Below are 140,191 nucleotides of genomic sequence, written 5' to 3'. Positions count from 1 at the left end.
TTCTGAGCCATCCAACCAGGTAAAGCAGGAAAGCTTTCACTCCTCCTGCAGGACACAGCTCCTCCAAGTGTGGCCCACAAACCAACCGCCGAATCGCCTGGGATTTGTAGAAATGCAGAATCCCAGGCCTACTCCAGACCTACTGAATCATCACGTCTGGGGTCAGGGCCCAGAAACCTGGGTTTCAGCAAGTCCTCCGTGTGATTCTGAAGCTTACCCGAGTTTGAGAAGCATTGCTATTGGACACCGTGGAGTGAGGGTGAGATGGGGCATGAGCTTCCATGCCCCTCTTCTTGGAGTGCCTTCCTCCCACCAGGCACAGGTGTTCATTCCCCAGCCCACCCCCACCCTTGCTTGGTCTGCCCAGAGCAGGGGAACAGGCTGGGGAAGCTGTCCTGGGGGGCAGAGGGGGACCAGCAGGAGGAGGTCTTGCTACCACACCTGTGGTAGCATGTCCACCCCTTCCTGTTTCAGCAAAACCTGCAGATGCTGGGAGGGGATCAGGAGATAAGCTTTGCAGGTACACGAGAGCTTTGCAAAGAAGTCCCTTCCCAATCCAGCCAGCCTCTCTGTACCCCAGCAATACCCAAGGGTCCCAGGTGCCACTCCTGCCCTTCCTTCCCCCCCGGCCCCCTGCTGAAGTCTCTGCCCCCTCCTGTTGAGGACTGGAAACTCCCTACAAGCTGCTGGGAACACACAAAAAAAGATTAACCTCCAAGATAAGAGCCTGTGATAAGAACTGATGTGATAACCCCACTCTCATTGCAGGTTCTCAGTAGAGCCTGATTCACAGTAGCCACAGCAGCTGTTCACACACGCAAAGGACGAGGGGTGGCAAAACTGAAGGAGGAGAGATGGGTCTCCCAGAAGGTCAAAGAAAAACACAACAAGGCCTAATGACAAGTCCTGCCCTTGTCCAGAAAGGCCAGCAGCTCACGTCCAGGATCCTGGGATTGGCAGCTGGAATCAGATGGAAGGGTTCAATTGGCAGATCCCTGTTGAGAAAGGGGATGGCTGCCTGGCCGTAGTGACAGGAACCATGGAGAGGGAGGGGACAAGTCCACTCAGCTCTCTGTGGGGCAGTCAACCCTGGGTACCTGCGGGAGCCCTGGACATCACATTCTGGAAGGTTGTAGACAACCAGCGTCTTCTCCAAGGACTGACTGTGTTGTGGGAGAGACAGCTAGAGGAGCAGATGTCTGGTCAGCACAAAAGGCAAGTCTAAGGAAGCTACAGGATAACTGTCTTCAAATACTTGAGAACTCTGAGTGGAAGAGAAAGCAGCCTGGACCCACGTGGCCCAGTGAAGGTTAAGCAGGGGCAGCCCAAGTCCGGAGATGCCTCCTCCTCATCCAGGTCCTGTCCTCACTCCCGCAATGCTCAGCCATGTCCCAGTCGCCAGATCCACCCTCACAGTCCGAGAAATTCCTTACAAATCCTCAGCCTGTTTCCTGATCCTGAGCACAGTGGATGTGAGAGTGGGGGATTGGATTTAGAATCAGGAAACCCCAAGTTCCAGCCCTGACCTCGCACCTTGCAGTGAATCTTTGGGTCACCTTGTACCAAATCACAGCCTCTCCCATCCTTGGATTTCCTTGTGGGTAAGCTGGGGAGGTTCCTCCCTGCCCCTTCCCTCATCCAGCCAGTGCTGCAACCCCCCTCCCACACTAGGGGATTAAATGACCACCCAGGGGAGGACAGGCACTAAGTGCTCTGTGAGTGCATTAGGTGATGTGACTGCCAGGACCCATTCCCCCACCATCTCCAATCTTGGTGCTGAGCAGGGGGTCCCTGACATCTCAAACCTGACTTGTCAAACCCCCCCAACCACAGTGCTCATGGCTGGGTGGAGGATCGATGGCTCCCAGATGAACACTTGACCTGTATCTTCCATCATCTGTGGTTACATGGTTTCCTTCAGTCAGCAGATCTTAGGTTACATAAAAAGCCAGGTATTGCGAATTCAGCACACTCCGCCCTGCCCATGTATGCACAGGGCCTCAGCCGGCAGGTGGAGTGACCTGACACCCAGCCTCTTGCAGTAAGCTGACCAGGATCAGTGTGAGGAACCAGTGAGGGAGGCCCGTGGGAAGGGCAGTTGCAAGGCAACTAAGCTCACCAGTTCTGGAATTGTAGTCCTTGCTCCTTGATGTAGAGTTATGTGTCTTTAGGCAAACACCTTAGCTTTTCTGGCCTTGGTTCCCTTACCTGGACAACAGGGAGATTTACTCTTAAGAGTTGTGGCTCTGCAGTCAGAAGCCCACATGTAGATCCCACCTCCACCATTTCTCTGCTGTGTGACCTTTACAAGTGTTCCAGCCTCTCTGTGCCTCTTCTTTATCTGTGAAATGGGAGTAATAACAACAGCACCTGCCTCACAGGGTGGTTATAAGGACAAAATGGGTTTGTACATACAGTGTGCTTGAAAGAATGCCTGACTCAATAATTGCTTGCCCCAGGGTTTTTTGTTGAGTTTCTCCATAGCCAACTCAGGGACAAGGATTTAAATGCAAATAGTCTATTCAGAAAATGACCCCAGCAAGCACCTACAAGGGAGTGGGAAACTGAGGTGGAGACACAGAAGAAACCAAAAGACGGTGGATAAATGACCAGGTTTCTTCGTAAGAAATGGGGCTCAATCCTGCTTGGGCCTCTGGGAGTCTGTAGAAGACCCACCCTTGTCAGCATCCTTTCCCCCAAGAACAAGAGGTTGGTCTATCTGCAGCAGAAAGACAGGGAGCACAAGAGAGCAGAGTCGCAACAGCGGCTGCCATACCAAGCTTTTCTGAAAAATTCAGGAGTGTCCCCGGGACCCCTGCACACCATTTATAATGACAATGACAAACTGAGCCCAGGTGGAAGAGAGGGTTCTGGGCCCTTAGTTCACCTGATGCCTCCACTGGTTAGGGGCCTCCTTACCTGATCTGAAAGATGTCTGTAAAACATTGCCTGCTCTTACACCCCCTGGCAGGGATCTGAGATCACTCTCTGAAGTAAGTTTAAGCAGAACTAGGATAGGATCCAACTGGCATTTGAGAGTGGGATGGGAACTCAGGAAGCAGGGAGAATGGAAGGGCCCCTGGGGTAGGGCGAAGTAGTATGCAGTCTTCTACACAGCCCTGGGGTGGATTAAGGCCTCCAGGCTGGGGCAGGGAATTTAAGGAACTGAGAATTGGGGGTTGGAAGAGCTGGGCAAAGAAGGGACTGAGCTGCTTCTGCAGTGGGGAGCTGGCCTGGGGAAAAGCCTTGCTGCACGGCCTTCCTCAGTCCAGCAGCAAGGGGACCAGGGATGCTGAGCCTGTGGGTGGAGCCTCTGAGAGTGGCCAAGAAGGCAGGGACTGACACAGGATTTCAGTGCAAGGGTGCAACTATTTCTGACAACTTGGAAGAATACTGGTGAAGCCATGCCATGATCCTACCCTTATGGGAGGTAATTTCAATAAGCTAACCTCACTGGGAGGCACTTTGAAAGCTGTGTGGCACCAGCTAAGGTGTGAGAGGTCTTAAGGGATCCTCAGTCCTCTTTTTGATCACCCAGGAACCTTGCAGGGTTTTAATCCTCCTTACCTCCTCTCCATCAGCCGTCAAGACACCCGGGGCCCGATCTGACACTCTCACTCCTGCTCCAGTGTCATGTCCACAGTGACTCAGCAGGTGCGGGCTGTGCCCAGCACTGAACCGCTTGGATGTCTGCCTGGCCTCTGAGTGGGCAGAGGACTACTCTGGACAACTTCCCAGGCCTGTCATAACTCCTTAGGTTAAATACTAATGGTTCCTAAAAGAAGTCGCTGGGACAGCAGGGCAGGGTGTCTGGATGCCCGAAGGGATCCCCAGGCAATTCCAAAAATACACTGGAAAAGAGCTGGAAGGCATGTGGTTGGGCAATTTCCAAGATGTTCTTCCTAAGAAAGGTAAGTGCTGTGAGTAACTCAAAGTCCCCACCTGGGTCTCACACAGAGGAGGGAAGGAGGCAGCCTCACACGTTGGGGAGGGGACAACTATGTTGGCTGAAAGCTCAGAGATGATCCAACTTCTGTTTCTAGAATGGAGAGGATGCGCAGCATGGCTGAGCACCCGGGGGTGCCACAGGACAAACAAAGGTGGTACATCTCTCACTGGTCCCTTAACACTATGTGTAAAGCTGAAAATGTTGCAAAGAGAGAGCTGCAGATTTTATGCTTGAGCACAGAATGGGAGAAGAGAAAGCAAGGATTACACTTTCTTTTTGGGGGGCAGCACAACTCAGCATGAGGGATCTTAGTTTCCCCTTCAGGGATGAGGGCTGGAACTCGTGCCCCCTGCAGTGGAAACTCTGAGTCTTAACCACTGGACCCAGGGAAGTCAAGTAATTACATTTAACACACAATTCAGGACTTAAGAAATTTCCCACTTCCAGGATCCGCCAGCTACCACTCATTCTGGCGGTCAGGAGTACCCCGACAGGACCAAACTAGTGCAAAAGCATCCACCTTTGTACAAATGAGAAAATCGAGAACCCCTGTCCAATTGCACAGGACTGAGTTGGCGGTAAAGTTTCCATCCAGCCTTGCCTTCAGATTCCCTAAATATTTTCCCAATCCTCTTCCAAAAATGGGTCCCTCTCTTCCTTTTTCCGCCTGCACATTCTCTTTCCCAGGAGACCGGGTTCTTGGGAAAAGCAACTGCGGCTCTTAATCTGGAACTCGTCTATCACAAGTAAATGCGCCAATGCGCTTTGCGCATGCGCCTAGTGAGCCTAGGCCCCACCCCCCGGACTCCACCCACTCCTCTTCGCCCATCACCAACATGGCCTCTGCGGCAACAGCCTCTCTTGCCAGGCACAGACGTGGCGACGTCTGACGTCATAGGACGGCGCCGGTAGTCCCGGAGGCTGCACGTGGGCTCGGAGTTGGTCCTGGAGCCATGGATACGCCGTTGAGACGCAGCCGGCGGCTTGAAGGCCTAAAGCCTGAATCTCCGGAGAACCCCACCTCAGTTTTGCGGGTGAGACGGGCCCTTGTGGAGTTCGAGTCGAACCCAGAAGAAACGGAGGAGCCTAGGTCTCCACCGGGCCTGGGATCTCCCAGTCGTCAGCCGGAGACAAGCCCAGGATCACCTAGTCTGCGGAAGGGGCCAGCCTTGGGGTCCCCTCGAAAGCAGCCAGAGCTGGACTCAGGGTCCCCCCAAGGTCAGCGAGATCCAGACCTGAATTTTCCCCAAAGTCAGCCGGAATCGAGTCCTGAATCCCACCTACTTCAGACAAAGCCAAGTGAGGAGTCACCAAAGTTCTCCCAGAACCAAGGAGAAGCGGACTCGGAGTTGCCTAAGAGTAAGGAGGAGCCGACCCCGGGGTGCCCTCGACATCAGTTGCAGCAGGACTCAGGTTCACTAGAGCCTTTCCCCGGTCAGAAAGCACCGGGTCCCGAGCCCTCGAAGCCACTACAGGAGCTGACACCGCGGTCGCCCGGCTCCCCACGGGATCAGCATGAGCCGAGCAAGCCACCTGCAGCTGGGGAGCCGGCGAGAGAAGGCCCCGCGCCAAAGAAGCGAGAAGGTTCTTCGGCCCAGGCCCCAGCGTCCAAGAAGCCGAAGGAGGAGGTTCCTGTAATCCCGAAGGGGAAGCCCAAGTCTGGGCGGGTGTGGAAGGACCGCTCAAAGAAGAGGTGAAGTGGGGGACAACAGGGCAGCATTGGGGTTTTGTGTGGTGCTGGGGCCTGGGTGCAGTCTGGAGATAGGCCATGGGTTAAACAGAGCTCACATCAGTGGGAAGTCACACAAACATGTCATTATAACCCGAAAGTGGTAAAATGCACTGAGATCTCAGGCAGGGATGTCCTCAAAGGACCCCTGGATAGCACTCTCCTGTCTGTGTTCATTCAACACAATTTATCTTTGTCTCCGCCTTCTCTTATAATGGGGCAGAAGCAAGTATACCAGCAAGGGAGGTCTTCATGGACCAACATCCATTACAGTTATTTGCCTTTTTAATAAAGGCGTTAATAAGCACCTAGTATAAAGGTTGCTACTAAGCATTCTAGTACCTACTGTTCAGGGGAAGGGCCTTTCAAACAGGGACCAGCATGCATCTTGGCATTTAATCTACCCATCAGCTCTCTGAAAACAGCAGGCATTAGGATTATCCTCATTTTACATGTGAGGACCTCTTGGCTCAGGGAGGCTAAATGAGTGGTAGAGGCAGGACCTGAACACAGATCTGACTCTGAAGGCTGCATGAAAGCCTTTTACCTATGCTCTATAGATCCACCTTGCACTGGATTGCAACCTTCTTTTTTTCTTTTAATTTTTTATTGGAGTATAGTTGAGTAACAATGTTGTGTTAGTCTCAGGTGTACAGCAAAGTGATTCAGTTATACATATACCTGTATCCATTCTTTTTCAAATTCTTTCCCCATTTAGGTTTGACATAGTATTGAGCAGAGTTCCCTGTGCTATACAGTAGGTCCTTGGGGCTATCCATTTTAAATACAGCAGTGTGTACATGTCAATCCCAAACCCCCTAACTTATCCCTTCTAAAGGGTATGCATGAGGTCATGTCTTTCTGTACTGCAGGCAGTGAGTACTCAGTTAAATGCTTGTTAAATGAAAGAACAAAGAGGCTCAGCTGATTAAGGAAGTGTTTAGGCTGCCAGTAAGGAGGGGTCCTGGGAAATCCCATGGACAGAGGAGCCTGGCAGGCTACAGTCCATGGAGTCATGAAAGAGTCAGACAAGACTTAGCAACTAAACAACAATAAAACCACCTGGCAGGCAGGAACTTGTGACAGTGAGGGACCACGGGGAAGGCAGTGATTTTAAGGAAGAAGCAGAAATGTACTAAGAATTGACTGTATATCATGCTTTGTGTGCTAGGCCTTTTGCAGATGTCATATTGCTGAATCCCCTGAAGCCCAAGGCAGTGGGAACTATTCCCCTCCCCCATTAAATGGAGAAGACTCTAAAACAGGGAGTAATTTCCTACAAGTCACCAATCAGAGACTTTGGACTGTTGGACTTGGAGAAGTGGGTGGTGGCACTGCCCTTCCACATCGATGCCACACGTCCCAGAGAATCCTGAGGCCACTGATGGCCAGGCAGGACCAGATGAAGAGGGAAGAGGGTGATGAGCAAGTTGAGTGTGGGAGCCTGGTACTTGGGAGGTGGAGGGGGGAGATGAGCTCGCTGAGCAAGAGGGGGCTGCCTGCACCCACGAACAGGCTCAGCAGAGGATACCAAGAAGCGAGAGAAACAGGGTATTTTGTCCCAGCTCACGGCATGAAACCCTTCCTGACTTCCTGTTGTTTGCCTGGAGACGTGCTCCGGACTTCTCCCTCTCCTCCACCATCACTGAGCATCTCTCACACTGACCTCGCCTCCGTGTGCCCCTGTGGGTGATGCTTCCTCCCAGCTCAGGACCTTTGCACATACTGTTCTGCTATTGAAAGGCTGTCCCCCTGGCCAGTCCCTGCTCATCTCTCAGGGCTCGGCTTAAACATCGCTCCCTGGGAAAAGCCCTCTTTTTCCAACCCAACAAGGGTCAAGTCCTCAAGCTGTGTGTTGTCATTGTACCTTATACTTCTCTTTTGTTAAAGAGAAGTATAAATGCTTGCACAAATGCTTGTTTAGTTGTGTGATTCTTGTGGGCTGCCAGCTTCCCCTCTAGACCAGAGGCTTCAGGAAAGGGGGGATTTACCTTTAATGGCTGGATTCCCCCAGAGCCCAGCACATGCTAGACACTGAGTTGAACAAGTAGATGAATGAAAACAAAAGGCAGTTCATTCATTTAACCAGTTTTCATTGCATCAAGCTAGGGTCTGGGGGTAAGCGTGGCTGTAAACAAAACATTCTGGTTGTGAGAAACGGGTAACCAACCCATAGTATATCAGTAACAAGGAAAAGAGCAGAGAGTGTGGGCCGTTTTCACAGTGATCGGAGATAACTTCACTGCCCCGGGGATGTGAGCAGAGGCTTGAATGAACATATCGGAAAAGAGTATCCAGGCAAGGGGAACAGGAAGTCCAGAGGCAAGCTTGTGCTCCCCTGTTTGAGAAACAGTCCAGAGGCTTCATCAGTGGGCACTGGGGGCACCGTAGGAGGAGAGTGGTCAGGGGTCACCGGGCCAGGTCACGCGGGTCCTTGTAGGGACCCAAGTGCACAACGGAGCCATGGGGAGTATTGAGCAAAAGAGTGATTCAATCTGACCTCTGGGAGGACCAGTGTGGCCTGTAGAGGACAGACTGTTCCGAGGGCTGGGGCGAGAGCAGGGAGACCAGTAAGGAAGCTGCTGTGGTAGAATTAAAGCACCTTCAGAAGCTGCACCAGGCCTGTGGATAAGGGCCAGAAGGGCAGTGGAATGGGTGTTTGGAATCTTTGAGGAAGCAGCTCTGGTGGTTGGTGAGTGAGCTGTAACATCAGAAGGTGGGGGGTGGGGTGGGGAGGCCAGCACCTACTACAGCTGTGGAGGGATGGGTGGGGGGGTTTGAGGGAGGCAGCCAAGGCTGGGAAGGCCCACCTCCCGTATCTAGGCCCAATGCCCCCTTCTGCCCAGTCTTCCCTGAGTGAGCCAGCTCCCATCTCTAAAGGGTGGATTCACTGGGCACCTACTATGTTCAAAGCACTGGGCTAAGTACTTCTCGGGCTGAGAGCCACTAACCCTCCCACCACCCTTTGCAATGGCAATGGCCCTCGTCTCCAGGTAACACAGACTCAGAGAGGCTGCCTGGCCGACTGTCACACAGGTAGTAAGTGGTGGATCCACACCTGGCTTCCTTCAATCTTCAGGTAAATGCAATGCTCTGAGACTGCACTGCCTCAATGTCTTATCCATCAGTCACCTATGGCTGTTTAAATTTAAATAACTTACAATTCAAGTTCAAAATTCAGTTTCCTGGTCATCAGCCACCTTTCAAATGCTCAGCAGCCAGTGTGACTTGACGCTCCCTGATTGGCCAGTGTAGATAAAGGGCGTCTCCACCGCTGCCCCAGGGGGGATTCAGCTCCCCTCTGTCTTGTCCCTTTGGGGGCCTCGTGCCCCAGTCTGAGATGCCCGGATGTAAGGGCAGGGAGGGGGTCCATGCAGCAGGCCCTTGGGGAGGGTGACAGGGAGCAGTCGGGGGTGGGCTGGGGTGGGGCAGGCAGAACTGGGGAGGGGGGAAAGCAGGCTGAGGATGGACAGGCCTGGGGTCAGGGTCCAGGCTGTATGTGCCAGACTCCTAGGGAGCAGGCAGGGGGAGAGACGAACTGGAAGAGCAGTATTGAGCCTTCCCCGGGGGTGGGAGTGGGGCCTCTGCGCGGTGCCCACTGCAGCCTTCAGAGCCCTGCTTACTGTGACCGTGTGGGCTGTGATACAGTGGATGTGGATAAACAGGAGCTCTGGAAAGTCAAGAAATTATTGAGGGAGGTGGAAAGGCCACTACGAAAGGATCTGTTGAGAAGGAAAGAAGGCCCGTGGGACACCCGCACCCAAGGTTTCAAATCGTTCAGGAAAAAAAAGGGAGGGGCATGGTTGCAGAAACCCCCAGGCCCGTATCACCAGTCAAGGCAGCCCTCAGCATTTGCCTGGGCTTGTTCCTCATTCCTTCTTGCTCCTCAAAGTGTTTTTCCTTTTTCCTGGAAGATTTTACAGTGTATCCTACATAGGTCATCCAACCCCTAGATCCTGGTGGTGTTCTTACAGAGGTGATCTCGCTCCTCCTGTGACCTTGTCACTGTCACTCTAGAATATCCAGACTTCCCTGATGTTGCCTAGCTCCCACTCCGTGTTCACATTGCCCCTGCTGGGAAGAGAGACTCTGAATCACTGCAGGGGACCGTGACCATTCACATGTTCTGAGATGAAACGGGCACCCCAGTAGGGAGTGAACCCTGCTCCAGAGGCGTCCACACCCAGGCCCCCTGCACTTGGGCAGAGCAGTGGAGCTTGGTAGCAGAGGCCGTTTGGCCTGGACCTTTGATCACAGACTGCTCCTCAGGAGCAGGATGTCCCAGAGCAATTATTTCGCCTCTCTGAGCCTTGGTCAGCACCTCTGTAAAGTGGAGAGAATGAGAGTACCCGCCTTAGGCACATAACCAGGGCTTCAGAAATGGCCTTGAGTGTGATTGGGAGCCCTTTCCTGCCCCAGGCCTGGACAGTCAACTGCCTGGGAAGCTGGCAGGTGGGGAGGTGATTCTGACTGCATTCTGGGGAAGAAGGCCCAGAGCTGAGAGGAGGGAGGAAAGCAGGCATCGCACTGGCTCCTTGAACACCCGCTCCCCCCATCCAGGTTTTCCCAGATGGTTCAGGACAAGCCCCTGCGCACATCCTGGCAGCGGAAGATGAAGGACCGGCAGGAGAGGAAGCTGGCCAAGGACTTCGCCCGGCACCTGGAGGAGGAGAAGGAGCGGCGCCGGCAGGTGAGGGGTGGGCCGGGCAGGGGACTGAGCGGGTGTTGGCCGTAACAGGGGCAACTGGGGAGAGGAGCTGTCCTCTAACCCAGAGACCTTGGGAAGACAGGGAGCTGGGCCAGAAGCAGAAGCGCAGTCCAGGACCCCAGGGTAGGGAAGCCCAGTGGAACATCACATTTAGCCAGGAGGCTTATGTGAGCCCCAGGGATGGGAGGAGGCTGAGGATGAAGACCCCTGGTTCCTCACTGGTGATCAGAGCATTCAGTGAGATGGGCTCAGGGGTCCCTGCCCTGGACCTGCTCTGATGGGAAGAGCTGACGAATCGGGGGCTTTATCCTGGGTGTTGTTGCCAGTGTCCTCTGAGACACAGCTCCCATACAGCAGAGAGGGCTGCCTGCAGAATCCTCCAGTCCTCCCTGACACTCAACCCCAAGGCCACAAATGTCCCTTAGAGGTTCGTGCCCAACCTCTTTAGTCTTCAGGAAGCACCAGCAGGCAGCATCCAGAGAGAGGGAGGTGCTGGTGTTGGTTCACCAGGAGCAGAGAGATCAGTGGGACCTTACTCACCTGAGGGGTCCCAGGGGCCCCCAAAGAGTCAGACACCTCACCCCCAGCTTGTGGTCCCTGCCCACCCTCAAGGGAAGAGGTGGGCCAGTCACTCAGTCATCTGTCCCCCGTCTTGAGTCGCCCCAGCTCAGCTCCTGTGGCAGAGACCTTGCAGATGGTGTGGCTGCCGCCATGTTCTGGGGCCTTATCTCACTTCCTGTGCAGCCCTGGCTCCCTCTTGGGCAAGACAGAACCTTCTTGTCACCATCCTCTTCAGGGGTGCCCCTGCCCAGCCCCCAGCCCAGACCTTCCCCAGGCTCTGGGGAGCTCAAGTGTCACTTCTCCTTTCTCCCCACGGGCCCAGGCTACCCCTTCTACCTTGAGTTGCCAAAGCCTAAAGAGGCCCCTGACTACACACAGCCTCGAGGCTGCCATCCCTGCCCCGGGCCCACCAGGGACAGTAGTCAGCGTAGCCATTCCGGAGGAAGACTCCACCTAGATTCACCTTCTAAGTGTCCCCAGTGGGCCGGTACAGATCCAAGCCCTGTGTATGTATTCGTTCATTTAGTCCTCAAAGCAATCTCATGTAATCACATCTTCACTTTAAAGATAGGCGGTAGAGGCCCAGAGCTTAAACCACTTGGCCAAAGTCACCCATTTAGGAAGCAGCAGCGTTAGGATTCAGACTGACCCAGATCGCTCTGAGGTCTCTTCTCTGTAGCCTTCACCCTTCCTAGCCCTGCACTGGGGAGACCCTTGGGAAGCCAGCCTCACCCTTGCCCTTGCATTCTGGGGGCTCGTGGACTTTAAGGAGGAGGGGGACACTGAGAGGATGGAAATGACGGGAAGGGCCAGTGAGCCTTTCTCCCCGGGCGGCAGTTGATGAGGGGCATGGTGCAAAGGACCACTGTCCACGTGAGCCTGAGTTTCCAGGTGGGGTACTACCCATGTCTTACGCCTGATCGGGTGCCCACCTTCTCAGGTGGAGTCAGGAACTTCCTGCTACAGCAGGCCTCTGGGTGGTGGTCCCACGGGCAAAGGGATAGTTTCCTCTCTGGCTCTCCACCCCCACAGCACCAGGAGCAACCGGGAGCTGGGATAAGTGGCCCTTTGGCCCTCCTCCCTGGGAATTCTCTCAGCTCTCACTGCCTGGGAGACCGGGGCCGCCTCAGCACCCAGACCCATACATATTTCCTTCCCCTTTGTGTCCAGGAGAAGAAGGAACGCCGTGCTGAGAACCTGAGACGCCGCCTAGAGAACGAGCGGAAGGCGGAGATCGTCCAAGTGGTGAGTGTCACCCTGTCTGGGGGATAGGCTGGATGTCGGGTTCCAGACACCCTGGCGCCGCTTCCTCATGGCCCCCCGCTTATGCCACAATCCCAGGCCCCTGCAGTGACCTCCCTTTCCTTGGGGAATGAGGTGGAAAGCCTGGCCACACTGATGCCCTCCCCTCAACCATCCCCAGATCCGAAACCCCGCCAAGCTCAAGCGGGCGAAGAAGAAGCAGCTGCGATCCATCGAGAAGCGGGACACGCTGGCCCAGCTGCAGAAGCAGCCGCCACAGCGGCCGGCCACCAAGGTCTGAGCTCAGGACGGCCGAGGTCTTTGGTGGCCAACCACCGTGTCACACACGGCAGCCCCCGGGCCACTGGCCACATGCCTCTGTTGACCCAGCACTCTGGCTCTGTGGCTTCCAAACAGGGGCTCCACCCGAGCCGGGGCTCTGAGCCTTCAAGGGCCATCGGGCAAGTCTCTGTGGAGCGGACAGAGCCTGGAACCTCCATCCTGGAACAGAGACTGGAAGACAGAAAAGGGTCAGCCCTCTCCTCTCCCACTTCCGACCACTGCCCTCTTCTTTCCAAGTGCCTTCAAACTGAGAAGAGTAATTTCTGCTTCCTCAGGGAGCTGAAGACTGGAGGGTGACTTCCCAAAATGTGTGGGCTCTGTCTCAGGGTCTTGGGTCCAACCCAGGCCAGGAGACCGGAAGTCAGGAATCTAGCTCCTCCCTGAACCTTTCCAAAGGTTGTTTTGGATCCCTCTGCAGCCCACTGACCCTGTCACCCAGCAGACTAAATCGAACTCTACCACACTTTGCAACACTTAAAGTTAAAATGGGGTGGGGAAGGTGTTTCTCAGGGGGGGCAGTATCTCTCTATCTCCCCCTTTCCTGTCCCAGACTCTGCAGAAGCCCCCAGAAATCTGATTAATTGATGCCATCCAGTCTCCAGCAAAAAATCTTTATTGAACGCCTGCTGGGTACCAGCACAATTCTAGGTGGCAGGGAATATAGACAAAAGTCTCTGTCCTCAAGGAGCTTTCATTCTGATGGATAAAACATAATAAACAACTAAAGTGTATCGTGTGTCAGATGGCGCCAAGTGCTGAGTGAAGCAAGGGAGTAGGGCTGAGGGAACATGGGTGAGGATCAGGATGGGATGTCTGTCCAGTCAGCTGTCCATCAACTGTTCGTTTGCCTAGTATGGGAATAAATGAATAAACACTGGGAGCCCTGAACCATGTCCCAGAAGTTTCTGACCCGGCTCTTCCATGGGTATTCCATCAGCCAGACGTGTACTGCGCCAAATGCACCAGGCCTGGGATGCTGAGCCAAACAGACAGGATAGTGGAGGTGCAGCGGTAAGTTACCCCTTGCACCTGCCAACTGAGGGTCAGAGCTGCAGCCCCTGTGAGGTCAGGAGGAGAGGGACGCACAGATCTGGGGGTTACCAGCATTCCCCAGAGGGCATCCCACGGAACTGAAGGCTGGCACATCAGGTGAGCTCAGAAAAAGGGCTGTGGTCTTGGAGGTTGCCAGGCACATTCAAACACTATAGACCTCAGTACAGATACTCACTGTACTTTAACTAGGCCAGATTTCCCAAACATTTGACCATAGCACCCCTTGCTTTTGCCATTTTGGGCAGTGCTGGGGCAGACAGATGGAGGCTCCCAAGCAGCTTACTATCTTAAGGACCTTGGGTATGGGGTGGGGGGTAGGGGGCCTCTTTCACATACTAATAGCAATCAAACAGGTAAATGCCAATGGTTAGTATGCAGATCCTCTATGTTGGGCAGGTTATTTAACTGTCCTCCACTGCAGTTTGCACATGGTATCAATAAAAAGTGGGGCTAATAGAACTTGACCCTCTTCCCCAGACAGATAAAGCCTATATAGGTCAGTAAGTGACACCTAAACGACCACAGTGAAAAGGTTAGCTCGGAACAGCGCTTCCCAAACCTTTCCTCTCACTTTCTGCTCCAAAACTACATTACTGGTTTAATGTAAAACTCGACCTCACCCATCACCTGCTAAAATAGCTCCAGGGAGATGCGTCCTGTGTATCCACTACCCTAGCTTGAGACGTCTTAGGGTTTTAGCCTCGCATTACTCTTGGGAACTTGGAAACAAGGAATTTCAGTCCCGCCCCCCTCCCCAGCCCCGCGGCGCCCTTGGCCGGGCCAGCTCAATCAGACAGAATCCCTGGATAACTCCTGCGCAATAATGCTTGAGAAGCACTGCTTTAACTCACTTCTTTTCTGAAAAGAATTCACTGAGTCACACGGGGGGCTTTAACATGCAGATAGATTCCTTAGCCTCCCTTAGACTAAGAGCCAGGATATCTACATTTGGACATCCTGGCCCTGGGGAAGCTACTACGCGCGATCGTTCCCAGCCCCTGCCTCCCCGGGGAGAATGGAATGGTTCTGAGCCGGGCGATTCGGGTCCGCGCCTCCTACCCCGAGGTGGTGCTCAGCGCCCGGTTCAGGGGGCCCCGCTCGTCCTGAGACAGGGTGCGGTCCCTCTGCGGGGCAGCCGCGCGGTCGCCCCGCAGCCAGTCGAGCAGGCGCGCGGGCCAGAGCGCAGGCAGGCGGTGGCCGCTGCTATCGGAGATGGAGGAAGCCGAGGCGTTGGTGGAGGAGGCGCGGCGGCGCCGGCGATTACTGCCCCCGGCGGCCAGGTCGCTGTCGTCCACCAGCACGCTCTCCAGCACGCTCCGCAGAGAGCGCCGCAGCTTGCGCAGCACGTCGGGGCAGGTGAACACGTAGAGCAGCGGGTTGATCACGCTGTTGATGAAGGCCAGGCTGGTGACGAAGGGCAGCCCGCGCCACACGAGCGGCCGCAGCGACGGGTTCGCGTGCGCCCGCGCCTCCATCACGCTGAACACGTGGTAGGGGCCCCAGCAGAGCGCAAAGGCAGCCACCACGGCCGCCACCAAGCGCACGAAGCGGCTGGACCGCCGGCGGCCGCGGTGGCGCAACTGCGCGCTCACAGCCAAGTGGCTCGAGGCGATGATGGCCAGCGGCACGGCGAAGGCCAGCAGGAACTTACTGACGGCCAGGGCCGTCTGGCGCGAGTCGCACGTGGCGTTGCGGTCCGGCCCAGGGCTCAGAAGCAGCACGTTGTAGTAGCACATGATGCGCCCGTCCAGCCGCGGGATGGTGTCCCGGAACACGAAGTAGGGCACGGTGTTGATCACGGCCAGGACCCAGAGCGCCAGGCAGACCTTGTGGGCCGCAGCCACCGTGCGGTGGTTCTGCGCCCACACAGGCCGTACCACCTGCAGGCAGCGGTCCAGGCTGATGGCGCTGAGCAGGAAGCCGCTGGCAAACATGTTGAGGAAGAAGATGGAGGAGTGTAGCTTGCAGAAGGTGGTGCCCAGCTTCCAGGAGTGGCCCACGGCCAGGAAGTAGGTGAAGAAGGGCAGGGAGGCGGTAGCCAGCAGGTCGGACAGGGCCAGGTGCAGCACCCAGGTGGTGACCACGGTCTGTCGCATGCGGCACCCCACCACGAAGAGAATGAGTCCGTTCTCCACCAGGCCCAGCAGCGAGGCCAGCCCGTGCAGCAGCACCGACGCATGGTCCATGTAGCGGATGCTGGAATTGCTGTGGCTTTGGAGGCGGCTCATCTGCTCCAGGAGGGGACAGAGCGGCTTCGTCGTGACATTGGCCAACATGATGGGCTCTGCGGCAGAGAGGAAGAGGCGCTGTGGGGGGGAAGGGGGGCAGTTCTGGGCAACGGGGGACCCTGGCCAGGATATGGGACTGTGTCTAGGTTATAGGGTTGTTGGGAGAATTAAATGAATTAATAAATATACAAGCATTTCAGGGGCTGCCGTGGTGGCTCAGTGGTAAAGAACCCACCTACCATTGGGAGACATGGTTTCAATCCCTGGGGTGGGAAGATTCCCTGGAGAAGGAAATGGCAACCCACTTCAGTATTCTTGCCTGGGAAATCCCATGCACAGAGGAGCCTGGTTGGTCCATGGGGTTGCAAAAGAGTTGGACACGACTTAGCGACTAAACTACAGCAACAACCATTATAGGCATTTCAAACAAGAGTAAGCACAAAGTAAGCACTATATCAATGGCATGATTAAGTAGATAGCCTAAGATCAGTTGGAGAAATAGGTACCAAGGTCAGGCCAGGCGGGACTCCCTTTTCCCAATCCCTAGAGCACTGGGGCGTGAGTTAGGCTCCCCTAAAGGGCAGGAGGATTCAACTGGGCTGGGGGACGGGAAGGGAAGGAGTCTGTGCCTTTAAGGGGTGCCTTCCCTCCACCCACCCCCAGCACCCCCCAGACCTTGCCTCCCTGCAGATCTTCCTGCAGCCCTTCACTCCTACAGTGGTGGCTGGTTGGGTGTGTGGCTGCAAACAGTGGTAGCACCGCCCCCACCCCCCGCCCCCCGCCTTGATAGTTGAAGAGGAAATAAGATAAGAGCAGGGAGAGAGCTGGGCAGGAGGAACTACCAGATTTGGGCTCTGGAGGCCCAGTAGGGCCAAAAGACCTCTCCCCTGCCCAGGGGCGGCCACAGGCACTCTGCCAGTTCCAGGAAACCCAGCCTGATTCATTCATTTATTCACTCACTCACACACTCATTCAACAGCTCTTTATTGATCAACTACTTAGGTAAGTGCTGGAGAAGCCAGCCTCTGGCCAGATGTGCAGACATCCCCGAAGTGCAGACCCACAGCCTCATCAAGAATCCAGGACCACCCAAAGTGCAGCCAGTGGAGATCAGTGAAGGCAGAGAGGCTGGGGTGGGAGGCTGCCTGCAGGAAGTCAGCAGGGTAGCAGGGGGCGGGAACTTGGATCGTCCTGGGCCCCCACAACATGCTAGGAGCCATGGTAGGTCCTTTATGTAGGTGTTCTCCTGCTCACGGCTCTAGAAGAAAGGGGCTGGTACTTCTCTCCACCCCATTTTGCAGATGAGGAAACTGAGACTCAAGTGTTTCCATCACTTGCCCAAAATTTCCTGAATAACACAAGCAGGTGGAGAAACAAGAGTTTAGCACTCAATCTGTTCTCTTTCCTCTGCCTCTGAGCTCTAAACATGAGGTGATGGAGGGAAAGAAGGAGAAGCAAGGCAGGGGCAGGGGGAGTGGTCTTCACTATCCATCTTTCCACAGGAGACACTTCTGGCCAGGATGAGAGAATCCACACCCTTCTTTGGGGACCATGGTCCTTCATAGGATGAGGGCCCAGGATATCAAACTAGAATTTCCTTGACAGGTGAGGCACTTGGAGCTGGGGACCTGCAGGTATGGAGGAGGGGAGCTGTTGTCCCCGTGTGCTCCCTAGAATGCTAGAATTTCCCAAGTTCTAGAGTCTGCAGAGCAATTACACTCACAATGACCCTGTGAGACCCGATTTTTCAGAAGAGGAATCAGAGGTTCAGAGAAGTGCAAGATCTTACCCAGTGTCCCTCAGCTGCTGGGGAAGGGGGGCTGCAGGAACTCCACTCTCAGCAAACACACACATGCCAGCCCCTCCCTGTGCTGAAACGTTCCCTTTAGCCCCATCTAAGTCCCCCGAGGATGCTGCAAAAGCATGTCCTGCTGTGCCCTGGGGTCTGAGCCAGAATGGACCTTCTGGCTGACAAGAGTCTGGCCCCCAGCCTCCCAGGATTCTCAGGAAGCCCAGCAGCAAGGGTCCTGTTTTGACAGAGGGCTGGGGGCAGAGAACACTAGGTTTTTGGTGTCAGAGACCTGGCTTTAAACCCCGCTCTTTGACTTCCTGGCTGGGTGAATTTGGGGTCCATTACCGTAGGACCCACTCTTGGAACCCTTCCACCCAGATGACTCCTGAGTCTTGAAAAAGAGCTTTAATGGTCTATCACTGTGACTGCTGTCTAGTAATTACCTAAGGAACTGTGGTCCTTCCCTCCTCAGAGCAGTAAGTCCCCTCCAGTCTTCGGTAAACCCTACTCTCTGCCATCCTAGCTAGTAACAGTCCTCTCCCCTGATAAAACTACGCCCTCTCTCCTGGGTCCAGAGAAGGCACTGAAGCTGACCAGCCCCAGGGCCACCGTCTCCTTACCTGGCATAGAGAGCACACAGGATTCCAGCCCCAGTGGCAGTCAGCTCCTCGAGGCAGACAGGAGGCAGCGGGCAGGCAGAGAGAAGGGAGGGAGGCTGAGGGAGGAAATAGCTGTTAGCCCCAGAGTCAGTGCGTGTATATTTAGGGGAGGGGTGCGGGGGGAGGCGGGGACAGCTAGAGAGTGAGCTATTAAACTGGTGTTCAAGTAACATCCATCTCCACTGATGGGGACTGGATGTAACTGCCAGCAGCCCAGCTCATCCTGTCTCTCTTTACAAAGGCGATTTTGCAAAAGCCCAGGGTCAAGTGTAAGTGCACATGGAGAAATAGGTGTAGGGTAGAAAGTGTGAGCCCATGTTCATTCTGAGAGTAGCAGGTGTTTAGGAGAAGTGCTTGAGGAGAAGGGTGTCCTGTCCATCTGTCCTATCCTGGACTGCCCTCCCTGGTGGGGTCCCCTGACCCCATCACCCTCAGGATAGAAACTCATGTGGCTCCTGCCATGTGCGCAGGCAGCACAGGGGCCAGGGGTAGGGGTGGTCTGTGAAATGGCCCTTGAGGGCTCTATGGCCAGGAAGGCAGGGTGGGGCTATGGTAAGAGTACAGGTCTGGCTTGTCCAGGCTGCCCACAGTCCTAGCCGGGAGGTAAGCCACTTCCCCTTCCTGCCCCTGCTTGGCCATCTGTGACCAAGAGCGACAGTGTCACCTCCAAGGCTGACCAGGTGCCCTCATTCACAACGGACCCAGCACACAGTAGGTGCTCATAAAAATCAGGTTTCTTCCCTCTGGGAGAAAAATGGGTATAGACTGTTGGGCAAGGGCAATACAGCTTTTATTTCAAATGGACTGGGAATTCCCTAATGGTCCAGTTCTCACTGCCAAGGGCCCAGATTTAATCCCTGGTCAGGAAACTAAAAACCCCACAAACCACGCGGGGGAGGCCAAAATAATAATAAAAAGGTCTGGGCTCGAACCCCATGGATGAAATGATTGAACTCCTTTTGCTGACCAAGCTTCCTGAGGTCAGGACTCTTCCTCCAACCTCAGCATCTAGCACCCAGGAAATACCCAAAACACATTAAGAACTCAGAAACCCACCCCCCGCTACAGGATTGACTCTAAAACACTTCCATTTTTGGTACAGGCTTAATGTAGGGCCTGGCACTTGATAAATTTGCTGAGAGACTGCAGTTCCTGAGTGAGGAATGTGATGGGGAAGCTTGCTCACTCTCGTCCAAGATGGAGATTAGTAAGAGCCTTGATTAAACAAATGACTAGCACTAGGGCAATGTCCCCTCTCCGCTTAGTGACAGAGGAGCCCTGTCCTCTGAACACAAGTGCCTACAGCCCTTGGCGGGTGCTTCCATTCCACTTTGGGGAAAGTACCTTCATCCTCATCCCACCACCACCCGACCTGCTTAGCACGGACATCCTCTAAGGCCACGCAGGCAGTGGAGTATGGCCAGTGACCTTGGGCAAGTAACGTCGCAGCAGTAAAATAGGAATTTTTTAAAAGATGCTCCTTCTGCACAGCTCCTACCCCAAAGTGGTGCACAAACTGCTCTTTGGGCTTAGAAAGAATTCCCCCTTGGAGCTTCCCTGGCGATACAATGGTTAGGACTGCATGCTTGCGATGCAGGGGTCCTGGGTTCGATCCCTGGTCAGGAAACTGAAATCCTACATACCATGCTGTGCTGCTGCTAAGTCGCTTCAGTCGTGTCAAACTCTGTGCGACCCCATAGACGGCAGCCCACCAGGCTCCCCTGTCCCTGGGATTCTCCAGGCAAGAACCCTGGAGTGGGTTGCCATTTCCTTTTCCAATGCAGGGAAGTGAAAAGTGAAAGTGAAGTCGTTCAGTCGTGTCCGACTCTTCGAGACCCCATGGACTGCCGCCTACCAGGCTCCTCTGTCCATGGGATTTTCCAGGCAAGAGTACTGGAGTGGGGTGCCATCGCCTTCTCTGCTACATGCCATGAGGCACACACAAAAAAGAATCCCCCCTTTCCTCCTAAGGGCACATCTTAGCTCCAGGGCATCAAGCTTGGGACAGGGCCCTGCCCTCCTCCTGGCTCTCAGCCCTCCCTCACCCCCTCGACCAGCACATACCCTTGTGCAGTGAACACCCTGTACAACCTCTCCTGGCGGCCCTGCCAATGTGCTTCTCACCTGAAACCCTCGCTTCTCTGATCCTTCCCCCATCTCTCCAGTTGAAGCCTTTTCCAGACCGGAACCCCCACTACTCTGACCCTCCCTCCCCTAACCCTCGTTTCCAACCCCACAGTCACTGTGGTGACTCGTCTCCCAACCATTTGGGGATGGACATTTTATGAAAAGTTACTAAAACAAACAAGACAGTGCTCCAGATGAGCAGGGCCCTGAGGCATTTTCTAAACAAGGAGGCAGGGCTATTTGTTCCTAAGGGGCCAGCGGCTACGCTCCCACAGTGGAAACCGGCCTCCCGCATGAGTCCCACAGGCTCCACATGGAGGTTGCCTGGGCAGGATGGAGTTGGGGCAGGGAGCATGGGGAGAATGTGCCTCCTCTCCAGATTTCAGGAGTCTCGAGCGCTGGGTTTCAGCACCAGGCACTGACGAGGAGTCTCACAAACGGTGGGGGCTCAGAGAGGGGGCTTCCTGGCTGAGAGCAGAGGACAGGCACTCCCGGGAGAAGATAGAAGCAGAAAACCCTGTGGAGGCCGCCACAGTGTCAGGCCACTGCTGCAGGCAGGGGGACACCCAGACTGGCAGAGGGGCCCTCGTGGAGCCCAGAGTCCAGAGGCGAGTGACAAGACCAGGGCTTTCAGCTGGTGAAGAATCCGCCTGCAATGCAGGAGATCCTGGTTCAATTCCTAGGTTGGGAAGATCCCCTGGAGAAGGGATAGGCTACCCACTCCAGTATTCTTGGGCTTCCCTTGTGGCTCAGGTAAAGAATCTGAATGTGGGAGATATGGGTTCGATCCCTGGGTTGGGAAGATGCCCTGGAGAAGGGAAAGGCTACCCACTCCAATACTGTGGCCTGAAGAATTCCATGGACTGTATAGTCCATGGGATCTCAAAGAGTCAGACACGACTGAATGACTTTCACTTCACTTGGCAGATACACCAGCCCACCGCATGTTCAATGTGCGTCAGAACCTCCTGGGGGGCTTCTGAAGCCCAGATTGCTGGGTCCTCCCAGAGTGTCGGATCTAGCATGTCTGTGGGGGCTGTCTGGGTGTTTCCTTCATGTCAGGTTCCCCGGGAGATGCTGACACTGCTGGCTCTGCTAGGATGGAGAGCTCAGGGTCCTTGGATCTGGTGCCCTCAGAGCCGGGAGCAGCAGGGTCCTGGTAGCACTGGGAGGGAGGGAGCTGTCCACTGACACCCCCCACCCCAGGACCTAGAGACAGATGCAGCCACCTCCAGACTGCAGACCCTAGTCACTGAAGCATAACCTTCTCCATGGCTTACAACCTGACGTCAGAGCCAGATAGAGCCAAAGTCAGGTCCGTCTCCACAGGAAACACATGTACCGCCCTGGAGGAGACAAGCTGGAGCCTAACAGAGCTCTGCAGGGGCTCTGCCAACTGTGGAAATGGTCCAGACTCCCAGCGCCACCCTCAAGTCCTCTTGGGATCCAGTGCAGCACCCACCCATCCCTGCCCCCTTCCCAGTGTCCCCAGCTACCCTATCCCCTCTGCTCACCTCTGTGCCTTTGCATATGCTGTTCCTGCTGCCTGGAATATCTTTCTCCCTTCCCCACTTATCCTGCAGGGCCCCTTTCTGAGACCATCAGTGTCTCTCGGCTCCCAAGAGGATGCTCTCGGCATCAAGTGTATTTAATGTATAGTCAAGGGAATGGGCCAACTGCCCCCCAGCCGTGGGGCCCAGAAAGACTTTCTCCCTCTGGCCTTGCCTTAGGAAGCAGGTTTTCATGTTCCTTTCTGATCTCTTTAAAGAAGTAATCAAACAGGAAGTGAGATGCATGACAGGAAGCAGGTGAGGCCTACCCTAGAACCCTCCAGCCCCCTATACTCAGAAGGCCATGGAGCTGACCACACACAGCAGAGTAGGACCCCACCTGACACCTTGTGGGAGGCCTGGGTGGAGCTCCCTAATGCCATCAGCATACACAGTGGAGGCTTAGCTCCTCACATGGTCAGTAAGCCTCTGGGTGACCTGGTCCTGCCTGTACCTCCACCTTCATTTCTGCTTCTCCCTAATCACTTCCTAACATCAGTCAGCATTTAGCACCACCTCGCCACACCCTGTGCATATCAGACTATTACTGTGCCCTCGCTTATGCTGTTCGCTACCTGTTGTATAATACCATATCCTCCCTTGGCCTCTTTGTGAACTCCTATTCATCCTTCAAAACCCTGGTCAGAGGTTACCTCCTCTGGGAAGCCTTGGCTGAGCCTCTCAGACCCTACCTCCTACATCCTTGCCTCACTTCACATACTGTAGCTTTGCCCTCCATATGTAACTTTCACAAGCCTGCTCCCTATGCTCATCACCTTCATCAGCAACTGAAGAACCAGAGATGGTTTGTATTTTATCTCATCACGAAAGCCAAGCAGGGGACCTGACAGGGGGGAGGGGTCTCAATGAATGTGTGCAAAAAAATGAATCTCTAGTATTGGAGATTAGACCTGAAAAAGACCCCCAGCTCCTCATGGCGACCCGTCTGGACCCAGTTACTCCTAGGTACAACCTTGGGGACTAGTCACCTCCTGTTATTCCTGTTGCGGAGAAGAAGCCAGTTCTGACTCCATGTTGGAACTGTTTCTTTGACTTGCTTTTAGTTGCTTTTGTTACTATGATCATACAGAATGGCCTGCCTCAGAGCATCCTGCCCCTCTGCCTGACTGTCTCAGTGCATTTGTTCAGAACCCTGTCCATCTGCAGACTGCAGAAAGAAAGAAATGAACACATCCTCTGCCTGAGGCTTGCCATTTTAGAAGATGTCTGCAAGATTTGTGGCCTTTTTACTTCGCTTCCTCACTTACGCCCCCAATCTCTGATCTATAAAAGAACCTGGCATCCAGACCCCAATAAGATGATTACCTTGAGATGCTAGCCTGCCATCTTCTCAGTCTGGCAGCTCTCAATTTAAGTCTCTTCCTTGCCTCACCCTTCATTTCTCAGATTCATTGGTTCATCATGCCGTGAACAGAGAGAGCTTGGACTCGGCAGCATTATTAACTAATAACTTTCTCAGACCCATGTGTATGCCAGTTACTCCTCACCAAAAAATGTATATGTATATATTTTATGTGTGTATATATATGTTTGTGTATGTGTGTGTGTGTATATATATATATATGAATTTAGGCCCCACCCAGATAATCCAGAATGGTGTGGTTTTGAGATCCTTAACTCAGCTACCACCCTTATGGCAGAAAGTGAAGAGGAACTAAAAAGCTTCTTGATGAAAGTGAAAAAGCAGAGTGAAAAAGTTGGCTTAAAGCTCAACATTCAGAAAACTAAGATCATGGCATCTGGTCCCATCACTTCATAGGAAATAGATGGGGAAACAATGGAAACAGTGTCAGACTTTATTTTTGGGGGGCTCCAAAATCACTGCAAATGGTGATTGCAGCCATGAAATTAAAAGATGCTTACTCCTTGGAAGGAAAGTAACGACCAACCTAGACAGCATATTCAAAAGCAGAAACATTACTTTGCCAATAAAGGTCCGTCTAGTCAAGGCTATGGTTTTTCCAGTAGTCATGTATGGATGTGAGAGTTGGACTGTGAAGAAAGCTGAGCACCAAAGAATTGATGCTTTTGAACTGTGGTGTTGGAGAAGACTCTTGAGCGTCCCTTGGACTGCAAGGAGATCCAAACAGTCCATTCTAAAGGAGATAAGTCCTGGGTGTTCTTTGGAGGGAATGATGCTAAAGCTGAAACTCCAGTACTTTGGCCACCTCATGCGAGGAGTTGACTCATTTGAAAAGACCCTGATGCTGGGAGGGATTGGAGGTAGGAAAAGAAGGGGATGACAGAGGATGAGATGGCTGGATGGCATCACCGACTTGATGGGCGTGAGTTTGAGTGAACTCCGGGAGTTGTTGATGCACAGGGAGGCCTGGCGTGCTGCAACTCATGGGGTTGCAAAGAGTCGGACACGACTGAGCGACTGAACTGAACTGAACTGAACTCAGCTACATCTGCAAAGCCCCGTTTTCCAAACAAGCTTTATATTCACAATTTCAGAGGTTAGAATGTGGATATATTTGTTGAGGAGCAACTACTCAACCTATTTCAGCTAGTATCAGCTACATCTACCAGGTGCTTCCTATGTGCCATTCAGCAGGCTAGGCACTTTACATCTGTTAGCTGGTTTAATTCTCACAAACAGCCTCTGAACCTGAGGTAGGGACCATTATCTTCCTCACTCCCAGAGGAGAAAACAGAGAGGTTGAGTGGCCCAGCCAAGGCTGCTCAACGAGTGAGCAGAAGAGCTGGAACTCAGAAGTAGATGCTCCAGGGAATTCCCTGGTGGTCCAGTCATTAGGACTCTGTGCTTCCGCTGCAGGAGTCACAGGTTCGATCTCTGGTGGGGGAACTAAGATCCCACATACCATGCAGTACAGCCTAAATAAATGACTAAAACAAGAAGAAAAAAAAAGCAGATGATTGAGGACTGTGTTGGAAATGCTCTCAAATGGTGTTGGAGGAATAAAACAGACAATCAAACATGACTCAGCAAGGTAAAAAAGCTCTTCACTTCTGCAGAAGAGTGTGCTACAAAGGTCTGGGAGCAAGGACACCCAGTGGGAAGTCCACTCGGCTTTTATCCCTAAGACGCAGTTTCCCTCCCCTGCCTTCTCACAGGCTGAGGACCACAGAGTTACAGTGTTTTCCAGATATGGCCTAACTTTTTATTGGACGATTGGTAACTATTTTCCCCACCTTTTTAGTTCTTTGCGCATGTCCAGGATAAAGTCCATGAACTTAGCCCACCAAAATGTTCTTATGAGGAAAGAGAATCAGGAAGTGAAAACAACAAAGAATTAACTAGCCACCATTTCAGGAATCTTGTTCACAAGCAGGCTGTATACCTTTCTGTTCAACTATTCTGAGAACGAATCACTTCTTTATTTCTTGTAACTTCTCCTTTGATAGAAAAGACCATGGTTTCTTAGAACTAGGACCCAGCTCTTCACAGATGACTGGACTCTTCAAGGTTCATTGTTGCCTGCAGAAGTCGGACTGCCTTCCAGCTGTTAAACATGCTCCACAAGCTTTGGGAAGCGTCTCTGCAGCCCACAGTGTCCATAGGTGTTACCGAGTCGAACACAGGCGTACTATTCGCCCCACGCAGGCCAATAAATCCAGAGAGGAGTTGTTGGGGTAAGACTTTATTCAGAAAACCAGGAGACCGAGAAGATGGTAGACCTTGTGTCTCAAAGAATCAACTTGCCCAAGTCAGAATTCTGTCTTCGTTTATACTAAAAGTGTGTGTGTGTGTGTGTGTAGGGGGGAGGGGGTAAAAGTCAAACATTTCCTGGTTCCAGTCAGACTCCAGAGGGCACGTGTTAATTTCTTTTTTCCTACAGCCGTTCACACCCGGGCCTGGTCATGATGTTTCCTGTAAGCTAAACAAAGGTATTTTAGCTGAGCCGTTATGTATAATTTAAGCTCAGGCAATATCCCTTTAGTGATTAACTTGTAGCCAAAGAAACAGAATATAAAGTTTTAAGTAAAAAAAGCAGATCCTATATAGAGTCACATTTGTTACAGGGACCATGGTCTATGGGCTTCTAGGTGAAGTGACCTTCTTCCTGCTGGTTCTCACACATGCTCTGGTCCCTGTGAGGATGTGCGGGTTCCCCACCACCCCCCAATGCCAGCTGAGGTGCTAGTCACTCCATCGTGTCCGACTCCTTGCAACCCCATGACTGTAACCCACTAGGCTCCTCTGTCCATGGGATTCTCTAGGCAAGGATACAGGAGTGGATAGCCTTTCCTTTCTCCAGAGGATCTTCCTGACCCAGGGCTTGAACCCAGGTCTCCTGCATTGCAAGCAGATTCTTTACTGTCTGAGCCACCAGGGAAGCCCCAACACCAGCTGGGTGTCCTACAATTCAGGTCTGACACTATCTCCGTGGAGATATAACATCAGATCCCATAAGTCAAGGGCTCAGTCCTACAAGACCATCCCCTCCACCTACTTCAGACATCAATCCCAAGTCCAGGTGTCAGCTGGTTATTTATCTGAGGTTCCAACAACCCCCTTGTTGGATTCAATTAATTTGTCAGAATGGCTCAGAGAAACAGCCAGATAGAAGAGATGGACAGGATAAGGTGTGTGGGAGGGCCTATCTGGGTGTCTCTCACCAAATCTCTATGTGCCCACCAACCTGAAAGCTCTGAACACCATCCTTTGAGGGTTTTAGGGTGGTTTCACTACACAGACAGGACTGATTAACTCATTGGCTCTTGGTCATGGACCTCAGTCTCCTGCCCCTCTCTCCTCGCAGGGAGTGGGGAGAAGGCATGTGTGATTGGAAGTTCTAGCTCTCTAACCATGTGGATGTCTCCCTTGCCACCAGCCTCCATCCCTAAGTTCCTTCCAAAAGGAACCTCATCCACATAATAAAAGACACCTTTGTTTTGCTCTCCTCAAAGGAAAGCCCAAGGGTTTTAGGAGCTCTGCTAGGATGGGAACAAAGACCAGATATATATTTCTCTCTCTCTTTTTTTGGCCATGCTTCATGGCTTGTGGGATCTTAGTTCCCCAACCAGGTACGGAACCCACCCCCTTGGCAGTGAAGCACAGAGTCCTAACTACTGGACCACCAGCGAATTTCCCAGATGTATATCTCTTACCATAAATCACAATATCCCAGTGCCCCTCAGCCTTTGTCTTTCCAGCCTAGAAAGGCCCCTTCCTTCACTGGTGCCCTTCTTCCATCCCTGGCTTTAATTACCAGAACAGATGGGGTAGAGAACTACCATGCTATTCTTAGCACCCCAATGAGGTTGACCTTATTTTTAATCCCATTTTACAGAAACTGAAGTCCAATTTTTAAAAATAAAAAGATTAAGTTTAAAGGTACCTGGAGAAGACTCTTGAGAGTCTCTTGGACACCAAGGAGATCAAATCAGTCAATCCTAAAGGAAATACTGAATATCCATTGGAAGGACTAATGCTGAAACTCCAATACTTTGGTCACCTAATGCAAAGAGCCAACTCATTGGAAAATATTCTAATGATGGGAAAGATTGAGGGCAAGAGGAGAAGGGAGTGACAGAGGATGAGCTGGTTGGATGGCATCACTGACTCCATGGACATGAGTTACAGCAAATTCTGGGAGATAGTGAAGAACAGGGAAGCCTGGTATGCTGCAGTCCATGGGGTCACAAAGAGTCGGACCCGACTTAGTGACTGAACAATAAGGAAGTTTAAAAAGGTAAGAAAGATGGGACTTCCCTGGTGGTGCAGTGGCTAAGACTCCACACTCCCAGTGCAGGGGGCTGTGTTCAATCCCTGGTCAGGGAACTAGATCCCACATGCCAAAACTAAAGATCAAAGATCCCCTGTGTCACAGCTAAGACCAGACACAGCCAAATTATAATTATATCTTTTTGGCACAGCCAAAAAACAAGTAATTATTTAAAAAAAAGATACGAAAGAGATAAACTGAGGTTTAGGAAGAGATCAAGGGGGAAGCCAATATTTCCAAGTCAAGTCACTCTGATCTGATCCTGTCCTCATCCATAAAGAATGATGATGGTTTTCATCCTTATTGAGTCTGATTGATTACCACATGCAGATTGCTCTCAGTGCTTTACATGGATTATTTATTTAATCCTCAGAGCACCCCGACACATTAGGTATGCTTCTATTAGCTCCATTATATACATAAAGAAATGGAATCACCAAGCAGGTAGCTGACATTTCTGAGGTCTCCAGAGGGTGAACATTGGAGTTACAGGCTTGAGGCAGGAGACAGGTGGGCCCCCGGGTGAGCAGACAGAGTTTTTCCCCTGTGGACAGATACTATAAGATGAGGAATGAGAGGAGAGCTGGGCCCTGCCGTGATAAGAGAGAAAAGACCACATATTCCTCATTCTTGACGTCAAGGAGACCTTCCCAACTACACAGGGTAGAAAGGCTCCTTGAAAGTCAAAAAGGATGAGGGGGTCCCCTCATAGTAAGTAATGTCAACTACCCATAGGAACCATCTTGGCTAAGAAAGCGCACACACACACATGTGAGGACCCTGAGATAAACGAAATCTGGACTCAAAACCAGGCAAAGCAAGATGATTGGGCAAAGGAAACCCAAAGGGGAGGCCCCATATAAGTGATTCAAGCCACCACGAGGGCAGGACTCTCTCTGAGCCCACCCGTGTGTCTATCCACACACACTTTTTCCTCCTAATAAATACTTGTTTCACTACTTTTCCTCTCTATGTGGAAATTTATTTCTACACAGCTGATGGGCCAGGGCCTTGTCACTGGCTACTGGTCGCTTGTGGTCTAGTGGCTAAGATTCAGCGTTCTCACAACTCTGACCTGGCTTTGATCTCTGGCTGGGAAACAGAGCCCTGCTGGAGCTGCTGCAGGCCAAGGTCATCCAAGATCAGACTGATGAGCTCTGGTGCTGAGTCTTTGCGAGAGCATAGAGTCATGGTCGAGGGCTCAGGGCTCTCTCGCTCCAAGACAGCTCAGCACCACATTTTCAAAGGTATCCCTCTGCCCTTGGCAATGAGGAAGCTCCCTGCTCTTCACTGCCTTTCTAGGGACCTGGAAGAGATGCCTTCCTCACAACAAATGTTGGTGATTGGTTAGAAAATACCTCTCTGGGTATTGTCTAATTCCACGCCTATTTTACAGATGGGAAAGGGCCTTCGGCTTCTGAGAGGTGAATGCAGGATCAAATCCCAGTCTCTCAACTCCTCTGTTTGGTGCTCTTTCTGGCACCTAAACCTCCCATCAGGGAAAGCTCTTTGTTACGAACTAATCAATCCTAAAGGAAATCAACACTGAATATTCACTGGAAGGATTGATGCTGAAGTGGAAGCTCTAATACTTTGGCCACCTGATTCGAAGAGCTGACTTATTGGAAATGCAGGGAAAAATTGAGGGGAGGAGGAGAAGGGGTCGGCAGAGGATGAGATGGTTGGATGGCATCACCGACTCTATGGACATGAGTTTGAGCAAGCTCAGGGAGATAGTGAAGGACAGGGAAGCCTGGCTTGCTGCAGTCCATGGGGTCACAGAGTGGGACACGACTTAGTGACTGAACAACAACAATAGAAAGCAGAGCAATGTGTTAAAAGGATGATGGATTGGAGAATCAGCACACCAGTGAGTGAATGTTTCCTGAGGGACAGGATAATTACATAGTCTCACAGTATCTCCCCATAAGATGATTCATATTTACAAATAGAAACACAGTAGCTATAGAATGGAGGAAAGTGGCCAACCCCATCTTGCTCAATAATCAGATGAATGGATAAAGATGTGGTATATATACACAATGGAGTATTACTCAGCCATAAAAAAGAACGAAGTTGAGTCATTTGCAGAAATGTGGATACACCGAGAGTCTGTCACACAGAGTGAAGTAAGTCAGAAAGAGAAAAGCAAATACCATATATTAGTGCACACTTGTGGAAAATGATGCACACTAGAAAAATGCACACGCATTTTCTAATGCACACTAGAAAATCGATACAAAGAGATGAACCTATTTGCAGGGCAGGAATAGAGAGGCAGACACAGAGAACAGACATGTGCGCACAGCGGGAGGAGGGGAAGGGAGCTGAATTGGAAGATTAGGGTTGACATATATACACTACCACATGCAAAGTAGATACCTAGTGGGAAGCTACTGTTTTTTTTTTTTGTTTGTTTTAAATTTTAAAATCTTTAATTCTTACATGTGTTCCCAAACATGAAACCCCCTCCCACCTCCCTCCCCATAACATCTCTGTGGGTGATCCCCATGCACCAGCCCCAAGCATGCTGTATCCTGCGTCAGACATAGACTGGCGATTCAATTCTTACATGATAGTATACATTATAGAATGCCATTCTCCCAAATCATCCCGCCCTCTCCCTCTCTCTCTGAGTCCAAAAGTCCGTTATACACAGCTGTGTCTTTTTTCCTGTCTTGCATACAGGGTCATCATTGCCATCTTTCTAAATTCCATATATATGTGTTAGTATACTGTATTGGTGTTTTTCTTTCTGGCTGACTTCACTCTGTATAATCGGCTCCAGTTTCATCCATCTCATCAGAACTGATTCAAATGAATTCTTTTTAACGGCTGAGTAATACTCCATTGTGTACATGTACCAAAGCTTTCTTATCCATTCATCTGCTGATGGACATCTAGGTTGTTTCCATGTCCTGGCTATTATAAACAGTGCTGCGATGAACATTGGGGTACATGTGTCTCTTTCAATTCTGGTTTCCTCGGTGTGTATGCCCAGCAGTGTGATTGCTGGGTCATAAGGTAGTTCTATTTGCAATTTTTTAAGGAATCTCCACACTGTTCTCCATAGTGGCTGTACTAGTTTGCATTCCCACCAACAGTGTAGGAGGGTTCCCTTTTCTCCACACCCTCTCCAGCATTTATTGCTTGCAGATTTTTGGATCGCAGCCATTCTGACTGGTGTGAAGTGGTACCTCATTGTGGTTTTGATTTGCATTTCTCTGATAATGAGTGATGTTGAGCATCTTTTCATGTGTTTGTTAGCCATCCGTATGTCTTCTTTGGAGAAATGTCTATTTAGTTCTTTGGCCCATTTTTTGATTGGGTCGTTTATTTTTCTGGAATTGAGCTGCATAAGTTGCTTGTATATTTTTGAGATTAGTTGTTTGTCAGTTGCTTCATTTGCTATTATTTTCTCCCATTCAGAAGGCTGTCTTTTCACCTTGTGTATATTTTCCTTTGTTGTGCAGAAGCTTTTAATTGGAAGCTACTGTTGAACAGGAGGAGTTCAATTCGGTGCTCTGCGGTGACCTAGAGGATGGGATGGGGGGAGGAGAGAGGTCCAAGAGCGGGGGATATTCATGGCTGATTCACTACATTGTACAGAAATCAACACAACATTGTGAAGTAATTATACCCAATTTTTAAAAAAAGTTCTATCAGCAGTAATCAGGCAAGTCAGTTCCAGGAGCCTCTGGTTATAAGGCACTGAGGACACAGCATTACCTCTGGAATCTTCCTGCCTGTTATGGGCTGACTTGTGCCTCAATTCACAAATTGAAGCCCAAACAGTACCTCAGAATATGACTGTATTTGGAGATGAGATCTTTAAGAAGTGATGAAGTTAAAGTGGGACCATTAGGGTGGGTCTTAATCCAATCAGACTGATATCCTTAGGATAAAATATTTTTACTCCTTTTGAAATTTGTATTTTGTATTGGGGTATGGCCAATTAACAGTGTTGTGACAGTTTCAGGTGAACAGTGAAGGGACTCAGGCATGCATATACATATATCCATTCTCCCCCAAAACCCCTTCCACCCAGGCTGCCACATAGTATTAAACAGAGTTCCACATGCTCTATAGGAGGTCCTCGACTGTTGGTTATCCATTTTAAATATATCAGTGTGTACACGTCCATCCCAAATTCCCTAACTATCCCTTCCCGCCCCCGCCATCCTTTCCCCTGGCAACCATAAATTCATTCTCTGAGTCTCTTTTCTGTTTTGTAATTAAGTTCATTTGTATCATTTCTTTTTAGATTTCACATATAAGGGATGTCATACGATATTTCTCAGAAGAAGAATTCTGAACCCACAAAGAGACACCAGGGGTGTATGTGCAATGTGAGGACTTAGCAAGAAGGCAGCCACTTGCAAGTCAAGGGGAGACGCCTCAGAAGAGACCAGACTTTCTGACACCATAAACTTTCACTGAGTCTGTGCTATTCTGTTACGGTAGCCCTAGCAAAGCCATTCAGTTCAGTTCAGTTCAGTCACTCAATTGTGTCCAGCTCTTTGCGACCCCGTAGACTGCAGCAAGCCAGGCTTCCCTGTCCGTCACCAACTCACCAAGCTTGCTCAAACTCATGTCCATCGAGTTGGTGATGCCATCCAACCATCTCATCCTCTGTTGTACCCTTCTCCTCCTGCCTTCAATCCTCCTCAGCATCAGAGTCTTTTCCAGTGAGTCAGTTCTTCACATCAGGTGGCCAAAGTATTGGAGTTTCAGCTTCAGCATCAGTCCTTCCAATGAATATTCAGGATTGATTTCCTTTAGGATTGACTGGTCCAAGGGACTCTCAAGAGTCTTCTCCAACACCACAGCAAACCTGTACACTGCCAAAAATGCATAACGGAGGAGAACCCAGACAAACCCAAATGAGGGCCATGCTGCCAAAGAATTGGCCTGAACACCTCAAAAACATCCATGGTATGAAAGACACAGATAGAGGGACTGTCCCAGATTGGAAGAGGCCCAAGGAACATGATCCTCACCTTGGATTGGATCCTAGTTTGGGGAAAAACCCAAAAACAAAAACTTTCTCCTTTCTGTAAAAATGTGAGGACAACTGGTGAATTGAATAAGGTTTGTAGACTAGACAGTTGTGTTATTCCTCTGTTGATTTCCTGATTTTGATCTTTTGACTGTGCTTACTTGTTTTTTTTTTTTTTTAAGACGTACACACAGCAGTATTTGTGGGTAAAGTGTGAGGGGTCAGTCATGTCTGCAACCAGCTCTCTCATGATATATGGAAGAAAGTGCTTGTGTGTGTGCACATGTGTGTGTGTGTACGTACAATCTGAGAGAAAGTGAGTGCTAAAACAAACATAGAAGTTAACAATGTTTGAGGAATCTGGATGAAGGATGTATTGAACTTTTCAGTAAGTCTGGAAGTATTTCTTTCTTTTTCTGAGTATACTATTTTATTAACATTTAAATTTCACCAAGGTGTCAAGTATATGCTAGCTGGATGTTCAGATTTTGAGATGAAGATTAAATGGACAAACAGCTTTAAAGCTGCAATGTATTTTAACACTGCACAATATATTCACCAACTTCAGTCTAGGGATGGTGTAATGTACACTTTGGAGTACAAGTATAAGGACAAGCCCTGGAATGGAAGGAAAGACCTTCCATTCAGGACTGAATAGAGGTCCTTGGTTGCTGGTAGAACCTCCCCTTGACTTCAGACTTGAGACAAACCCAGGAAATTTGTCAGTATACAAAACCCACTGAATTCTGAATAAACAGTATCAGGATAGATTTACTGTTGTTTTTAGTCACTAAATTATGTCCCACTCTGCGACCCCACGGACTGTAGCCCTCCAGGCTCCTCTGTCCGTGGGATTTCCCAGGCAAGAACACGGGAGTGGGTTGCCATGCCTTCCTCCAGGGGATCTTCCCAACGCAAGGATCTAACCCGTTTCTCCTATGTCTCCTGTACTAGCAAGCAGATTCTTTACCACTGAGCCACCAGGGAAATGTCCATTGGATAGACTGGCCAGAGCCTGTTTGGACTGTGGGGGCCCGTCTGAATGGCCAGAGCCCGTTTGGACTTTGGAGGCCTGTCTGAATGGCCAGAACCTGTTCAGACTGTGGTGGCCTATCTGAAGCAAGCAGGGCTGGAAGGAGATTGCAAATGTTATAGCTGCTGTCCAGGATTGGTAGATGTGAGCGGCCATCTTCTAAAAATGGTCGATTTCCAAACAAGTTCCTAAGATGTTTTCCCCAAACAGGGTGAACATACTTCAAAATAGTAAGTTGAAAAACGCCATGGTGCCAGGAAAAATTCAGCTCAGTAGCCCCTTCCCACCACTACCCCAGCCACCTCTCCCCCCATTCCCAGCCAGCTTGACCCCACTGTTCTCCCAGTTCTCTATGCCCTGCCCCCGAAATTCCCTCTGCCTCAACACATAGCCCCCCAGCACCTCCGGCATGCACCGGCTCCCCAGGCACTGCTCAGGCAACCTGTCCTCCAGAAACACGCCTTCAAGCCCACCCCAAGCAACACCCCACTTCTGGGTTCACAGCCTCCACCTGCTCTGCTGCCAGGGCCCTTAAGCCACCAAGCTTCCCCTGAGCACAGCATGCAGGAAAAGTTAATCATTGTCAAGCATTCAGTCATTACTACGAATGACTTATCACCCCCAGTATATGTCTCTTGTCCACCCTGCGAGGTAAGCGGTTTTTTGTGTGTGTGTGTGTGTGTGTGTGTGTGTGTGTTTGCTCAGTCATGTCTGAATCTTTGCAACCCCCTGGACTGTAGCCCGCCAGGCTGCTCTGTCCCTGGAGCTTTCCAGGCGAGAATACTGGAGTGAGTTGGCATTTCCTTCTCCAGGGGATCTTCCTGACCCAGGGATCAAACCCAAGTCTCTTGTGTCTTCTGCATTGGCAAGTGGATTCTTTACCGCTGAGCCACCTGGGAAGCCCACCAGCCCCAATTCACAAACTAGAAATAGAAGCTCAAAAAGATGATGTGTCCCCAGTCACAGCGTGAAAGTGGTGGGGCTGGATTGCAAGCAGACTCTAACTGCCCAGCCACACATCCTTCCTCCTACTGTGAATTATTAATATGATGGACCGATGTGGACTAATTGCCGCTGAGCTAGACTCTGCTAGGCCCTCCACTAGGGCTTCCGGGTGATGAGGAGGGTGACAGCCCCTCCCTTGGAGGATGGGGCGGATGGCTGGTAATGAGCTAATTCAAGGGGCCCTGGGACTGTGTCCAGTGAATGGGAAGCAGCCTAGTCTGTGAACCAGGCTTGCTGTTGTTACCAGACTTTCTTAGAACTGTCCTAGATTTTCAGAAAACCCAGAAGGACAGCACAGAGTGTTCCCGTATATCCCATTCTTGGCTTCCTCTATAATTAACATCTCACATTAGGATGGCACATTTATTACAATTAATGAACCAATGTTGACACATCGTTATAACTGAAGTCCATTTCCTTAGCTTTTACCAAAGGCCTTTTTCTGTGTCAGGCTCCCAGGCAGGAGGCCACATTATTCAGCTGTCCGTTCGTGTTTGTCATCGGTGGTATTAATGACCTTAATCCCCAGGAGACCGCTATGAGGTACTTCTAAGAGTGGAGTCTTCTTAGCAGAGCCCAACGGCCTCTGGCTTCACCCTCCATCTGTGACTCATCCCTCCATCCCTCTTTCCCCTCCCCCCATTCCAGATGAAGTTGGGAACCGATTTGAGGTGAACAACTGCTCTGCCTGCTCTGGGTGACTGCCAAGTTCCAGGGGCCCCACGGTCTTCTCTATTGACTACAAAGGCTGCCATGTGCTGGGGGAGATCCCACAGCTGGGAACCAGTGTCAGGTTGGAGAGGACCCTCAGGGACCAGGGACACATTGGAGCTCAAGACCACTCAGAGAGCTGGGAGGTGAGGGGGACTAAGTCCTGGGCACCGACTCCTCCTCTGCCTGGATACTGCTCCCCAGCTGTCCCCTCGCTCCTGCAAGATGGGCGCCCCCACCTGAGGGTGTTCATAGAAGCTGTGGAGTTTTTTCTTTTTATTTGGCTGCACCAGGTCTTAGTTGCAGTACACAGGATCTTCGATCTTCATTGCAACACTCTGAATCTTTATTTTTTTGGAAGGAAATGAACCCATTTATTGGAGGACAGAACTTCAGTGTGAAATTGAAAGCAATCTGACATTTCCACAAATGAATCAAATGTGTATGGTTGGTATAATTCAATGTGTAAAACAGCATGTTAACTCTTGGTTGTGGCATGTGGGATCTAGTTCCCTGAGCAGGGATCGAACCTAGGCCCCCTGTGCTGCAAACGTGGAGTCTTAGCCTCTGGACCACCAGGGAAGTCCTAGAAGCTGTGTTGCCTGATGGTTACTCTGATCCATCCCAAACCTGATCACAGCTGGACTGCAGACTCCCACGTGGCAGACATGGGGACACTAGCTGGATCTACTGGATGAGCTGGGTGCCACCCACCTGTAGGAAGAGACAGCTGGGCAACACCCTCCCATGGGGCAGTCCTGGGCACCAGTGCTGGGCCATTCCCAGCACCAACGCCTTCCAGCAGCCTCAGTGGGCATTTTGGCAGGGGAGTGGTAGTGATACTGGAGATCCTCAGGCTGCCTCCCCACCCTTCCACCTCCTTGACTTCTCTTTCCCAAGTGCTCAGGACTCAAATGGTGGTGATGGGAGGGCAGTGCTGCCCTTTGTCTCATTACCAGCGCTTCACTGTTACCACCTTTGCTCTCCTGGACCCTGGCTCCCAGAGAGTCCTCCTGTACCCACTGGTACCCACCGGTCAGAAGCAGGTCTCCCTCTTGTCTGCGCCTCATCTGCTAAGTGGGGATAACTTGTCGCCGAATCCCTCCAGTCCTCAGAGGGACTGGAGGTCCCCAGACGGGGCTTGATCTTCCTGAGTGCTGTGGGGGGCAGTGAGCCCCAACCTGCAAACCACTCCAGAGGGAGGGAGGGAAATGCTGAATCAACCTAATATGAGCCAGGCATGGTGCCCTTGAGTGGCCTCATTTCTGAGTCTAGGAATGATGAGTCGAGCATAATTCTGCTTTGAATTTTTATCACGTAGCTTCTTTGGAAGGTAAATATAGATACATTAAGGGTATATTTAGAAGTAGCCGAAATAGCTCAGTTGGGAGAGCATTAGACTGAAGATCTAAAGGTCCCTGGTTCAATCCCGGGTTTCGGCAATGGTTTTAGGTGTCACCACCGATGGCAGTTTTATTGCATGCCACAGAATTGATGCTTTTGAAATGTGTTGGAGAAGACTCTTTTTTTTTTTTTTTGGAGAAGACTCTTGAGAGTCCCTTGGATAGCAAGGAGATCAAACCAGTCAATTCTAAAGGAAATCAACCCTGAATATTCATTGGAAGGACTGTTGCTAAAGCTGAAGCTCCAATACTTTGGACACCTGATGCGAAGAACCAACTCATTGGAAAAGACCCTGATGCTGGGAAAGATTGAGGGCAAGAGGAGAAGGGGGCGACAGAGGATTAGATGGTTGGATGGCATCACTGACTCAATGGACATGAGTTTGAGCAAACTGCAGGAGATGGTGAAGGACAGGGAAGCCTGGCATGCTGCAGCCCATGAGATCGCAGAGTTGGGCATGACTTAGCAACTGAACAAAAACAACAAGGGTATGTTTAGGTTTCTCTACATAATCTACAAATGGCACCATAAGACACATGCTACTGTTTAACATTCGTTCTACCAAACAAGATACATCTTTCACATTAATAAAGGCTGATTTCTGTATATTTTATTTTATTTATGTATTTATTTTTGGCTGTGATGGGTCTTCATTGCTTCATGTAGGTTTTCTCTCATTGCCGCGAGTGGGGGCTCCTCTCTAGTTGTGGTGACCAGGCTTCTCATCGCGATGACTTCTCTTGTGGAGCATGGGCTTTAGGCGTGTGGGCTTCAGTGGTTGTGGTGGATGACTGGTGTGCTGGGATTTTCACAGACCAGGCATCGAACTTGTGTCTTCTGCATTTGCAGATGGATTCTTAATCACTGGACCATCAGGGAAGCCCATTCCATCAGGGAAGCCATTTCATCACTGGTTAGCACCTGGGACGGTGGCTTAATAATCAGCTCTGCTGTGTACTTCTTCCTGAGCCAAGAAATCCTAACCTGCTGGATGAAGGGGTACCTGTTGGATGGGCTGCTGAGGGCTGTGCTGTTAATTGCTAAGTTATTTCTTACTCTGCGACCCCATGGACTGTAGCCCTGCAGGCTCCTCTGTCAGTGGAATTCTCCAGGCAAGAATACTGGAGCGGATAGCCATGCCCTCCTCCAGGGCATCTTCCTGACCCAAGGATGGAAGCCAGGTATCCCTCTTTGCAGGCAGATTCTTTACCACCTGAGCCACAAGGGAAGCCTAGGAAGCTGAAGGTTAGTTCAGGTCAGTTTCTCCTGCTTCTACTCCTTTTGGGAGCTGCCCATGGCCTTGTGTTTCTGGAGGCAGTGGTAACCTGACTCTCACCTCACCTTCAGTCATTGGTCATCGAGAGCCAGGAAAAGAGGGCGCCAAACACTGCCTCTCCTGCTGTTGGTGAACACCAAGCAAAGAGAGAAAATAGACCCTCCCAGGGGGACCCTGCAGGTTGAGCCAGGGTGCTACCAGGAGTAGTGGTTCCTGCCCGCCTGGTCCTCTGCTGTAGACATGAGCCATCCAGAAGGAGGAAGGCCTGGACTCCAAATGCTTAAGCAGCACATGTGACTCTGTACCTCATGGGACTGCGGCTGGTCAGTATGCCCAGATCTTTCCCCACCTGCCCGGCCAGCAGCACTGTGGACCTGGACTGGGTCCCAGATCCCATGTTCCTACCTCACTGCTTCCTGCCCGAGGCTCCGAGCCAGCCCCGTGCCTGGACCTTATTCTTGTCCCACCAGGTTTACTTCCTCTGCAGCATCTCTGCCTGCCACCCCTGGAGACCTCGAGTGCATGTAGATCAGGGATTGCGGGTGAGTCTGGGGTGGGGGGACAGGATGGAGGGTTCTTTGTTTTCCCATCTGCAGGCCTGTTCCTGGCTTCTGGGTCATATGGTGAGCAGGACGGCCGTGATTCTCAGGTCACCCCAGTGACACTGCCAAGCCCAGAGCATGGGGAGCTCTGCAGGTCCCTGGGCTTTGAGGATTCCTCCAGGCAGGACTCCATGTATGGACCCTCGGGTACCAGGCCTTTGGGTCAGCCCTTCAGGCCTCGGGCCCCTGGGGTATGCCAACAAAACGGGGAAGTTCTGGCTGTAGTGAGGGCAGGAGATGGTGTAACTGCATTCACTGGGGAACTAAGCAAAGGTAGTCATGGTCCACCTCATCTGCAACTCAGCTTCAGCTCTGCCCACTGTGATTGCAAAGGTCTGGGGTCGGGGAGAGCATCCCTCGCCCAGCCCTCTATCCTTCAGACCTTCTGCCTGGCAGGTTCCACCAGGAGCTATAACCCAAGCCCTCTCCTCTGGGTAGTTCTCTTGCTGTTGCCCTGGTCTGAGGGGTTGATGTCTTCGTGGGCCTGAGCCAGGCCAAGTCCAGAAGCTCCAAGAAGGCAAAGGAGGGTGAACAGGCTGAGTAGACCCTTGTTTCAGCTTAGTGAAGGCAGGTATGGAAAAGCCACTGGTGATGACTGACAGAATCTTTCTTGTCTTAGACACTTGCTCCTTGGAGTCCGCTCTGTCTTCTCAGAATTGTGGCCTCTATTATGGGGTGGTGGCTCAGTGGTCAAAGAGTCCACCTGCCAATGCAGGAGATGTAAGAGACCAGTTCAGTCCTTGGGTGGGGAAGATGCCCTGGAGGAGGAAATGGCAACCCACTCCAGTATTCTTGCCTGGGAAATCCCATGGATAGAGGAGCCTGGCTACAATACATGGGATCTCAAAGAGTTGGACATGACTGAAATGACTAAACAATTACAACACGTTTCATGGATAGAGGAACCTGGCGGGCTACAGTCCACAGGGTCCCAAAGAGTTGGTCATGACTAAATGACTAACACGCACATTATGCGGTAGACTCCATTGTCTCCCAGGACTGAACTGGGGAGACTTTGCCTCCCTGCAAGGAAAGGCAGCATTCCTAGGTAAAAGAAGCAGAATGAAAGAAGGTGGGGGAAGTCAATTCATTGCAGAGTCAAAGAGCAGCCCTAGCTGGGTAAGGGGAATGGCAGGGCTAATGGCCCCCTTCCCGCAGATCGGGGAGTTCTGACCGAAATGTGCTGCCTGGCTGCCATTGTGGATGAGGGAACCCAGAATTTCCAGGGCCTAAAGAACTAGACTTAAACAAGCTCCTCCCAGCCCCTCTCTGGGCCTCCCAGCCTCCCATGGAGGATGCTGGCTACTTCTCCCATTGCCGGCTCCCCTTCCCTCTCCCTTGGTCCCCAAGAGTGGTTCACACAAGGATGGTCGGCACAGGCTAAATGGCAGTCCATTGACCCTGATGATTCCTGGTACCCCGGTGGCCAAGGCCATCGGACAGGTCAGGACAGGTGCTGGTGTGGTGCTGACCTTCATCTGCTCATATATGATGTGGGCCATCATCACTAATTTGTCAGTGTAGAAAGGCCTTTGCTGCCATGTAGAGGTTCTAAAATGGGAAAAGTAGGCTGGGTACCTAACCCAACCTAGGCAGAGTGGGTAGGGTTCAGGCTCTGGCAGCTGGCCAATCTGGGAGGAGGAATACAACCCAGGATGTTTGAGTTGTGTGACTCTACCTCTTATTAGCTGGGTAATGTTGAGTTATTGAATTCTTCAGGGCCTCAGTTTCCTTATCTGTAAAATGGGAATAATACCTATCCCCATGGGGGTGTTGGATAAAATGAATTATTAAATAAGAATCCTTAGAATACTGTGTGTATGCTAGGTCGCTTCAATTGTGTCCGACTCTGTGGGATCCTATGAACTGTAGCCTACCAGGCTTTTCTGTCCGTGGAATTCTCCAGATGAAAATACTGCAGTGGGTTGTCATGCTCTCTTCCAAGGGATCTTCCCAACTCAGGGATCAAACCTGGGTCTCTTTATGTCTGGCACATTGGCAGGTGGGTTCTTAACCACTAGCCTCACCTGGGAAGCCAAAACGGCAACATTTACTGAGTGCTATTAACTGCTAGAATTTCTCCTCCTGCTGCCCCAAACCTAATGCTTACCTAATATTTTTTTCCTCCCTTATATGACGACAAGCTGATAGTCCAAGATAAGGAGGGGCTGAGGGAAGCGGCTGCCTCAGGCTTTCCCAGCAGAATAGAGCCTTCAGGCAGGAAGACACAGACACTTGCTGTGGAAGTTAGTTAAGGAGCTCCCCTTAGCACCCTGGAGAAGGAAATGGCAATCCACTCCAGCACTCTCGCCTGGAAAATCCCATGGATGGAGGAGCCTGATAGGCTACAGTCCATGGGGTCACAAAGAGTCGGACACTACTGAGCAACTTCACTCTCACTTTCGACTTCACTTTCCTTAGCTAGACTGTTTACCCTCTGTGACTAGGAATGACCTGTCCTGTCCAACCTCCTGGCTTGTACAGGGCCTGCGGGCTGTGCTCTTCAGGGTTAGTGTGAAGTAACATTTTTCAGTTTTGTTGCTGCTTGGAGAAGCCAGGCTGACGTGCTCTGAGGGGTCAGGGATTCAAGTTCCATCCAGGGCCAACTCTTCCTACCACCACCCTCATCACTCAAGCTCATTGTGAGCATTTAAACAGCCTGGGAGGGTAGTTCTGGGAATGGCACTGATGCTGTGTTTGAACCAAGTGTGAATCTACAGATTCCAGTTGGAATCACAATGTATAACTGACTTTTCTCTTTTAACTTTTTTCATGCAAAGGTAAACATCTTGTGTCATTGTTTATAATTTTTAACAGCTGCATTCTCCTCCATATCATGGTTGAACTCTATATTTAATCTCATTTTTAAAAACTTTTTAATAAAAATAAGTTTTGGCCAGGTAGCTTGTTTGACCTTAGTTCCCCGACCAGGGATTGAACTTGAGCTATGGCAGTGAAAGCACCAAATCCTAAGCACTAGACCCATGAGGAACTCCCTGATCTCCTTTTGATGAAAAGCAAGTCTATTGTTAAGGATAACAGGTGTTGAATACAACTGCATGCGTGCATGCTTCGTCGCTTCAGTCAACCCCATGGACTATAGCCCGCCAGGCTCCTCTGTCCATGGGGTTCTCCAGGTAAGAATACTGGAGTGGGTTGCCATTTCCTTCTCCAGGGCATCTTCCCGACCCAGGGAGCGAACCTGGGTCTCCTGTCAAATCTCCTGCATTGGCAGGTGGGTTCTGTATCCACCGGCGCCACCTGGGAAGCCCGAATACAACTGCCAATGTGTGTAATTTTTTGTACACCATTTTCTTGGAAGAAATTCTTAGAACTGCTGGGTCGAAAGCTACACCCCTCCTGACTGTGGGGCTCTGGCAATGTATGGGTGCCTGTTCCCTCACAGTCTTGCCACCACAGATGGTATCGTTCTAAAGCTTTGCCTATCTCTAAAGCTTTACCTATGCTATAGGTAAATAGCATCACTGATTTAAAATAGGTTTCTTTGATTAGAGACTAAGCATTTTTTTCTTTTTTAAAAAATTTTATTTGCCATTGTTTGAAATTGGCTGCATTGGGTCTTAGCTGCAGTTGTTTCATGCAGGATCTCTCATTGGTGTGTGAGTTCTCTAGCTGTGGTGTGCAGCCTCTGGAGCTCACCGACTCAGTAGCTGCCCTGCTTGGGCTTTAGTTCCTCCAAGGCATATGGGATCTCAGTTTCCAGGCCAGGGATCGAACCCACATCTGCATTGCAAGACGGACTCTTAATTTATTTACTTTTAATTGGAGGATAACTGCTTTACAATATTGTGTTGGCTTCTGCCATCTATCAACATGAATAAGTCATAGGCACAAGGTGGATTCTTAAACCACTGGACCACCAAGGAAGTCCCATGCCAAGAATCTTTTATAGACTCTGATATCTAATAAATTGCTTCTTTGTCTCTCTTATCTACTCTCCCAAGTTTGTTTTCTTGTCTGTTAAGAGCTTTTGCAAGTCAAGGGGTGGATATCCTCATCTTTTAAGTTTCCCACTGAGTTGGTCATGAATTCTTCTTCATAAGGTCCTTCCATCTTGCTGTTTGAAAGGATTATGTAACAATGGATATTGTTTCCCTTTTATTTTTCCTTTTTGAACTTGGCAAAGAACTTCACTACCCTATACAGTCAGAAAAGTAGCCATTTATTGTTTCGTGATGCTCCTAGATCAAAATGCAGGAGTTTTCCTCCCACGATTGCATATATACAGGCTCAGGATTTTGATGGTAGCTTTGGCAAGTGCAATTTCCATGGTATACAGACTTCTGTCAACACTCCCATGTCAAAGGGTGCTGTTTGAAGAAGCAAATGTACAAAGAATGTGAACAATGAAGGCCCCTGCAGTGCTAAGTTTCCTGTGCTTTCTCTGAAAGGAAGCAGTCTAAGCTTTGACTTTCCTGAATGTCTAAATCCAGTTCAGATTTACCTAATTTAAAACTTCTTCCTTCCCTGAAACCACCTCCTGGTATGAGAAATCACCTGAGCCTCAGGAACAGTTGAGTCAGACCTGATGGGGTTGATAACAACCTATTTTTGCTGACCTGTGGCAGGAAGCAGAGCTGCCTGGCAGCCTGCCAGATTTTCTGTCTTCCTGCCCCCTGGGGAGAGGGCCAGGGGTTGTGCCGGCTAGGTGAGACCAAAGAGGATCCCATATCTCTCCATCTACACCAGGCTCCCTCATCCTGACACTGAGATTGTGCTGTGTATGTGTTCTTAGTCACTCAGTCGTGTCTGATTCTTTGTGACCCCATGGACTGAGCCCACCAGGCTCCTCTGTCCATGGGATTCTCTAGGCAAGAATACTCAGGGGTAGCCATTCCCTTCTCCAGGGGATTTTCCCAACCCAGGGATCGAACCCAAGTCTCCTGCATCTCCTGCATTGGCAGATGGATTCTTTTACCACTGAGCACCTGGAGGCCCACATTTTGCCTTAGATAGAAAGGAGAGCATGTCACAGCCTGTTTCTTCAACTTAAGTACAATTCAATTCTGTAAAGTGTGACTCCATGCCCAGACATTTCTGTAAGAGCATTTTACCTAAAAGTCCTACTCTGTTGCAGCAGTAGGAAGACCAGATAGCCAGATCAGTCTTCTGAAGTAAACAACTATATTTATACGTATGTATTTAAAAATGTTGAAATCATTGCCGAACAAATTTTTGTTTAAAGGTTATGCACAGAGGCCAAAAATAAAGTAAAAGCAAAACCTCTGGGAAGTGAAACCAGCTTCTATTCTGGGGATTTCTGCAGAAGCCTGGAGGTCCTGGCCTTCTGCTTTGATGAGCACACGGACCACAGATCAGCCCCAGGGCTGCCAGAGGCAGGGAGCTTCGAGGCAGAATTCCTACCCAAGCTGGGACTCAGGGGACCACATTCTCAGGCTACAGAGAAGGAGAAACAAACCCACTGCATGGAAGAGGACCACAAGGGATCTTGCATATCTTGATCATGGTGATGAATGGATAGATGGATGGATAAGAAAAGAAAATCTCCGCTGAGAATTATGAGTACACTTTTCTTTTCTCTGGTCCAGATTCTTAGTCTAGGACGGGGGTGAAGTCTCTCAAAAATTCAATCTGGAGAAAATTCAAGGGCTGAATTTAACTTAAAGTGATCCCAGGGTAATAATTAAAGTAGTCCCTGGGCTCAAGGAGAAGCAGATGGAAATTTTGACTGGAAAAAAAAAAAGATTTCAGCTAAAACTGAAACAATTCTCAGAGTCACAAATGAAACGAGAATTTCACAAGCCAAAAATCACAAAACACCATAAAAAAGAGTGAGAAGGCAAGGCTAACTGGGAATATATTTGCAATACATTGATAAGGGATTACTATCCAAAATGTTTATATATATTATAATTATAATAATTATATAATTATATTATATATAAATATAAATATAAAATATATAATTATATTACTATATATTACTAATAATATATTAATATATATAATAGACATACATATTCAGTTCAGTTCAGTCACTCAGTCGTGTCCAACTCTTTGAGACCCCATGAATTGCAGCACGCCAGGCCTCCCTGTCCATCGCCAACTCCCGGAGTTCACTCAGACTCACGTCCATCGAGTCAGTGATGTCATCCAGCCATCTCATCCTCTGTCATCCCCTTCTCCTCCTGCCCCCAGTCCCTCCCAGCATCAGGGTCTTTTCCAATGAGTCAACTCTTTTTGCATGAGGTGGCCAAAGTACTGGAGTTTCAGTTTCAGCATCATTCCCTCCAAAGAAAAACAGAGCTGATCTCCTTCAGAATGGACTGGTTGGATCTTCTTGCAGTCCAAGGAACTCTCAAGATTCTTCTCCAACACCACAGTTCAAAAGCATCAATTCTTCGGCACTCAGCTTTCTTCACAGTCCAACTCTCACATCCATACATGAACACAGGAAAAACCATAGCCTTGACTAGATGGACCTTAGTTGGCAAAGTTTGTCTCTGCTTTTGAATATGCTATCTAGGTTGGTCATAACTTTTCTTCCAAGGAGTAAGCGTCTTTTAATTTCATGGCTGCAGTCACCATCTGCAAATCAACAGGAAAAAGAATCCAAACAGGCAAAGGCCTTTCACAAAAGATAAACTCAAATGGCCTACAAGTGGATAAGAAGATGCTCAACTGCATCAGCAATCATGGATGTGAAAGTAAACTTCAAGATGCTAGTCCAGGACTTCCCTGGTGCCACAGTGGATGAGAATCTGCCTGCCAATTCAGGGGACACAGGTTCAATCCTGGTCCAGGAATATTCCACATGCTGCAGAGCAACTAAGCCTGTAAGCCACAACTACTGAAGCCCATGTACCTAGAACCTATGCTCTCCAACAAGAGAAGCCTCAGAAATGAGAAGCCCTGGCAGTGAAACTATAGGGTTGCCCCCACTCTCTGCAATTAGAGAAAGCCCACATGCAGCAATGAAGACCCAGCACTGCCAAAAATATATAAATATAGCAGTGTATACATATCAAAAAAGGTGCTATTATATATATACCTCTCACATCCATCTAAGCCACCAGGAAAGCCCATGATAAACCACAATGGAAAAAAATGTAAAAAAGAGTATATAAATATATGTATAATTGAATCACTTTGCTGTATAGCAGAAATCAACGCATTGTAAATGAACTACACTTGAATAAAATAAATTTTAAAAATTGTCATTACATATCATGTATAATATGATATACATATGATCTATATAATATATATGATATAGATATATATTATCTATATAATAAATCCTCCCCTAGATTAATATCCTAGGGAAAACCCTTGCACCAGAATGCTCACAGAAACACTATTTATAATCGCAAAATAACTGGAAACCTCTATGTCCATTATTGGGCTTCCCTGGTGGCACAGACTGTAAAGAATGCCTGTAGTACATGAGACCTGGGTTTGATCCTTGGGTCAGGAAGATCCCCTGGAGGAGGGCATGGCCATCCACTCCAGTATTCTTGCCTGGAGAATCCCCATGGACGGAGGAGCCTGGCAGGCTACAGTCCAAGGAGTCGCAAAGAATTGGACATGACTGAGTGGCTAAGCACACACATGTCGATTATCAACATTAGGATGTAAAAGGGCAGTGTAGGGTATTCCTATATTGGGGCTCTACAGTGAATGACATATAAGGATTAACCTGTCCAAGTTTATCGCTTGCAGGCTGGCCTCCCAGGAAAGGAGCTGGCCTCTTATCTCCGTGGAATCCAGCTGCTACCAAGAGCCTAAGGTGCTGATCATTACAAAGCTTGGACCCCGGCCCCTTAATTATGTCAGAGGATGGGGCTGGTGCTTTTCCAACTATGAATGCAATGAGTGAATCCTGCTGCCTGGTAGCCACATCAAACAGCTGCAACAGCATGCTTTTGGCCCTAGATTCATGGTCATTTCAGGGGAAAGAGCAGGGACAACCACCCCCACCACTCCCTGAACCCAGCACAAACAAGGAGCTGGCAGATCAGGGCCAGAAGCAAGATTCTGCCCCATCATAGTGTTAGTGTATCCCTTCCCCTGGGGACGACAAAGGAGAGGCTGTGCTTCCCAATCACCCGACTCAAGAGCATCTCAGCCTGATGATAGGAGTCCCTCCCCCGGAGCACTCTGCCCAGGATGAATGCGCCCTGGGGACCTGGCTATCCCCATCCACAGTGAATGCTGTTCCAGCAACCTGGGGGGTAGTTCTGTTTGGCCACTTGCACTTGTTGGCAAAATAGTTAAGAACTACAGCTACGTGAGAAGTCTCTTAGGAGTCCCTTGGACAGCAAGGAGAGCAAAAAAGTCAGTTCTAAAGGAAATCAACCCTGAATATTCACTGGAAGGATTGATGCTGAAGTTGAAGCTCCAATATTTTGGCCACCTGATGCGAAGAGCTAACTCATTGGAAAAGACCTTGACGCTGGGAAAAACTGAGGGCAGGAGGAGAAGGGGGTGACAGAGGATGAAATGGTTGGATGGCATCACTGACTCAATGGACATGAATTTGAGCATTCTCCAGGAGATAGTGAAGAACAGGAAAGCCTGGTGTGCTGCAGTCCATGGAGCTGCAAAGAGCTGGACATGACTTAGTGACTGAACAATAGCTATGAGTGTCAGTACTGATGAGTCTCAAGAACAATGTTGAGTGGATAAAGTCAAAGATTGCAAGCTGGATGAGTGCAGTTATACAAAGTACGAAAGTCAGCAAAAAAAAAAAAAAGGAAGAAAAATAGATTATGGCAAAATTATAAAAGCAAAGATATAGATAGTGGCATAAATATAAAACCCCATATTAGGGTAGGGTAGCAGTTTCCTCTGCTGGGTAGAAAGAGGGACGTGTTTGCAGAAGGGTACACAGCGGGCCCCCAATGCTGTCTTTCCTAAGCTGGGTGGTGGGTACAAGGGTGTTTATCATCCTTTAAATAGAAGATATGTTTTAGACCCTTTTGAATGAATGTTTCACAATTAAAATTAAAAAAAAAAAAAAACTTTTAAAACGTGGGTTAAAGACCTGTTCCAAATTTTGAAACTCTTCAGATGAGATCTTAAGACTTCAAGCTGCTGATTGAGACTGGCTGTCTCCCAACCTGCCTTCACAATCTGCGGGTCATGTCCCCACATCCTGCCTCCCAAGGCCCTCCACACGGTCTCTCTCCCACCCCATCCCCCCTCCCTCCTCCCTCCTAACTTGGGCAAAGCAGTAGGGCTCCCGGAGCCTCTCCGTACACCAGCCACCCCTACCGTGGGGCAACCTAGGGAATTTTTACTTCTCCAAAATGTGCCTATGTCAACCTCTCCCCAGATTTACCTGCCTTTCAAAAAAAGCTGCACCCTGTCTTCTGCACTGACACCTCTATCCAAAGTCTACAGCCCAGGGTCGTGTCATCTGTGTGCTCCCACCTCCTTGCGTCATCATGTTGCACCTCGTGTCATCAGAGCTTAATAAATGGAAGACTTACAAATGAAGAAGGCCCTGTGGGCCCCACTTTTATAACACAGGTGTGGATCCCAAGGCCACCAGGGCCAGCAGTGTCACGCCAGTGCAGACAACAGCAGCGAAGAGAAGCAGCCAGCTATGGAGGGCTTTCCCAGGAGGCATGTATCAGCTCAACAGCCCTGTTTGATTTGAGGCACTGAGTTTTACAGACAGATGATATTAATAATCCATCACATGCTCTGTCGTGTCCGACTCTTTGGGACTTCATGGACTGTAGCCCATCAGGCTTCTCTGTCCATGGGATTCTCCAGGCAAGAATACTGGAGTGGGTTGCCATACCTTCCCCAGGTGATATTCCCGACCCAGAGATTGAACCTGCACCTCCTGTATCTCCTGCATCGCAGGCAGATTCTTTGCTGCTTGAATCACTGGGGAAGCCCACACCTGCAGAAGCGGAGACATGAAGACCTAAGTTGTAGAAAGCTGTAATGCTGGGATTCAAACCTGGCTTCTGACACCAGAAAGGTGAAAGTCACTCAGTCCTGTCCAACTCTGCGACCCCATGGACTATACAGTACATGGAATTTTCCAGGCCAGAGTACTGGAGTGGGTAGCCTTTCCCGTATCCAGGGGATCTTCCCAACCCAGGGATCGAACCAGGGTCTCCTGCATCGCAGGGATTTTCTTTACCAACTGAGCCACAGGGGGAAGCCCTGACACCAGAGCCCATACCTAACCACAGCCCTACACTCCTGGAACACCACAGAGCTGCCTGCTCCTGTCTCAGCTGACGCTAGGGCAGCCAGCTGTCTCTGAAGCCAGTTTAAAATCCCAGCTCTACTATAATACTGTTTTCTGTCTGTGGAATGCAGATGATAGCGCCTGACTGGTGCTGAGAGCTGGGTCCTGGTGCCACTGTCACCGGGGAGACTAGTGTAACTACAGTGCCCCCAGGTGGCTGCCTTGGTCAGTGCCCCTAGGCTGAGCAACCTTCAACAGCGGAGGCACACGGGTGCGGGTGGGAACTGGGTGCTCACGCATGGACAGGTCCAGATGGATCGTCCAAGGGCTGAAGTTCACGTAGAATGCAATAAGCATGAATTACAAAAATTCATGAGCCTAACGATAAGGGCCCAGAAAAGGTGAGCCTCTTACCATCTATTGACTGAGACCCAATTCCAAAAGATTCGCCTTCAAGGCAATGAGCTGAAATTTAGACATGGCAGGAGTAACAGCCCCCATTCCATTCTGGCTGAAATAACAAAGTCTGTCATCCATCCCCGCCCTCCCCCTCCCCCCTACCACTTCTTCTTTTGTGTACTGAGTAGAGACAGACCAGGGCTTCGTTCGAAGCCCCAGAGTTGAAATTGTCTGCCTCTTAGCAGCAATGAATTGAATGCCAGCAGAGTACAGGGTGCTGCCTTCAAGGAGATTAAAACCTAAGTTTTAATAGTTAAGAGACAAATGAATAAACACCTCCAAGGTAACGTGGGAGAGACATGCCAAACGCCATGAACCTGGGCTGAGTGAGGACACTCGGCTGGCAGGGCAGGGACCCCAGGGAGAGTAAACAGCGGAGCAGTAGAAAGTAAAAGCAGCAGCAGCAGTTAAAATATGTACAGTACTCACCGCATTCGTCCGTCCAAACACTGCTCACACACAAACCTACCTAAGCCTTGTTGCTCAGTCGCTAAGTTGTGTCTGACTCTTTGAGACCCCATCTCTAGCTTGCCAGGCTCCTTTGTCCAGGGGGTTTCCCAGGTAAGAATACTGGAGAGGTATGTCATTTCCTTCTCCAGGGGATCTTCCCAAACCCAGGGATTGAACCTGAGTCTCCTGCTTTGGCCGGCGGATTCTTTACTACAGAGAGAGCAACCAGGGAAGCCCACCTCAGCCTTACAACATCCCTAGTAAGTACACTATTCCCATCTTCAGTTCAGTTCAGTTCAGTCCAGTCGCTCAGTCATGTCTGACTCTTTGCGACCCCATGAATCGCAGCACACCAGGCCTCCCTGTCCATCACCAACTCCCGGAGTTCACTCAGACTCACGTCCATAGAGTCCGTGATGCCATCCAGCCATCTCATCCTCTTTCGTCCCCTTCTCCTCCTGCCCCCAATCCCTCCCAGCATCAGAGTCTTTTCCAATGAGTCAACTCTTTGCATGAGGTGGCCAAAGTACTGGAGTTTCAGCTTCAGCATCATTCCTTCCAAAGAAAAACAGGGCTGATCTCCTTCAGAATGGACTGGTTGGATCTCCTTGTAGTCCAAGGGACTCTCAAGAGTCTTCTCCAACACCACAGTTCAAAAGCATCAATTCTTCGGCACTCAGCCTTCTTCACAGTCCAACTCTCACACCCATACACGACCACAGGAAAAACCATAGCCTTGACTAGACGGACCTTAGTTGGCAAAGTTTGTCTCTGCTTTTGAATATGCTATCTAGGTTGGTCATAACTTTTCTTCCAAGGAGTAAATGTCTTTTAACTTCATGGCTGCAGTCACCATCTGTAGTGATTTTGGAGCCCCCCAAAATAAAGTCCGACACCGTTTCCACTGTTTCCCCATCTATTTCCCATGAAGTGATGGGACCGGATGCCATGATCTTCATTTTCTGAATGTTGAGCTTTAAGCCAACTTTTTCACTCTCCTCTTTCATTTTCATCAAGAGGCTTTTGAGTTCCTCTTCACTTTCTGCCGTAAGGGTGGTGTCATCTGCATATCTGAGGTTATTGAGATTTCTCCTGGCAATCTTGATTCCAGCTTGTGTTTCTTCCAGTCCAGCGTTTCTCATGATGCACTCTACATAGGAGTTAAATAAGCAGGATGACAATATACAGCCTTGACAGACTCCTTTTCCTATTTGGAACCAGTCTGTTGTTCCATGTCCAGTTCTAACTGTTGCTTCCTGACCTGCATACAGATTTCTCAAGAGGCAGGTCAGGTGGTCTGGTATTCCCATCTCTTTCAGAATTTTCCACAGTTTATTGTGATCCACACAGTCAAAGGCTTTGGCATAGTCAATAAAGCAGAAATAGATGTTTTTCTGGAATTCTCTTGCTTTTTCCATGATCTAGCGGATGTTGGCAATTTGATCTCTGGTTCCTCTGCCTTTTCTAAAACCAGCTTAAACATCTGGAAGTTCATGGTTCACGTATTGCTGAAGCCTGGCTTGGAGAATTTTGAGCATTACTTTACTAGCATATGAGATGAGTGCAAGTGTGTGGTAATTTGAGCACTCTTTGGCATTGCCTTTCTTTGGGATTGGAATGAAAACTGACCTTTTCCAGTCCTGTGGCCACTGCTGAGTTTTCCAAATTTGCTGGCATATTGAGTGCAGCACTTTCACAGCATCATCTTTCAGGATTTGAAAGAGCTCAACTGGAATCCCATCACCTCCACTAGCTTTGTTCGTAGTGATGCTTTCTAAGGCCCACTTGACTTCACATTCCGAGATGTCTGGCTCCAGGTGAGTGATCACATCATCATGATTATCTGGGTCGTGAAGATCTTTTTTGTACAGTTCTTCCATGTATTCTTGCCACCTCTTCTTAATATCTTCTGCTTCTGTTAGGTCCATACCATTTCTGTCCTTTATCGAGCCCATCTTTGCATGAAATGTTCCCTTAGTATCTCTAATTTTCTTGAAGAGATCTCTAGTCTTTCCCATTCTGTTGTTTTCCTCTATTTCTTTGCATTGATCGCTGAAGAAGGCTTTCTTATCTCTTCTTGCTATTCTCTGGAACTCTGCATTCAGATGCTTATGTCTTTCCTTTTCTTCTTTGCTTTTCGCCTCTCTTCTTTTCACAGCTATTTTTAAGGCCTCCCCAGACAGCCATTTTGCTTTTTTTGCATTTCTTTTCCATGGGGATGGTCTTGATCCCTGTCTCCTGCACGATGTCATGAACCTCATTCCATAGTTCATCAGCACTCTATCTATCAGATCTAGGCCCTTAAATCTATTTCTCACTTCCACTGTATAATCATAAGGGATTTGATTTAGGTCATACCTGAATGATCTAGCAGTTTTCCCTACTTTCTTCAATTTCAGTCTGAATTTGGTAATAAGGAGTTCATGATCTGAGCCACAGTCAGCTCCTGGTCTTGTTTTTGTTGACTGTATAGAGCTTCTCCATCTTTGGCTGCAAAGAATATAATCAATCTGATTTTGGTGTTGACCATCTGGTGATGTCCATGTGTAGAGTCTTCTCTTGTGTTGTTGGAAGAGGTTGTTTGCTATGACCAGTGCATTTTCTTGGCAAAACTCTATTAGTCTTTGCCCTGCTTCATTCTGCATTCCAAGGCCAAATTTGCCTGTTACTCCAGGTTTTTCTGGACTTCCTACTTTTGCGTTCCAGTCCCCTATAATGAAAAGGACATCCTTTGGGGTGTTAGTTCTAAAAGGTCTTCATAGAACCATTTAACTTCAACTTCTTCAGCATTACTGGTTGGGGCATAGACTTGGATTACTGTGATATTGAATGGTTTGCCTTGGAAACAAACAGAGATCATTCTGTCGTTTTTGAGATTGCATCCAAGTACTGCATTTCAGACTCTTTAGTTAACTATGATGGCTACTCCATTTCTTCTGAGGGATTCCTGCCTGCAGTAGTAGATATAATGGGCATCTGAGTTAAATTCACCCATTCCAATCCATTTTAGTTCACTGATTCCTAGAATGTCGATGTTCACTCTTGCCATCTCTTGTTTGACCACTTCCAATTTGCCTTGATTCATGGACGTGACATTCCAGGTTCCTATGAAATAGATGGGGAAACAGTGGAAACAGTGTCAGACTTTTTTTTTGGGGGGGGGGCTCCAAAATCACTGTAGATGGTGACTGCAGCCATGAAATTAAAAGACGCTTACTCCTTGGAAGAAAAGTTATGACCAACCTAGACAGCATATTTAAAAGCAGAGATATTACTTTGCCGACTAAGGTTCGTCTAGTCAAGGCTATGGTTTTTCCAGTAGTCATGCATGGATGTGAGGGTTGGACTGTGAAGAAAGCTGAGCACCAAAGAATTGATGCTTTTGAACTGTGGTGATGGAGGAGAATCTTGAGAGTCCCTTGGATTGCAAGGAGATCCAACCAGTCCATTCTGAAGGACATCAACCGTGGGATTTCTTTGGAAGGAATGATGCTAAAACTGAAACTCCAGTACTCTGGCCACCTCATGCAAAGAGCTGACTTATTGGAAAAGACTCTGATGCTGGGAGGGATTGGGGGCAGGAGGAGAAGGGGACGACAGAGGATGAGATGGCTGGATGGCATCACTGACTCGATGGACGTGAATCTGAGTGAACTCCGGGAGTTGGTCATGGACAGGGAGGCCTGGCGTGCTGCGATTCATGCGGTCGCAGAGTCAGACACGACTGAGCGATTGAACTGAACTGAATTGATGCATTATTGCTCTTTACAGCATCGGACCTTGCTTCTATCACCAGTCACATCCACAGCTGGGTATTGTTTTTGCTTTGGCTCCATCCCTTCATTCTTTCTGGAGTTATTTCTCCACTGATCTCCAGTAGCGTGTTGGGCACCTACTGACTTGGGGAGTTCCTCTTTCAGTATCCTATCATTTTGCCTTTTCATACTGTTCATGGGGTTTTCAAGGCAAGAATACTGAAGTGGTTTGCCATTCCCTTCTCCAGTAGACCACATTCTGTCAGACCTCTCCACCATGACCCGCCCGTCTTGGGTTGCCCTGTGGCCATGGCTTACTTTCACTGAGTTAGACAAGGCTGTGGTCCTAGTGTGATTAGACTGACTAGTTTTCTGTGAGTATTGTTTCAGTGTGTCTGCCCTCTGATGCCCTCTTGCAACACCTACCATCTTACTTGGGTTTCTCTTACCTTGGGAGTGGGGTATCTCTTCACAGCTGCTCCAGCAAAGTGCAGCCACTGCTCCTTACCTTGGAGGAAGGGTATCTCCTCACTGCCGCACTTCCTTACCTTCAACGTGGGATAGCTCCTCTAGGCCCTCCTGCGCCCACGCAGCTACCGTTCCTTGGACATGGAATTTCTCCTCCCAGCCTCCGCCCCTGACTTCGGGTGAGGGGTAGCTCCTCTTGGCCGTTCCTGCGCCGTCGCAGCCTGGCACTCTCGGCCACTGCCCCTGACCTCGGACGTGGGGTAGCTCCTCTCACCCGCGCTTAGTGCACCGGTCGCAGCCGCCCGCGCTTATTCAGGCAAATATCTGATAATGTCGTTGCTGTGGCCCCGGTACAACTTCTGCTGGTGCTTGCGCGGGCTGTACACCACGCCGACGCCCGCTACGAAGTACACGATCTCCGTGGCCGCCGTGTAGTAGAGGTTGTTGTGGCACTGGTGGCCCTGGTAGCTGTACACCCACTCGAACCGCAGGTGGCAGCTCGGGGTGCTCCTGGCCGCCATGTGGGGGCACCCAGCCAGCCACGCCACTCCGCTCAGGTCTTAACGGACACTAAACAGAGATAAATTAATCAATCTGTCTGTGGCCTTACTCTACTAAGTGCCAAAGCCCAGATACTGTCCCCAAGCTCGCAGAGCCCACCTTCTAGGCTGGACTGCCAAGGTGCCTGAAGCCCCATGGGGGTGCAGGAAGCTGCCCAGTTGCTGGACAACTAAAGATAAGGTTGTTGCAGGCATAAAATGAACAAAATGTCATCTCACATTGTTTTCCTTCATGTTCCACTGGGACCGCTCTTTGAAAGGGTACTGATCTTCCAAGGCCATACCCAGTGGCACTCCAGCCATGCTGGTTTCCCGCACCTGCAACTCGCATCTTGACCTTGATCTTCCAGCTTCAGGACCTTCCCTCAACTGCAACACTCCTCCCCTGAGCTCCCATCAGTCACCCATCAGCTTATCATCTAGAAGACGCCTTTCTTGACCACCCAAAGCAGCCACACGGACTACCCTAATTCCCCAACCACAGGGGTCGTGGGTTCCCTGACATTCTGCTAATTTACTGTTTGCTGGCTGGGTCCTCCCAGACCAGTTTGAATTCTAATCTTCAAATAACAGTCACAGAAAGATTTCTGATTCAGGCCAGTTGAGACAGATTTTCTGTCACCTTGGACTGAAGGACTGAGGATGCCCTGAAAGATGGCTGGTTCTGTGGCAGCGAGATTCTCAGCACTCTCCCCTTCCCCCACTTCCAGGCTCACATGGGAGCCACCCAAGGCAGGTGACATGAAACCCCATAAATCACAAAGTCAAGGCCTGCAGGAATGTGGAAGAATCATTCTGGCAAATGGCTTGTAGATTATTTTTAAATTTGTTGTCCAATTAAAGAAACAACAGAACGATGGGCATCCTGGTGGTCGAAGTCCTAACTGGTGCTCCCTCCCCTTGATTCTCCCCACTACAAACAGACACAGGAAGGTGGCTACGTTTGTTGTTTTCTTTTTTTAATGAAACTAGAGCGCTGCTTACAAAAACCTTCCTGAGCCCTTGGCTCAGCCTCTCTCCAACTCACAGGAACTGGAACACGGTGGGTGTGGAACAGCCATCAGCTCCATCAACTCCTTGAAGAGAGGCCCTGGGGCCGACGCTGAGCCCTCAGAGGGTGACGGATGAGGGTGGTCCATGCCACTGCGGCTCTCAGGCCACCACTGGGACCAGAGTGAAATGATGCGAATGTCCCACCCCATACACCCCCCACCCCCCAGTAGTCTCTTCTCCCCTGCCCCCCACCCCCACCCCTAATGCTATCCCTCTACTGAGACGAGGCCCCACTCCGGTCTGGTGAGCTGCCGCCTACAGGCTGTAGAACTTGAGGCTCCGGTCCATTCCCGTGGAAGCAATGAACTTGGCGTGGTGTCCAAAGGCCACCCCCGTGGTCAGGCCACTGTGCTCTGTGGAGAGACAAGACAACGGTGAGGAGGCTTTTCTTCCTTCGGGTCTCAGCATCGACCTCTATGACATGCTCCCCACCCATCCCTGTGACCTGGAAACCTCCCATGGCCTAGAAACCCCCAAGGCCAGAGCTCTACATGGCACTGAGCTCCAGAGCCTCCCTGGGGCTGGCCCGCAGCAGGCACTGTGTGTGGCTGGGCTGAGTGAACACAGGAACACCAGTCCTCTGCCACCTAAGCTTTCGAGGGCAGCTACAAATTGGCTCTGCTCGGCTCAGTCCAAGTCTGAGAACTGACAGGAAGCTGGACTTGTTGGTATTTAGTTCTGAGTCCCTGTCCTAGCTCACACAGAAAGCTGGGCTCCTGGCCCAGGGCAGGGCTGGGTCAGGGGCAGAAGACGCCAGGCAACCCTCCCCGCTGGGCTCAGGTAGTTCATGGACATCAGGGCAAATTCCCACAATCACAGCCAGCCCACCAGCTCCCCACTCTAAAGCTGCCCTGTGCTTCCAGCCTGCCACTCCACTGACTCTGCTCCAAATCAAGGCACCGGGGCCCAGGGAAGATGAAAACCCATGGGCCACACCATCAGGTCTGGCCACCTCTGGGACACACAGTGAGTAGAATCTGGGGTGGGAGAAGGTGCTTGTGCCCCGCCCACCACCCGCTAATGAGAACAAGAACTTCATTAACAAAGATGGCAGCAGCTGCCATTCCTTCAGTTCCTGAAGGTGCAAGAGGCATCCTGTCCCCATGCAGGCCACCTCCAGGGCACCAGCCGGCACAATATGCGAAGCAGTGTCAATACGCCCATTTAAAGATGAAGTAACTACAGCTCCAAAAGGGAAAGTCATGTACCAGAGGCCACACTACTATTAGGAGGTACCAACTTTGTTGAGGTGGTATTTGCATATAATGTACACACATTCTCCTATATACTTTAAGTCATCTCTAAATAACTTGTAATTCCTAACACAGCACAAATTCTATGCAAATAATTTACAGCGTAAATGCTACATGAATAGTTGCCAGTGTGCGGGCAATTCGAATTTTGCTTTTTGGAACTTTCTGGATTTTTTCCGCCCACAAATATTTTTGATCCACAGTTGGTAGAGTCTGTGGAGAATCAACTGTACTATTATTTTCCAGAGAAGTTAAGTAGCTTGCCCAGTGTCACAAAGCTTCGAGTGGCAGAGCTAGCTTTTAAAGTCAGGCAGTCTGACTCCTGAGTTCCTTGTTTTAGCCACTAAACTCTATTGCCTCAGAGAGTGACTAAAAGCGGTCTTGGCAAATGCACGCCTGCCACTAGAAACCCCTAACCCAGTGAAATCTTCCGCACTTTCTTCCGGGCCAGAGCACCCAGAGGCCTCAGGGTCTTAGGGCGAGCCTCTACCTGTGAAGTGAAGAATCTCCGTCCACTGTTTACAGATGTAGATCTGGACGTCGGTGCCGCCAAGGGCCAGGTAAGTACCGCTCTGGTCAAAGATCAGTGACTTCACCTGCCAAAATCAGGAAGAAGTCACATGAAAAGAAGCAGAAACTACGGGCAATTCGGGGAAAACAGAGGCAGTTTAGAGTAATTGACAAATGAGGAGGAGGGGTGACAGAGAAAGAGGTGTACCTCAAAGTTGTTATCCAGTTGCAACGTCTTAAAGTTCTTAAGTTTGCGCAGATCCCAGAGTTTAACAGAGGAGTCATCGGCCGCTGTAGCCAGGTAGTAGCCGTTCTCCGAGAAGGCAATGCTGGTGATGGGGCCCGAGTGGCCGGGGAAGTTGGCCACGTTGGTGCGCTCCTGTGGTTGGGGAGCAGGGAGTAGAATGTCACCCACTGGTCATGAGGGAGAAAATGGAGCTCAGACAACTCCACTCCTGAGATGTCCTCCACCCTCAGGGAGGACAACCAGCAGGAAGAGCAAGGGTGGACGCCCAGCCTGGGGACCCCAGTACTGTGTCACACACACAGTACTGTGTCACACGCACAGCCCCTGTCTCCCCACTCTTGGGACACCCCCGGGGCCAGGTGCCATAAGCACTTCATCACACCACACAGGGACAAGAGCTCCAACCCTGGGCTGCAGACGGGGACAGCCATGTCCTACCTTCAAGTCCCAGATCTTGATCTGAGAGTCCATGGTTCCTGTTCCAAAAATGAGTCCATCAGGGTGGAACTGCGCACAGGTGAGAGCTGTGGGGGGGAGACAGACAGACGGTCAGAGCCCACCCTCAAGATACTAAGCACAGCAAAGGTAGGCTCCTCGCTGTTCCTCATGCTCCCTGGGCCAGCACTATGCCCAGCACCCAGCAAGCACTGGCAGCATGTATTTTTTAGAACAAATGAGCAACAACTAAATAAAACATTAAACAATATATAGCGACTGAAGAGCCCAACACTTAGGAGACAACTTACAGCAACCAGAGGTCTCATCGGTCACCTTGGTGAGCACACGTCCTGTCTGGATGTCAGAGAAGGCCCAGTACTGAAAAAAAAGAGACAACAGAGCCGGTAAGACAGTGGGTCCCCAGGTTCTGATGGCCCCTCAGGAAGGCAGGGACCCTGGTCGGGCAGACCTTGGCAAGGCCATCCCCTCTCTGTAGAGAGGAAATACTCTCTCCTGGTTCTGGGGACCCAGCTGGGTAAGATGTTTCCTCCTCCCAGGATGCCTGAGTTTGGGGACCAAGAGCCTGGCTGGGACGATACCTGGTCATCAGAGGAGCTCAGGAGATAGTCACCAGTGGCGTGGAGGCTGAGGCCTGTCACAGCGCTCTCGTGGGCACGAACAACCTGTACGCAAGAGGCATTCGGAACCGACCAAATCCTGATAGTAGCATCGGGGGAGGCAGAAAACACCAGCTCCTAAAAGGAGAGCAAAGAAGCAGATTATCAGAGACAGAAGAGATGGACCACAATCATCTTGTAAAAGCGGGCTGGGGACGGCCACAGCCCTGCTGGGCCTGGAACCTTCCATCCCCACAACAACGCTTGAGTGGGCCAAAGGGTAAACACTATTAGGAGGGGAAATTAAACAGCATTTGGCCAAGTGGAGGAGGTCCTGCCATCTAGTGGTAAAAAGTATTAGTGAACCAGAGGGAAACTGTCCATCCCTTTCCCAGGACCAGAAAGATATACACCTAGCGCAATTCAGGAACTGAATGTTTAATTCCATTTTATTCAAATAGCCCCATGTAGTTAATAGCTCCCGTCCTAGGGCAGCACAAGTCCAAGCTGTAGCAGGCCTGGAAAGGGTTGTGAAGGCATTTCCTAAGCATCCCACACTTAAGAATTCAGGGGCAAGTTAATTCTCAGAAAAACTGGTGACAGAGAGAACTCACATAGTGTCACCAACCTATTATTTTGGTTAGTTAGGACATTAAAACCTGTAAGGTAAAACCAACTACCATCTTCCATCAACACAACTGCATAAGAGAAATAACATACTAACACGCTCAGCATCAAGTTTCCATCCCCTGGCCTGGAAGACTGTGGGAATCTGGACCTATCCATCCTCCTCAGACACATGGGGCAGAATTTTGTTGAACTCTGTGCACTGCAGTTTGTATTTTAAAATAGTGTAGAGATTCTGCCTTCCCTAACATAAAACTTTTCAATATGCTTTTCAAACTATATGTTTCCTTTCTTCCCTGGTTTGAAGGCCACTGTTTCAAGAGTTCTGACAGTCGTGGGCAATCCCATGACCCCAAACCTGGCCCTGAACCGCCAGTGCTGAAGAGCTGGCACTCTCAGGCCCGTGTCACTTCACCAAGGAGGCAACAGGGGCGGGGGCCTGGTTCTGGGACCTCACACTATGGCAACAGGGCTCAGAAATGAGGGCTGAGGGCGCTAGGGGAGCGCTTACCTGGGAAGGGTGAAAAACCACACTGGTGACCTTCTTGGTATGGCCTTTGAGGGTGGCCAAAATCTGCTCAGAACTCTTGTCGAAGACGACAACATTCTTATCCGCCCCACCTGGAGGGGACCAAAATGAGATCCAAAAATGAATCAGGCCCCCAGGCCCCTCTGCCAAAGGTTCTTTTGTCCCCAGACCCACAGAGAGGACAGGAGTGGGCATTTTCCTTGCTGTCCTCCTCCCACCCTCTCCCACCCCCTTCTTGGCTTGCTGGGCTGGGCCCACTCTTACCAGTGAGGATCTTGTTGGTGTCAGAGGGGCAGAGGTCCAGGGCAAGGATCCCGGGAATGCTAGCACTGTGCAGCCCCTGTGCAGAAAAAGCCACATCAAACCCAGTCACGGCTGAATCAAAGCAGGCCACAAAGCCACTCAATGGCTCCGGCCCTGGCCCCAGCCCCAGCCCTGGGGAACAAGAGTGACTTCTGTTCCTCGTCCACTGTGCTTGGCTTTCTGCCCGGATGCAGCAACTCCCATCAGTGACGATGGGGAAGGCCACAGCCGGTTAGGAGGAGAAACCCTGACAACTCAGCAGCCAAGGTGGAAAACAGAGGGGGCCAGAGGCCCTGGACAATGCTTCATGCTGGCCTGTCCCACCCTGGAAATAGCCTGGAGGACCCTGTCTCCCAAGCCTGTGGGACCAAGACACTCACCACATGTGATGCCACCTGCCGGTATTTGCTGAGCTCTTCTGGCTTCACCAGCTCCTCAGGCACAGTCTTCCCTCTCTGAGAAAAAGAAAAATCCCCCAAGAAGTTAGTGGGTGCAGGAATTAATTGGCCATCCCCTCTCCTCCTAAGGGAACCACCAGCTCCTCCGGGTCAGCTCTGGGCCCTGGCCCTGGGAGGACTCACCTTCTTCCGCTCCGTGGTGAGCACGGTGGCCTTGTCCTGAAGCTGGGGGAGAGAGGGGAATAAGATCAATGTGAGAAAAATTAATTTGCCAGAAAAAAGCAGTGAATGCTCGTCACATCTACGTTTTCACAAGCCATCACCATGAACTCATCATTTGCCAGGCTCTGTGCTAAAGGCTTCCATGCAATATCTCTTCACTTTCACTCCAACCTTATAAGGTGGGTGTTGATGACTTTGTTTCTCAGAGGAGGAAACTGAGCCCCAGAGCAGGTGCAGTCACTTGCTCAGGGCCACAGAGGCAATAGCTAGAAGGGCTCCCAGACCACACCTGTGCCACTAGGGTGGAAGCTGAGATGCTGACAAGCTGCACGACTTGGAAAAGACACAAACTATCAACTGGTACTAAGGAGGATCCCGAAGTCACAGAGCACAGGACACAGAATCAGGGGCCAGCTCTGCCTCTTGTGAGCTGTGCTTTTGACTCTGAATCTACAGATTCTTCATCTATAAAATCAAAGTGATAATTCCTGTCCTGTCTCCTTCAGAAAAGAAAAAATGAAAACATTTAACGAAATGCTTTAATATCTACAAAGAACCCTAGTAAGAGCAACAAATTGTACTTAATTAAAATCTTTAAAATTCCCACAAGTTCATAGAGTAGGTACTATCATCCTCACTTTAGCAGCTAGGGAAATTAGACATAGGATTAGTTAAGTCAGCCCAAGGTCATAAGGCTGAAAACTGGGGACATCAAAACACAAAGCCAGGCAGCCCGGTTGAGTGTGTGCTCTGTACGACTCCACTCCATCTCTAAATGGATGTGGTTTTTACTCATATTGGACTCCAGGCAAAAGGGAGAGTCCAACAGCTTTCCCACCAAGTGAGAGCATGACGTACCTTCTGAATAATCTCAGGAGTCATTCCCACCAGTTCACCCAAATCCATTGGCTCGCCTGCACCCTGAAGAGAAAAAGGAGGAAGGTGAGAAAAGCATGGCCAGAGGAGCACAGAATGCCCTCCTCCTCCCTTGCAGAGGAGGCCGATGGGCCACCATGCACACTCCACTGCTGGCGGGGCTGAGGGGACACTCACCACAACACTTGGCTGGGAGCTTGGCACAGCCTGGGGCACAATGAGACCGGCCTGAGGTTTCAGTGTCGCCAGAGCTGAGAGAGAAGACAATGTTAGGAATGGGCTATCACACAACAGGCCTGCCCCAGAGTGGAGCCCAGAGTGGGGGATGGCAGGCCGGAGGCTGTACCTTCTCGGGCAGCAGTGACTTCCTTGGTAAGACGCGCAATGACACGGCAGGCGGCATCGTGCTGGTACAGAGCGTGGGACAGCTCCTGGCGGGTGGTCTGCAGCTGCTGGCGCAGGGTGAAGCTGTGGAGCATGACCGCATCCTGGGAGAGGGAGATGCCATGGTGAGGGGGCGGGGAGGTGTGGGGAGCACCCAGCAGAGGAGTCAGCCCTTGATAAGAGAACGCTCTTATCCTAGGCCAGCCCTGCGGCCTAGACCAGTATCAGTGACCCAAGCAAGGTCTGAGTGACCCTGAACTCGCGAGCAGATGCTCCTAAGCTCCTCACCGTGCCAAACCCTGGGCACACAGACAGGAATGGCTCTTCCCACCCGTCTTCTCTAATTTACTGGCACATCTCCGGCGTCATGCCGTCACCTCACCAGAAAGGAATAAAAACACTACAGCTGCTGTTTATTGACTGCTCTCATTGTGTCAGGCACTGAGCCAGGCAGTCCTCAAGATGCGGTCCTTGACTCATTCATATTTAGAGCACCTACTGTGTACCTGGTTCTCACTGCTGGGGCTCTGATGAGTAAAACAAGTCCCCGACACCATGAAGCTTATACTCTAATATTACTCTGAGTCTCTGTAAACCCTGAGACAGGTACTAATCCATGCAATATGGTCAGGAAAAGCAGCACTTGGATACTTGCCAAGGGACGTGGCAAGCGGGCAACGGAGCAAAGGGTGGAGCCCAGATCTGTGTGACATTAAGAACCGGGCTCCTCCTCTGCTCTCACCCTCCCCTCAAAACAGAAAATACGGCTCCATCCCTCCCATCCCCACCCATGTCCTAGTCCAGTGATCCCTTCTTTTCAAGTAGTGAAAATATAAATTCTCTTCAGGGACTCACCCACTCATCCTGCAAGGCTTTCAGAATGGCTGGGATGCTGGTGGCTGAGGGAGGCTTGGGCCGGATTGGGTGAGCAACTGCCAAGAGAGACAAAGTGGGTGTGAAAACCCATGACCTAGGGCATGCTGGCCCTCCCACATTCTTTCTTTCCCCTTCAGCACTAACAGACCATGGTTTCCTCGCCCGACTCCCACGTGCTGTGCACCCGCCACCCTTCCCACCTTCCCAGGCTTTAGGCTAGGACAGCCTGGACTGAGGCTGGCCAGCAGGCACCTTTGATATCAATGAGCTGCTCCTCGGACAGAGGCTGGTTGTTGATGGGATCTGTGCCATTCTCTGCAATATACTTCTCAATGAGCCGCCGCTCATACACATGATTAGAGACAGGGGACACACAGGGGTGTTCTGGCACTTCATTGGAGACTGCGGAGAAAAGGCAGGTGGTGAGCCTGGGGTGGTGACAGGGACCCTGGGCCAAGGGGACGCTTCACCTTCGGCTGGCCTCCACAAGACCTTGCCTCCCTACACTCAGCTAACAGGAATCAAGACATGACACCAAGCCAGTTTTGGACTGTACCCACAATGCTTTCCACCCACTTAACTAGCTTCTCCATCAGTCTCTGACAGTTAGGTAGTCAACAAATAATTGCTGCACAACTACTAAATGCTAGGCACCTAGGGAGCAGTCAATAATTCCTGCCCATCTCATTTCTGAACAAAAACGCTTAGGCACCCATTATATAGCAGGACAAGAAGATACACACAAAGCCATTCAAGTCTCAGACTAGAACCTAGATGGATTCTCAGACAAATTACAAACCGATGTGACAAGTGCTATGATAACAAAGTATTTACATGGTGTTTACTAGGCGCCAAGCTCCACTGTAAACACTTTCCATTGATGAAATCATCCTCACCACTCCCCAACGGAAGTATCCATTTACACCCCTGAGGATTGGGACTGTAGCTGCTCTCTGACTTCCAGTACAATGCAGGTGTTTGGCAAATGCTCAGGAAACATCTAACAGACCAGCTGATGGATACTGAAAAGACCTTCCTCAGGACTGAAACAATGAATGTGAAAATACTCTGCACACTGTCATTTCTTTAACGCTTAAGGACTCTTTTTCTAGTCACATTTCCCTTCACTCTTTCTCTCCTTTATTTTGGGTTTATGGGGAGGTTCTGAGAAGAGTCAAGAGCTTGAGAGTTAGGAAGCCGAGAGAGAAAAGAATGAGAAACTAATAACCTGATGAACAACCACTCTCCTCAATAACATATCCAAAAGACAGGACAAAGCATTTGAAAAAAGCATGGATTCAGGATCAGAGAAACTGGCTTCGTCACACAGCTCTGCCACTAACTAGCTGTACTGTTTTACAAAAGCCACATTTCTCCTTGAACCTTACATCCTTATCTGTAAAACCGGATCTTTATTTCTGCTTTGGAGAATTGCTGTGGGGACAGAACGACTCTGCAATTTTGCAAGCACGCTGTAAACCAACAGAGGCTTTTCCAAATGTGCAGCTGTTTTCATCAGCCCTACAGGGTGAGGCTGGTCTGGCTCCCAGGCCTGTCACCGCCTCCAACTCACTGTGCGACCTTCGCAAACTGCAGAAGCGCTGCCTACCCAAGCGGGGCCTCAGACAACACATCCAGTGCCAAGGCCATTATTTTTGCAGTTGGGGAAACTGAGGACCGCATCCCGGAGCCAGATCACAAAGCCAGCTGGAGGCGGATCGTGCACAAGCCCTCTGGCTTCCTGCTTCCTACAGAGAGCTCTTTCCCCTGCACCACCAGCTCCCCGCTATCCAAGCCTCATATCCACTGCGCAAACGAGGTGGGCTGCCTCCGTGCAGCCTGCGAGAATGCACCGGAGACGTTATGTAAACTATGAAGCGCTGCGCAAACTGACCTCACGCTGGAGGAGGAAGACCACCCCGGGCTGACAGGCCGCCGCCCTGCCTCCCCGGAGCCCCGTTTTTCAGGTCCAGCCCCGACCCCGGCGCCGCAGAGGCGCGCAGATCCTCACGCTCGGCTCTCCGGCCTCCAGCGCCCAGCAAGCGGCCGCAGCCGATACTCACTAGAGCAGATCAGAGACATGGCGCCCTCGCTGCACTCCGAGGCTCCTCACACTGGGCTCCGGGATCAGCTACTGGGCCCCCGCGGGACACTTCCAGTTCCCTCGCTGCTTCCAGACGCTCCGCTGCGAGCGGGGAGCTGCCCCGCGGAGCGATGCTTGCGAATGGCTTCACGTGGGACTGTGGCCAGTCGCGCGCCTCAGCCTCCAGAATTTAACGGAAACTGTCCTTTCCCATAATGCAATCAGGCAGGAAAGGGCGCGCCAGGAAATACTCGGCTATTTCCGGGCCCTCTCGGCTAGTTTCGTAAAGCTCCAATGGCTGGGAGAGGAGATTCGAAACTACATTTCCCTTAATGCACTGGGACCTTAAAGCCAATCAATTTAGCTGCACTCTTGAGCCAGGGGCGGTGGAACGACTGTCTTGCAAATATTGGAGTATATGAGAATTTTTTTTTATTTTTAATGCTATTAGCCTTTTATTTCGTGAGCATGGTATACTTTGATTTACTTGAAGTGAAGTGAAGTCGCTCAGTGGTGTCCGACTCTTTGCAACCCCATGGACTGTAGTCTATCAGGCTCCTCAGTCCACGGAATTTTCCAGGCAAGAGTACTGGAGTGGGTTGCCACTTCCTTCTCCAGGGGATCTTCCCAACCGAGGGATCGAACCCGGGTCTCCCTGTCTGCAGGCAGACACTTTACCGTCTGAGCCACCAGGGAAGCAGTCTTCTGTAATATTTTTTCAGTATAGTTTTATATTATTGTCCATAATGGTTTTGCATATTTTATGTCTATTTTTGAGTACTCCATAATTTTTTATTCTATTCTCAAATTTTTAATTTATTTTTAATTGGAGGATAATTGCTTTACAATGTTATGTTGGTTTCTGTAAGAATTTCTTAAGGAACTTTTAAAAATGTATTTTTCTGGGGTCTAATTTAGAGAGTCTGCATTTTCAGTTCGTGCCCCATGTGTTTCTCTGGCAAGTGTTTCTCAGAGGATTAGCTTTGGAAGACCCAGTGAAGACGAAGATACACATCGGTAGAGAAGCTAACACTGGCTAAGAAACTCTTCTGGTCTTGCCCCTACTACCAATTTGCTCTGTGATTTTGGGCAAGTCATCTGCTTCTTGGACACACTGGCCTTTCAAGCCCTCAAACTTATCCACTCTGGTTCCAGATCCTTCACCTGGAACACTTTCCTCAATCCCTGCCCTTCTCCCCACCCCTCCCATCCTTCCCAAAGTAAATCCAATCTCACCCTGAATAGCACTTCCTCTGGAGTCTCTTTTCTTGACCCCTGACTGAATTTTAGTCCCCACAGTACCCTGTAATTTTCCTCTGAGTCCCTCTGGGATAGCTATAATAATTTATTTCGAAGAACTTATTATTTATTTTTGGTTGCGCTGGGTCTTCACTGATGTGAGAGGGCTTTCTCTAGTTGCAGTAAGCAGGGGTTACTCTTTGTTATGGTGTGTGGACTCTCTTTACAGTGGCTTCCCTAGTTGCAGAGCGCAGACTTAGTTGCCCCTCGGCAGGTGGGATCTTCAGGAACCCGGGATTAAACCTGTGTCCCTGGCATTGGCAGGTGGATTCTTAACCAATGGACCACCAGGGAAGTCCCGCTATAATCATTTAATTATGTACAAGTATCTGTTTGCTGTCTGGGTTCTCTGGCAGATCGTAAAGTCTATAATGACAGGAACCATGATTGTTCTGGTCACTGCTGTTTCTCAGGGTCTAGCACAGTGCCTGATACATAGCAGGAATAGTGTAACTATTGTTGATTGAATGACAGGCTGCCTGACAAGCCAGGCATCTTAAGTATTTGTATGTGGCAGGAAATAAAATCAATGTGTTTAGAGAGGAACTTGAACCAGAGGTGATTAGACTTGACTGGATCAACAGCAGATAAGCTATAGCATCATAACCACATTTCCAGCAGACTCCTCTGGAAGACATTTATTGGATGGGTTGCAGAGGGAGGGAGCAAGACCCAATCATTCACTTTTTGGCTAAATCTTTATGCTAAGTGACTTTAGTTGTGACTGACTCTGTATGACCCTATGGACTGACTATAGCCTGCCCGGCTCCTCTGTCCATGGGATTCTCCAGCAAGAATACTGGAGTGGGTTGCCATGCCCTCCTCCAGGGGTTCTTCGCAGCCCAGGCATTGAACCTGCATCTTTTACCTCTCCTGTATTGGTAGGCAGGTTCTTTACCACTAGCACCACCTGGCAAGTCCAGTCTGTATTGAGTACCCACTATGTGCCAGTCAGACATTATACTTGACATTGGGGAGAGCACTCTGAGCAAAATCAGAGGTGTCCCCATGAAAGTGAAAGTGAAAGTCACTCACTCATGTCTGAGTCTATGTGACTCAATGGACTTGTACCATACATGGAATTCTCCAGGCCAGAATACTGGAGTGGGTAGCCACTAACTTCTCCAGGGGATCTTCCCAACCCGGGATCGAACCCAGGTCTCCCTCACTGCAGGCAGATTCTTTATCAACTGAGCCACCAGGGAAGCCCATGTCCCTATGGTAGGGAGCTTACAGCTGTGACAGAACTATGGAGGAAAACAGGGAGTTGTTTCCAGGCTTTTGAGTTTCAAAAGCCAGGCCCTCATGAAATAGAAAGGATTCAGGGCAACTGATTTTGGAGTAACTATTAGAGGTGAGAATTTGATCTCAGTTTCCTCCTTGCTCCCCCCATCTCAATCTCTGCACAAAGGAGATAAAGATTACTTAAGGTTGGGAAGCAAAGAGGTGGAAGGAATGCCTACGAGGTAACTGTCAGTGGGTTCTTGAGATTGGAACTCTATGCCCTGCTCCCCTAGGCCAAGACTGCTGCTGCTGCTTGAGAAGGAAGGGTACACACAGGTCAATAACCCAGAAGCTCCATTTCCCAGGTAGATTAAGTTACAACCTTGTGGACAACTGACAGAGGATTAAGCAGGACAGTGCGCCTCAAACAACTAAGGAAGAGGTGGATTCTCCCCCTTCACCCTGTTAATTTTCCAAAAGGTTTATCCAGACCGTGAAACAAGGGTGGGAAGAGCCTTGAACTGTCTAAGAGTGTCCCTCCACTCAGATAGAAAAGAGAGTTGAAAAGAAGTCTTGGGACTTCCCTGGTGGTCCAGTGGCTAGGACACTGTGGATGCAGGGGGTCCAGATTTGACCCCTGGTTGGGAAACTAGATCGCCCATGTTGCAATTAAAGATCCTGCATGCCACAATGAAGACAGAAGATCCCAAGTGCTACAATTAAGACCCAGTGGAACCAAATAAATTAAAAATTTTTTTAAAGAAAGAAGAAGAAAGGTGGACTTCTCTGGTGGCTGAGTGGTAAAGAATCTGCCTCCCAATCCAGCAGATATGGACTTGATCCCTGGTCCGGGAAGATCCCACAGGCCATGGAGCAACTAAGCCGATGTGCCACAACTACTGAACCTGTGCTTTAGAACCTGGGAACCACAACTTCTGAGCCCACATGCCCAGCTGAGCCTCAGTGCCCCAGAGTCAGTGCCCCGCAACAAGAGAAGCCACTACAGCGAGGAGCCTGTGCACTGCAGTGAGGAGCAGTGCTCCCCCTCTCCACTCACCGCAACTAGAGAAAAGCCTGGGTAGCAGCGAAGACCCAGCACAGCCAAAAACAGATAAAAATAAATGAACTTTAAAAACCTGATTTTTCATAAGGGGAAAAATAGTTACATTTCCTGCACAGGAAATTCCATGACATGAGATTCATAATCCTACGAATCAGAAGTGATCTCACAAGCAAATGTGAAGTTGCAACTGTTAGAAAGGCTGGGAGGTGTGACCAAGGATGCTACCAGAGTTTGTTCTGGAAGAAAGAGATCCTTAGCCAAAGCAGAGGGTCCAGGGGAAAATGAATGTGTCTGATGCAAAGAAGCAATTTGACATGGGGACAGACTGGTTGCTGCTCATGTGTAGTCTGTGTACAACAAGGAACGTCACTTACCATCCAGTCCTACAAGGAAGGATTAAGCCATTAGCCACTACAGTCACTGCCCTAAGTACTCCTTGAAAGGAATTCAGGACAAAGAACAGGATGAGGCACACTGTGCTTTGGAAACATGCACAAAACAGGCCCTTAGATAGTTAACTATAAAAAGAAAATTTTCTATGAACCTCAATTCTTCTGTCCTCCTATACATAGAAAAGCACTAAAATCACAGATACCTGTTCCTCATGACTAGTAGTAACCTACTGAGATGTATGTGAGATTGTACATACTCTTTGGCCAAAATCACAGGTACACTGGCCTCTCTCCCTCCCTCTCAGCAGCAGTTCCTCAGAGCTATCAGAGAGGCTGTCTCTCAGGCTATAGTCCTCAGTAAGATAAGGCACAGAACTCAATTCACAGCTCCTATGTCGTGCACTTTTTTTCAGTTGACAGTTGGTGACCATACGGACAGGGACCCAGAGCAGACTTCCCTCCTTTGCCTGAACTCTAGGATGATCCAGAGCCCTGGTACCACCAAGAGCTCCTTGTGTCCATCCACCTCCTTGGTGTGTCCCAATGAATTAGATGAGTCTCTCTTAAACTCCAGATCTCCCATCTCGGTTGACAATCCTGAGTTTTATTCACAGGTTGTTAAATTCCTTGGTATGAGAAGTGAGTTATCCTTGAACTTAGGTTCAAGAAGAGATGCCTATATTTCCTGTACTGAGAGACATTGGGGAAATATTTCTCAGTTGAAGCACACTGAGGAGGACTTCCCTGGTGCTACAGTGGGTAAGAATCTGCCTGCCAGTGCAGGGGACACGGGTTCAGTCTCTGGTCCAGGAAGATTCCACATGCTTCAGAGCAACAAAGCCCATGGGCCACAACAAAGTCCATGGGCTGCAGCTACTGAAGCTCCTGTGCCCAGAGCCCAGGCTCTGCAAGAGAAGCTACCACAATGGGAAGCCTGTGCACCACAATGAAGAGTGGGCCCCGCTTGCTGCAACTAGAGGAAGCCTGTGAGCAGCAGCAAAGACCAAAAATAATAAATAAATAAATACAATTATATTTTAAAAAGAAAGACATTGTGGAGGTTTGGACTGGGTGATTAGGTTGAAAGCTGACAGCTTCATAAACTCTAACAGAAAGTGAAAGTGTTAGTTGCTCAGACATGCCTGACTCTTTACAACCCCATGAACTGTAGTCTGCCAGGCTCTTCTGTCCGTGGAATTCTCCAGGCAAGAAGTGGGTTGCCATTCCCTTCTCCAGGGGATCTTCCCAACCCAGGAATCAAACCGGGGTCTCCTGCATTGTAGGCAGATTCTTTACCATTTAAGCCACTAGGGAAGACCAAACTTTAACAGGGTTAATTGGAATTAAAGTGAAGCTACCACATGAGAGCTTTCAGCTCCAAAAATAAGGGACACAGTTCCTTCTGGTTTCAGCTTTCTCAGGCGAGACATTTATGGCAGTGGGGAAGGTGAGTCCTTATACTGTGCAGCAGTCCCATAGGGAAACTCACTCATTAATGTAGAAAAGTTGCTCATCGAAAGATGAACACGTAAGGATTGGCCATCCAGTGCTGTGAGAAACTGCGGGGGTGGGGGTGGGGGGTCGTTTTAGATTGTTGGAGGGAGAAAGCAAGGCAGGTAAAAGAGCTGAAATGACTCCAGGGTGACACCTAGAGGAATTAAGCTCACAAACAGCACATGTGTCCACCAGACAGTTTTCAGTAGTAATTTTATCTGGGCAAATGAACTTAAAAATGCGGAATAGAGTTTCCCAAAAAGAAGGAGAGAGGAGCCAACAAATACTCCGTAAGTATTTACTTAATTGGGAACTCAAGGAAACCCCACCCTGAAATGGCCAAGATGGGGTTGTTTCACATCCCAAAACTGGTTTTTGCATAAAGAAATTGGTTTGATAAAACATCTTTTCAAAAATCTGAACCTAGGGTAACAAAAGTCCTTCTAGGAGGAGCTTGCATTTCTCTCCTTGTACCTTGAGATATTAGATGCTCTACCATGACTCTCAGGAACTCTTATTTACACCACCTCCAATTTCTGAGACAGAAGGGAAAAACAGAAAACTTTTTAAACTCAAGCAAGTAAATTTAACTTATTCTGTTAACTTACTTACAAATGAGTTTTAATCATCATAACTGATTAATGACTAAGTTTTTAGTTTCTATTTTATTTTTTAATGACTAAGCTTTTCAGTGAAGCTATGGGATATCTGGCTGGGTATGTCTATATGTCTGTGTATATGTTATAGAGATATTTCTACCTCTGGGTAGTAGTGCCAAAATTAATTTGTAAAGGAGCTCTATATAATTGGCTTAAATGAAATTGAGCACTTATATAAGTTCTCAGAAATATAAAAGAAACTAACCCAACTGGATTTCAGGTTCACATGAATCTGGGAAATATTCAGTATTACATTAATATCTGGTGTTAAACAAGTTTAAGCCTTTTGATTTAAATAACATTGAAATTACATAATCAGCATTGTGTATAATCCTTTTATTGTATGTAGGGTTGCTAAAAGAGATCTGATTATCTGATTATCTGATTGTCAGATAATTTGAAGAATGATCACGTTTGAATATGGAAAGAGGAACTGCCACTGAAGGAGAGGAACAAGGCAAGCAGAGAAGAGATTCTCTCTCTTTAGTTGCTAACTCGTGTCTGACTCTTACGACCCCATGGACTGTAGTCCACACTGGAGTGTGTTGCCATTTCCTTCTCCAGGGGATCTTCTCGACCCAGGAATCGAACCCGGGTCTCCTGCATTGCAGGCAGATTTTTACTGAGCTAGGAATAATTATGTTTTACAGTATGTTTACTTAAAAATAGTTTCTGCAGATTTTTGGTAATTTGAAACTTTGGAGTTTCGCTAAATTAAGTTAAATGATAGAAGTTTATTGAATATCTAGGTCATTTACTGGAGAAGGCAATGGCACCCTACTCCAGTGTTCTTGCCTGGAGAATCCCAGTGATGGCGGAGCCTGGTGGGCTGCCATCTATGGGGTCGCACAGAGTCGGACACGACTGAAGCAACCTAGCAGCAGCAGGTCATTTGTAAGTAAAATAATATACTGAAAATTAATAAAAAGTTTATTTTACAGAGAAACTAATGATATTTAGGACTATTAGTTAATATGAGACATTTTCTATAAGAAAGTACATGATTTTGGAAATTATAGCTAATAAGTTTGTCATTCTACATAATGCTAGTTTAGTTCATAATTGCTTACTTCTTAACTTTTAATAGAAATTAAGGTTTTAACGGTTTAAGATTATAATTAAAATATATAACTCAAACTTTCAAAAATTAATAAGGAAAATATATATTTGTATGCAAAGGAAAAATAAAGTGTAAAGAATGGAAGTGAACTTTGTTAAGGGAAAAGGAAATAATTTTGTCCTAAAAAAGGTTAAAGACAGAGAGAGAAAAGGGACAGCACAGGACAAAATCTGAAGGTAAAACAAGAAAGTTACAGAAGGTTATGGAAAAGAAATTCCGGGAAAAGAGTTTTGTATGTGAGCAGGACTGGCTAAGATTAGAATTAACTTAATTGGTTGAGTTTTACTATTAAAAATAAGCTGGTACAAAATTAGAATTTGTTTTTCTCTCTCTGCTAAGAGGGACAAAGTTTTCTTGGAATATTGATCTGCTTTTGATGGCAGATTGTCGAGTTTCTTTACCTTTTAAACAACCTGTTGTAAACTTTTGTATTTGCCTCTGAAATATTCTATTGTCACCTGATTGAGGGCAGGAGGAGAAGGGAGTGACAGAGGATGAACATGGTTGGATGGCATCACTGACTCAATGGACATGAGTTGGAGCAAGCTCTGGGAGATTGGGAAGGCTGGCGTGCTGCAGTCCATGGGGTCGCAGAGTTGAACATGACTTAGCGACTGAACGACAACAATTGTCACCTGGTTAAATAAATATTTTTTCATAGTGACCTATGATCCTATTTGACCAAGAGTTTTAAGTTTTTTTCCTTTTTTAAAAATTATTTATTTATTTACTTATTTATTTGTGGCTGCACTGAGTCCTCACTACTCCCTGTGGACTTTTTCTAGCTGCGGTGAGGAGCAGCCACACTCTGGTTGCGGTGCCCGGGCCTCTCGCTGTGGCAGCTTCTCTTATTGTGGAGCATGGGCTCTAGGCGCATGGGTTTCAGAAGTTGTGTCACATGGGCTTAGCTGCCCTCGGCGTGTGGAATCTTTCCAGACAAGGGAATGAACCCATGTCCCCCGAATTGAGGTGGATTCCTAACCCCTGAACCGCCAGGGAAGTCCCCCAAATTTTTTGATATCTTTGACAAACTTCCTTAAACCAATTTTAAAATGAAGTTCTTTAGACCTCTAGTTAACTTGGGGATACTTCAGAGGATACTAAAACATCTCAAAGAAAAATAATAAGTTAATTATGCTTACTTGGTATATTAAATTACAGGGGAAGCACTGTCAACTTTCTTAGGTTATAGGGTATGTTGTGTTTAGTTGCTCAGTCATGTCTGACTCTTTAGGACCCCATGGACTGTACCCCACCAGGCTCCTCTGTCCACGGAATTTTTCAGGAGAGAATACTGGAGTGCACTGCCTTTTCCTTCTCCACTATGGGTAATTGTTATTAACATAAATGTTCTGGAAATTGTATGAAATGTCTAAAATTTGACTGTGTCCTGATAAAATGTTATCAGTCATAATTCTAATTATTATTTTAATATTCTATGTCACAAAAATAACTAAATTTCTTTGACAACTACATTGTAATCGGGTCTTTAGCCATGCCTTTTAAAATCTTTTGTCATTTATAGACAGTTATTATTTTGCTCTGATGCTTTGCAAAAATGCTTCATCTTCAAGAAGACTCATAGAAAGGGCTTTCTGGTAAGTACAGGTTTCTGAAAATGTTTAGATTATATTGCTTAACTGGGTAAAAAGTTAAAAGAATTCTAATGGAAAACTTTATTTTGGGGGGCTCCAAAATCACTGCAGATGGTGACTGCAGCCATGAAATTAAAAGACGCTTACTCCTTGGAAGAAAAGTTATGACCAACCTAGATAGTATATTGAAAAGCAGAGACATTACTTTGCCGACTAAGGTCCGTCTAGCCAAGGCTATGGTTTTTCCTGTGGTCATGTATGGATGTGAGAGTTGGATCGTGAAGAAGGCTGGGCGCCGAAGAATTGATGCTTTTGAACTGTGGTGTTGGAGAAGACTCTTGAGGGTCCCTTGGACTGCAAGGAGATCCAACCAATCCATTCTGAAGGAGATCAACCGTGGGATTTCTTTGGAAGGAATGATGCTAAAGCTGAAACTCCAGTACTTTGGCCACCTCATGCAAAGAGTTGACTCATTGGAAAAGACTCTGATGCTGGGAAGGATTAGGGGCAGGAGGAGAAGGGGACAACAGAGGATGAGATGGCTGGATGGCATCATGGACTCGATGAACGTGAGTCTGAGTGAACTCCGGGAGTTGGTGATGGACAGGGAGGCCTGGCGTGCTGCGATTCATGGGGTCGCAAAGAGTCGGATATGACTGAGCGACTGAACTGAACTGAACTGAATGGAAAACCTGATGGCATCATAAACCTATGGAGTATCAAGATTAACAAGTGCGGCTTTTTGTCTGAAATGTTATCGAAATTTAATCTTTGCTTTCCAGATATAAAGAAACCTTTCCCCTTAAGCTAACTGTGATTTACAGCAAGCTGATGAATTATATCTTTGTAAGCAGAACTGAAACATTTACCTTTTCTCTCTACTTGATCTGTCCGGAATTTGGAAACTCTTAGTGAGTATTCTTATTTTCATGGCAATACTGTTATTTGCATAAGTTCAATAAGAACCTATTCTCCTTACAACAGCACACAATTGGAAACATTAGTTATACTATCAAGGCTTTAATTGGAATGTCATAATTGAGAGATATGTGCATAGACTCAGATATGACAAGATAGCATTAAGGAACTAAGACTGACTTTATGGAGCCAGTAACTCCTTGAAAAAAATACTCTGGTACCTTGCAACCTTATCAGGTGAATAATTCAAGCCATTTCCTGGCAGGTTCAAGAACCTCAAGACATTTTGGATCCTCAAGAAGAGAGTGATTCACCCAAATTTATAGGTATTTCAAACAGAATCTGATGGCAAGTCCTTAACATGACTTTCCTGGCCTTGAGAAACCTTTTAAAGTTCAAATCTGAGAATGCTTATGAAAAGTTCCAGCAAAACCAATTTAAAAGAGCTTTTGTTGTTGTTCAGTAGCTAAGTCATGTTTGACACTTTGTGACCCCAAGGACTGAGGCACACCAGGCTCCCCTGTTCTTCACTATCTCCTCGAGTTTGCTCAAACTCATGTCCGCTGAGTCTGTGATGCTATTTAACCATCTCATCATCTCCCACCCGCTTCTCCTTTTGCCTTCAATTTTTCCCGGCATCTGGGTCTTTTCCAATGAATCAGCTCTTTGCATCAGGTATCCAAAGTATTGGAGTTTCAGCTTCAACATCAGTCCTTCCAATGACTATTCAGGACTGATTTCCTTTAGGACTGACTAGTTTGACCTCCTTGCAGTCCAAGGGACTCTCAAGAGTCTTCTCCAGCACCACAGTTCAAAAGCATCAATTCTTTGGCACTCAGCATTCTTTGTGGTCCAACTCTCAAATCTGTAAACGACTACTGGAAAAACCATAGCTTTGACTATATGGACCTTTGTTGGCAAAGTGATGTCTCTACTTTTTAATATGCTGTCTATGTTGGTCATAGCTTTTCTTCCAAGGAGAAAGCATCTTTTAATTTCATGGCTGCAGTCACTGTCTGCAGTGATTTTAGAGCCCCCCAAAATAAAACCTGTCACTGTTTCCACTCTTCCCTTTCTATTTGCCATGATCTTGATGGGACCCCAAAATTTTGAGTTTTAACCATATATGGTCAATTATACTTATATATATAATCAGGTTAAGTTTATTGAAACTGGACTCATTTTGCAAGCAAATTAGTCTTAATCTGGCTATATTTTGTAGAGACAAGGATAGTTTTCAAAAGAAAAATTATGTTTCAGTAATATAACTTTTTTGATATTAAGTTCTATAGTTGTCTTTGAGTTTTGATACTTACTGCCTAAGACTCACTTCGCAGATGACTCCTTTTTACCAATTTGCATTATTGTAAGGTTTAATGAACTATTAAAAGGACAGTCTAAAATTGTTTCTGATGTTTACCCTAGTAATCTCTCTTTGGATGAAGATCAGATGTGTCATGACCTGAAACAAGGAGACTTCAAACTGGAAAAGACATCATTTAAAGAACTGTCTCCAAATCTAGATGAAAGGATTTTTATCATATTCTTAACTAGCTCGTGTACAGTGAAACCAAAGAGAATTAACTCCTGCATTTATTCCTCCCACTTTAAAAAGGGCCCCTGTACCAGACTGGTCTAAAGACAGGACTGCTGACCTCAATATCACCTTAAAAGAATACCCACACCAAGATGAGAAGAAGATGACATGAGAAGTGAACAGCTATTCCAAGATGCTGGGCCTGACCTGTGTGATCATTTATAGTGTTTTCTTGGTTTCTATCATGGATACACAAATCCTATGCAGAGTTTAAAAATCAATCCAATTGTTGTATTTATGGTCAATTATCCATGTTCAGTACTTTTGGTTTACCTTGGTGGATTTTTCCACTCCAGGGCTTGCTTGGATGGCCCTTCGGAAATTTATTCTAGAAGAAAAAAGTTATATAGTTCTGTTCAAGCCCTTATTGATATTACTAGATGGGACTCCCTCACTTGGCTAATCAATCATATCTGCTCTGACCCTGGCCATAAATACAATTTTTCTTTAAAGGTTAATCACTCAAGCTCAATCAGAACAATGAGCTAAATGTCAGTCAAAAGTCATAACCTCCTGCTTATTGGGAGAGACCATCCCTCAATTATGGGATGGATTTATATTGTTAATACCAGGCTATGGTCATTTAAATTTAAAGGCTTCCTTATGGTGGGAACAATTAAATTATATTAGGGATAATGAACATTAGGAAATTGGGCTGAGTGCCTTATGAACAACGTCAACTTATCATTACCCTTAAAGATAGTGATTGGTATGGAACAGATGGGTCAGGTGACCAGGGCTCACATCCAGTGGAGGTTCTTGGTGTAAATGCTAACTTAAGGGACTTCTCTGGTGGTCCAGTAGCTAAGACTCCACACTTTCAATGCAGGGGGCCAGGGCTCTGTTTCTGGTCGGGGACCAAGACCCTACATGCTGCAACTAAGAATTTGTATGCCGAAACTAAAGATCCCTCACTCCACAACTAGGACTTGGTGCGGGCAAATAAATAAATTTTAAAAATCCTTACTTAAGACTTTTAAAAATGCTACTAACTGTACTCCCTGTATCCTGCTTCCTCTACAAGATTGTTGTTTTTCATATTACCCAAAGTGCAGCTGAGATTCTGACAAATATTTTGATGACTAAGCAGCTTGAGACAGTTGACCAAATACACAGCTATTTAGTCCCTAAGTTATATTCGACTCCTTGCGACTCCATAGACTCAGTGCACCAGGCTCCTCTGTCCATGGACTTCTCCAGGCAAGATTACTGGAGTGGGTTGCCATTTCCTTCTCCAGGAGATCTTCCCAACCCAGGAACTGAACCTGGCTCTCCTGAGTCACTTGCATTGGTAGGCAGATTCTTTCCCACTGAACCACCAGGGAAGCCCTGGCCAAACATATAGTTCTATATAAAATTAAAATAATTGTAATAATGTAACTCTGGACAGAGAAGCCTGGCATGCTGCAGTCCATGGGGTCACAAAGAGTCAGACACCACTTAACGACTGAACAATAGTGTAACTCTAGATATGGGAGGGAAAGTCGCTCAGTTGTGTCTGACTCTTTGCGACCCCATGGACTGTAGCCTACCAGGCTTCTCAGTCCATGGGATTTTCCAGGCAAGAGTACTGGAGTGGGTTGCCATTTTCTTCTCCAGGGGATCTTCCCAACCCAGGGATCGAACCCGGGTCTCCCGCATTGTAGGCAGACCCTTTACCCACTGAGCCACAGAAGAGGCAACAAAAGGGAATCATTTCCTGAAACACAGCAGACCAGTGAGACAAGTGGTTCAGATACTTTTATGCTACTATTAACAGGGGCATTAATAATGCACTGAGTGGCTTATCAAGGGAATCCTCGCTTGACCTAGGAATAAGCCTTCCTGGCACCATGGGACAATTTGGTTATGAAATGCCTCCCAAACCTTGGTTAAATTTAGTACCACAAGGTGGCACTGTAAAACAAGGAATGTCACTCACCATCCAGTTTCACCTAGATTAAGTCCTCAGCACTGACCTACAATACACCCTGAAAGAAATTCAGGATGAACAGGGTGAGCCACTGTGCTTTGAGAAAACAGGCAAAACAGACCCTTAGATAGCTAACATTTTTTGTGAACCCCAATTCTTGCATTTTTCCATACTTAAAAAGCATTAAAATCATGAACTGAGATACCTGTTCCTCTCGACTAGCAGTAACCTTCTACCAAGATGTAAGCTGGATTGCACACACCGCTTACCAAAGTTACAGATATACTGGCCTCTCCCCTACCACTTGGGAGTAGTTCCTCAGAGCTATGGAAGGCAGAATCAAAAAGCTGATTCAGGGAGGGAGGGGGAAAAAATAGATTTCTGTTTTAGAGTGTTGAGTTTCAGAACTGTTTCAGGAACATCAAAGGGGAACTTACCTACATAAAAGCATTTGGACAGCAACTTAAATTTAAAAAACAAAAAACTCCACTTACTTCATCAGAAAAAGTTCACTCCACTTATTTCCTTGAATCTCCATACCTGCTAAGAAGTGAAGATGTATGTTAGGATCTTCTGATGTCGTCCAAAAATCTTGGCTTTCTCTGCCCACTGAAGCCAAATAAAATATGGAGACAAGGTTTGGAGGAAATAGAAAGGTGGCTTCAATCCTCAGGCACTGGGCCTCCCTTCCTCGAGAAATCAAGGGATTATACAGGTGAGGGCGCACAGTCTACAGTCAGTGACAAAGAACAAAGGTGTAAGAATCTTATATTCTTCTTCCTCTTGCACTGTTTCAAAAACAGTTATAGACTGGAGTCAAGCAGCCTGTTAGTTGGGTCCATTGTCTTTCCTGAATTGTACTGGAGCCTTCCCCTGGTGACTCAGTTGGTAAAGAATCTGGCTGCAATGCTGGAGACTCAGGTTTGATCCCTGGGTCAGGAAGTTCCCCTGGATGAGAAAATTGCAATCCACTGGGATTCTTGCATGGAAAATCCCATGGACAGAAGAGCCCATAGGGCTATAATCCACAGGGTCGCAGAGTTCCAACCAACAGGACTGAACAAATTTTGCATGCAGGTACACACTGACTACAGATAGGAACATTCAAAGTAAAAAAAGTGCTCAGAAAAGGGCAAGAGAAAAAAAGAAAATGTAAGGTCGGACCCCAGGGGCCATGATGGGCTACCCTTTTCTCTCCCCCCGCCAGCAGGGGAGGTCTCTAACAGAAGGAGCCTCCCAGATCCCAGGGACCAATGACAGCACACTTCGCCAGCTAAAGCCGCCCCACCCCAGCCACGTAGAAGGACCTGTCAGCCCGTGACGCCTCGGCCTGGCGACCTATCCGAACTCCCGTCCATCTAGCCTGACCATCCCTTGCAACGAACGTATAAAAACCACCCCCAACACAGTCCGGGCACGGACTACCTCGACCTGCCTCGTTCGGGTCCGGGAACCCCGCCCGGGAGTGCTTCGCCATTAAAAAGCCTGTTAGACACTCTTTTGGTGTCTTGATCTTTTACCTAACATTTGGTACCCAACGTGGGGCCCGAGGCAAGGGCCCATCCCACGACAAGTGGGATTTGCGGTCCCCTCGGGTCTGGCCCGCACCAGACCAGGTCACCCCGTCACCCCTCCGGGACCATTCAACCGTCTGGCAGGATATGGGGTAAGTTCCACCGGTCGGGCTCTGGGGGTTGTTGCTCCCGTTGCGATTATGCCTAGGGTGTCCTGGTTCCTGTAAATCGCGGCCGTGTTTGGACCCCTCCTCTGCAAGCCAGGCTTGCTTCCTCGCCGCCTGTCAATTTGGGGACGTTCATCTTGGCTGAGTGGCCTTCTCCTGGCTGGGTTGATGGCCCGTTCAGGGACGCCTGACCAGACCACTCCCAGCCCTGTTAATGACTGGTCCAGGACCTTCGTTTCATAGTCGCCATGGGGGCGGCTGCCTCCAAGGCTGACCAGCCCTGGTCTACACCGCTAGAATGTCTACTCACCAACCTCAGAACTCTACATATCTCCGGAGAAATTCATTCCAAACGCTTAACCTTCCTTTGTTCTGAGGCATGGCCCCAATATACTTTAGATATCAGCTCACAATGGCCGCCAATCAGAACTTTCGATTTTAACATCCTCCGTGACTTAGATAATTACTGCCAGAAGTCGGGAAAATGGTCTGAAGTACCCTGCATACAGGCTTTCTGGCTGCTGCGCTCCTGTCCCACCCTATAAACCCACTGTTCCCCTTCTGAAATTCTTCTATCACCCTTGCCAACTTCTCCCATGTCTTCCCCTCCTCCACTGCCCTCACTGCCCAGCCCTCCTGTGACAGAGCCGCCTCTATATCCACCCCTCCCTTCATGCCCAACTTCACCGACCTCCCCCACACCAACCCCCCCTCTATTGCCCTTGCCAACTTCTCCCATGTTTTCCCCTCTCCCACCATCCTCACAGCCCAGCCCTCCTGTGACTACGCCTCTTGCCCCTTGGCTCCACCTCAATATCCAGCTTGACCACCTCCAATCCCAGACACCAAAAACAGCTTCCCCTATGAGCCCCCTTCTACAGGACCCCTTCCCCCTCTGCCCATCACCCTCAGAACTGCCAGAAATGCCTTTCTTAATCCCATCTCTGTCATGAGACTTCTTGCAAAACCTAACAGAAAACTTTTTCCTTTTTCTCACTGGAACACTTATAGTACTTTACAGAATTAAAAAACAAAATTCAGCCAAATACATTTCAAATATCTAATTAGTTATAGAAGATTCATAAATTAGGCAGCATCTCATATCTCCAAAGAGCTATAGTAAAGAAAAGGTTTTCAAACGTAGGACACAGAATCCATAAACAGAAGAAAAGATTACTTTAGGCATGAAAGTGAAAAGTTGCGTAGTCCTGTCCAACTCTTTGCGACCCCCATGGACTATACAGTCCATGGAATTTTCCAGGCCAGAATACTACAGTGGATAGCCTTTCTGTTCTCCAGGATATCTTCCCAACCCAGGGATCGAACCCAGTTCTCCCGCACTGCAGGCAGAGGTAACATATTTTATGGGGAACGGAAGGGATCTATATGGCACATTATCTCAGTTTCCTTTGGGGACAGCTGAGAGCCTGTTGGTGCTGACCAAAAAAATCCTGACTAACTTGTTAAGACTACATTTCTGGGTGACATTGAAATTTAAGCTACGACAGGTATTAATTCCCGGATTAGGGACTTGTCCTAACAATAAGTGACTCCATTTCAAGCCTATAGTTTTCTTTCAAACAATAGTAAAGTTGAAATAAGGACATCCACAGAGATGAAGTGACCTGGCAGAATAACAAAGCAGGCAAAAGACCTCTTCATTCCAAATCCCGCGGCGTTCTCCCTCACAATGCTGCCTTTTTGATTGAAATGGGTCTGGAAGTTAGTGCCATGCCCTCTCTAAAACTAAGAGAACATTTAGGAACCATCTGCAGAGTTAAGGAGTGGAAATGATCTCAGAGGGAAAGGATGCATTTTCCCGGTTGAGCGCCTCTTAACTGCTCCTCTAACACCGTTTCCCCTTTGTGTCTTTTAAGCGCGAAAAAATTTCTCAAAAGACCAGGTGCGCTCAGGCTCCCCTTTCTTAGAACTACATTTCCCACAATGCCTCAGGCCCCCCCCCCCACGTAGCTGAAGAACTACAATGCCCCAAATGCCAAGGGTTTTTTTCTTTTTAGAGGCAGATAAGCTTCCATTCGTGGAGAAGGCAATGGCACCCCACTCCAGTACTCTTGCCTAGAAAATCCCATGGATGGAGGAGCCTGGTGGGCTGCAGTCCATGGGGTCGCTAAGAGTCGGACACGACTGAGCGACTTCACTTTCACGCACTGGAGAAGGAAATGGCAACCCACTCCAGTGTTCTTGCCTGGAGAATCCCAGGGATGGGGGAGCCTGGTGGGCTGCCGTCTATGGAGTCGCATAGAATCGGACACGACTGAAGCGACTTAGCAGCAGCAGCAAGCTTCCATTCGGAGAAGGCGATGGCACCCCACTCCAGTACTCTTGCCTGAAAAATCCCATGGACGGAGAAGCCTGGTGGGCTGCAGTCCATGGGGTCGCGAAGAGTCAGACACGACTGAGCGACTTCACTTTCCCTTTTCACTTTCATGCATTGGAGAAGGCAGTGGCAACCCACTCCAGTGTTCTTGCCTGGAGAATCCCAGGGACAGGGGAGCCTGGTGGGCTGCCATCTATGGGGTCGCCCAGAGTCGGACACGACTGAAGCGACTTAGCAGCAGCAGCAGCAAGCTTCCATTCCAAATTTAAAAATGAAGTTTACCCACTCTATAGTCCAGATATAGTCACTTTCCCCTTTCCTGCCAGAGACTTCCGTTCCCAGCTCGCACTTCCGACTCCATTATTCTCCCGGTGGGAATGCCTAGGATAAATACGCAAGCGGAGAGTAGAGCGCATGCGCTGACCGGCACCGGGTTTAGGCCTTTTGGGCGGCTCGCAGGTCCGGGTGCGTCCCGCCTTGCGCGTGCGCAGATGATAACCAACGCCCCAGAGTTGAGTGTGTTGTAAAACGCGGGTGTAGTGCCGCGTTTTAGTAAAGTCGCACGTGGAGAGCAGCGGTAGCCAGAGCCCGGTGAGTGCAAGCTGAGACTGGGGCTCGGGGGCTGCACGCGGGACTGGATGGCGGCGGCCGCTACAGGTGGGAGCCCGGCGGCATCGAGGCCTGGAGAGCGCCTGTGGGGAGGGGGCCGAATTCGCGCGGCGGACAGTCTTTTAACTATAGACCCGGATCCTCGTTGCTATGCAACAGGGGGCGTCGTTACTAAGTAACGGGAGAGGCGCGCGTTTCCGGGGAGAAGACTTCGCGGTGCTGCTCCAAGGTCCTGTCGAGGACACGCGGCTGTCAGGTTTGCGGGACGAGGCCAGCGCTGAGCCCCTCGACCCCGACTCCTGGCTACGACTCGACTCCCCGCGGCTTCGCTCCGAGCCCTTTGGGGGTATCCCGAACCCCTGGGCCGCGCGGCGTCCCTTGCCGGCGACGTCACCCAGCAGCCTTGGCAGGGGACACGCTGTTCGAAATAGCACAAGCGTGCCACTGACACCCTGGCTCGGGGAGGCCGGGCCCTGGGGAAGACGCCGTGCGCATGGGAAGCTGCCCCTTTGCTCGTCGCCCTGCCCCCAAACAGTTGCTGGGCAGCAGCTGTTAGGGGTTTAGCGGGGGCTGCCCCCACCTGCCAGGATGCTGACTTCATACTCCCGAGTAGCAGCTTCGCCCGGTTTAGGAGCTTCCTTTCCACGCAGCTGTGCCTTTTGAGTGGCTGCTGCATATTTGGATCAACTTTAAAATAGTCTTCTTCGTACCTCTCCATGGCTCTCCGTTGTCGTGCTCACCGCTTCTTGGCGGGCTTCTGACACTCATTTAACGAACATTTATTAGTCATTGTTCTGTGCTAGGCGCTGGGGATTCCAAGGAAGGTTAGCTGTCAAGTCTGAAGGGGAGGTGTTCAAAGTCTATTGGGGAAGGCAGGCATAAAAACTGCTAAATTATGCTAAGTGCAATGAGTGGTAAATTGGCAATTTGTGGGCTACAACTTTCCTATAGATGTTTATAGTTTACAAAGTTCTTGTAGAAACATGTTAACTACTTGCATTAACTCTTAACCTCATTTGATCCCATTTTAGATTTGAGGAGACTGAAACTCAGACAGTTAAGTAATAAGGTAGAAGGTAGTGGCTTCTAAGTTTTATTTTTTTTGGCCGCACTGCAGTGCATGTGGGATCTTAGTTCCCTGGTCAGGGATTGAGCCCACACCCCGTCCACTGGAAGCATGGAGTGTTAACCACTAGACTGCCAGGGGAGTCCAGAAGTGGCTTCTAATGTGTGGCAGAACTGAGCCTGGGACAGAAAAGTCTAGAGTGCTTTGTACACGGCTGCATTTTGGGGGCTTTGCCCGAACAGTAGACTTTCCCCTGTGCTGCTGATCATTTGTGGCAGCTGTCCTGTTATGCATCAAAAATCCCCAAGGAGCTCTGAAAACAAAAGCCTGAACCTGACTCTGGGGAGAGTCCCAGTAAAGAAGCCCTGGGGGCTGGAGGGTGCAGGTGGGACAGACACTCCAGATTGAGGAGGCTCAAGCCCTTCTCATGGCAACCACAATTGAGAACTGCTGCTCCATGAGGGCAGTTTCTATAATGATGGGGAAATCAGGACCGGCAGAAGGCATAAAATCAGCTGCCCCTCCTGCCACGTTGTGATTTATAGTGAGAGGAAGCGACCAGGAGGAAGGAGCCTTGGCAGGGAGTCTGGGGACCGCCCCACCCTACCCTCTTAGCAAACCACAGCTAAACATACAGTGCCTTCTCAGTGCTGCTGTGGCTGCTGCTGCTAAGTCACTTCAGTCATGTCCGACTCTGTGTGACCCCATAGACGGCAGCCCACCAGGTTCCCCCGTCCCTGGGATTCTCCAGGCAAGAACACTGGAGTGGGTTGCCGTTTCCTTCTCACTACCACAGTTAAATGAAGCAGTTTCCCCAGTTCAGGCTGTCCCTGCCCAAGCCATATTGCTGCTGCCTAATCAAAAGTGGCAGGTCTAGTCCCAGCTTTTTGCTGCAGAACCATGACCTGTGAGTCCAGCAGGTGGGTCATCATTTGGTGGGTGGTCTCCTTGTGGGAATCTGGGTGTCCTCTGTCTGTGAGGTGGTTGATTTGGGGGCAGAACTTTAAGCTCCTTGAGGGCAGCGACCATGTCTTAATGAGGCAGGGTAGGTGGGGTGTGGAAGGAGCAAAAGGGCACGGTTTAGACCCTGGATTCTGGAGTGAGGTCCCCATCCTGCTGTGTGAACTTGAACAACACTTGATCTCTCTAAACCATAGTTTTCTGAGTAAATGTGGAGAAATAGCAGTATCTTATAAGATTGTTGTGGACTTAAATGAGATGGTGAAAGAACAAGTACTTTGTAAATTATAAAGCAACACACACACACAATTTGTTGTTGTTGAGTGCCTGCTATTTGCTGAGACATTTAAGACATCCTTCCTCTCAAAGCTCGTGGCTGCTGCAGCCCCTGACTCCCATGGCTTCTTTTTATCAAAAGTATTTGGTTGTGATGAAGTGAGGAGGTATCATGGTGATGGGTTAGACCCTTGCTGAAGGAGAAATGAGGAGGAATCCTGTTAAAGAAAACAATTTGAAGAGAAAGGGAAAAGTAAAAGTGTTAGTCTGTGTCCAACTCTTTGTGACCCTATGGATTGTAGCCCGCCGGACTCCTCTGTCCATGGGATTCTCCAGGCAAGAATACTGGAATGGGTAGCCAGTCCCTTTTCCAGGGGAATCTTCCCAACTGAGGGTTTGAACCCAGGTGTCCTACATTGAAGGCAGATTCTTTACCATCTGAGCCACCAGGGAACCCTTTGAAGAAAGGGAGTAGCCAGTAATCTTTCTTATCTGCAAAGGGCTCACTCCAGAATCGGGTTAGATTTGGTTTCTGGTATATTGCCGAAGGTTGAATGGCAGGCAATGCCAGCCTCGCTGTGGAGAGTTTATTTCAAGGTCCCCCAAGTCTCCTCAGATTTCCAGGTGGCTCAGTGGTAAAGAATCCACCTGCCAATGCAGGAGATGTAGGAGCCAGATGTTCGATCCCTGGGTCAGGAAGAATCCGTGGAGGAGGAAATGGCAACCCACTCCAGTATTCTTGCCTGGAGAATCCCATGGACAGAGGAGCTTGATGGGCTACAGTCCATGAGGTCACAAAGAGTCAGAAACGAATGAGCGATTGAGCACACACAACTCCCCTGGACTGAAGCAAATGGCTGCCTGAAGATTGAGACTGGCACAGAACGCAGGAGGCTTCCAGTTGGGGGTGGGGGTGGGGAGCAATTCACGTCACCTTGACCTTCTAGATAGGAGGAAACGTCATTGGATCCCTCTGGGTGGAGGTCCTTGGATATAGAATCCAACCCAAGATAGCAAGCCTGCTCGTTAAGTCCCCAGTGTGGTCATGACCCAGATAGACCAGGAACTGACCTGTGCTTTCCTCATCTCTGACCACGGGCAGGCAGGAACCATCTGGTTCTTGATTTGTGCCAGAAAAAGAGTAGAAGGCTTCCCAACCTGAGGTTGTTCCCTCTGAACTGCCTGTTTTGCAGCCTGCCTGATCCTACAGGTCTCAGGAGGGATTTAGAGCAGCTGTTTCTGTGCCAGAAAGTGCCCCAAATGTGATATTTTTATAACTGGTTCTTGGACCCTCCTTCCCACTAAACAAGATTGAGAATATCTTCTCCTTCTTGATTTCTGGCTGACTACCTGAGGGCCCTGGTAGCTACAAAAACTTCAAACACCTGACTGCTCCTGCCTCAGGGGCCTGGCTAAGCCTCTGCTCCTCAAGTCTAAATCTCTGACACTCCCAGGAGCTGCAGGTTCATTTCTGAGCCTGGAAGAGAACAGGGAATTTGCCGGTGCTGTTTGACTTTTCTCAAGCACGGTAGCGAATAGAAGTTGGAACTGAAAACGTTTTTCTTGGCTAAATCCACTGGTACTTCAATGAGTTGATACTTGTTGGGTCTTAACTTGCCTACAGCATCACATTACAGAGATCAAAGCATAAAACACAAAGCAGTTAAGTGAATTATCACCAGTAATTCATGGAGTGGATTGGTAGATGCCGAGTCTATTTTAGCTCATGAATAATCTCTTGTGTGACTTTCCAAATCACTTGTGAGATTTAAGTTGGAGAGGATACAGCACGGTATATGCGAGGGTGCTGATGTCACGTGCATGCATGCTAAGTTGCTTCAGTGTCCAACTCTTTGTAACCCCATGGACTGTAGCCCACCATGCTGCTCTGTCCATGGGATTCTCCCGGAAAGAATACTGGAGTGAGTTGACATGCCTGCCTCCAGGGGATCTTCCCAACCTAGGGATCATACCAGTGTCTCCTTGTCTCCTGCACTTCAGGCAGATTCCTTTCCGCTGAGCCACCAAGGAAGCCTGATGTCAGGTGTGCCTGGATTCAGATTCTGGCTCCCCTACTTACTACTTATCCCTCCTCAGTTTCTTCATCAGTTAAATGGGGGATAAGAACAGTACCTACCTAATGGGTTGTTGTGAGGATTAAATGAGATAGGTGGCCCATGGTTAACTTTTTATTATTAATAATATTGTTCCTTAAAAGTTGTGCTTTAACTCTTTGCCTCCGTTGGGGGCTGGGGAGTTGAGGTCATTCATTGTGAGTGGATCTTGACTTTGTACAGTGGAATCCTCTGGGGGGCTTTTGCAGGTCTAACCCCGGGCCATACTCACTGTGACATCAGAACCTCCTGTCTTAGGGCAGAGGCATCAATAGTTTGTGAAGCTTCCAGATGTTTTCAGTGAGCAACCACAGTTGTGATCCACCTTCACTTCTGTGATTTGGAAGCAGAAGTTTGGGTCCAAATCCTGGCCTTTCTCCTTAGCCCCAGTGACCTTGGGCAGATGCTTAAGTTCTAAGTCTTAGTCTCTTCTCCTCTCTACCCATAGTGGTGAGGAGGATAAGGACCATCTCACATGATACTCTTGCATAACAAATGGCCTGTGTACAGTGTGTTCTTGTGTATCTTTATGCAGTGGTAATCCTATTTGAGTGCAATTTTTGAGTTTGTAAAATATATATATTAGCTTTATCTAAAGAAGATTATAACCTCCTTGGGGACAAAGCTTTATAGTCTTATAATTTTTTTTTTTTAATGCCCAAAGCACCTAATACACAAAGGCAGGCCTTTAGGTTTTTAGAACTGGAGTAAGCCTCAGAGAGATCTTCTCATCCACCTTAAGGCGCTGCCTATACTTACTGGTTTATTAATATGCAAACAGTAAAGAAAGTGAAAGAGGAACCTGTGAATCAGATGGTTGTACCCAGCTGAGGCTGAAAGTCTCAGTTCTGCGTTTCAACTAACAGGGAGGGGCGAGGAGGGTGCTGGGGCAAGTCATGCCCAGGACAGTGGGTTTCTCTGCCAGTTCGGGCCCTCGCTCATGTCATGCTCCTCAACCCTGACAGATCAGCCATGGCAGGCTCAGGCAGCAGTTCGCCATGGGGCAAACATCTGTTCAAAGTTGTCCTGATGGTGCTCGTGGCCCTCCTGCTCCTGCACTCAGCGTCTTCCCAGTCACATCGAGACTTCGTGACGCCAGGACAGCAGAAGAGGGAGGCCCCGGTTGATCTCTTGAGCCAGATCGGTGGCTCTGTGCGGGGAACCTTGGACGCCTGGATTGGGGCAGAAACCATGCACCTGGTTTCCGAGGTAAGGAGAGTGTTCCCTGCTGTGACCACACACGTTGAGGACAGAGGAGCCGTTGTTGTTCACGGCCACCCGTCTTGACTCTACATCCTCTGTATCATAATCCTTGGGACAGACAGCCCCCCAGTTCCATGGAATGAAGCCAGACAGCCCCTGCCTTTTGCACCCCCTTTGTTTCATTCCTACCCCAGAGCCTTTAGCTCCACCCCCATCTTTCCCTTATCCCCGCCTTTTCTTACCAGAAAGACTGGGAAATGAGCTGTCTTTGTAAACCTGTGTCACTGATGACGATGTGTCTGTCTTTGGTCTAAATCTGACCTAAAGTCTTAAATTGGCCAAATATCAAGACCTGAGTCCATATTTTCACCTGGAGAGGCGAGAGTGGGGATGACTCAGGCCTTTAAGGCAGGGCTGTCTCTTCTACCCAGTGGCATCCCAAGCATGTTGCCACATACTTTTGATAGGTCTTACTGAATACCTGAAACAAAGATCTTACCATTTATAAGATCCACAATACAGAAGAGCCGATTGACTTTGTTGTCACTGAAATATCCTAGCCCTTCAGGGATGCTGCTTCCCAGACCTTCAATCCTTGGGAGGCTAGGAGGACTCCCCACCAAATTTTACAGGGTGACTGCTTCAGGGATTTGATGATTCTCCCACATACCCACATTCACCCGCTACCACCACCAAAGTATTTGAGCACATCAGTTGAGTTAGGGCCCCAGTGTCATGGGTTCCAGCTCAGGAAGGAGAAATGGCCCGTCGCCATGCACTGGAAGGTGGCTGTGGAAGGGACCCCTCGGCCAGGCCGAGAAGCAGGTGGAGGCGTTCCTGGTCGGTGGTGGTGAGGCTCAGAGAAGAAGAACATCATTAGTTATGGACTCATCTCGTGCCCTCCTCTTCCCACAGACCTTGGCACAGATAATGTGGGCCATCTCGTCAGCCATTTCCATGGCCGCCTTCGCGCTGTCTGGGATCACTGCTCAATTGCTGAACGCCTTGGGGCTAGAAGGTGAGTGGCAGAGAACTGGTTAGGTCAGCTGGAGCTTAGGGTGTCACTTCCTGTTTATGAGAGTTTATCTTTTCAAGGTCTAGACTTTTCCCTAGCTGTTTAACTCCTCCCAGCTCTCTCCAGAGGCAAACCTAAGAGCAGGCTACTAACTGTGGCATCGCGTTAAGCCATAGCGTCTTTTCTAACCAGCACCCACAGAGGCTCAGTCCCGTTTCACAGATGCAACAGACTCAACCAAGGGAGGAAGTCTGCCCACAGTCAGCTGGACCCGATGCTGGGATTTAAGCTCCATGACCTGAGGGTTTTTCCTTGGCTAAGGGGGTTTGGCTTCTCCCCTTTTTATTGGTCCTTGACAGCTCTCCCCACTCCCTTCACCGTGCCAGGGTGGCTGATTCTATGACTCTCTCCCCTTCCAGGAGATCACCTCACCCAGGGCCTGAAGCTCAGCCCCGGCCAAGTCCAGACCTTCCTGCTGTGGGGAGCAGGCGCCCTGGTTGCCTATTGGCTGCTGTCAGTGCTCCTCGGCTTGGTCTTGGCCTTGCTGGGGCGGATCCTGTGGGGCCTGAAGCTTGCCCTCTTCTTGGCCGCCTTTGTGGCCCTGGTGAGATCAGTGCCCGACCCCTCCACCCGGGCGCTGCTCCTCCTGGCCTTGCTGACTCTCTATGCCCTGCTGAGCCGGCTCACTGGCACCCGTGCCTCGGGGGCCCAGCTGGAGGCCAAGGTGCGGGGGCTGGAACGCCAGGTGGAGGAGCTGCGCTGGCGGCAGAGGCGAGCGGTCAAGGGGCCCCGGAACGTGGAGGAGGAGTGAGAAGGTCGCCGGATGCCGCCCCCTGCATCATACCAAAGAGCCGAGCTGCTTCTGGGTCGCACAACCCTCCTTCCAGCCCCCTGCCCCTTTCTCGCCCTGTCTCTGAACCTTTCAGACCTTTCTCTCTGCAGCCCCCTTATCCAAGAGAGGAAGACCATGCCCCGACTTGTCCTCAGGGCCCCTGTCCTCTGAGGTTCTCTTGTTTGGGCTTGGTTCTCCCCATTCTTTCTCTGCTCCCAGCTTGTCTTAGCAGGGCAGGTGGTTGGCGGGGGGGTTCCTGCCAGCTTCTGCACCCGCTCTCAGCAAACACCCCGATCACTGCCGATGGCCTCCATGACTCAGCCACGACTTGCCTTCCTCCAGTGCTCTTTCCCTCCTGTCCTTCTCTACCTCCCCCTTTGCCAAGTCCTCTGCTTCCATCCTTGTTTGTCTTCTCCTCCCAGCCCTGTACTCCAACCAAACCCCAGTCCCTCAAGGCATACTCCTGTCCCTTTCATTGCCCTGTGGTGGGGTTGGGGAGAGGCAAGGCCTATGGGGCCTGAGGGCAAACAGAAGTGAGGAAGTTCCCACTTGGGGCCAGGGCTGGAACGTACCTTGAGTCTGTTACAAGTGCCTTAATCCGAGCCAGCGGGGTCCTCTGTTTGCCTGCTGCTGCCATACTGTATGTAAGAAACTGTCCTGTGGCTGCTTTGTGTCAAGAGCAAAGTGGTTCCTCTCGGATTCTTGATTCCCCTTCAGCCAGAGCAAAAGATGACTGCTTTGTAGGCTTGTGCCTGCAAGTAGGACCCTGCGATGGTTGTGAGATCCCCGTGGGGGTTTCAGAGACCCCGAAGGAGGAAGGAGGACTCATCTTCCTGTCGGCACAGCTCCAGGCGGTTCTCCATCTCTCTGTCATTGCCACCGAGGAGGAGTCGCTGATCAGCGGCCCAGGAGGAGCGCAGCACAGACAGCAGAGATGTACTACACAGCCCCTTCTCATGCTCTGCAGCTGAGTTGTCCCCACTGTGGGGGGGCCACTCATTTCTTCCTCCAAGGCTCTGGTCGAGGTGGGTGGCCTCCTCTGCCAGGCCCTGCACACTATGTGAAGAGTAAAGAAATGCCCAGTTCTTACTGTTGAGGTTGAAATGGAATCACAGCTGCAGTGATATATATATATATTTTTATTGGCGCTTGGTTGGTTTTAAATAAAGTGCACGCTATTTTATTATCTCTTTCCGGATAAAATGTATTTGCTAAAAGTCTGGCTTCCCTTGATTGCTCCCTCTCCAGCTAAACCCATTTCTGCGGAGCTGTTCAGTTTCTCCCTGCAGGTGCCAAATAGGGAGGAAGGGAGTGAGAAAGAAAGCTGGTCCCAGGGACCCTTCCCTCCTGGGCTGAGGAATAAGGAGGGCATGCCCCATTCCCAAACTTCCTGGGACTGACCAGCTTCTAGAGAATAGTGTGCCTGTAGGGGAGGAGGGAAGGCACCGCCTCTATCCCTGTGTGCAGGAGCGGTAAAGGCTGGCCCCCAGCCAGAGAGACTGGCTTGCCCTCCCTGCATCCCCACCATGGTTCTGAACCGGGCCCATGGAATGGATCAGTTATTTCATGGAGGGGCCCTGGTGTGAGTTTTCCTTTTTAAACTGCCCAGGAGCCAGGTGCCCTGCTCTAGACCACTCACTCCCAACACTGCTTGGCAGAGGAAGTAGGGCCAGGAGACTGGACCTGGGAGGCAGGCCTCCCTGGGGCAGAGAGGAGCCCTCACACTTTTAGGCCCACAGGCTTCCTGCAGGGATGGGGCTGCGTGAACCCAGGCAGTGGTCCCCTGGCCCTATGGGCCCTCTTTCATCCCCTCTCCATTCCTGAGCTCTGTTCCTTATATCCCTGAATTCTGGTTCTGGTGTCAGATGCCTTTACAGGTGAGCTGCTTGTGGAGTGGGGATGAAGCAGAGGACGTGGCTCTTTCCTCCTTGATCAGGAGCTTCCCAGAGAGGGATCGAACCGAACACTTCATCCTGTCCCTTGGCACAGCCAAATCAGTCCCCAGGGAAGTGGCCTTCTGGCCAGCCTCTAGCGAGGAGGCGCTCTGGGATCGGGATCCGCGGGGCACTAGGACCCGGCGGGGCCGAGGGGCAGCCCGCGAGCCGCGCTCCCTCCCTCCCACCCTCTGCTCCAGCTCCGGCTCCCGCTCCATTGTCTGGGAACTGCAGCCGCGGGGCGGGCGGACCTGCGGACGGGCAGGCGGCACCGGGGATTCACCCGGCCGGGAGATGCCGGGCGGACCGTGGCCACCTGAGCCGCCCGCCTAGTCCCCGCCTTCCTTGGGAAGGATGTGCTCCTGGATGGCGGGGCGCGCGGCCGCGGCTCCCCGGGGGCCCTACGGCCCCTGGCTCTGCCTCCTGGTGGCCTTCGCCCTGGACATCGTGAGAGGTCAGCGGGAGGGACAGGGCGGGGCGAGGGGCAGCCGGGCCCAAACTGAGGCCGGGGACGAGGGATGCTCGGGAGCCGGGAGTCTACGAGTTCTGGGACGAAGCCCCGAGCCGGGTCCCCCGGCAGCGTGTCCTGAGGGTGGAGAGGTCTCACCCCCGGGATCTGGCCCCCAGCCGCGGGCCTCTGTTGCTTCCCTCACTTGCAATTCCTGGCAATTCCTTCCTGGTCCAGGACCAGCACGGTCCCCGGGCTCTCGCGCGTCATCCTCCCACCCTTGCCGAGTCCCCGCACCTTCCGCGAGCTTCCCCTCTAGCCGGGACGTCTAACCTAGTTGCCCCCTGCCCCGCGCGCACCAACTCCCTAATTGGCCGTCCAGAGAGCTGTAGCCCTGAGCCCCCTCTGCGCAGGACCTGAGAGATCCTCATTGCCTTCCCCCTGTGCCAAGGAGCTCTCTGACCTTGGAGTCTCCAGGGGTTGCCCCATCCGTGCCTTCCTGAGTATGGGGATCCCTGGAGGAGGCGCAGAGCCTCCCCTGGACCCCAGGGGGTGGGAGTCAGACTGCCCCTGGCGTGGACTGAGGCTGCTAGGTGGATGATGCCAGAGAGAGCGGGGCGGGGGCGGGGGGGGCGGCGGGAGGGGGATAGTGAGACATTTTCTGCCCCCGCCCCCCCCCTCACAAGGGAGCTGAACTCTGAGTGATGGGAGTCCGTGGGAGTAAGGCCACAAGAGCATGTTGTAATTATCCAGGCAGTGGAGTAGACAAGAGGACCAGAAGCCAGGGTCTGACCCCAGTCACTCACCTGTTACACTTGGGGAGGGGGGAGTGAAGCCTCTCACCACAGGGTCTTGAAGGAGGTTGAAACCATCCAGTCCCCCAGCCCAGCAGTGGAACTGAGAGTGAACTGGCTCTAGGGCTCCTTTCAGCCACCTGCTCCCCTCCCTGGGGACCCAGCAGGAGCCCTAATAACCCCTCACACAGAGAGAAGAGGAAAGGCTTGTCACATCTATTATGCAGCTGCAACAACCCCCCCTCCAGACAGTGTGCCACCGGTTTACAAAGCCCTCCCCTGGCTATCCTGTCACCAAATGCTCCTTCTACAGGTGAGGAGCATACTGACCCAAGCTTCGCAAGGCAGAGTTAGGATGTAAATGCAGGTCTCCAGGCTCCCAGAGGGCTTCCCTTGTGGCTCAGCTGGTAAAGAATCCTCCTGCTGTGTGGGAGCCCTGGATTGATCCCTGGGTTGGGAAGATCCCCTGGAGAAGGGAAAGGCTACCCACTCCAGTATTCTGACCTGAAGAATTCCATGGACTATAGTCCATGGGATTGAAAAGAGTCAGACAGGACTGAGGGACTTTCATGTCAGGTTCCCAGGCTCTCCAGGAATGGGGGATTCTGGGAAGAGTGTGACAAGCCCCCTGGTCAACAGACAGGAAAACTAAATCAGAGGAGGCAGCCAGGGTGAGAGGGCAAGCAATCAAGGAGGGCTTCCGAAAGAAGGAGGCAACATTCACTCTTGGCCCTGAAGGAGGAGGGAGGCGAGGACAAGAGACCTACAGTCTAGGGAGTGAAGCCCGCAGGGGCACAGTGGAAAGCAGCCCAGGGTGGAAAGAGGAGGGTGGAGAGACAGGGTGTGTAATGGTGGGTGGCTGGGCTCTTTGACTCCCAACTCTACCACACTCCAGCTATGGAACCTCAGGCCAGTGCCTGAACCTCTCAACTTCATTTTCTACAACCATAAAATGGCATTAATAGTAATAAACCTAGTTCTCAGAGCTATTACAGAACACGGAAGCGTTCACATATGCACAGCATTTAAAATAGTAACTTGCACACAGTTAACTTTCAAAAAATTATTATTAGGGCTAGCTAGTAGTCAGTTGATACAAACCAGATATGCTCTGAGGGGCCCTTTGCCCTTCTGAGTGTTGACTACTTTGACTCTCTCCCCAGGCTTCCGTAGGGTTCCTGCCCCCTACCCCATTCTGGGCTTGTACTCCAATACCCGGTTGGGATGGTGTAGAAAGGAGCAAGTTTGGGAAACCAGTGCAAGGTTGCCATGGTGATGACACAGTGGCAGCAAGGGTGGATGCCTAGCCAAGTCTTGCCAAGGACCCAGGGGCAGAGGAAGGGTCTCTAATTCTACAAAGCTCACCTTGTCACCATCTTTTATTATCACATGGACCCTGTCTGGGGAGGGCTTGGTGTCACACAAATGCCTTGGTGTCAGAGGCAGGTAGGTAGAGGGCAGGAGCGATTCGGGGAAGAGGAGACATTGAGAAGTTCTGCTGGTGGGAGGAAGGCCTGGGTCTGTGGAAGGCAGGAGTGACTCAGAAGCTGGCAGTCAGTCCTGGATGGAGATTCAAATCCCAGCCCCAGTTACCTGTGAAATAGGGAGACTCCCCCTTCCAACATCCTGGGAGAATGGGACTCACAACCCTTTTCTTCCTCCACTGCCCACGACTGCTGTGCCCTGGGACAAAGCTGGGTTCAGCCCCTGCCTGCTCTGAAGCTGCCACCACCTCTACCCCTTCTCCCTCCTTAGTGGACTGTGACCAGGACCCCCTGGACCCAGTCTACCTGCCGGCAGCCCTGGGACTCCTGGACGCCCCTGAGCACTTCCGTGTGCAGCAGGTGGGCCGCTACCCCCCTGCCAACTCCTCTCTGGGCTCCCGATCTGAGACCTTTCTGCTCCTGCAGCCCTGGCCCAGGGCCCAGCCACTTCTCCGGGCCTCCTACCCACCCTTCTCCACTCAGCAGGTAAGGAGGCACCACCAGAGACTCCTGGGCTACCGGGACTCAGAGCTGAGGTCTGCTGTGTGTGGCTCAGGGCCCTTCCACAGCCCTAGCCACGCTCCCCCTTTACCAGAGGGGGAGAAGTAGACCCATCAAGGCTCTCTCTTACTAGCCTGAGATTTCGCTTCCCCCCACCCCCTGTTTTGTTGAGCACCCCCGTTCTCCCTCCAGGTGGTCCCTCCTCGGGTCACTGAGCCACACCAACGACCAGTCCCATGGGACGTGAGGGCCGTGTCAGTGGAAGTGGCCGTGACTCCAGCAGAACCCCACGCCCGTGTCCTCTTCCACCTCAGAGGGCAAGATTGGCCCCCAGGGCCTGGCAGCCTGCCCTGTGCCCGGCTCCATGCCACACACCCGGCAGGCACTGCTCACCGAGCCTGCCGCTTCCAGGTGAGTGGGGGCCCCCACCTGGGTTGGCCCTGCTGCTGTCCCTGCCAGAGGGTGATCCCAGAAAAGGAAAGAGAGGGCTCACCACTTCTGGGAGGCCACCACTTTTGGGGGTCACAGACCACCTGATTCCATGTTATTTGGGGCCCCTTGAGGAGTTCAGTCCATTGTACATGACTTTTGGCAAGTCACTTAATCTCTCTGAGGCTCAGTTTCTTCATCAGTAAAATGAGATAATAGAAATTCTTACTTCATATGGAGCTGGAATAAATGAGATGAGGACTTCCCTGGTGGTCCAGTGGTTAAGACTCTGCCCTTCCAATGCGGGAGGCACAGGTCTGATTCTTGGTCAGGGAACTAGGATCCCACATGCTGTGAAGTATGGTGCAGCCAAAACAAAACAGAAATAGTAATTAAAAAAAAAGAAAAGAGTAAATGAGGTGGATGCAAGAATAGCTTTTGGCCCAATGCCTGGCACAAGAGCAATCCCTCAGCGAGTGTTTATATTATTGCTAGTATTGCTTCTATTGTTGCACTTTCCCCGTTTGGCAGCCTAGCACGGGATTCCACTGAGGAGAGGTGTTCTGTGGGCTGTGGGTTCTGAGAAGCCTGAGCTGTAGTCAGGGCAGTCCTGGGGCATGATCGGGGGAGGTGTTGAGGCTGGTTCACTTTGGAATAAGAATGTTCCCAAAGGTAGAAAAATGGCCAATGGGAGGTGTTCTAAGACCTAGCCTGTCGTGTCACCAGCTGGCTGTGTCCCCTGCTTGCGTCTCTGGCCCATGCTGGCCCTGTGTCCGTGGACCGCTCCAGCTCTGGGTTTCCCACCAGAGGATGGGTGCTGGGGCTCCCCTCCCTAACCACTCTGACCATGACTGTTGTGTCTTGGCAGCCATCACTGGGTGCCTGCGTGGTGGAGCTGGAGTTCCCTTCACATTGGTTCTCCCAGGGCTCGGCCACACGGGCAGAGCTGGCCTACACGCTGGAGCCAGCAGCTGAGGGTCCTGGGGGCTGTGGCCCCGGCGGGGAGGAAGACCCTGGGGAGCAGGCCCTCCCAGTGGGCAGTGTGGAGCTGCGCCCAGCGGACCCCGCACAGCACCAAGAGGTGCCCCTGGATGAGGCAGTGACTCTGCGGGTGCCTGACATGCCTGTGCGGCCCGGCCAGCTCTTCAGCGCCACTCTCCTGCTTCGGCACAACTTCACAGCTGGTGTCCTGACCCTGCGGTGAGCTGCCTGTGTCCCTGGGGATGGGTCAGAGGCAGGGAACTTCTGCAGGAAAACTGGGCAGGTGCCCCCTCTTCTTGGGGTCCTTATGGAATCCCTGACCTCTGCAAAACATGGGTCCATCAAACCCCCTCCAGGCTAGGCACTGGTAGTAGGCAGGACTCTGCCATTGGGCAGGACCTTGAACTTGTAATTGGAAGTAGGAAGCTCCCCTCCCCCCAGCACTTTTCTGAGACTCCTTGTAGGAGTGCTACATTTGCATGCTACAGCTGTGGGCTAAGGTTGCCCACAATTGTGTCTCCAGGGAGGAGAAACAGGAAGAGGACTTAGAAACTGGGATGTGCAGTGCCTGGGGGTGGTTAATGCTTGGATGCCCCAGGAGAGGTATTTGCCCCAGTCCTATTCATCTACATCTTTTCCCGCTGACCACCCTCACCATGGTCCTTAGCCTTTGGACAGAGTTGGCTCCTTCCCATAGAAAGGCCCTCCTTTTCATGTCCCTTTCTTTAGGAAGTCCTCCCCACTCCACCCCAGCCATTCCCCCCACCCCACTGTTACTGCTTGTGTGTGCCCCACCCCTGTGTCTCCCACTCTCTTCTGCTTACTGGCACCATCATTAGATCTTTCCCAGACTCTTAAAAGATGCCAAGCCCTGTGTCTCCGCTCTGGAGCTCAGGATAGAGCAAGGCCTGGTTCCCCCCCAGCCCTGAGGGATCTCTAGTGGTAGGGAAGGGGGCTGCATGGACATGGACTAGATCATACCATACCCAGCTCTGCAGGGGCAGGGGTTAGAGGGTGGAGGCAGGGGAAATTCATCTTGTCACCAGGAAAGCTTTTTAAAGAAAATGGTATCTGTGTTGCTGGAAGCTTGAAGAATGAGCAGGTGAAAAGAGGAAGGGCAGGGACTTCCCTGGTGGTCCAGTGGCTAAGATTCCATGCTCCCAATGTAGGGGGCCTGGGTTCCATCCCTGGTTCAGGGAGCTAGATCTCTCCTGCCACAAGTAAAAGAGATCGCAGGCTGAAACTAAAGATTCCACATGCTGCAATGAAGAGCGAAGATCCTGCATGCTACAATCCAGAACCCGCTGTGCTGTGCTTAGTCGCTCAGTCCTGTCTGACTGTTTGCAACCCCATGAACTATATAGCCCACCAGACTCCTCTGTCCATGGGGATTTTCCAGGCAAGAATACTGGAGTGGGTTGCCATGCCCTCCTCCAGGGGATCTTCCCAACCTAGGGATTGAATCCAGGTCTCCCACACTGCGGGCAGATTCTTTACCATCTGAGCCACCAGGGAAGCCCAGCTAAGATCCAGTGCAGCATAAATAAATAAATATTTTTTAAAAAAAGAATTAAGGAAGGAAGGGCAGACTAGGCTGAAGGCACAGCCTGAGCAAAGGCTGAGAGGCAGGAAGGGGCATAGTGGATGTGTACTTTGGGAGCAGCTGAAGCTAAGGGCGCAATGAAGAGATGTTACAACTGAAGAAGAAACTGGACTGACCAACCCTGGAGGGGCCTCAGATGCCAGGTTAAGACTTGACCTTGTGGACCGTGGGGAGTCATAAGTGCTCTGTGAATGAGGAGAGCTGTGTGACAGACAGGACCTGCATGGAGAGGGGTCCCCCTGGGTTGGAGGGTGGTGACGAGAAGATTCAGACCAGAGCTCTGTATCTTCCTGCTCCAATCCAGCCCGCACTTCAACATACACCACCCCACCCCTGACAAATTGTACCTATGTCCCCTCCTCCAGGATCAAGGTAAAGAAGGGGCTGCATGTGATGGCTGCCCGCCTGGCCCAGCCCACCCACTGGACTGCCAAGCTGGACCGCTTCAAGGGCTCCAAGCACCACACCACGCTCATCACCTGCCATAGAGTCGGGCCAGTGGAGCCAAAGTCCAGGTGGGTACTTTCTTTCCATGAGGGGTAGCATGGGGGAGGGATGGTCCTAGAGTGCAAGTGGGCAGATTTATGGGGCTGGAGGGGAGGAGGCTGCCATGTGGCCCCCTGTATTCGCATGTAGTCAGGCACAAGAGCAGTCTCTTTCAAGGAAGCAGCACAAAACAGATATCTTTCCTTCACTCAGCTACTATTTATCCATCTTTTGGCACATGCCAGGTACAGTGTCTGTGAGTCTTATTCCAGGTGACATCAACCTGTCCTGGCCACCCAGTCACAGTCCTCACAGCCACTACCCCATCTCCTACTCCCACTATGTGTGTCCATTTTTCCAGGCTGTTAATACTGCTAGCAAGCACTCAGATTCTCTTTGTTCTGGCCAGCAGCCCCCTTGAACTGTCTGAGTTCCTGTGGGTGGACTTTTTGGTGGAGAATGGCACTAGTGGGGGTGTGGCGGTCACTCGCCCTGTCACCTGGCAGCTGGAGTACCCAGGCCAGGCCCCCGAAGCAGAGAAGGACAAAATGGTGTGGGAGATCCTGGTGTCGGAGCGGGACATAAGAGCCCTCGTCCCACTGGCCAAGGTAAGGGGTCTGCAGCTCTTCCTGGCCAGGCTGGGGGCATGAGAGGTGGAGAGCTTGGGGCTGAGCCTCTCCTGCACCCCCAGGCTGAGGAGCTCGTGAACACGGCACCGTTGACTGGAGTGCCGCGGCGTGTCCCTGTGCGCCTGGTCACCGTGGACAGTGTCGGAGCTCTGGTGGAGGTGACAGAGCACATCGGCTGTGAGTCAGCCAACACACAGGTCCTGCAGGTGAGTGGCATGTGGGGGCTGTGCCTGCTTGATGCACACGCAGCGTTCCTCCTTCCCCACTCAGGTCCCCAAGAGAACAGCTTCTTTTTCTTTACTTCAATCTTTTGGCCATGCTGCACAGCATGCTGGATCTTAGTTCCCTGACCAGGAACTGAACCTGTGGCCCCTGCATTGGCAGCATGGAGAGTGTTAACCACTGGATCACCAAGGGAGTCCCAGAGAGCAGTTTCTTCTTGATACCAGTGACCTCATGAGGGGAACCACAGCTTTGGTCCCACCAACTCTCCCCAGAGTCAAGTGGGAGCTGTACCACCCCAAAGCCCCCAACTCAGGCATTTTCCCATTCATTACTGCATTGGCAGATGAACTGACATGGGAGGGTTAAGAGAATGTACTTTACAGTGGGAAAGTTTTCGTTTGAAACCCATCTTTGTTATCAACTAGCTGTGTGACTGTGGGCAAGTCTCAACTTCTCTGAGCCTCCGTTTCCTAAGTTTTAAAATGAAAATATATTTTAAGGATGTTGTAAGAATTAAAAGCACTTTAAGAGGGCCTTCCCGGGCAGCCTAGTGGGTAAGACTTCTCTTTGCAATGCAGGGGGTGTGGGTTTGATCCCTGGTCAGGGAGCCAAGATCCCACATGCCTCCCGGCCAAAAAACCAACATATAAAACAGAAGCAGGATTGTAACAAATTCAATAAAAACTTTAAAATGGTCCACATCAAAAGAGAAAAAAAAAAAAGGCACTCTAGGACTGTATTCAGCAAATCAGGGGCTGAAACACCAGCAGCTCCTGCTGTTACATTTGTTGTTGTTGTTCAGTCGCTCAGTCATGTCCAACTCTCTGCCACCCCATGGGCTGTAGCACATTGGGCTTCCCTGTCCTTCACTATCTCCCAGAGTTTGCTCACTCATGTCTATTGAATCAGTGATGCCATCCAACCATCTCATCCTCTGTTGTAGAATGATAAAATAATGACAACTATCATTATTGGAGCCTTGAAATAATCTGTGAGGTTAAAAAAAAAAAAAAAAAAAAAGGCAGGGCAACGTTCCCCAATCAAAGTTCTAAGTGGGGGAAACCCAGAGGCTTTACTTCCTAAATCCTGGCTGCCTGAGTGAAGGTGTCCTTTGCTACCTGTGCCAGGTAGCATTATGTAAATGGTTCCTACCTGAGAGTTCTTGGGTGGATAGGCCTGCCTTGCCCTCAGCCTTTCTCTACCACAGCACTAATGAATGAGGAGCCAAACTTGTGCATTCAAACCCTTACCAGTTGGGGTGAAGATTTTGTTGTATGCAAAATGCCAGTTTCCCCAGCAGCCCCAGGTAAACTCAGGGAAGGGCGGTAACTCCCTGGGCAATGGATCTTGGCTGCATGGGAAAATCTCAGGGAAGCCATACCTTATTAGTAGAATACAGAATGAATTTCAGCCTTACTCTTTCTTACCGGCAGGAGTCAGGAATACTCTCTGGTCTGCATCTGTCCGCTGTGGCTAAGCCCACCCCCTGCCCTCTGCCCTTCCACAGGTGTCCGAGGCCTGTGACGCTGTGTTTGTGTCTGGCAAGGAGAGCCGGGGCGCTCGGGGGGTGCGGGTGGATTTCTGGTGGCGCCGGCTGCGGGCCTCCCTGCGGATGACCGTGTGGGCCCCGCTGCTGCCCCTGCGCATCGAAGTGACTGACACCACCCTCGAGCAGGTCCGAGGCTGGAGGGTACCCGGCCCAGCGGAAGGGTGAGTGGAGCCCTGGGAAAGCTGGCTGACTTTGGCGAAGTCCCTCTGGGACTGCGCGTGCGGGGAGCGGGGCGGGATACCGCCATAAACCCGAATTGGAGTGTGAAAAACTGCCCTGTGGTCTGCGGTTCCTTCTGCCCCTCCCTGCCCTTCACACAGCCTCTGACAGCTGTTTATAACTGCTGACCTCCACTCCTCTCCTCCTTCCCTGCCTCTTTAATAGTACATATCACTTCTAATATACCGCGTGGTCAGGTTAATCTTGTTTGTGGTCTGACTATCCCCCTCTGCACTCCTTCCCTCGAAGGTGAGGGCTTTGTCTATTCCGTTTCCTTCTGTGTCCTCAAGATAGCACCTAGCTCAGTAAGTATTGAGGGAATCACCCCATAGCCCAAGGGTGAGGGGGCCTCAGGCCTCAGGAATCTGTCCTCCCAGGCCCTCTAGAGATGGAGCACTGGTAGGTCTCCTCCAATAACAGAGCGTCGCTCGCCTCAGTTCAGTTCAGTTGCTCAGTCGTGTCCAACTCTTCGCAGTCCCATGGACTGCAGCACACTGGGCCTCCCTGTCCATCACCAGTTCCTGGAGTTTACTCAAACTCATGTCCATTGAGCTGGTGATGCCATCCAACTGTCTCACCCTCTGTCGTCCCCTTCTCCTCCTGCCCCCAATCCCTCCCAGCATCAGGGTCTTTTCAAATGAGTCAGTTCTTTGCATCAGGTGGCCAAAATATTGAGTTTCAGCTTCAACATCAGTCCTTCCAATGAATATTCAGGACTGATTTCCTTTAGGATGGACTGGTTGGATCTCCTTGCAGTCCAAGGGACTCTCAAGAGTCTTCTCCAACACCACAGTTCAAAAGCATCAATTCTTCGGTGCTCAGCTTTCTTTATAGTCCAACTCTTACATCCATACATGACTACTGGAAAAGCCATAGCCTTGACTAGATGGACCTTTGTTGGCAAAGTAATATCTCTGCTTTTTAACATGCTGTCTAGGTTGGTCATAACTTTTCCAAGGAGTAAGCATCTTTTAATTTCATGGCTGCAGTCACCATCTGCGGTGATTTTGGAACCCCTCAAAATAAAGTCTGTCACTGTTTCCCTCGCCTCACGCATAGTCAAAGAGTTCCAATTAGGAGCCAGAGGGGACTGGAGTGCGGCGTCAGCAGGTGGAAGGACCTGACCACTGAGGCGCGACTGTGGGCGGGGCTTGGATAACCTGCTCTCCCAACCTGGAGGCGGGGCCTCTCGTGGGCGGGGCCCGCGCTGACGCCCCACCCCCGGGCCGCCCTTTCCCTCAGGGCGCCGGAGCCAGAGGCTGCGGGGGTAGAGGAGGCGGAGCGGCGCGCCCGCGGCTGCCGCCTGCTGTACCAGCGTGCCGCCGTGCGCTTCCTCGTCCCCTTCGCGGCCCATCCGCTGGACGGCGGTCGCCGCCTCACCCATCTGCTCGGCCCGGACTGGCTGCTGGACGTGTCCCACCTCGTGGCGCCGCACGCTCGCGTGCAAGACCCGCGCGTAGCCTCGCTGGAGGGAGGCAGGGTCCTGGTGGGCAGGGAGCCCGGTGTCACCTCCATCGAGGTGAGCAGACGCCCCGAAAAGGGTGTATGGAGGTGACTCCCAGAATATTAATGGGCAGGTGCGAAGAGTGTCAGAAAGGCCCAGAGTGCACCTGGGGAAGTATGAGCTCGGGGGACGGGGGATTGGGTCAAAAGGGGGTGAAGTCCTCAAAGTACGAAGGGTGGGGGTCGGGTGTGTGGGGGCCAGGTCTTGAGAGAGGAGGAAACTGTCCCTTAGGAGTGGGATTGTGGTCCAGGTATGTATAGGGTGTGTGGTTGGGGTGCAGAAAGTGGGAAAGCTGCCTAGCTCATAAACCAGATCCCTCCGTAGGGGTGCTGGGCTCTTAGAGGGGAGGGGCTGTCTGTGGATAACTCTCCCCCACTTCCAACTCCCTCTCACCCTCAGGTGCGCTCCCCATTGTCTGACTCCATCCTCGGGGAGCAGGCACTGGCCGTGACGGATGACAAGGTCTCGGTGCTGGAGCTGCGAGTGCAGCCGGTGATGGGCATCTCACTGGCCCTAAGCCGGGGCACTGCCCACCCTGGGGAGGTCACAGCCACGTGCTGGGCGCAGTCCACCCTTCCCGCCCCAAAGCAGGTGACACGCTGCGGGGTCAGGGGGTTGAGGTCGACATCTCCAGCTGGGGGTTGATAACCAGAGGGATGGGAGGTACCTCCACCCTTCACCTTAGGGTTTTCAGGATGAGGATGGACTCCCTGTAAGGTAGTGAGCACTCTGCGGCTGGCGGTGATCAAGCAGCGGCTGGCAGGAGTGTGGCAGTGGGAGGTTATTAGAGGGCTCTAACTGAGGGCCCTCCCGATGACTCAGACCCCGGGCCAGGTAGCAAACAGGTGATTGACGCATGTCCCCTCTCTCCCTGTGTCTTGTCCCTCTCTGCCTGTGTCTGTTTTCTCTCTGGTCTCTCCTCCTCCGTGTGGCCTGTGTCCGTGGGAGTGGTCTCTGTGTGCATGCGTGCGTGCGTGCCCTCGCATGTCTCTGCCCGTGTCTGTGTGCCCCGCAGGAGGTGGCTCTCTCCCTGTGGCTGTCCTTTTCCGACCACACCCTGGCCCCCGCCGAGCTCTACGACCACCATGACCTGGGACTGTCCGTCTCGGCCGAGGAGCCTGGTGCCGTGCTGCCATCTGAGGAGCAGGGTGCCCAACTCCGGGTGGTGGTGAGTGGGGCAGGCACTGAGGGGCTGCCCCTGCACGTGGCTCTGCACCCCCCGGAGCCCTGCCGCCGCGGCCGCCACCGTGTGCCCCTGGCCTCCGGCACTGCCTGGCTGGGGCTGCCCCCTGCTCCCACCTCAGCCCCTGCCCTCCCATCCAGCCCAGCTCGGAGCTCATCGCCAGCCCCAGGGGCCAGCGTGGGTGGAGGACGGTGGGCAGCAGGCAGCGTGGGGGGCAGTGGGGATGTGAGGGGCAAGTTCGAGCAGACAGAGGAGGAAGCTGGGAAGGAGGAGGCAGAAGCTAGGGAGGAGGAGGAGGAGGAAGGAGAGGAGGAGATGGTCCCCGCCCCTCAGCGGGTCACCGACCTAGAGCTGGGCATGTATGCCCTTCTGGGCATCTTCTGTCTGGCCATCCTCATCTTCCTGGTCAATGGCGTGGTCTTCGTGCTGCGCTACCAGCGCAAGGAGCCTCCCGACGGTGCCATTGACCCTGCCTCCCCCCAGCCCCACAACTGGGTCTGGCTGGGCACTGACCAGGAGGAACTGAGTCGCCAGCTGGACCGGCAGTCCCCTGGCCCACCCAAGGGGGCGGGGGGCTGCCCCTGTGAGAGTGGGGGAGGAGGGGAGGCCCTGACCCTGGCCCAGGCTCAGGCCCCTGCTGGGGGCACCACCAGCTCCTCGGGCACCCTGGCCAGGAAGGAAGCCGGGGGGCGGAGGAAGCGCGTGGAGTTTGTGACGTTTGCGCCAGCGCCCCCGGCCCAGCTGCCCGAGGAGCCGGTGGGGGCTCCGGCCGTGCAGTCCATCCTGGTGGCGGGAGAGGAGGACATCCGCTGGGTGTGTGAGGACATGGGGCTGAAGGACCCTGAGGAGCTGCGCAGCTACATGGAGCGGATCCGGGGCAGCTCCTGACCCTCCCAGCCTGCCTGGCCCGGCGCCGTGGGCCTCCAGCCCGGGCAGCCTCCCGTTCATCTTCTGGTGCTTGTTGATCTGAGTCCCTGCCTAGTCCCTCGCCGGGACTCCCACCCAGGCCCCCTCTACCCTGCCCCTTGTCATGGACCGTGGTCATGAGGAAGGGCTCATGGCCCTTATTTATGAGAACAATTTCATCCTAACGTCGGAATAAACTGAGAAGGAAACTCCAGCCGGGGACTGCCACTGTCTGTGTTGGGGGAAGAGAGGCGGGGGTGGGGGATGGGGGCCCTGTTCAGCCACTGTCCCTCCTGGGACAGCTTTGTGGGGCTGGGCCCTTGGCTGCCCTCTCATAGCGATCAGCGATTATGATGAACAGCAGGGCTGCGGCAGCCTGAATGCCGGCCAGCAGGAAGAAGTAGAGATCCATTCGGCATTTGTTGATGTTCCCTGGAGAAAGGAGGGGTTGGCATTTGGGTCAAGGTGGGGTTTTCAAGGGGCTGGCAGCTGAAGTCACAGTGGGCAATGGGTGGGATCTGAACACACTGGGCAGATGGTCCTCTAGCACTGGGCTGCCCTGGGTGTTTCCTGTGGTGTCTACAATGTCCTGTTAGCTGGCTGTTCTTTTAGGGGCTTAAAACAGACCAAGAAAGGTGACCCTTAACTAGACTGGCAGGGTTCCAGAAGCAGGAAGGCACCTTGGAGGTCTGCTGAGTTCATAGACTCCTTTTGGATAGTTAAGGTCATGGAGGCCCATGGAGGGGAGGCCACGATGTGGGCAATGGGCTAGGTTTGGGCTCCAACCCCGTTTTCCTGAGTCTAATGTGCCATTTCCTTCTGCCTGGGGTCAAGCACTTAGCAGTTGACACCCCCTTTCTAAGCCTCCTTCCAACAGTGTCCCATTCCCAGGGAGCCCCCCAGACTCACCAGTATCCTCCGGGCAGTACAGCCAGCCCCTTGGCAGTGACAGTAGTGCCACCAGGCTGGAGCCCAGTAGCGAGCCCACCCCGGAAAGGCAGAAGAAGATGCCCATCAAGGCGCCCTGCATAGAGCGTGGGGCTTCTGAGTATGCAAACTCCAGGCCTGCAGAGAAGGAGGAAGGATTACCCACGTGGGGCTTCTGAGTATGCAAACTCCAGGCCTGCAGAGAGGGAGGAAGGATTACCCAAGGGGCTGGGGAAGGAGCAGAGAACTGGGCCACAGCTCCCAACCCACCCCCCACCAAACCCCACTCCTGGCCTCCCCCAGATGGCCCCTTGACTCTGCCTGGCTCATCTTCCCTGTCTGGACCTGTCCTCCTAGTTGCTCCCACACTGCTGTCTCCCCTCTGCCCCTTCCTCCTGGGTCGCCCACCTCAGTGATGGCACCGCTGAGCCAGCCCGGTCTTCACCCTCTCTCTCCTCCACCCTCTCTGCCCAGCTTTCACATCATCAACACATCATTTTGATTCAACCTCAGAAGTCTTCCCAAAGTCTGTCCCCGCCCCTGTTCCCTCTGCCCTGGGCCACATGAACAAAGGGACGGCAGAGAGGACCCCCGTCTGCCCAGGAGCCTTGGAGAGGGACTCGGAGGAGATGGCAGTTAGACTGGGAGGGGAAGTCTAAGTCCCCTTAGACTGAAGGGGAAATGGGAGTTCACATCCAATCTGTGAAATAGGGAGGTAGAGGGGACAGCAAGTGCAAAGACACAGAGGGTGGGGAACGTGGCACCAGGGGGCCTGGGGGGAAGTTGGTATGGGAAGTGTCTTATTCACCTCTAATCCCCACTGGAATTAGTGCTGACAAGTCCCCACTGGGTGACTGCAGCCCTGCTCAGAAGATCCTGCCTGCCTCCATGAAGACAAACTCTAGAGGCTGAGCCCGTGAAACCTCTTACTTCAAGGCACCACCAGGCAGAGCCCATCACCTGTGCAAGAGCGGGGGAGGGGTCCAGGGTACCTGCAATGCTGGCAAAAATCTCACTGATCCCAATGAGCAGGTACTGAGGGGTCTGCCACCAGATGGACAGTGGTGCTGCGTAGTACGTGTTCTGCCCAATCTGCTGGGACACTGTCTGGTTGTGACTGATGTACTCTAAACGCTTCATCTCCAGGATTCCTGGTGGCAGAGAGAAGGAATACAGTCAGATCCACTGTAGGCAGCTTGTGCTTAGTCTCTTCAGTCACGTCCAACTCTTTGCGACCCCCTGGACTGCAGCCCACCAGGTTCCTCTGTCCATGGGATTCTCCAGGCAAGAATACTAGAGTGGGTTGCCATGCCCTTCCTCAGGGAATCTTCCCAACCCAGGGATCGAACCCATGTCTCTTATGTCTTCTGCACTGGCAGGCAGGTTCTTCACCATTAGCACCACCTGGGGAGCCTTTAGGCAGCTTTGTCCATGACAGAGCTTGGCAGGTAGTGGGTATTCACTAAGTAGCTAGTGATTGACCAGGCATCAGGAAAGGAAATTAATACTGGCCCTCCAGCTATTCCCTTTTTGCCTTGGCTGCTAGAAAGCTCAGAACTAGATTTTGCACTCAGTAACAGTAACAGCTCTTATTAATTGAGAGCCTGTTACGGGTGAGACACCTAGTATGCATTCTTGTAAATGAGAAAGAACTTTAAGCAATCAGACCCAAGTCACAAAGCTGATAAGTAACTGGGGCTGTGCTTGTGCCTCATTGTGTCTGGTTTCAAAGCTGGCCCGTTCCCATGATATCACATGACTCCTCTGCGGCAGCATCAAGTATTACAGTAGCATTTCTAACCTGGCTTTCAAGTTTATTTTCTCTCCCTTCATTGCTTAGCAGAAAGCTGTGCTCTGATGGAATGAAAACCATTTATGTAATTAAGTGACTTGGGTTCCAGTCAAGGCCCTGCCACTGGTTAGCTGTGTGACCTTGGGCCAATCACTTAACCTCTCTGAGACCCAGGACTTTTATGCAAGAAGCTCAGTGGCAATAAATCCACCTGCAATGCAGGAAACTGGTTCGATCCCTGGGTTGGGAAGATCCCCTGGAGAAGGTATTGGCTACCAACTCCAGTATTCTTGTCTAGAGAATATCACAGACAGAGGAGCCTGGCAGGCTACAGTCCATGGGGTCACAGAGTCGGATATGACTGAGCGACTGAGCACGCACGCAGGAATAAAAAATCCCAGGATTCTTGTGAGGGTGATACAGGACAAAACTGACCAAAGTACCTAGTTGAAAAACAGTCTAGTTTGGTTTTCATCCTTTCATCCTCAGTAAACAAACACAATTCTGTTTACTGAGCTTTCATTCCTCTGGCTCCTACTTATGATCCAGGCATGGTGCTAAGTGATTTACTGACTTCATCTTGTTTAATCCTCACAACACTCCTGTTAGACCACATTCCATGAGGGCAGAGTCCAGGCCCTGCATAGTGTCTGAATGAATTACTCTCTCCTTTTTAAAGATGAAGTTCAGAGACACTAAGAAACTTCAGGATCATTATGTCACACAGTGAAAGGGCTGAAGTCAGTACGGTAGCATGCAAAGCTTCTTTTATCAGAGCCCTTTCTTGTAAGCAACTTCGCAGCTTCAAATCCTTTTGAAATGGAAGAAGGAAGAGAATAAATAGTAAATACTTTTTGAAAAAAGTCCCCCAACAACTGAACAGCTGTGTGTCTTTGGAAAACACGTTCTACACACTTACTGAGTACCTATGTTCATTATACATGTTGTTGTTCAGTCGCTCAACAAAGTATGGGGTCTTTGCGACCCCATGGACTGTAACCTGCCAGGCTCCTCTGTCCATGGGATTCTCTGGGCAAGAATACTGGAGTGGGTTGCCATGCCCTTCTCCAGGGGATCTTCCTGACCCAGGGATCAAACCTGGGTCTCCCACATTGCAGGCAGATTCTTTGCCATCTGAGCCATCAGAGAAGCCCTCATTATTCATAGCAGTGAATAAAAAAGAAAAAAAAATTTCCCTGCCTTCAGGGGGCTTACATACCACTGGGGAGAATCTGTTTTCCTCTCTTGACCTGAGCTTCCTCATCTGTCAAAAATGAGAGGAGGCTGGACTCAAGGAGGAGGGTCTCTTTCAGCTCACATCTTCCAGAAACCAAGACTGGCACCCACAGGTGGAGGGTGTACTTGGCCCAGACCCACAGCTCCAGCATCAGCCCCTGGGGGAACCAGCCTCCCTCCAGCCCCAGACAAAGGCCATCCCACTCCCCCAGGCCCTACACTGCACCTGCCACAATGACTGAGGTGAAACCAAAGAACATCCCCAGCGCCATCTTCTGCAGAGCCGAGGGAAGCAGCTTGCAGCGCAGCAGTAAAGGGTCAAGCAGGTGGTCCTTTACAGGCACCAGGATCAGCAACACTATGACATTGGCCAGGAGCAGCCAGGCTTCTGGAATCTGCAAGAAGAAACCAAGAGGGGCAGGTGAGCAGAGCAGAAGGAGCTCTGGACTGGAGTCGGCAGACCTGGACTCCATCCAGACTGTCCCTGCGTGACCCGGAATCAGTCTGTTCCCCTCTCCTGAATGCACACTCCTCGGCTGTGCAATTAGAGGACGGATTAGATCAGGGATGGCAAACAGCTTCCTTTAACTTCTATCAGTTAGCTGTGGCTGCCTGGAACATTCATGGGCTCAGCATGAAAGAATGTCGAGATTGATTAGTGATGTCTGCCATGGGCAAGGAGTGAGGCTTAGTAGCAAATATTCAGTTAGCCAAAAAGTTCATCGGAGTTATTCTATAAGGTGTTACAGAAAAACTTGAATGAACTTTCTGCCCACGTAATATGCCATTTATCTGTCAGTTCTGAAGAGTCTTTGATTTTAAGAGTCTCTGAGATGGCAAGGAACTCATTTGGAAAGTCCTGTGCAAGGCAGAGATCTGAGTATCTGGAGGATCCAGAGAGGGAGCAAGGGAGGAAGAGATGAGGATGCCCCGAGTGTGTCTGATCTGAGGGTCTGATGCAAACTGGGCAGTGAGGCCCACTTCAGAGCAGCAGTGTAGTGAAGCTGGCCTGAAGTCTTATACAAGCTACAGCTGAGCTTTGGGGCAGGATGCCTGGACCTCCAGGTGCATTTCCTATATTCCAAGGGGGACGGGAGTGTGGAGGCCGCTTCAGTCTTCCTTTTCTCAGAGGAATCCCCCAGCCCGGCCTGAGATTAGGGCTGAACGCACATGTGTCTCTCACCTTGTAGATACTACCCTGGGCTCTCAGAGTCTCGGATCTGTTGGTAGGGCAGTTGGGGAAGATGTTCGGGATTTGGAGGTGAAGACCTTGCAGGACGTACGTGGACTGCATCTGCCGAGAGAGCTAGAAGTGAGGCTGGAACAGAGCTGGCCACCTCACCTCCACCCCAGGACACTCCCAGCTCCAAGTCAGGCACTCCTCTGCAGTAGCACAGGGTGGCCAGGGAGCTGTCCCCTTTCCTAGTCTCAGGGAGAAGAGACCACACCACCCTCCTCGCTCCTGGGGAGCTTCCGTCACTCTGCTCCCAGGCCTGAGGGCTACGTGCCCAGCTTTGCTCCAGAGCTGGGGTCCCAGCTGGTCTGGCTCATGTTCATGTCTCCAGGGCCAGCATAGAGTACTCATGGATAAATGTTTGTTGACATGGGGAAGATAATGACATGGCTGGCCCCATGGGGAGCTCTTATCTGACACTGAAGCCAAGCTGAGTCACACAGGTTGACACAACTGGGGATGCGTAGCCACTGATCCACCAGAGTGTCCTTGGACACAGTGGCAGAAGCAAACTCCAGGGGGCTCTGCCATCCCAGGTGTTACCCTGTTAGTTGCTCTGTGAGGGAGGGGGATCTGAGAGAATCCCACAGAAGGGCCAGGAGGCAGCGGAGGGCCCTTGTGTTGACCAAGGCAGCAGCTGTTTGCTGACTGGTATGGAAGGATGTCAGTGTTCTAACAACTGGTGTGACTGGGGCTCACTGTGGACACACACGTCCCATCACAGACAGTTTCTGCCTCTGTGCTGTCCCCAAGTAGCAGGCGGACCCTGAATGACCCCCATCTTCTGCATCTAGAAACAAGATTCCTAGAGAGCAGATGTGGGAGGCAATGACTTTGGGGCCTGGGGCTTAGAGATTGGGGTTAGTTGCCCACCCTCCACATACTCACACACTTTGCGGGGCAGGAGGAGGCAGTGGCTCTCAAACCTCGCTGAGAGTTAGCATCATCTGAGAAGTTTATTACACTAGAGAGTCCCCTGGCAATTCTCTTTCGCAAATCTGGGGGTGAGACCTAGGAATCTGTATATTTTAAAAAAACTCTGCAGGGGATTCTGAGGCAGAGCCAGGGCTGGGAACTTCTGTTGCAAAGCACTCGAGGTGCTGAGCTTGGCTCAGACTTGCTGTAGGGTCTCAGGTAACTGATCCACCTTCTCTGGGCCTTCATTGCCAAGTCGGAGAATCAGAATGCTTCAGAGCTGTCTGAGCCTCCAGTCTAACATGAGAAACTGAGGCTGGGAGGGATGGGGTGATTTATTCAGTCACTGGGCCTCAGACCTGTCTCCAGAGCTCCTTGTACACTCAGTGAATTTAATTATTGGGACAGCTTTGCATCAGGGCCACCTGGCTGCTACAAGCCAGCAGTTCACTTTGTGAGGCTCTCTCCCTGCAGTTCGAAGTAGGCGATGGCACGCCATTCCAGTACTCTTGCCTGGAAAATCCCATGGACAGAGGAGCCTGGTAGGCTGCAGACCATGGGGTCGCTAAGAGTCGGACACGACTGAGCAACTTCACTTTCCCTTTTCACTTTCATGCATTGGAGAAGGAAATGGTGACCCACTCCAGTGTTCTTGCCTGGAGAATCCCAGGGACAGGAGAGCCTGGTGGGCTGCCATCTATGGGGCTGCACAGAGTCGGACACGACTGAAGCGACTTAGCAGCAGCAGCAGCAGTTCACTTTGTAAGCCCTTTCCCCATTCCACAGGGGAGATGGGGGAAGGGGCTGGTAATTCAGATGGTAAAGAATCCACCCACAAAGCAGGAGACAGGGGTTCGATCCCTGGGTCGGGAAGATCCCCTGAAGAAGGAAATGGCAACCCACTCCAGTATTCTTGTCTGGAAAATTCCAGAGACAGAGAGGCCTGGTAGGTTACACAGCCCATAGAGTCGTGAGAGTTGGACATGACCTAGCGACTGAACCACACCACACTCATTCCATGTGCCCAGAGCATCTATGGTGAGAGATGAGACTACTAAGGGGCCTAGGGAGCCATTTCTTCCCAAGCGAAAGGGCAGGGGTGCTGACCTGGAAGTATACCATCCAATAGGGCACCAAAGTCACCATGACGGGCAAGATCTTCACCAGCACCTGGAAGTTGGCGATGTCCTCTTTGGGGGAAGGGCCAGGCTGGGGCAACCTCTGGTCAGGCAGCAGCTGGGCACTGGGAGGGTCTCTAAGGGGCCAAAGAGGCAGCAGATTAAATGGCAGCTACCGTCACCACCACCATGGCTACCTTCCCACCTCCATTCATCCCCTACTTTAATCCCCTTCCCCTTTCACCAGTTATCACAGCCGCCATCTCGGAAATCACTGCCCTCCTCTCCTCCACTCCACCATCAGCGTCACTTTCACCGACATTATCAACATTTGCACCCCTACCAGCATCATTAGTACGGTGACCACAGTCACCGAAGCCATCCTCTCCACGGAGTTCTCATTGCTATCGCCATTAATTTTTTTTTGGTGTTGGCACTGCCACTGTCAATACGATCACTATCATCCCTGAAGCAGAGGTAGTGATCAAGACTCATTCCATCCTAGAGCTTCAGCCTCTTGGGTCCTAGGGGAAGTAAGACCAGAGGCTGTGGCGAGCAGAGTCTTGGGAGATTTTTTGGCTCATAGTGTTGATTTGCTCGGGAATCAGGGAAGCCCCCATTCATGCCTGACTCAGGGAAAGAGGCATTGCAATTTGAGACACTCCAGTTCCCCAGGTGTGGTCTCCAAGCCCATCCTCCTTAACAGGCAACGTGAAAGCCCTCTCCCTACAGACCAAGGAATGGAGAGGTAGGGGTGGAGGGAACATTATTAGGAGGCAGGAAAGATCAACTTTTACCCTTTGCCCTTCATCTTGAGAAGTTTCTAATCCTTTTCACCCAAGAGCCTTGGCTCATCCTTTGAGATGCCCAAAGGGACCATACCAGTGCAGTGTGATGGTCATCATGAGCTTCTCCCCTCCCAGTTTGTGATGCCGCTTCTTGGCTGAGAGATGGAGTTTATCTGCCCTGCCCTTGAATCTGAGCAAGCCTGTGACTGTGCTAACCAACAGAGTGAGGAAGAAGTGATGCTCTGAAACTCCAAAAGGCCTTCAAGGGACACGAAGCTTCACTTCCTGCCCTTTGGGACATTTTCTCTTGGAATGCTTCCTTTCTTTCCTAGCCCAAACACCTTACCACCCGGGGACAAGGCCACACAAAGGGGAACCAAGGTGCGCTTGCTGACAGTCAACATCAACTGCCAACCAGGAATGTGAGCTGTCTTGACTGTTCTAACCCTTACAAGCCCCCAAGTGACTGCAGCCCCCATGGCATCACAAGAAGCAGAACTACCCAGGTGAGTTCAGTGAACCACAGGATTTTGAGAGGCAAAAAAGGTGGTTGCTTAAGACATTAAGTTCTGGGGTGGTTCGTTAGGCAGCAATGGATCATTCAAACAAAACCTTACAGCAATGTACCAGGTTGGGAGAAAGCATGCTGTATACCTTTTCTGTCTAGATTCCACTCTAGATAGGAGCTGTAACTGGGTCCACAGTCTAGAGACAGGTTTGCTTAGCATAAGTAGTCAATAAACTCAGGGAAGAGAGGGGCAAAAGGCAGCCGTGGTACAGATGCAAGGTTATTCAGAACTATCCTCTCTTCTTGCTTAGTTACTCAGTCGTGTCTGACTCTTCGCGACCCCATGGACGGCAGCATCCCAGGTTTCCCTGTCCTTCACCATCTCCCGGAGTTTGCTTAGACTCATGCCCATTGTGTAGTTGGTGATGCCATCCAACCATTTTGTCCTCTGTCATCCCCTTCTCCTCCTGCCTTCAGCATCAGTCCTTCCAATGAATGTTCAGGGTTGATTTCCTTTAGGATTGATTGGTTTGATCTTCTTGCAGTCCAAGGGACTCTCAAGAGTCTTCTCCAACTCCACAGTTCAAAAGTATCAATTCTTCAGTGCTCATCCTTCTTTATGGTCCAACTCTCACATCTGTACATGACTAATGGATAAACCACTATATGGATCTTTGTTGGCAAAGTAATGTCTCTGCTTTTTAATATGCTGTCTGGGTTTGTCATAGCTTTTCTTCCAAGGAGCAAGCATCTTTTAATTTCATGACTGCAGTCACCATCTGTAGTGATTTTGGAGCCCAAGAAAATAAAGTCTGTTACTGTTTCCATTATTTCCCCATCTATTTGACATGAAGTGATGGGACTGGATGCCATGATCTTAGTTTTTTGAATGTTGAATTTTAAGCCAGCTTTTTCACTCTCCTCTTTCACCTTCATCAAGAGGCTCTTTAGTTCCTCTTTGCTTTCTGCCATAAGGGTGGTGTCATCTGCATATCTGAAGCTATTGATATTTCTCCCAGCAGTCTTGATTCCAGCTTGTGCTTCATCCAGTCTGGTATTTCTCATGATGTACTCTACATATAAGTTAAATAAGGAGGGTGACAATATACAGCCTCGATGTACTCCTTTCCCAATTTTGAACCAGTCTGTTGTTCCATGTCTGGTTCTAACTGTTGCTTCTTGGCCTGCATACAGGTTTCACAGAAGGCAGGTAGGGTGGTCTGGTATTCCCATCTCTAAGAATTTTCCAGTTTGTTGTGACCCACATAGTCAAAGGCTTTAGTGTAGTCAATGAAGCAGAAGTATATGTTTTTCTGGAATTCTCTTGCTTTTTCTATGATTCAACAGATATTGGCAATTTGATCTCTGGTTCTTCTGCCTCTTCTAAATCCAGCTTGAACATCTGAAAGTTCACAGTTCATGTACTGTTGAAGCCTTGGCTGGGAGAATTTTGAACATTACTTTGCTAGCATGTGAAATGAATGCAATTGTGTAATAGTTTGCACATTCTTTGGCATTGCCCTTCTTTGGGATTGGAATGAAAACTGACCTTTTCCAGTCCTGTGGTCACTGCTGAGTTTTCCAAATTTGCTGGCATATTGAGTGCAGCACTTTAACTGCTTCATATTTTAGGATTTGAAATAGCTCAACTGGAATTTCATCACCTCCACTAGGTTTGTCCGTAGTGATGCTTCCTAAGGCCCACTTGACTTCGTACTCCAAGATGTCTGGCCTTGGGTGAGTGATCACACCATCACAGTTATCTGAGTCATTAAGATCTTTTTTGTACAGTTCTTCAGTGTATTCTTGCTACTTCTTCTTAATATCTTCTGCTGCTATTAGGTCCATACCATTTCTGCCCTTTATTGTGACCATCTTTGCATGAAATGTTCCCTTGGTATCTCTAATTTTCTTGAAGAGATCTCTAGTTTTTCCCATTCTATTGTTTTCCTCTATTTCTTTGCTTTGTTCACTTAGGAAGGTTTTCTTAACTCTCCTTGCTATTCTTTGGAGCTCTGCATTCAGATGGATATATCTTTCCTTTTCTCCTTTGCCTTCTGCTTCTCTTCTCAGCTGTTTGTAAGACCTCCTCAGATAACCATTTTGCCTTGTTGCATTTCTTTTTCTTGGGGATGGTTTTCCTCCCTTGGGAAAAGAAACTGGTTTGGCTGACTTCTTAGTCTTTCTTATACTTAATATCAAGGTGGTATAGAATTCTGTCCCAGGTGCCTTCACTGGTACTATCATCTCCACAACTGCCAGCTCTGCTGCCATGGTCAGCATTTATTGCCAGAAGTTATTGTCACTTATAACACCGTCATCCCTATATTCACCACTTCCATCACTGTCAAGACTGTTAACATCCTCATACTTTCTACAGTTAGTCCACTGTCAATATTACCACCCCCCTCATCTCCATCACCATCCTCAGGCATAGAGGTGCCCATCATCATGAAGGGCTACCACTGGAGCTGATCCAGAGCATCTTTAAACTGGACCACCTGGCCCCTCCCCCAGAGCCCCCTCCTCACCTGGCAGAGTGTCGGTGCCACAGTTGGGGACAGCAGTTTTGGAGAGCAAGTTTGAGCATGGAGGACACTTGGCTGCCTGTGGGTGGTTTGATGATGAAGCTGGGGGTGGCAAAGAGGAAGATGAAGAAGGCCAGGCCCACACAGCCCACCACGATGCTGTAGCCCAGCAGGAAGTTGATGTTCTGTTGGATAAAGGCCACCACCAGCAACGACAGCATGGCACCCACATTCAAGCTCCAGTAAAACCAGTTGAAGAAGCGGCGGCTGGCATGGCGGCCAAGATCCATCACCTGTCAGGCAGGGGTAAGAGTGAAGGCCAAGGAGGTGTGGTGGCACCCTGCCATGACATACTCTCTGTGACTGCATGACCCTCCTACAGAGACACTTCTTGCATCAGTGGGTGGGCATTCTGGCACTTTCCTAATCCCTGATCACTAAGTAGATGCCCAATAATATTTGTCGAATGAATGAATAAACCCTTCCCTTGGGAGTCACTTGTTAATGATAAGGACATTTTGGCGCAGCTGTTTCTTCATGCCCTTGACACACATTGCTTTTTTATTGTCACTAAGTGGTGCACACAACAGATGTCTCAGATGCCACTTTGTTCATTTCTAGCCGATTTATCCCTTTGTGTTTGAGCAGACCATAGTGTGCATAACCTTCATAGTCAGAAAAAAGCCAGTCAAGATCTCAGGTCTGCTCCACATTATTAAATATGATTCATGTGTATTACTGGAAGAACAAAAGTCCAATGGAGAATTTCCTCTGCAGTTTGGAGATGCAAATAGTGTTTTCAATTGTGCCCCCACCCCCACTTGCCTCCCAGTCAAACAAAGTTGGCATAATCAGGAAAAGCAGAAGTGATCCCAGACACAGCCCCAAGAGCAGACTTTGGCCTGATTTAAAAAAAAATTCAGGCCCCCCAGCAAGGGCAGAAGGGCTGAAAAATCTTTACCCAGGATTTGGATCAATCTGCGACAGCCAAGCCCCAGGCCCACTTCCGGTCTGCTGGCTTGGGTCAACTGTACTGGCAGCTGTCCTGATCCTAGATCCTGGTCCAGATTCTGACTCAGCAGGTCTGGGGCAGGGCCCGGACATCTGAAATCTGAAAAAGCAGTGAGCTCTGGAAGTCACCTCTCTAAATAAGCAATTCTGTACCCCATCACCCCTTCAACAACTCCCCAAATCTCAGAACCTATCATTCTTCTTCTACCCAGATATACATATATCCATTAGCTAAGCAGATTTTGTCAAGCTTTAACTTCTGTGACTGCACTAGGAAAAAGATAACTAGATATTTTGTTCCTTTTCCAAATGTAAGATTAGCGTTCACACAGATGCATTTAAAACTGCATCCCTTTGGCGATTTTGAGGGATCCTCTTGGCAATAAAGAGGGAAAGGCCTGTCCGCTCACTAAAAATCCTTGCTTTCAAGCAGAAAATCGAATAAGTCCCATAACGAGCAGTCACTACATTTATTAATTGGATGTAAATGAATATGACAATTGCAACTCTAAGGGGAAGAGCAGACAGCCCATTCAGGATATAAATGAGTTCTCCCAAAATGCACAGCCACTTTGTTGCGAATGATGGATGGCCCATTCTGAAACCAGCAAGTGTGTTAAAACACTTGGCTCCTGTGTATGGCTGTTCTGACAGATGATACCAACCCTTCCCACCCTCACTGCCCATCTGACTGTCCCCCTGAATTCTGCAACAGCCCCATCACTGCTCTGGTGTGCCCACTCTTGTGACCCCCATCAACTGTCTACTGTGTGGCCAGAGCCATTTTAAAGTACTCAAATCTAATCATGTCCATCCCTGCCTCAAATCATTTTAGTGTTTCTGAACTGCCCTTGGGGTCAGGCCAGACCCCCAGGCAGTCTTCCAGCCTGGCCTGGCCCCACCCAAAGTCCATGTTGCCCAGTGGCCGAGCTTCTGAGAAGTCAATTCTGCCACCAAGAGGTGGGAGAGACAAGAGGCAGTAGATGGCTGAGGGCCTCTGGAGGTCAATGAGGTCAAGGCATACGTTAAGGGCACCTGGGGATGGGGTGGGATGTCAGTGAAGAGGAGAGTTAAGGGAAGATGAGAGATTCCCAGTGGCAGATTGTGGGAGTCTCCTGGTCTGAAGGAAGGTCAGTGGGGGCTGGGAAATGGAGAGGGCTGTCCTGGGGGCACTGAATCCCCCATCAGCAAAGGAATCCAAACAGGCTGGGTGAGTCACTCCTTGGCAAGGACACTGGAGACTATGTTGGATGCTGGACTGCGGATGACAGCTGGATGCAATGATTCTTCCTAAAATGTCCCCTTTCTGATTGTAACACATGTAATTAAAGAGCATTTTAAAACAGACAGGTAAAAAAAGTACAACTAACTGGTCCAGTGGCCTGTTCCCACTACTGTTATGATTTTCCCCAGTTTCTTCCTTTTGTGGACACCTGGTCTTTTCATATGGCTGTGATCATATTCTGTATGCAGTTCTGCATTGCTTTTGCTCATTAACATTGTAAGTGAGTTTTTTCAAATCATGTTACATATTTTAAAAAAATTACTGTCTAACATCCCACTGAGTAGAGCTATCAAAATACAGCTGTGCTATTAGGTATTTTTCTAGCAGTCATGTACAGATGTGAGAGTTGGACCATAAAGGAGGCAGAGGCCCTAAGAATTCATGCTTTTGAACTGTAGCACTGGAGAAGACTCTTGAGAGTCCCTTGGACTGCAAGGAGATCAAACCAGTCAATCCTAAAGGAAATCAATCCTGAATATTCATTGGAAGGACTGATGATGAAGCTGAAGCTCTGGCCACTTGATGCAAAGAACTGACTCACTGGAAAAGACACTAATGCTGGGAAAGATTGAGGTCAGGAGGAGAAGGGGACAACAGAGAAAGAGATGGTTGGATGGCTTCACTGACTCAGTGGACGTGAATATGGGCAAACTCCAGAAGATAGTGAGGGACAGGGAAGCCTGGCGTGCTGCAGTTCATGGGGTTGCAAAGAGTCAGACACGACTTGGCAACCAAACAACAATAAATCAGGTGATTACTCATTCAGTTAGCAAATATCTATTGAATTTCTCCTATGTGCCATCTTCTGTCCAAAAGCGTACAGAAAAAGGTTCAGAAGTTAGGATATTGGCCCAAGTGCCGAGGGTTTGAGAGTGGCAGAGCTAAGATCTGGACAAACAGGCCTGACTCCACCTCTGGCACAGCTGGCAGGAAAAGGCTTGCTCCTCTTGCAGGCCCCAGATCGCTATAACACACAAAGCTGGGGCTCCTGATGGGGCCTGAAGTCCAGGTAGTCCTATCCTCCTTTGGAGCTGCTTTCTATGAGACCTTGGAAAGGTTGATTAATGTCCTGAAAATTCAGTGTCCTCATCTGTAAAATGGGCATAATACCTACCCTGTAAGTAGTTCAGAGGATGAAATGAATTAAAACACGGAAAGTGACACATCGTCAAAGAAGGCCAACTTGGGTTGTCACTATTGTCGTTTTAGTTATTGGAATAAGCAAACCTCGACCCCCCACTCCCCCACCCCCGCTTCTTTCAAATAAGGAAACTGGACCCGGGGAGGGGAAGTGGTTTGTCCGAGGTCACGCTGGCAGTCGTAGCCTCCTGACTCCCAGATCACTCCCTCTCCCCCCACACTCCCCAGCCCTCTGCCACTCACCTGGTCGGCCCCGAAAGAGGTGAGGTTGCTCCTGACGGAGCTGGCGGCCAGGGCGAGCAGCAGCAGCGCCGCGTAGAGGGTGGGGGCGCAGTAGGTGGCGCGCGAGGTATACTGGCATCCGGGAGAGGGGCAAGCGGGCTCCAGGCGCGCGGAGGGTATCTCTCCGCAGAAGGAGCTGCGGCCGTCGGGGAAGGCGGTGGAGGCCAGCAGGCCAGAGGCGGCTAGGTAGAGCAGCAGGCTGAGCACGATGGCGCGGTAGCGGCCCAAGTACACGTCGGCCAGCCAGCCGCCCACCGGCGCCAGCAGGTAGGAGGCACCCAGGAAGACAAGCGCCGCGCGGGACGCCTGCTCGCCCGCCCATTTGAGTTCGGCGCTGTTCAGGTAAAGCACGAGGTTGCCCGCGACGCCGAAGAAGGCGGCGCGCTCCAGCATCTCCACCACCAGCACCGCGGCCGCCGCGGCCCGCCACCACCGACGGGGCCCCCGCGGCCTGCGCGCCAGGAGCCGCTGGCGTTCCTCCGACTCCCAGGGCGCCGCGGGGGCGCTCGGCCCGGGCATCCTGGGCCCCCTGCGGCGCGACTCGCACCCACCTCCTCCCCCGCCGAGCCCCCGCCCCTCCCCCGCGGCCTCACTCCTCTCCTCCCTTCCCTCCTTTCTCAGCCCCTTGGGGTCCCCCTTCCTCTCCCTTTCCCCTTCTTTGCTCCCCCGTCCCCTCTCCTGGTCTTTCTCGCCCCCACGGGGCCTGGGGGGCTACCCGGATTCTCCCTCTGTGCTCCCTAACTCTCACCTCTCCCCTCCTGCCGCCCCTAACTCTTCCTCCTTCCTCCAGTCATCCTCCCTGCCGACCCTTTATCTCGCCTCTGCTCTGCCCCTCCCCCTCCTTTCCTGTCGGTCTCCCCGGTTGGCTGCCTTTCTTAACCGTTGTCCCTTTCCCTGGCGACACCTGGCCTGCGCTCCGGGGAGAGGGGTCCTCACAGGGCCTGCCTCTGCCTCCACCGCCCGCTGCCTCCCGTCCCAAGACTGTAAGCCTGTCCCCCGCTCCCGGCCCTCCGGGCCCCTCTCCCTCCGAGCTCAGCCTCGGTCCTGCTCTCCGCTTCTTGAGAAACTCGGGGAGCCCCTAGCTTCCCCTTTCGCTGCTTCTGTGGCCCGGGCTGCGTCACATGGTGCCCCGGGGCTGTTTAGGAGAAGCGAAAGCCTGGGTCACACGGACCCTGCTTGCCCGGCTTTCTAAAATCCTCCTTTCCCCGCCCATCAGCCTCTCTCCCAGCTCTGCCCAATTTTCTGGAAGCTGGAGGAATGTTTTCCCATCTTTCACTTTCATTTCTCCCTCGGATCCCACTTTCGCTGCATCCTCTTCCAGTCACTTCCAAAACTAGAGATACAGAACCGGAAAGGCAGTCTGTATCCTTCGGTCCTGCTCTCCCACTTGGTGGATGCAGAGACTGAGGCCCCCATGGAAGGGAGAGGAAGGAAGGTCTGGGAATGACTGACTTACCGTAGCTGAACTAGGGGTAAACCACTGACTGGTCTCTTGAGAGACACAGGAAGCTCTCAAATGCAGTTCAGATTGTGCAAAAGCTATTGTGGAAAAGGAAGTGGGGGCACCTTCAAGAAGCTTGTTGCGCCATGGAAGTCCCACAAGTGAGTCGAGATTGAGAGAGCCTGGCCTCAGACTAAATCAAAATCAGGCCTCAGCTCTCCCCTCCTTGGAGCCCTGAGAACCCTTGGATTAAAGGCCAGCCCTCACCCTGACCTAAAAGTCCCACGGTGTCTGGCCCCTGCCCTCCTCCAACATCACGCGGCCCCACGTCCACTCACGTCCAGCCACACTGACCTTTCTGTTCCTCTCAGGTGCTGAGCCCCTTCCTGCCTCAGAACCTGGGTCTCTGCTCTTACCTCTGCCAGACTGCTTTTCCTCCAGCTCTTTGCATGATTGGTCTCTTCTCTTTATTTAGGTTTCATCTCCTCTTCAGGAAGACCTTCCCTGGTTACCTGTCTAAGAAGTTGTCTACTGGCTTCTCACCATCCTTTCTCTGTCTCATTGTCCCATTTTAATGTCTTCAGGGCACAGAATACTCGTTCTATGACTGGTTGTCTCCTCCAGTGAAGTAGAAGGAACCTGTTCCACTGGGTCAAGGAATTTGTTGAACCTCTTTAAAAAGACTTTGTCTTTTTAGAGTAGTTTTAGGTTTATAAGAATATCAAGAGGATGGTACAGAAATTTCTTACACACCACTACTCTCACACATGCATAGCCTCCCCCATTATCAAGATCACTCACCAGAATAATACTTTTTTTTTTTTTAAACCAAAGATGAACCTACATTGAAGTATTTTAGTCACCCGGAGTCTATAGTTTACTGTAGGGCTCATTCTTGGCGCTGTATGTTCTGTGGGTCTGAACAAATATATAATGACATACATCCATCATTATAGCATCACACAGAGTATTTTCACTGCCCTACAATTCCTCTGTGGTCTGCCGATTCATCCCCACCCCACTCCCCAAGCCCTGGCAACCTCTGGTCTTGTTTATTGTCTCCAAAGGTTTGCCTTTTCTAGTATGTCATATAGTTGGAATTGTACAATATGTAATTTTTACAGATTGTCTTCTTTCACTCAGTAATATGCGTTCAAGGTGCCTCCATATGTTTTCAAGGCTTGATTAATAGCTCATTTCTTTTTAGTGCTAAATAATATTCCCTTGTCTAATGGACCATAGTGTACTTATTCATTCGTGTACTGAAGGACATGTTGGTTGTTTCCAAGTTTTGGCAACTGTGAATAAAACTACTATTAACATCCATGTGCAGGTTTTTGTGTGGATGTACATTTTCAGCTTCTTTGGGTTAAAATTCAAGGAGCTTGATTGCTGGATCATATATCCAGCTGTTCCAGCACTATTTGTAGAAGACACTTGTCTAACTTTTCACTGTTTTAACCTAATGACTGCACAGTACTTGGTACTGGGTTATATAGTCTTGCATGCTTGCGAGCCTGCTCAGTCATATCTGACTCTTTACGATCCCATGGACTGTAGCTCATCAGGCTCTTGTGTCCATGGGATTCTCCAGGCAAGAATACTGAGGTGGGTAGCCATGCTCTTCTTCAGGGGATCTTCCCAATCCATGGATCGAACTCAGGTCTCCTGCACTGCAAGCAGATTCTTTACCATCTGAGGCATCAGGGAAGCCTAATATAGTCTCAGGAAGGCTCAAAGCTAAAATAAATGGAGTCTTGCAAAAGCTGTAGATGACACAAAAAACTGGTTATTCAAATTTTCTATCAGGCAAGAAGCCAAGCTTGTGATGGATCGGAAAACCCCATGCAGAGATAAGAGTAATGGAGGGTGATGGAGAGGAAGCAGAGCTCTCCACCCAGGATTCAGCCACTTTAGTCAGGGGCAAGCGCTGTGGATGGTTTGGGCAGAGACTGGGGTCTCCTAGTCCCTCCCAGATAGTTGGACTCTTCTGCCTCTACCTGGAGGGCACTCAGGATCACCAGGATGTGGTGACAACATGCATGTCACATTCAGACTCTGTCCTCTCTTGACAAGGTCACTAGGGTGGCAGGTGTGACAAAGCTCAGTAGGGCTGAGCCTTGCAGATGAGAGTGTCGACCTGCCACCTGTGACCTTCAGGAGGAGGTGGGTGAAAGGAAATTTCCTAAAAACAGTGTGGCAGGACCTCCTTGGTGTTCCAGTGGTTAAGAATCCACCGTCCAATGCAGGGCACGTGGGTTCGATCCCTGGTCAGGGAACTAAGATTCCACTTCCCATGGGGGCAACTAAGCGCCCACACTGCAACTACCGAGCCTGAGCATCTCAACGAGAAGCCCATGTGCTGCAACTAGAGAAAACCTGCAAGCCACAATGAAGAGCCTGCAAGCCACAAGTGATACCCAGAGCAGCCGAAATAAAAACAAATTGAAACCAACAATGTGGCTAGCAGAGAAAAACCAAGAGAAGAAAGCAGCAAAAAAAAAAACCAACAAAAAAAGTGCCGGTTTTTCCTTGCTATCCAGTGTCTGTCCCTGAAGTGTACAGGGGGCAGGAACTAGGATGGGGTGATGAGGGACCTAATTTGCTGGGTTGGGGTGATCTGTGTCCTGCAGACACTAGAAATAGTGTTCTGAAGACAACCGTGACTACTTTCCTGGCATGAGTCAACATCAATTACCTGTATAAAGGTCTGGAGAGCAGAATTTTAGTCTGAGGAGTCTCAGAGCCCATGTCCATGTCTCATAAGCATATGTGGTTTGACCCAAATAGCATTTGGCCCCATGGTGCAAAGTTTTTGTTCTTGTTTCTTTTAATTTAAAAAAAAAATGTTTAAATTGAGTTTCATCCTTAAAAAATTCAGAAATGGTCACATGAAAATCAGGATTTCTGGGGACTTCCATGGTGGTTCAGTGGTTAAGAATTCACCTTCCAGTGCAGGGGATGCAGGTTTGATTCCTGCATTGGAATTAAGATCCCACATGCTGCAGGGCAGCTAAGCCCTTGCTTTGTAGCAAAGAGCCTGTGAGCCCCAGCTGAGACCCCACACAGATTAGTAAATAAATTAACAGACTGATTTTTAAAAAAGAAAAGAAAATCAGGATTTGGGGCTGTTCTTGAAGTTGGGGAGAGTCTGGCAACGCTGGACCCACAGGCTCAAATGGAGCCAAGTGGCAGTCCCCCACCCCATCTAGAGAGGCCACCAGTGAATCACTGAAGTGGCTCAGCAGATGCCTCCATCGGGGACTGCTGATGGAGCCCTTCACCTATGCATGGAGCCACAGCTACTGGTGAAGGTGAGAAAGGGGAGGATGGCCCTGTCTGCAAGCTGGGGATATTTAGAGGCAGTGGCTTCACCTAGGCAACCCACTCCAGTATTCTTGCCTGGGAAATCCCGTGGACAGAGGAGCCTGGCGGGCTATAGACAATGGGGTTGCAAAGAGTTGAATATGACTGAGCATGCATGCTCAGGGAAACTTAGAACACACACAGGAATCAAAATAGACCTGGATGAAAGTGGAGAAGGGGCGGAGCAGAGGAAAGGACAGCAACAGCCCAGGGCGATTCCTGGGTGCTGTGCAGGTGTCCACCCACAGCAGCTTCCTATGCAGGGGTGGCCAAGCCCAGCACACCCTGGGGTGTAAGGCACCTCAGGAATGGCCTGTAACCTGCAGCTGACTTGTTCGTGCAGGACTTGCATTCTCCACTAACTGGGTAGCAGCACATGGAAGGCCCTGGTTCTGTTGGGTTTTTTCAGGACAAGGTTGATAACTGCTGGTTTGTTCTATTCCCATGACCACCAAGAGAGCCAGGGGCCTTTAAAGGAGTGGAACAGAGTGGGTGCCTTCCCATGGCCATGAATGAAAGCAGGATATTCGCAGGGCTGAAGGTCTGGCATGGATGCAGATTGGTCTGTGTATGGCCGTGGCCCCCAGGGGGCAGATGGCGTAGAGGATCCGTTCTCCTGTTGTCTTCTTGTCCCCTGAGCACTCATGAGCGTGAACATCCATGGGTTGGGAGGCAAAGCATCACAGATGACGTGCTGTGCTGTGCTTAGCCGCTCACTAGTGTCTGACTCTTGAGACACCATGGACTGCAGCCCACCTGACTCTTCTGTCCATGGCAATTCTACAGGGAAGAGTACTGGAGTGGGTTGCCATGCTCTCCTCCAGAGGATCTTTCAACCCCACACTGCAGGCGAATTCTTTACTGACTGAACCTCCAATCAAGTCTCCCCTGATTTCCCGAGGTTGGTTCAGCCCTGAGTCCCCTGCAGTGACTGGTGTCATAAGTGCCTATTTACTTGTCTTTTTCTCCCACTGGACTAGAGACCTGGGGACAAGGATCGCATCTTCTTCACTTCTGTGTTCCCTGGTACCCTGCCTGGCACGTGGTAAGCCCAGCCTCTCCAAGGGAATATACCCTGGGATTGGACACCTGAGGAAAGGCTCTCCTTTACCTCTTTTTTTGTTTTAATATTTATTTATTTGGCTGCATGGGGTCTTAGTTGTGGCAGGTGGGATCTTCCGTCTTCATGGTGGCATGAAAACTCTTAGTTTCAGCATATGGGATCTAGCCCCCGACCAGGGATTGAACCCAGGCCCCCTGCATTGAGAATGTGAAGTCTTAGCCACTGGATCACCAGGGAAGCCTCCTGTCTTGTCCTCTTAAGAGCTGTGTAATCTTCAGTAAGCTGTTTAACTTCTTCAGTTTCTTTATCTGGAAAATGAAGGAGAATAACAATACTTCCTACCTTCTAGAATTTTTTTTTTTATGAACATCAAAATGAGATAACCTAGCACTATGTTCATGTACGCTAAGAGCTCAAGAAATGTCTTCATTTTAATTAACTAATAAATTAATTAGATACACATTTGGAAATTGCTTACTACATTCTGGATGCTGTTCAAAAGGCTGAGGATATAGCAGTGAACAAAGCGGACACAAATCTCTGCCCTCGTTGAGCTGATGTGTTGAGGGAGACAGACAACAAACGAATAGAAGAAAATAGAATAAAACAGAATAGGAAGTATTTAGTGTCGCATATAATAAAGGCTATAATGAAAAATAAAGTTGGATAAAGAGATACAGTTGACCGTGGAGGCTTCTTAGAAGATATGCAATAATAATAATTTATTATAAATCATGGAGAAGAAATGGCAACCCACTCCAATATTTTTGCCTGGAAAATCCCGTGGATGGAGGAGCCTGGCAGGCTACAAACCAGGGGGTTGCAAAGAGTGAGATACGACTGAGCAACTTCACTTTCCCTTTCATTGTAAACCAGGGTTTCTCAACCTCAACACTATTGACACTTTAGGCTGGTTAATTCTTTGCTTTAGAGTTGTCCTATGCATTGCGTCTCCTGCACTGCAGGTGAGTACTGTACCTGCTGAGCCATGGGGTTTCTCAGGTGGTGCTGGCGTTAAAGAATCCGCCTGCCAATGCAGGAGATGCAACAGACAGGGGTTCGATCCCTGGGTTGGGAAGATCTCTTGGAGGAGAGCATGGTAACCCACTCCAGTATTCTTGCCTGGAGAATCTCATGGACAGAAGAGCCTGGCGGACTACAGTCCATGTGTTTGGACACAACTGAGCACTTTCACTCACGCTGTGCCTTGTAGGGTATTTAGCAATATCGCTGGCCTCTATTAACAAGATGCTAGCTGAATCTTTCCCCCTAAGTTGTGACAACAAAAATGTCTCCAAACATTTTTGTATGTCCCTGGGGGCCCCAATCATCCCTGATTGGGAACTATGGCCATAGATAGATGTCTGCTGTGAGAGGGTGTAGTGGGCTGAATGGTGTCCCCCTCAAAGAGATGTCCACGTCCTAACCCCTGGAACCTGTGAATATTATCCCATAGAGCAAAAGATGGCATTTATGACCCACTTGGATTATCTCAGTTCAGTTCAGTCACTCAGTTGTGTCCGACTCTTTGCAACCCCATGAATCGCAGCACACCAGGCCTCCCTGTCCATCACCAACTCCCAGAGTTCACTCAGATTCACGTCCATCGAGTCAGTGATGCCATCCAGCCATCTCATCCTCTGTTGTCCCCTTCTCCTCCTGCCCCCAGTCCCTCCCAGCATCAGAGTCTTTTCCAATGAGTCAACTCTTCACATGAGGTGGCCAAAGTACTGGAGTTTCAGCTTTAGCATCATTCCTTCCAAAGAAATCCCAGGGCTGATTATCTCAGTGGCTCCTAAATGCCATTTCAAGTATCTTTATAAGAGAAAGGCAAAGACAAGAGATAATAATCATTGGTGAAGATGTGGAGAAAGGGAACCCTCTTGCACTGTTGGTAGGAATGTAAATTGGTGCAGCTGCTCTGGAAAACAGCATGGAGTATTCTTACAAAGTGAAAAATAGAACTGTTGGATTATCTAGCAATTCCACTTCTGGGTATCTATCTGAAGGAAATGCAATCACTGTCTTAAAGAGATATTTATACCCCCCATGTTCATTGCAGCATTACTCAAGACATGAAAGCAACTTAGGGACTTCCCTGGTGGTCCAATGAATAAGACTCCATGTTCCCAATTCCGGGAGCCTGAGTTCGATCCCTGGTCAGGGAACTAAGACCCCATATCTCAATTGAGCCCTAACGCCACAACTAGAGAAACCATTGAGCCACAGGTAGACCCAGAGCAGCCAAAATAAATAAAGAATAAACAAATAAATTTTAAAAAGCAACCTAAATGTTCACTGATGGATGAGTGGATAAAGAAAACTTGGTGTATATATATATATATATGTATATACACACATATGTGATATATATAGATATACACACACACACACACACACACAGCAGAGTATTATTCAACCATGAAAAGAAGGAAATGCTGCTATTTGCAACAACATGGCTAGACCCTGAGGGCCTTATGCTAAGTGAAATAAGTTAGAGAAAGACAAGTACTATATGATTCCTCTTATATGTGGATTCTGAAAAAAAGAAAAAGAATTTATAGAAACTGAGAATAGGCTGGTGGTTGTCAGAGGAGAGGGGTGGGAAGTGGGGGACATGGGTGAAGGTGGTCAATTAAAAAAAGAGAGAAAGACAGAGGGAGATTAGACAGACCCACCCAGAGGGGACAGCACTGGGAAGAGAGAGGCAAAGACTGGAGTGATGCTGGAAGCAACAAAGAGTGCCAAGGAACTCCTGTTGTCACGGGAAGGTGGACGGTACTTCCCTGGTGGTCCACTGGCGAAGACTCCATGCCCCAAAGCAGGGGGCTGGGGTTTGATACCCGTTCTGGGAACTAGATCCTGGATGTGCAAATAAGAGTTCACATGAGGCATCTAGAGATTCTGAGTGCAGCAACTAAGATCCAGGGCAGCCAAATAAATAAATATTAAACCAAACCAGCAAATTGAAACAAAAGGTGGAAAAAGCAATAGACAGATTCTCCCCTAGAGCCACTAGCGGAAGTGTGGCCCTGCTGACTCCTCGATGTCAGATCTCTGGCCTCCAGAACTGTGCGAGTAAATTCCTGTTGTCTAAGTTAACAAATCTTTGGGAATTTGTCACATTAACCACAGGAAACAAATATAGAAAGGATATGTCATCAGTGAGTGTGGTTTCACTGTTAAATGTTACAATCCAAAGTTCACATTTCTATTTGAGAATTTATGAAAGAGGCTGTTGATATGGATGAAGGTGACCCCCATTTGCAAATCACACAGAACTGTGAAAACTTTAGCCAGTTTGGACTCCAGACCCCACAGAGCAGTTCTATATGGATAAAGTAAACACGTTTGAATGTCAGGTCCTCTTCTTGGGGTCCCAGAGCCAGCTAGAAAGGGTCAGGATGACGTGGCTTAGCACTAGTAGGAGAAAAAAAGCTTGGGGATTTTCATCACTGGTAAATTCAGAATGAAATGACATTGTTTGTGGTCACCCTTGGCCACAACCTAACAGTGACTGTCAAGATGATGAGATTATAGTTTCCCCCCCTTTTCTTAATTTTCCAGAGAGCTTCTCCACAGTGCTTCTAATATTTTGGTTGTTCACAAAGGTTAAATTTGGTACTGGGGGTATCATTCTGCTTGGTTCTGGGCTGATCAGGCCCCATATGGAGTGTTGGGTTCAGCAGGTACCACACTGCAAGGTTCACTGGGGAGTGATCAGTGAAATATTGCCTGAGGGAGAGGAAAGACAATGGGGCAGCATGTCAAATCTCCACAAGGCTGTTCCTCCGTGAGGGCTTATGTGTCACCAGCAATGCTTACGAGGAGAACCAGGATACTCAGGATGCTGGGTTTCAACTCTTGGTACCATAGACCTTCTGGTCAAACCAGCAGTTCTCAAAGCGAGGTCCATGAAACCCTAATGGGTACCTGAGACCCTTTCAGGAATCTGTGAGGTCATAACTCTTTTCATAAGGAAAGTAGCTAGAGATAACCTGCAAGGGCCTGCTATATAGCACAGGGGACTCTACTCATTAGTCTGCATTAACCTACGTGGAAAAAGAATCTGAAAAAGAGGAGATACATGTATATACGTAACCGAATCACTTTGCTATACACCTGGAACTAACACAACTATTGTAAATCAACTATACTCCAATATAAAATAAAATTTTAATTACATTTCAAAAGTATGAAGACATAATTTGCCTTTCTCCTGACCTAACTTGGCTGGTACAGAAGCAATGATGGGTAAAACTGCTGGTCTTGGCATGAATCAAAGTGAGGGCATTATATTCTACTGAAAGTGAAAGTTGCTCAGTTGTGTCCAACTCTTTGTGACCCCATGGACTACACAGTCCGTGGAATTCTCCAGGCCAGGATACCGGAGTGGGCTGCTGTTCCCTTCTCCAGGGGATCTTCCCAACCCAGGGATCGAACCCAAGTCTCCAACATGGCAGGCAGATTCTTTACCAGCTGAACCACCAGGGAAGCCCTATACTCTACTAATCGCCATTGAATGCTTCACTCCCATCCACCCAGAGTAAAAAATACCAAAAAATTGCTAGCTTTACTTAAGAATGTCCTTAAGGAAGCTCTGGGACTTGGTGATGGACAGGGAAGCCTGGCGTGCTGCAATCCATGGGGTTGCAAAGAGTTGGACACGACTGAGCAACTAAACTGAACTGAAGGAAGCAATAAGCATCACTAATATTATTTATTTGGCTGCATCAGGTCTTAGCTGCAGCACACAGGATCTTTCATTGCCGTGCATGGGCTTTCTTGTTGCAGTGCAAGGGCTCAAGTTTCTCCTGGGCATGTGGAATCTTAGTTATCCGACTAGGGATTGAACCCATACTCTCTAAAATTATGAATATTATTAAATCACAATTCTTAGGTACACAAATTTTTAATATTCTATGTGACAAGATGAGAAGTATGTACAGAACACTTCTGCTGAATATTGTAGCATAGAGGTTGCCTCCAGGAAGAGCAACTGTGCTATTGTTTGCTTTGCCAGATAACTGGTTGAGTTTTTTATTATGAAACTATGGTTACGCAGACTTAAGGATTTGGCAGACAATTTTTTGAAAATCAGTGATGTGAGTTTGTCACTTCAAAGAAAACAACTGACAGTATTTGTTGCCAATGACAAGACTGGAGCTTCTAAGTGAAAAATTGGAATTTTAGAAAACTTGTATTTGCCACCGTCATCTTGACAGATTCCCTATACTTAGTTTCCTGATGGGATCAGAGATGACATTAATGAGTGTGATTTTTTTTTAACATCGTATGATGAAATATGTAAAATTTGGAAGATCTACCATAACTCTGTGAACCAACATGTTCCAGAATGACCGATGTATGTTATTTCAGAATCACATGCAGATAAAAGATCCATTAGAAGTGCAAGATAAACCAATGAATTTTAACAGTGCATTAAAGTTCATTGATCTGATTCCAGATTCCAAATTGCAACTAACCTTTAGAAATTATCACTTGTTAAGTTTTGTAGTAGTATCAGAGAAAACTATCTAAAATTACCTAAAAAGGTGATTAAAATATTCCTTCTTTTTTCAACTGCATATCAGAAGGCCAGAGTTTTCCCATATTCTTCAACCAAAATGACATCTCAGCATGGTGAATGAAGAAGCAGATATGAGAATCCAAGTGTCTTCTACAAAGTCAGACATTAGAGAAACTGATAAACATTCAATACAGTGCTACTCTCCCCAATAACTTTTTTTGGTTAGGAATATATATTAATTTTTCATAAAAAAGTGTTACTTATGTTAATGTGTAACAAGCTTATTGTTGCTATGTATTTATTTCTTGAGGTTAGTTAATTTACAATATTGTGTTAACTGCAAGTGTACAGCAAGGTGATTTAATTATACATATGTATTCTTTTTCAGTATTGCCATTTTTTAATAAATTACATATTTTAAATTTATCAGTTTAATTTCTCATATGGCATATATGAATAGATATAATCCACATAAACAAAGCTCTTTGGAGTCCTTGATAGTGTTTAAGACTATCAGGAGGTTTTGGGACAGAAAAGTTGAGGGTTGCTATTTGTGCTTAAAGATGGGAGATAACCACACGAAGATTTAGGTGGCTGCCAAACTAAGGAAGATTCAGGGGATCCAGAGGTCTGGGGCATTACCTCTAAGGTGAAGAGCAATCTTTTGCACCTTATATCTACTCCCTGTAAGAATGGGGCAGTATATGGTAAGCTTCTTTGGGTTTTGGTACATATATCACATTTGAGGATTCTGTTCTGACTACTTATCATGTGACTTGGGGGGCTGCTTATTCTGAGTGGGGCTCAGAGAAGAGAAGTTTTGTTTTTTGTTGCTCATTATGGATTTTTTTTGTATTAACTTTTTTTTTTTTTTTACTTTGCCTACAGATTCTCTTTCTTTGTGTCAACTTTTATCTTTTATTTACTTTTTTGCCACACCTTGAGGCATGCAGGATCCTAGTTCCCCTACCAGGGGTTGAAACCATGCTTCCTACAGTGAAAGCACAGAGTCTCAACCACAGGACCACCAGGGAAGTCCCACAAGAGAAGATTCTTGCATCAGATCCAGGCAGTGGTACCAGTCACTGTGCCACCCTGGCCATAAGACCCAGATGGATAAGGATGCTGTGTGAAGTCTCTGGAGACTTCTAATGGAAGAAAATTTGCAGCCCGAAACTTTAGGATCCTGGAATAAAACCATAATTCCTGCCACAGAGAATCACTTGTCATTTGAAAATCATCTCCTAATGTCTCTGGGCCCTTGTAGAGACTGTACTTTGATGATGAGTTGCCAGTGACTCATTGGAAAAGACCCTGATGCTGGGGAAGATTGAGAGAAGGAAGAGAAGCATGGATGGAGGATGAGATGGTTGGATGGCGTCACCAACTCAATGGATGTGAATTTGAGTAAACTCCAGAAGATGGTGAAGAACAAGGAAGCCTGGCGTGCTGCAGTTCATGGGGCTGCAAAGAACTGGACCTGACTTAGTGACTAAATAACACCACGCCCATGCCTAAGCAACCTGAGCACCCAGCATGGTCTGGGTATTATCATACACACTAGGTTGTGAGATCTGGAGGAAGGGTAGCAGTGATTCACTGGACAACAGCTTTGGGCCCAACCAGGCCCAGAAGATGCAAGTAAGTTACACGAACAGAAGGTTCCCACCTCTATGGTCTCCACGTTTCTCTTTTAACTCAGACTTCTGGCCTCAAGGGGGCTGCCCTTCTTAAAGGTGACAAACCTTAGGACTGTTTCACAAAAGGGAGAGCACAGTGGTTGTTACGAACAAGAAATGGACAGAAACAGCCTCACTTAGAGGTAATTCTAAAGGGTAACGATGAAGGGAAATACTCCTGTGGAAAAAATGTGAGAGTACCATTGGTCGTCCACTGCCCGTGGAAAGAAAAGTGGCTGGGGCTGTGGATACACAAGGACTCCTAGGCAGCAAGCTGGAAGGAGTCAGACTGGAAAATCAAAGAAAAGGATACTTGGGGTAGACGCATAGGGATGAGTCTGTGGGAGTGGGCACAAAGCATGCAGTTTTTTTTTTTTTCTAAAAGTATTTATTTGGCTGTGCTGTGTCTTAGTTGCGGCACATGATATCTTTAGCTGTGGCATATGGGATCTAGTTCCCTCACCAGGCATTGAACTCTGACCCCTGCATTGGGAGTTTAGTGTCTTAACCACTGGACCACCAGGAAAGTCCCAAGCAAGCAAATCTTTTTTTCTTGTGTTAATGGCCAGCAGAGAAGAGCTACACAGAGAGAGATCTAACAAGCAAGGGGGCATGCTGGCTTTTCCTGCGGGGCTTTCCTGCACCTCCTTTGGCCACACTGGTGTGGCAGGAATGGAGCCTACACATGGGTCAGATATTTCTGAGAACCATTTCATAAGTCCAAGATGGAGCACTAGTTGCACATAGTGTGACCAACTCAACGGTGCGTCCTTTTACTGATGTTCCTTCTTTTCCTGTTTCACTGCTTCTTGTTCCTTTCTCTGCTCCCTGAGATCCCACTCCCAAATAACCTACCTGCATGCAAAGCTCTATTTGAGGGAGGGGCAGGCTAAGATACTACCTAATTAAGATTGTAACCCCCTCTGGCAACTTCTTCCTCCCCCACTCCGAACCCCAGTGAGGCTGAGTTGCCTGTGGTTAGAGCTCAGGTTTTGGGGTCAGACAGACCTGAGTTCAGAGCCTAATCCTACCCCTTCTTTGCTGTGGGAACTTGAGCAAACCACCTCTTTAACTTCAGTTTCCTTGTCTTCAAGGATGTGTTAAGGATGGTACCTATTTAGTTGAGTTGTTGCGAGAATTGAGGAGGGAATCCCATGTCAAGTGTTTAGTACAATAGGAAATGCTCACCAAGTATGAGCAGGCATTGAACTTTCCCCTGTGCCACTTAGCAGGGGGTGCAGCCCCAAGGCCTCCCTTCCTTCCAGTCAGAGTCAGGTTTTCCTCAATAACGTGGCTTGTTCCTCTCTGCTGGGCCAAGGTCAAGAGAGAGATGCAGTCTGGATGAAAAATGCCTGGACTGTCCACAGGATGCCAAAACTTGAGGTGTTCTTGCAAACTGGTGTTCTGGCTTGAAGAAAGACGTGGAAGCAACCCAAATGTCCCCCAGAGGAAAGGGTAGAGAAGGTATGGTGCATATATACAGTGAGAAATTACTCAGCCATAAAAAGGAATGAAATTGGGTCATTTGTGCAGATGTGGATGGACCTAAAGACTGTCATACTGAGTGAAGTAAGTTAGAAAAGCAAATATCATAGAATAATGCATATATGTGGACTCTACAAAAATGGTATAGATGATCTTATTTGCAAAGCAGAAATAGATGCACAGACATAGATATCAAACATATGGATATCAAGAGGGAAAGAGGGGAAGGGGGTGAATGGGAGATTGGGATTGACATATATAATACACTATTGATATTATGTATAAAATACATAATGTTAGTCGCTCAGTTGTGTCTGACTCTTTGTGACACCAAAGAGTGTGACTGTAGCCCGACAAGCTCTTCTGTCCATGAAATTCTCCAGGCAAGAATGCTGGAGTGGGTAGCCGTTCCTTTCTCCAGGGGATCTTCCTGACCCAGGGACTGAACCCGGGTCTCCTGCATTGTAGGTGAATTATTTACCATCTGAGCCACCAAGGAAGCCCACTGAGAACCTATTGTATAGGACAGGGGACTCTACTCAGTGCTCGGTGGTGACCTAAATAAGAAGGAAATCCAAAAAAGGGGGGATACACATAAACACAGAGCTGTATTCATTCTGCCATATGGGAGAAACTAACACAACATTGTAAGGCAACTGCACTTCAATCAAACCAATATTATAAAGCAATTATCCTTCAATTAAAAATACTTTTTTAAAAAGGAAAAGATTAATGTAAAGAAGTCCTGGCTCCCAGAGTTGTAAAAATGAGCACTTGGCTTTGGGCCCCAAGCTTGTGTAACCTTCCAGCTTCCTGGAATTTTGTGTCCACAGAACACAAGCTGCTTCTGGTGTATCACATCAGTTCCCGGTGATGCTCCCGCCATCTGGTCCTGCCTCTTACACTGTGCCTTCTGCCAGGAGCTCCCTACACCTGTTTCTGTCTGCTGAAACCTACCCATCCTGTGTGTCCTGCCTTTCTTATTTGACTTCTTTTTCTTTCCTTTCTTGGTGTTATATAAGGCTGTCCCCACTAATCGTTCCACTAATTTAACATGCACATTTACTTCAACAAAGTTAAAAGCCAGTCAAAATTTCGTGCTCTTGCAAATGACAGGCCTTTTTAAACTCTGATTGCTCCTTACTGATTCCTTTGTTATTATTTTCTGCTTCTTTTTCATCTTGTTTTTTTTTTCCCTAATCCAACAAATTAGACGTTCTTACAATTATTTTATATCATTAATGCTTATTTAACTTATGTCCGTTTTCACGTATCCCTTTGATCACAATTCCTACTTGAATCTTATGCTTTCCTTCCAAGATTATTTTCCTTGTCCGTAATTCTAAAAGAACATCATTTAGAATCTCCTTTTGTGAGCATCAGTTACAAATGCTCTCAATTTTTAATCTGAAAATGTATCTGAAACGTATTCAATCTGGATGGTTATTTCCTCTCAGCATTTTGAGATGTTGTTCCACTGTCCTCTGGCTTCAATTATTGATATTAAGAGGTTTGCTGTCTGTCTGCTTTATAGATTGTCTTCTCTCCAGTGATTAGCTGTTTTGCTAACATAGGTGTTTGGTGTAGATTTCTTTTTATTTATCATTCATGGGTTAGGGAGCTTCCAGGATCTGAGGACTGCGTCTTTCATGAATTCTGAAAATTTTCCACTTAGACCTATTCAAGTCCTTGTTCCATCGTCTATATCTCTTAACCTCTGTTTCATATTTTCCACTGTTTTGTCTCTCTGTGCTGTATTTTTAATAAGTTCTTCAGATATATATCCAGCTCACAAGTACCCTCTGGAGCTATCTTATTCTGATGTTTACTCTGTCCTTTGGATTGCTAGTTTTGAAGATCATATTTATCCAGTATAGAGGTATTATCTTATTTGTTTTTTAAATCTTCCTAGTCATTTGAAATAGTCTTATTATGCTTTTCAGGATAAAGCGTGAGGTTGAAATGTTTCTTCTCACAGGTTCCGTGTGGCACGGTCTGGGGAGGAACTGGGCACTGAGGGGGGCTGAAGAGGTGGCCCAGACTTCCACACCAGCCTAGCCCTGGGTCCAGCCTCAGCCTGAGCTCCATCTTGGTCCTAAGCATTCTGCAGGTTTCTGCCCCTTCTCCCCTAGTTCTGTTGGGGGAAGTCCGAACCTCCAGATCTGTTTCTCCCTACAAGACCACTGGTGATGTGGCCAGAGACGCTGACTGGATCAGTCCAGAGGCCCGGTGCTAAGGTGGGGTCCCTGTCTATCTGAAGTGCTTAGCAGCGAAGCAGAGGAACAAAGGTAAAAAAAAAGCAATAACAACAAAAATAAAATAGTCTCATTCCTCATCTATACCATTGATTACTAACTTTTATTTCTTTAAGCATATGAAATATCTTTATTTTATATTATGCATACCATAATTCCAATATCCAAAGCTTTTGAACATTTAAGTCTATTATTTATTGCTATGTGCAATTCTCACTTAAAATGCCTTGTGATGGTTAATTTTATGTGTCTCCTGGACTGGGCCATATGTCCAGATATTTGTTTAAAAATCATTCTGGGTGTGTCTGTGAGGGTGTTTCTGGAGGAGATTCACATTTGCATCGGTAGAGTGAGTGAAGCATGTTGCTGTCCCCCATGAGTAGGGGCCTCATCCAATCCATTGAAAGTCTGAATGGAAGAGATGGGCTTAGTAAAAGAGTGTGTCTTTCTTTGAGCTGGGACACTGATCTCATCCTGTCTGTGGACTTGGACTCAGAGTGGACCTTACACCATCAGCTCTGTTGGTTCTTAGGTCTGTACACTTAGACTAGACGTTTGTCACCAGCTCTCCTGAATCTCCAGTTGCCAACTGAGATCTTGGGATTTCTTAGCCTCCAAAATCATATGAGGCAATCCTTATAATAAATCACATCCTACTTGTTCTGTTTCTCTAAAGAATCCTGATCAATACACTTGTGTTTTGAATTTTATGTTTATTGTTTTTTCCTATGTACTCCTGTTCCTGTGAACCTTTTCTATGGGGATTCTTTGAGGCCTGAGTTTAAGCTGAGTTACTCCAGGGAGTATTTTCCCATTTGTTTCTCCCAAGTACCTAGGGAGCAACTATCTACTTTCTTTAAATTCTCCTGTTGTTTTAAAATTCAGGGTTGATGTTCCTTTTTCTCTCACTCAGAGTCAAGGTTGAGCCGAGCACACTCTGTACCAGCTCCCTTTCATGGTTTTTCTCTCCAGGGTCATCCACTGTGGGTGTTGTTCACTGCTTTGCTTTGAATGGGAGGTTCCTGATTCTGTTTTACTCTTTGCTCAAGCCCTAGGTTTTGTCTCTTCAAACTGAAATTCTTGTAACCTCAGCTTCTGCTTTCAGTGACCTCTTTGGATTTGTGCTTCTTGTCACTTCTGAACTCCAACAATTAACCTTAATTTCGTGCCACCTCTGTTAGACTTTTCTAAAGATGCTTTATACAGTGGTCCCCCAAACTCTTTTCTTCCCAGTGGCTCAGCAGTAAAGCATCTACCTGCAATGCAGGGGGTGTGAGTTTGATCCCTTGGTCTGGAAGATCCCCTGGAGGAGGAAATGGCAACCTACTCTAGTATTCTTGCTTGGGAAACCCCATGAACAGAGGAGCCTGGCGGGCTACAGTCCATGGGATTCCAAAGAGTCGGATATGACTGAGCATGCATGCATGCACGCATCCTTAAACCTTTTTGGCACCAGGAACCGTTTTCGTAGAAGACAATTTTTTCATTTACCAGGCAGAGGGATGGTTTCAGGATACTTTGAGTATATTGCATTTTTTATGCACTTCATTTCTAATCCAAGGCTGCCACTGATCTGACAGGAGGTTACCCAGAGGCTGGGGACTTCTGCTTTATAATATTTTAATCCAGGTTTTGTGTGTGTTTTGTTTCAGGAGAACTTTCCAGCACTTACCATTTCCTATATTGCCAGAGAGGGAAGCTTAACCATCTCTCCTGCCCAACCAAACGTATCTCTCAGGATGCTGCTTATCAGCAGGAGACTGCCCACTGTGCTCATCCTACTCTGGCCCGTGGTTGGTCACCTGTGTTTGCGAACTCTTTGAGGGCAGGGCTGTGGTTTCATCTCTTCCTCCAAAAGGGGTCTCACTAAGTGTTCCTTCAATTCATTTCAGTTCAGTTCAGTCGCTCAGTCGTGTCCGACTCTTTGCGACCCCATAAATCACAGCACACTAGGCCTCCCTGTCCATCACCAACTCCTGGAGTTCACTCAGACTCACATCCATCGAGTCAGTGATGCCATCCAGCCATCTCATCCCTGTCATCCCCTTCTCCTCCTGCCCCCAATCCCTCCCAGCATCAGAGTCTTTTCCAATGAGTCAACTCTTTGCATGAGGTGGCCAAAGTACTGGAGTTTCAGCTTCAGCATCATTCCCTCCAAAGAAATCCCAGGGCTGACCTCCTTCAGAATGGACTGGTTGGATCTCCTTGCAGTCCAAGAGACTCTCAAGAGTCTTCCCCAACACCACAGTTCAGAGGCATCAATTCTTTGGTGCTCAGCCTTCTTCACAGTCCAACTCTCACATCCATACACGACCACAGGAAAAACCATAGCCTTGACTAGACGGACCTTAGTCGGCAAAGTAATGTCTCTGCTTTTGAATATGCTATCGAGGTTGGTCATAACTTTCCTTCCAAGGAGTAAGCGTCTTTTAATTTCATGGCTGCAGTCACCATCTGCAGTGATTTTGGAGCCCCCCAAAATAAAGTCTGGAACTGTTTCCACTGTTTCCCCATCTATTTCCCATGAAGTGATGGGACCAGAGGCCATGATCTTCATTTTCTGAATGTTGAGCTTTGTGTTTCTTATTGGAGTTGAAAATGGAAGTGGGAGGCAGTTATCTGCTGTATGCGCTTTCAGAACCGTCCACAAGAGGGCAGCCTCAGCTGGTGCCAGAACTTCTTCCACTCTGGAGCTGGGTAGAGTTTACCCAAGGGGACCTGGCTCCCTGTGGCTCTACAACCAGCAACTTCAGATGTCCCCTCCCCATTCAACAGATAGGGAGATGAAAACAAGTGAGGATGAGGGCAGTGTCAGGCCAGGCTTCGTGAATTTGAGATGGAGTCATATCAGGGAAGGGTCAGGAGAGAAACAGACTCCCCTGGACTTGGACTCAACTTCTTCATGGGTTCTATTTGGACGACCAGATTAAGTGAGCGGTTCCTTCGTTGATTCAACATTTATTTGGCATTAGCTGTAGGTCCCCTGGGCTTCCTGGGTGACACTAGTGGTAAAGAACCTGCCTGAAAACGCAGGAGACATTAGAGATGCAGGTTCAATCTCTGGGTTGAGAAGATCCCCTAGAGGAGGGCATGGCAACCCACTCCAGTATTCTTGCTTGAAGAATCCCATGGACAGAGGAGCCTGGTGGGCTAAAGTCCATAGAGTTGCATAGAGTCGAACCCGACTGAAGTGACTTAACGAGCACGTAGACCCCCCTAGGGAGCACAATGGTGAATTAATTACGCTTGGGCTTGGTCCCTGCCTCTTTTGGAACTTTCTTTGCAGCCCAACTGGACAACTCAGCACTTCCCAAGGAGCCCTGGGGGGCCCGCCTCGGCCCCTGGAAAGCCCCCTGCCTTTCCGCTCCTGCCCCTCCTC

At 49.7% G+C, this 140,191-nt stretch overlaps 6 protein-coding genes and 1 non-coding gene across 9 annotated transcripts; 4 read left to right on the top strand and 3 right to left on the bottom strand.

Annotated features, from left to right (window-relative positions):
* Nucleotides 1–4,898: 4,898 nt before the first annotated feature.
* On the top strand, nucleotides 4,899–13,205 carry CCDC86 (coiled-coil domain containing 86). Its single transcript, XM_068978268.1, has 4 exons — nucleotides 4,899–5,642; nucleotides 10,239–10,368; nucleotides 12,118–12,192; nucleotides 12,371–13,205. The coding sequence occupies exons 1-4, from the start codon at nucleotides 4,903–4,905 to the stop codon at nucleotides 12,488–12,490; spliced, it is 1,065 nt and encodes a 354-aa protein (XP_068834369.1). The 5' UTR covers nucleotides 4,899–4,902; the 3' UTR covers nucleotides 12,491–13,205.
* Nucleotides 13,206–14,639: 1,434 nt separating this feature from the next.
* On the bottom strand, nucleotides 14,640–15,860 carry PTGDR2 (prostaglandin D2 receptor 2). The gene has a single exon (XM_068979131.1). The coding sequence runs from the start codon at nucleotides 15,858–15,860 to the stop codon at nucleotides 14,640–14,642; it is 1,221 nt and encodes a 406-aa protein (XP_068835232.1).
* Nucleotides 15,861–36,771: 20,911 nt separating this feature from the next.
* On the top strand, nucleotides 36,772–36,844 carry TRNAF-GAA (transfer RNA phenylalanine (anticodon GAA)). The gene has a single exon. It is a non-coding gene; the product is annotated as a tRNA-Phe (tRNA).
* A 19,003-nt stretch (nucleotides 36,845–55,847) lies between these two features.
* On the bottom strand, nucleotides 55,848–65,177 carry PRPF19 (pre-mRNA processing factor 19). Its single transcript, XM_068977542.1, has 16 exons — nucleotides 64,968–65,177; nucleotides 63,157–63,306; nucleotides 62,884–62,960; nucleotides 61,991–62,132; nucleotides 61,822–61,895; nucleotides 61,627–61,689; nucleotides 60,730–60,771; nucleotides 60,529–60,603; nucleotides 60,110–60,185; nucleotides 59,828–59,937; nucleotides 58,672–58,827; nucleotides 58,381–58,450; nucleotides 58,073–58,158; nucleotides 57,596–57,766; nucleotides 57,368–57,473; nucleotides 55,848–55,977 (listed from the first exon to the last, which is right to left on the bottom strand). The coding sequence occupies exons 1-16, from the start codon at nucleotides 64,984–64,986 to the stop codon at nucleotides 55,880–55,882; spliced, it is 1,515 nt and encodes a 504-aa protein (XP_068833643.1). The 5' UTR covers nucleotides 64,987–65,177; the 3' UTR covers nucleotides 55,848–55,879.
* Nucleotides 65,178–82,753: 17,576 nt separating this feature from the next.
* Nucleotides 82,754–91,508, top strand: TMEM109 (transmembrane protein 109). 2 transcript variants are annotated; one of them, XM_068977966.1, is made up of 4 exons: nucleotides 82,754–82,870; nucleotides 88,270–88,513; nucleotides 89,423–89,525; nucleotides 89,942–91,508. In XM_068977966.1, exons 2-4 carry the CDS (start codon nucleotides 88,277–88,279, stop codon nucleotides 90,331–90,333), a joined length of 732 nt encoding a protein of 243 aa, XP_068834067.1. In that variant the 5' UTR covers nucleotides 82,754–82,870; nucleotides 88,270–88,276; the 3' UTR covers nucleotides 90,334–91,508. The 2 variants fall into 2 exon arrangements, with proteins under 2 accessions (XP_068834067.1, XP_068834069.1); XM_068977968.1 differs by having other exon boundaries at nucleotides 82,812–82,936.
* A 1,028-nt stretch (nucleotides 91,509–92,536) lies between these two features.
* Nucleotides 92,537–105,383, top strand: TMEM132A (transmembrane protein 132A). 2 transcript variants are annotated; one of them, XM_068977897.1, is made up of 11 exons: nucleotides 92,537–92,742; nucleotides 95,286–95,500; nucleotides 95,708–95,926; nucleotides 96,813–97,144; nucleotides 98,894–99,043; nucleotides 99,427–99,622; nucleotides 99,706–99,849; nucleotides 101,376–101,578; nucleotides 102,879–103,155; nucleotides 103,540–103,731; nucleotides 104,156–105,383. In XM_068977897.1, the coding sequence occupies exons 1-11, from the start codon at nucleotides 92,643–92,645 to the stop codon at nucleotides 105,209–105,211; spliced, it is 3,084 nt and encodes a 1,027-aa protein (XP_068833998.1). In that variant the 5' UTR covers nucleotides 92,537–92,642; the 3' UTR covers nucleotides 105,212–105,383. The 2 variants fall into 2 exon arrangements, with proteins under 2 accessions (XP_068833998.1, XP_068833997.1); XM_068977896.1 differs by having other exon boundaries at nucleotides 99,424–99,622.
* Nucleotides 105,384–105,482: 99 nt separating this feature from the next.
* SLC15A3 (solute carrier family 15 member 3) lies at nucleotides 105,483–120,512 on the bottom strand. Its single transcript, XM_068977326.1, has 8 exons — nucleotides 119,955–120,512; nucleotides 116,279–116,568; nucleotides 112,441–112,588; nucleotides 110,368–110,478; nucleotides 109,411–109,579; nucleotides 107,149–107,307; nucleotides 106,139–106,294; nucleotides 105,483–105,661 (listed from the first exon to the last, which is right to left on the bottom strand). The coding sequence occupies exons 1-8, from the start codon at nucleotides 120,510–120,512 to the stop codon at nucleotides 105,507–105,509; spliced, it is 1,746 nt and encodes a 581-aa protein (XP_068833427.1). The 3' UTR covers nucleotides 105,483–105,506.
* Nucleotides 120,513–140,191: the final 19,679 nt, after the last annotated feature.

The sequence above is a fragment of the Capricornis sumatraensis genome, chromosome 8 (genome assembly GCF_032405125.1).
Source record: "Capricornis sumatraensis isolate serow.1 chromosome 8, serow.2, whole genome shotgun sequence".
In the NCBI taxonomy this organism is placed as follows: Eukaryota; Metazoa; Chordata; class Mammalia; order Artiodactyla; family Bovidae; genus Capricornis; species Capricornis sumatraensis.
The sequence above is the reverse complement of the archived record's forward strand: the minus strand, read 5'-3'. Positions and strand labels throughout refer to the sequence as shown.

Excerpts from the sequence above, each read along its gene's own strand:
- CCDC86 (XM_068978268.1), top strand. The coding sequence starts at position 4,903 with ATGGATACGCCGTTGAGACGCAGCCGGCGGCTTGAAGGCCTAAAGCCT. Across the intron at positions 10,369-12,117 it reads AGAAGGAGCGGCGCCGGCAG|GAGAAGAAGGAACGCCGTGC; the intron begins GTGAGGGGTGGG and ends CTTTGTGTCCAG. Across the intron at positions 12,193-12,370 it reads AGGCGGAGATCGTCCAAGTG|ATCCGAAACCCCGCCAAGCT; the intron begins GTGAGTGTCACC and ends AACCATCCCCAG.
- PTGDR2 (XM_068979131.1), bottom strand. The coding sequence starts at position 15,860 with ATGTTGGCCAATGTCACGACGAAGCCGCTCTGTCCCCTCCTGGAGCAG.
- PRPF19 (XM_068977542.1), bottom strand. Across the intron at positions 60,186-60,528 it reads GGCAGGTGGCATCACATGTG|GGGCTGCACAGTGCTAGCAT; the intron begins GTGAGTGTCTTG and ends TTTTCTGCACAG. Across the intron at positions 58,451-58,671 it reads TGAGCTCCTCTGATGACCAG|TACTGGGCCTTCTCTGACAT; the intron begins GTATCGTCCCAG and ends CTTTTTTTTCAG.
- TMEM109 (XM_068977966.1), top strand. The coding sequence starts at position 88,277 with ATGGCAGGCTCAGGCAGCAGTTCGCCATGGGGCAAACATCTGTTCAAA. Across the intron at positions 88,514-89,422 it reads CCATGCACCTGGTTTCCGAG|ACCTTGGCACAGATAATGTG; the intron begins GTAAGGAGAGTG and ends CTCTTCCCACAG. Across the intron at positions 89,526-89,941 it reads GAACGCCTTGGGGCTAGAAG|GAGATCACCTCACCCAGGGC; the intron begins GTGAGTGGCAGA and ends CTCCCCTTCCAG.
- TMEM132A (XM_068977896.1), top strand. The coding sequence starts at position 92,643 with ATGTGCTCCTGGATGGCGGGGCGCGCGGCCGCGGCTCCCCGGGGGCCC. Across the intron at positions 101,579-102,878 it reads GTACCCGGCCCAGCGGAAGG|GGCGCCGGAGCCAGAGGCTG; the intron begins GTGAGTGGAGCC and ends CCTTTCCCTCAG. Across the intron at positions 103,156-103,539 it reads CCGGTGTCACCTCCATCGAG|GTGCGCTCCCCATTGTCTGA; the intron begins GTGAGCAGACGC and ends TCTCACCCTCAG.
- SLC15A3 (XM_068977326.1), bottom strand. The coding sequence starts at position 120,512 with ATGCCCGGGCCGAGCGCCCCCGCGGCGCCCTGGGAGTCGGAGGAACGC. Across the intron at positions 110,479-112,440 it reads ATTGGATGGTATACTTCCAG|ATGCAGTCCACGTACGTCCT; the intron begins GTCAGCACCCCT and ends CTCTCTCGGCAG. Across the intron at positions 105,662-106,138 it reads GTACTGCCCGGAGGATACTG|GGAACATCAACAAATGCCGA; the intron begins GTGAGTCTGGGG and ends TCCTTTCTCCAG.